Source organism: Adiantum capillus-veneris, chromosome 21, assembly GCF_014529385.1.
Source record: "Adiantum capillus-veneris isolate H3 chromosome 21, ASM1452938v2, whole genome shotgun sequence".
Classification (NCBI taxonomy): Eukaryota; Viridiplantae; Streptophyta; class Polypodiopsida; order Polypodiales; family Pteridaceae; genus Adiantum; species Adiantum capillus-veneris.
The window spans coordinates 85,510,651-85,654,829 of NC_140951.1; the positions used below are offsets into that span (position 1 = coordinate 85,510,651).

Here is a 144,179-nt window from a genome sequence, read left to right on the forward strand (position 1 = left end):
TTAGAGGATTACGACATGAGGATATCTACAATGGCCTAGTCATTAGAGGTATCACCACTTGGGAAGCAGTCACCACCAATGCGATCCAATTGGAGGATAATTTAATGATTCAAGGAGAAAGAGTGTCTGTTGAGCCTAAATCTATTAGCTCGCAAGCATCAGGGCATCAGCCAATGACCCTAAAGCCTATTGCTAAGGAGCCAAAGATATCTGAGATGACTTTAGCAAATCTCACCAAGGCTATTCAAGAGAGTCTTAGAGACAATCGTGCTCCGCAAAACAATCATATGTATCCAAGAAGGGAGCAACAATGGTGCTCAGTATGCTATGGACCACATAGTATCAGTGAATGCCCTACTTTTAGAGTAAAATTCAATGGGAATTGCAATGCCTGTGGGAGGTATGGTCATCAATCTAAGGATTGCATAGTATTTAAGCGCGCGATGGCCAATAGACTAACCTTAGCATGGACAGACACACCACAAGTGCCTGCATTGATGCCGGCCCCACCTCTTGAACAAACAGCACAACACATGGTCCCTAGGGCCCAAAATGTTGTTCAAACAACACCCTTACCACCTCCAGTGCTAGGACCGCAACCACCACATCCAAGAATCACTTATGTGAATCAAGTGGGTTGTGAGTCATCTATTGCTTGTTTGGAAGGCTGTGAGGAAGATATAGATCCTAATATTGCCTATGAGATGGATGTGCTTGAAGAAAGTCCACAATACTACATGGAGGACTATTGGGGACAAGTCAAACATGTCTATCAAGTAGCTGCTCTTGCGGCAAGAGGCCAAAATATCAATTACATTGCTAAGAGACCACCTCTTCAATGCTATGAGTGTGGAGGTCCACATCGTGTAGCCGAGTGTTCTATTAGTCTACAAAAGAACGCCACACTAATGCAAACCAATCAAGTGAGCACCTCTACAATGCCGATACTCATGTGTAATCGATGTGGCATAGATCATTTGATTGCCCAATGCCCAAATAATCCAAATGCACCGAAGATCACGCCATTAAACTTGATTGAGGTTACCGAGGAGCCATTACAAAGTACACATGTGGTACCAGTAAACGTACTCACACGATCGATGCTCCAAAAACAAAATTATATTCTTGAGGAAAGAGACACAGAATCAATTGCCCAATCTCAAAAAAAGAAGAAAACACGAAGGAAGAGATCGCAAAAAGCAGCGAAGTCAGACCCCAGTTCAAAGACCAACATAGGGACTGGTGACGACCCCGTATATATGAACGACACTGAAGAGGATTCTGATTCAGGTGAAACCATGGAAACCAAAACGACCACTAAGATAGAAACCAACAAGGAAGATCTTCATGAGCCACAATGGCAAGGATCCAAGAAGAAGATAGGAACTTATCCAAACCCTACAGAGGAGATTGAGCGAGTCAAGCAATTAAGGAGTTTGGTAGAAGATACCCAAAGGGACCTAGAACCAGCACCTAGGTAGATCCAGATTACAAACACCGTGTTCCCTACCCAACAACAACCTCACCAAGTCCATAGACCCTTAGCCATACCTAGTGTCATCCAAGAAGAAAGTGACTTAAAGTCATGGGAAAGTGGGAGTACTCACTTCTTGTTGGAAAGAATGTTTACAGAGGGACTACCTAATGCTATCAAAGAAATGGAGATCCCATCTTACCCACGTTAAGGGACTGAAGTCCAAAAGGTTCCGTTAAACATTGCCAAATTGATGGATTTCATGTATTCAGAAGTTAGAACCACCATCATGTCCAAACTATATGAAGATCCTGAGCTAGTCTCAGCTCTTCGCGCCTTTTTCAATGGAGAACTAAAGTTTGGGCTACCACAATTTGCACAGATGAATGGAGCTGGAGAGATGCCAATAGAGGAGGAACACTTAGATCCACAACCCAACCTAGATGAGAACCTTGTTATAGAAATACATGTTAACAAGTTGGGACAATACTTTGAGGGTGATGAATCCAATGCGACCATACCAATCACTACTAAGGGATTAACTGTGAAGGGAATCCTTGATGGTGGCACTGGGGTTAGCATTGTGACTAAAAATTTATGGGAAACTATGGGAAGACCTCACCTTGCAAGCACAACCATAGTAGTGAAGATGGCCAATGGGTCTATTGTTAAACCTATTGGGATGCTAGAAGATCTCAAGATCAAGGTCTTTGGACATAAAATAAGGATTACCTTCATTGTTATGGATTTCTCCAAACACACTTTGGCATCGGAGATGATCTTAGGACGTCCTTTCATGAGGGAAGCAAAAATGGTGCATGACTGGTCTTTCCAAGATTCTATCATTCGAGTGGATCTTGTAATTGGTCAAGCACATCCTCTAGGAAATAGGTTTATAATTGATCATAGATCTGACACCACAGCTCACTCGGCCCCATTGCAGTATTGTTACACGTGTAAAGCGGATACTGATGTTGGGGAAGATTCTCCTTATATGGATGTACTACCTGGGATGACTGAGTCGGATATTTTGGATTGGGTCCACCTAGCACCAACCATAGACACTTGGGGAAATAGGGGGACAACCTGGGTAACACCTGAGGGGGATGAAATGCTTGTACCCTTAAATATGCTACAAGCAATGCATATAGCTTCTGACAAGACTCATTCTAATATAATGAAGAAAACATACAAGTGGGTCCCTAAAGCTTCTTTAGCGACTATAGCCAGTGCTAAAAGACAGGAGCCTCGTAAGAGACGTCCTATCGCCCCAAGAAATATAAAGAAACGTTGCATTAGATTCCTGAAAAACTATTGGAAGCCCAAGGCTACTATAAAGGAAATGATCAAATCTGGGTGCCAAAACGTAGAGTGTGTTCTTACTTGTCACCTGACCCATGTGAGCTCAATCCTGTGGCTCCAAAACGAATTGACGATCGTGGAAAGAAAAAAATCATAGAATGCTACACACTCGCTCCAGAGCTAGTTTGGGTATCGAAGAAATAACGATTTGTTCCACCTAGCTCAGGAAGGGGGGAGTCCCATGAGGGAGTCTAGCTCCTCATGTAATGCATCCATAGAGGTAAAAGCTTCTCCACATCCCCACCTACAATAGTGGACCTCCATGAAGCTACAAAGGAATCCACACCTCCCAGTGTTCACGAATCACCCGATGAACCACTTCAAGTTCGATCCTAGGAGAGTACCTTACCACCCTTGCAACTCGACAAGGCACCTAAGGTAATAGAAAACTACTGCCAAAAATCCTCACCTATTACCAACTGGAACAATTGGTTTCAAAGGGTGACGAGCACATTTTAAACGGTATGATCTACCCAAGGAAGGGGGGAGTGTTTGCTGACATTCATCATTCACTTGGTTCCCTCTCAACCTTCCTCCCTGACCTCTCAATCTCCCAATCTTAGGGAATGTATATATAAAGCCTTATATTCACAAGAAACAAAAATAATAAAGAGCAAGAGCAATTAGCAAACGAGTACGCAAAGTAAAAGTCAAGACAACGACCCAGACCTACACATTCACATCCGTTACACTGAAACAGAAACCTGTGTCATCAAACACCTTTGATCCTCATCACTCGAGTGATGGAGGGTAGGTAAGATTAGTACGATAGGAGTGTTTCTATTTTAGAGTTTAGTGATTAACAAAGTTCTTTCTTCCCAGAGGTATTCTTTGTGTTTCCTCGTGTGTACAGGAACATGTTGTTGGGTTAGGATTTGGACCTTCATGGAATCTTTCTCTCATCCACTTTTCAAATCAAGCGCGGTCATCAACACAAACAGGTGTTTCTTGTCCATTAGCATTGTCCCTTATCTTTTTTTCATCTATGTTTGTCTGCTTTAATTGTGATTGGTAGCATAATATTCAACGCATTTGCTTAGTACCAAACATTCAATTCAATGTAATTTTTTGTCATAATCACTTGTCTAGGTTGAAAAATCAAGCAGTCTGACTAAGCCAGTTTGACCAAGCTAGGTGTTAGAGATCTTCTCTTAATACCATGGGGAATGCCTTCCTAATTATCAATGGTTACTTAGGTTCTTGATCCGATTTAGGCAGCATCGTGTGAAATGTACTAGGGCTTTCTAGTGGGCTTAGTCCCTATTGACCTTTAGCTTAAGTATTATAAAGGGAGTTTACTAGTGTGATGAGCCTGGGAAGGTGTAACATTGTTATATGACTCCCCAAAGTTACAAAATTAAAATGCTGAAAACGAATTAAAAAAAAAATCAAAGTACCACAATGTAAAATCTTAAGCTGGAAGAGAAATCTCAGCTTTATTGGTACTCCACTCACATGCATCGCCTATGGTACTAGAGCCCTAGAGGTTCCCAGTGTGGGCGCTTTTCCTTGAAAAGCAAAAAAGGGCCAAGGCATACAAAATAAGCACACACATCAAAATTGAAACAATGTGAAAAGACTTTGGGGGGTCAAAGAAAAGGAAATAAGTGAGGCGATGATTTCATGAGAAATTCCTTTTATCGTAACTTAACTACAAGGTCTTCTATGTATGCCTCTAGTCAGCCCTCGGACATGAAATACTTGGCTCTCGTGATTAAACAACTTAATTGACCAGAGAAAATTGAGAAGCTTGTCCATGGTAATAATAGTCGATCTTTAGTGCCTTCCGATCGTTAAATTAGCGACCCCAGACTTGTTTAATTTTTTACCTTTACAATTGTTTATGCGTTTGATTATATTGCAATTTAATGTTTATTGCTAACAAATGGTTTAGAATTCTGCTACCAATCAACTTGTCTGCCTAAAATTGCATATGCTTTTTAATTGTATATGAGAATGCAATTACTGTGCCAATTTTGTTTGATTTTGCAGTATGACTGACGAAGGCTAAGGACACTCATTTCAAAGGCTCTTCCACCTCGACGAACGAGCTTCAACTCAATAGCTTCCGAGGACGGAATCTACATCAGGAAGGGGGGCATGTTACCCCTCACGGCTCACGGACACCCTATCACCTACGACAGACGTTGTATTATTTACTTGGTAGAGTCAGGTACCGGGCTTGTCGGTCCAATAGGAAAAGGGTAAGAGTGATCGCCGATGAGAGACGCACTCTAACTGGAACATTCAAGGGATTAGTTGGCTAAGCATGGGCACCCAAGTGTGAATGGGGCGAGCTCATATAAAAGTCAACTTGTCAGGACAAGGGTCCTACGAGGCAAGGCCCAACCTAGGGGGTCAGGGACCTAGGCCAAGGGCCTGGACTGGACCAGCGTGGACTGGGGATCCGCTTAGGGCAAGAGCTAGGAGCTAGGCCTATATAAGGGGCGATAGGGAGGAGGATCCTATGTTCAGTTCCCTAGGTCTTACATTGGTATCAGAGCTCAGGGGGAGGGAGGAGCTATGGAGGAGGAGGAAGCCTTGCACGGATGATTGCATGATCTCTCTCTCTCTCTCTCTCTCTCTCTCTCTCTCTCTCTCTCTCTCTCTCTCTCTCTCTCTCTCTCTCTCTCTCTCTCTCTCTCTCTCTCTCTCTCCCTCTCTCCCTCTCCCGAAGTTCCATAAAGACGGGCATGGGCAACAGCCCTTGACAAGAGCAGTAGCCAAGGTCGAAGTCGACCGTGTGCAGGGCCGCTAAGCCGGGAGGGAGCAAAGGCTCAACCTCCACCAAATCGGGCAACAAGGAGCTCTTCGGCAGTGCCCTCACCAGCACAGCAAGTTTTGTCACCTGGCCGACGCCTGGAAGGCAACTTGGAAGACGTTAGGTCTCCAGCTCTCGTCGGCGCTGCAGACGGTTTCCGCCATCGTTGAGGTAAGGTTTTTTTCCTCTTTAAAAAAAAAAAAACATCTGGCCAAGGCCGCTTGGGCGCCCATGAGGTACCCTAGGGGGCCGTCCCACGGCTGCCCCTCCCATCGGAGGCTTGCATGGCCTGCATGTCGATATTCATGTACAAGCATGGGGAGCCATGGCGATTGCATGGAGGAGGGATTACAAATACATACTGCGTACATTTCAAAACGCGCAAGCATGACAAGCCCGACAATGTCAATCATCAGCATGATCCGGCATGCACGGCATGTCTTGGAAATTAGGCAGGTTGTGTTTGGTTGATGAGGGTTTGCACTACTTTTTTCTGCAACGGCAAAGAATTTCAGTCATGTTGGAGACTCGCATGATCACACAAGTTTGAATATCTCCGACATGCGATCGCCAAGGCAAGTTGCATTCGGGCATTTTTAAGGTAAGCAATAAATTTCAATTTTCTTTGTTATTTTCCTCAAGCACATGTTGCATCCTGTCCGACGTACGGCTTGTGCCAATCGTGTGGTTCTCATACTGGCGTGCACGTATGGGTTGTCCAAGGCGTCTACACCCAGCAAGGTATGGGTTTAGCAAACTTTGATTGCCTAGAGACCAGTGATTGTGTTGACGACCAGCATGAAGCATGGCTTTAAATACACCATATTCAAATACAAGAACGGAAACAAGGTAACAACTTTCAATTTTGTTTTTATCAAGTTAACCCTCATGGTTTATGCAGGGTGGCAACGTTGCCTAGCAGTAATGGTCAATAAGGCTATGACTGGTATTCACATGAGCAAGACTCCGTGCAAGGGTGCTAATGAGCACGGCCGGTGTAGTCCAATGTTGGGTTACTACTTTCGTACTATTTGCAGTTTTCCCTCGGCAACACGTTCGTCTTTAGGGTCGACAAGATTGGTCGGCACAAGTCAGTAATGAGGTATGCATTTGTTTTTGAAATTGTTTGGCGAATTGTTCGAACATGATAAATGATTCTTGTTCCAGCAAGGCTGTTGTACAAGATATCAATATCCATTCATTTTCATGATTTTGCTAGCATGCATGATCATCATTTGCACATGCAACTAAATTAGGTGTAGGCTGCATTGTTGCTTTGCAATTTACATAACACTTCGGGTATGCAAGGCTTGCATTGCCTTCTCACAAGGCTCGCATGCAATCTAAGGGAGTACACTTAAAGCACTCCGAGCACACGCACGTCTTGTGACAGTTATTTTACACATTACAATTTTATTGTATACCAAGAACCACTGGTTCAATTATTCATTCGATTCAAGCATGGCTTGAGTACCTACCGCCTTGATCTGAAGCAGGTCTCCTCAGCGGTTCAATTTGATGGTAAAGCATAGTAAATTTACAAAAAAAAATTAGTATCTCAAGGAGACAGGCATGGCCTATTTTTGGACTTGTTCAGGGCAGCAAGTTGCTCGCCATGTTTACACATTTCAGTTGGAAAATATTGTCGGTTGTGTAAAGCAAAGTGCTTTGACAATTTTACATAAAGCAAGGATTCTCCCTTGTGCCAAGGTACTGCCCAATGACTCGGAATCATGAGCAGTGGCACACAATATTGATAAACTGGCAAAATAGGGAATACCACCTCACAAAATCCCTACCAGTTTAAATTGTGCAAGGCACTAATGGTTTTGGCTCTCACGTTTGAGGCCATCACTCTCGCCAAGGGCTTAACAATCTGTATGCAAGGCATACTAACCAGGTGGCATGCATTCCACCGCTTCAGGGAATATGCTTCCGCTATCACACCAGGCACTCTATCTCACAGACATACTAAGTTCTGGATAGTTTAAATTTATGGTTGCTGTCAACACAAACTACCAGTAAAAGGAACCTAAATCTACGACATATTTCACAGGCAAAGTGCCATTTTAAGTCATTTTTCTAAAGTCACGACCCCATACATGGTAAGAGGGTTGTGTTTTCTGTCCCCTCTCTCGATGAGAGCATTATAGAGGCTGATTATTGCATGCTTATAGGATAAGCTGCCAATCCGGCTTAAGATGTCTAAGAGCACACATTCTGGGCACACACACACACTAGAAATTTACGAAAAGTTCCTCAGCCCAGCATAAGCTTTTGATACATATTCTGCTCGTGAGTCAGCTTGAGCCAAGGTGCTCTAACTCACAGCTAACACGTGGCTAAGATGCTACTCAAATTAGTCTTCATCGGTTCATCGATTGAACACTATTTTGCATAAGGGCTATGAGACAAACAGGTTAAGAGCCGTTGTCAGGCTAGGGGCAAGGCCCAACTATTGGCATTCTTTGGGTGATTGTTTTCAAGATATACTCATAGCAGCTGATCTCTACAAGAAAGTATAGATGCAGCAATCAGTTGCGACAGCATGGCTGTCCATAAGCGCTTGGCCGTTCAATTGTGTGGGTCTCTTGCTCTCTCTATAGCACTACGGAGTGTCTACGGACATACTGTTTTGGGGTAAGATCCGACGGGTGATTGCTACATCACCCCATAGGCATTAAGGATCACAGTTTGATCTGCATTGAGGATCACCGTTGATCTCTCCCAATTATACTTTCAAGGAAAGAATTCCACAATCTACCAAACGCAGTAGCGGACGGACACACTTTTCAAGTTGATTCCAATCATTCTGTACACGATTGACTATGTTGGTTACCGTTATCTGCTAGTTGAGTAGTTTCTACAAAGAGTCTTACCAAGGGGTTTGACTATGTAGATTCTAATCCAAGGGCTTGGATTGCAAAGGCAACACCCAAGGTTCCCGGTGCAATGTTGTTTGTTTCTTCAGGTAAGGGGACATGCTCCTCTCCATTTGAATACAGGTAAGTGTACATTACGTTCAAATCTCCAAGTACGCATCTATTGATTTGGTGTTATTCCATTTTTAGTATGCTTTGCTTGGTTTTTCAAGACATCTAAGTACGCTTCAATGTTACAAATCCATGCCAAGGGCATGTCGGCACACAGTATTTTGGGCCAAGTGTCCAATCTATCTTTTTGTCTTATGCTGTTACGAACCTACTTTTAGGGTTCAATTTGGCACATGTTGTCACATGGAATACAACATGGTCTAGGAACTCAAGGAGTTTGGTTTAGCCAGTGTGGAGCAAGATAATGAGGGTCCCTCTCACTCTTGTCGCGAAGTGTTTTGCAGTTCCTCCACACACAAGTACATCTTGTACTTGATGGATGTCGCTTTTTCGGCCATCCTTCTTTGAGACATATTCCACATGAGTCTCTGAGACTGATACTGGTGCCTAATTCTTAATGATGTGTCACGACGAAGTCCCTACGTGTTGGTCGCATCCATTTATTAGACCATTTGGAGCAGGAACAATTTCAGTGGCCAGAAATTGTTGGGTACTCAGTACAGATTTGTTGCGATGACAAGTGCTGTGAAACCACCTTAATGGAGGGTCATTTCTACATATAGCCAAGTATGCTAAGTTACTGAGAATGTCTCATGGTTGGTACCTAGGTGTGACTGATCTTTCACATTTTGTTATGGTCCAACTCTTGTTGAAAGGCTTTCACTTACGTACCGTGGAAAGTCTCGTCATGGAATTGCGGTTTGGATCAATTTGTGTTAAATGCATGCACACTAGGTGTTATGGGCCCTAGTGTTCAACACTAATTTATTTGGAGCGGCATGCCCATTCATGGACTTTTATTCTCTCTGCACCTTTTTGCACTACATGTGCAATCTCTCCTGTAGATTTATTATGAGTTTACACCTTGCCATACAAGGCACTAGCTCGGGATGGGTGTCTATGGTTGGATGGTCTAAACTCTAGGAGCTTACTCCAGTCCACCCGCTTTCAACCTAGTTGGTTCTCTTCACTCCATATAAAATATATGGATGTAGGTTGGGGAACAACACCTCACTCTTACTGCTGCTATTCATCTTGTGTTGGGGATGGGCAACTTACACATATTTCTTTTGCTAAAGGATCTACTAAGAGCATACGTTAGCACAACGCATTTCTAAATAGATGATTTTCTCCCTATTCTAGAATTTGCTTAAGTACGGTTTTCAACTTTGAACACCTGTTGTGGTGGGGTTGGAGATTGTTTCCATAGTTTCATACGTCAAGGACTTACCAGGTGTGCTGACAAAGTATGTTGGCAAGTCACCTTCATTAGGGATGAACATGTAGTTGTTTGTGTCCCAAACTATTCAGAATTCTAACAAGAGGACACTCCCTATCTATGAACTTTTCAAGATACTCACGCGAGTAGGAAATTTGGCTCACAACTGCATAGAAAGTTACGCCAAGGTTTCCTTGCATTATTCCAGTACCTTCAGAAGATCTGAAAACTGGTTATGCCTTTGGACAACTCTTAGTTGTGGTTACTCCTTTACAGTACTTAAGTGAGTTATAAATGGAGTTACCATTTAGACCCAAGTGTCTCTTAGTTGTGGTTACCCTTTACAGTACTTAAGTGAGTTATAAATGGAGTTACCATTTAGACCCAAGTGGTTGCAAAAGGACAACAATGTTGAAAATCAAGATGTTGCTCTTGGTTTCATTGAACATCCTCATTGCACCAATTATCGATCACACAGACAACTGGCTCATGTATGCGACGTCAATAAAGAAAAAATCAGTATTCTTAAGAAGATATTACTACTTGTGTTTTCGAGGACGAAAACTCTTCCTTAAGGGGGGAGTAATGTTGAGACAAGGGTCCTACGGGGCAAGGCCCAACCTAGGGGGTCAGGGACCTAGGCCAAGGGCCTGGACTGGACCAGTGCGGAACGGGAATCCGCTTAGGGCAAGAGCTAGGAGCTAGGCCTATATAAGGGACGGTAGGGAGGAGGATCCTATGTTCAGTTCCCTAGGTCTTACACAACTAAACCTAAAATTCACTTATTCTCTCATTTGTGCAATTGAAGAGTGCTCTTGCTCCATCTCCATCTTCTTCTTCTTCACCTCTTTGTGTGTGTGTGTGTGTGTATGTGTGTGTGTGTGTGTGTGTGTGTGTGTGTGTGTGTGTGTGTGTGTGTGTGTGTGTGTGTGTGAGAGAGAGAGAGAGAGAGAGAGAGAGAGAGAGAGAGAGAGAGCGATCGAGCATTGCGATGGCGGTGGCGAAGCGGTTGAGCGCGGTGCGGAGGCGACTCTTTCTTCTTCGTGGCGAGGAATCCACGACAGCAAGCGTAGAGCGGTGAGTGACACACCATCGCCATCTTTGAGATTACTAGTTTAGGCTTGTTGTGTGCTTGGAGCCATTTGTGGCTCGCACATAGTGTATCGGCAAGTTCCTTGCATTAGACGCGCACAATGATGTATGCTCTTGTGGAAGCTCCGAAAGGAGTGTGGAAGATTGTGTGTTAGTGAAGGTGTTGTCCTAAAAACTGTGTGTGCAACAGTACTATTTTCATATTTATTTTTCTCCTTATAGAATGCAGATCTGGGAATTCTATTCACGTAGCCCATCCGTATTGACATGGTCTACAACTTTGCAGAAGAAACATTTTTCAAATTCCTCATTTTGCTGATATTCAACTCAGACTGACTGTATACAAAAATTGTAGGTTTTCTGTTTTCGTATAGTGTGTGAGTTTGATGCACTTTTGGAAGCACGGCGGGTGCTCGAAGTTAGGTGCATAAATTCTGAGATGAAGATGCAATTTTAGCTTGTGCAGGGCTTGTGGTTTGAGGGTTTTTCGTAGATTTGGGCAAAGTGTCACTGAGGCGTTTACACACCATCGAAGCGGTCTCTTGAGAGACACGGTTTTTGGAGCACATAGGTGGAGCTTCTTTCACAGGTTTTCACAGGATACTTTGGCAGCAATTTTGTGCTTGGATTCATGGTCTTTGCGGATGGTTTGCATATGGTGATGGCACATGGTTGATGCCCATTGCACATGCATTTTGGCGAGCACTTTCAAGTGCCAGTGAGCTCTCTTGAGAGCATTATTTTTGCATTGCGACTCTTTTGACGCTTGCTTATGTGTGGTCACTCCGTTGATGAACGTTGAGTGCGGATTGTCATTGCATGTGACAATGTGTAGCCATTTTGGCATCTCTACTCATTGACATTGAGTAGTGTTATGGTTTATGGTAGAGATTGTACTTGAGCTTTTGCTCAGTTTTCAGGGGAAACTCTGTTGGATTTTTCCCAAATTCTCGCCATGGTTTATGCGTATTCGCAGTTTACTCTTTGATGGTTTTGTGATTGAGCTTAGCTCTCACATTGACACTTTAGATGCAGGTTTGAGGGTCATTTGTGAGCTGAATTTTTTATCCATCGTTCCCTCTTTGTAGGTGCCTATGTATGGCTCAATTGTAAGCTAATTTGCGGCACAATTGTGACCTATTTTGTTAGCTATTTGAGATCTGAATTTGGGAATGTTTTGGGGCTAATTTACAGTCATATTTTTCAGCCATACATGAGTTTGTGTTACTCTACAAGTACAGTTCTTTTTACTCTTAATAGTGGTTGAGTTTTGACTCCCACTTTTACACAGGTTGTGTATGCTACGGTTCTCTGGCACATTGTTCATTAATTGACACATTTTGGCATCAATTTTTCACTCCCACATGTATGTCATTTGTGGTGTCGTTGAGTGATACTCTGGCTAGAGCGGTTTGGCTCTGTGTATGACTTTGTGAGGTGATTCCAGACGAGTACATTCCCGAATTGGCCATTTGGACATTTGTTGTTGTCTCCATTGCGATTTACGGTTGAGTTTTTTGCTCCAGTTTACAGAGGAGACTCTGTCAAAATTTTGCCAGATATGTACGCCTATTGCAGAGGCTAGTGAGCTTGACCATTTGCTCACCTTCTTTGCTTTGAGACAATGGTTTGCTCTTGGGTGGGAGAGTCTTGTGATCTCAAGAATTGTTTTCCATAGTTTTGGCATGGATATGGAGACGCTTCAGGTTAGAGATGGTTCTCGCTTACGATCGCAACTGACAGCTTGGCACTCTGGCCACGATGGGCATATTAGGCATTGTTGGTTCAGGCGTATGAGGCAGATGCATGGTACTACTATGAGGACAGATACTAGAGAGTATGCATGTGATGGGCATGTCACTTTTGAGTCTAGCTTGCCTTCATACTACTTTGTGTCTTGGGATAGCACATTGTCTACGCGTTTTCTATTAGATGAGCATGTAGTTTTTCACGTTATGTCACGTCGTGATTTGTTTTGCTCTTTCTCTAGTGGGAGAATTGGTTGTGTGCAGTTTGCTGATGGTTCAACATATGACATAGAGAGTGTTGGAGATGTATGCATGTCTTTACCTAGAAGTGCATTGCTTACGCTACGAGATGTACGTTGTGTACCAGGATTCAGCCAGAGTCTCATTTCAGTGCATCAGTTTTGCAGAGTAGTGGACATTGTGTACTGCTTGGAGAGCGGCCATTTTAGATGCATAAGGGATCACTGGTGATAGCCAGAGGTTCTAGGAGTGTTCTGGTATACCCTTTACATATTTTTGACACACGAGGCGGTGTAGTCTTTGTGTATTTGCAGCCATGTTTGGAGCGAGAGACGAGGTGTGTCTCTCTTGCGGATGTGCTACATGGAGAGCAAGTTGTGCATTTATCTTGTGGTGACATTCACGCAGATACTGGTATCTCTGGTGATGCACAACTTGGTCAGTCATCAGATGATGTGATATCAATTAAGCCAGAGATCGATGCATTGTCCTATGATGCGTTTGATACGTTTGAGGAAGACAATGTTCTTCTGACAGCCATGTGTGATTGCACTGGTGCTGATCTTTTAGTTTTACAGTCATTTCAACAGATATGCCTTTGTCAGACGATGCTGACATGGTGATGCATAGTCAGGTGGTTCCTTATGAGGATGCATATGGCACTGAGGTTGCAGGCAGGGATAGTTGGCACACATAGTGCATTGGCTTTCGGGTCTCCCATGTCTGACCTTTTGGTCGACCTAATCTTGCTTATGCAGTTGGTGCATTTGCAGTGGGAGTTGTCAGTTGTGCGATGACTGACACTGGCATTGTGCATTGTAATGGAATTGTCCTATTAACTTGAGAGTAGCAAAAACTAGAGAGAGTACTTTTGTGAAATTACTTTGTGAGCATAGCGGGTGAACATAATTGATGGTAGCAATATAAACATAGCATTTAGTTAACTTGGCATGAACAATACTTTTGTAAGAGAGAGAGTTTAGAGAATATGACAACAATTGAGGATCGGATTTATGTGGAGTCGGTGCCCCCCTCCAATAGGAATTTGTACTATAGTTTCTCCCATCAAGAGAGACTTGTTACAATACAATCTTTGTGCTCCTTGTGACCTAGGTGATGCAATGAAGATGGAAAGCTTCATGCATCACAAGCATAACATACACTTTGTGGAAAGCATTAACTATCCCAAGCCTTAGTTCCAAGACCTCAAACACCTTTGAAGGTGGAGAGAGCTAGCAGGGAATGAGAGTAGGGAAGAGAAAGAAGAAACATTTCATAGAAGAAGAATTAGTTCCTCACTTACCATCACTCTTCTTGCTAGCATACATAATAGCATAGTAATGAATATCGAGAAGATGGAAACATTAAGCATTGAAGCATGGCTCTTGGTTGGATTTGCATTCCATAGCCAAGAGTGTTGGTGTAGGCTCTCAACCTCTCTACTTGCTTGGAGAAGGAGAGGGAGCTCTTGCACTTTGCACTTCACACAACGAGTGTGTGTGTGTGTGTGTGTGTGTGTGTGTGTGTGGGAGAGTATACCCCCCAAGCATGCCCCTAGCTTCCTTGGTGGACCCCCCCTTGTAGCTCATGCTTAAAGCTCATTGGAACCCTCCATGCCTAGCCAATCACAAGCAAGTGGCATTACAAGCAACAAGGGTAGTCTTGGGACAAGTGTCCCCATTTCCCCTTTGAGAGAGAGGACTTGATAAATGCAAAAACAATTAATTAAATCTTCTAAATGATCATAGGACCCCTTGGGTGGCTAACCAATAGGCTTTAGGCACACTATGAGGGTAACATGAGGAGGAACTTGACAAGTGTCCCTTTTGCTTTCTTTATACCAAGATTGCCTTGTGTGAGTGTGAGTGTGTTCTCTCTCATCCCCCCTCTTGTAGGGCTTGCCCCCTCCTTGTAGGTATTGATGATTGACTTTTTGACACCTCAAGCCTCTCAATCTTAGGCCTGGCTCCCACCACAAGCTTGGCCCTTAAGCCCCTTAAGCTTGGGCCGGGTTCCCACCTCAATACAACCCTAGCATCTCAAGCATCACAAGCACCTCAAGCATCTCAGTCATCAAGCACCTCAAGCACCTCAAGCATCTCAGCCATCAAGCACGACAAGCATCTCAAGCACCTTAAGCTTGGGCCGGGTTCCCACCTGAAGCACAACCCTAGCTTAACTAAGGTCAAAGGACTTTTAACACTAACTATTGGAGGTCTTCAATGAAACTAACCCTAAGGTCTTTATGCTCCATTCGTTAGCCTTGATCTTTGATAGACCATCTCTCATTTGGGCCCCTTTACCATTGGCCCCATGTTGAGATAGATCTATAAGCACATGTCTATATTCTAACCCTTGTTTTCGTTTTCTCCCACATTAAATAATCAACTTAATATGAGAAAATCATTTGGGTTGGTAGATATTAGTTTTTATGAAATTAACTCTTGAAATCATAGGCATCCTCGACTATGGGATAGAAGAGATAAAGCCTTAGTCATTAGTCAATTGTTCTTAGCGGGTAGAGGATCCCTTTTTACCCTACGACATCATTCCAAGATGGATGACTAATCCATTTGGTGCTTGGGAGACATAGCTGCCGCAAGCATGTATGCTCTTTAGTCCATTTAATTCTCCCAAACTAGACAAATTCTACTTGGTGTTTGAGAGACGTCGTCATTTTTCGGAGCTCTCATTTGTTAAAAGAATATTATTTTGATGAATTGGAAAATTGTAACTCCTATTTTCTGGATAAACTTTGTAATTGATGAGCCGGAGCTACAAGCTTCCAAATTGTATCAACCTGTCTTTACTTAGAGCTCCAAGATTATTAGTTTTGACCACCAAAAACCTTGGCTAAGGTATAAAAGACAATTTTTATGAGTTATTATTAAGTTTTGAATAATAGAAACGTAGTGTGAGCTAACGGCACTCACTTCTCTCCTTCTCGTGATTCCTACTCCCTCTCCGATTGTCACATTGCAGTCGCGTCTGTTGCGTTGCAACCGCATGTAAGAGCCTTACGCATTGACGTAAGCATTTCACGATATTTTGTAGCTTTTGGCATCAAAATCAAAAACTAAGTATAGGCGGGGTATTGGGACATCATTGCTAAGCATTTAGATGCATTCGAGGTCGAAAACAACTCAAAAATCCACTGCTGTTAATAATCGTAATTTTTGCACTTGACCTAAAGTGAGATTTGAAACCATAAGCATGTGTGCTTAGGTTTTATATACATGTCCTAGAAGTTTCGTTACGTTTGGATGTTATTTGATGCTATAGCGGATGTGATTTGTTTGTCGATGAGCGATTGGCTTTTGGTGATTTTGATCATTTGAGTATAGCCTCAGTTAAATGCGAGTTGTTTGTTGTTTTCCAAGAGATTGACAATCTCTTGTAGCCTCTATGCACTAGTTGAGCCAGCTTCGTCCCATGGATTGACAATTTATTCGTGGTTCTCGCTACGTGTACAATAAGATAGGAGTGAGGTTAGACACCCGTCCTACATTTGGCGCTGTTGCCGGGGATCGAAGAGACCTAAACTAGGGAAAACACGAGCGTCTTGTGAAGTTATCTTTTAACTTTCTCTATGTTCACCTAGAGTCAAAACTTTCTTTTAAAACCACATAGCTTAAGATTGTCGTCTTTTGCTGTGTAGAGGTAGCTTGGAGGTAATCGTACTTGCTAAGTGCCTTTAGGATTGTAGCTGGATTGTAAAACTAGATTAGGATTTTCAGAATGATTGATGGACAAGACAAGTCTTAAGATCAATGCTCAAGAAACCATAAAAAACAAGAAAACAAGTGTTTGTGGACACTTTCCACAACCCCATTGCAATAAAACTTAGGAGTAGGGTAAGTAGAATCCGAGGTGGATTTCAAAACATTGCTCTCTCCAAAAGAATCACTTGTGAGTTGTTATGTGAAGTTGCAGAATTTCAAGTCTACGGCTAGAAACAACACCAAAAGACTGTCAACCACTCAATCCGACTGGAGAGTATGCTTTGAAAGTTGTATGAACCAGTGGTGGGTAAGCTCAAGGACACTTTGAGGTAAAAATTTCAAGAGTTTGCAAAAACTCAGATTATTTAATTTTTCTTGACATTTTAGGCCAATTTAAGTTTTGACTTGACTCAAAGGCTTAAAACAGCTCATGAAAAGACTGTTTAGTGAAAAAGTTCAAAAAAGTGTTCATTTTGGGCCTAAAGTAAATAATCGCGATTATTTACTTTCAGCTCAAAACTGACCAAGGTTGATACCATAGACTCTATGCATGTGTACAAACCACTTTTGTAAAGGACCATAGAATTTGGATCACCAGCTGACCAAAAACTGGGTAAAAACTAAATTCTGTACTGACTTTTGGGAACTTGAGTTCAAACTCGATGAAACTTAATTCATAGGCTTATATTGATGTGATAGACATGTGTACATGCTCAGTTGATAAAAAAGATGCAAAAATTCGCCAGAAGTAAATAATCACGATTGTTTACATCTGTCCTATTTTTCAACTTTTTTGATCAAATTAGCATACCACTAGCTTTACCATGTTGTATTAAGCCTAGAAAACAAATATGGTAAGCTTTGGATCATTGGATTGAAAATTATGGCCAAATTTGCAAAGTCGGTCTGCAGATACAAAACTGATGACCATTTGAACAAAAAAATTGTGACAACAAGTCAATCCGATGGTAAGTACTCTATCCAGGGCTTCACAAGTCTATATGAGCCTTAGATCTGGCCGTATACTAGCAAATCAAGGCATATTTGGAGAGATCGCTAGTAGAGTATCCACCGAAGAAAGTGTGAATCAAGGCAATCTCTTGCACACTATCCTTGAAGAAGTCTCAGATACTTTTTTAGATTCAACATCTCAAATGTCTTCCTATTCCACTCATTTAGAAACCAGAACGACAGTGCGCTATACGCATATACTCTCTTTTTATAAAACTAATTGCCATAGAGCTCAGGTTTTCCTAGATCCTAATGAAGAGTATGCTATTCGTATTGATGACCATGGTATTGAGTTCAAAGAGGAAATCAGGACAAACAAACAAGAAAAAATGTATATGGATAGAAACTGAACTTAGTATTTACAAGTTGAAAACCCTGACGTGATAGACAAATGGGGTTAGAGGTAAATATCATAATTCTAGATATGGTAGCAAAAGAAGGACCACCAACTTTAGAATTTGAGAGATACTATCAAGTTGACTTGAAGCCTTTGAAACATAAAAGATCTTCTATGGACTTCTCATGCCAAATCAGGATAACTAACACCCATGAAGATCATTTATATCTTCAAAATCAAAGATAAGGGTTCACCAAATCTACCAGCCTACCTGTTTAGGGATTGTAACAATAACTTTGTTATGATGACTCCTGATGAGGAGGTGGAACAAACCAAATACCAAGGGTACTCCATAAGGGATTGGATATTGGGCCAAGGACCAGAAACTATTCCAAGAGATGAACACCTCAAGAGATCTTTTGAAAGTAATGTTAAGAAACCAGAAACCACCTCATCACAAAGAAAACCGGGTGACACTAAGGTCAGTCCAGGGCTACATGAGTCACTATTTCCAACAGATTGGTTTGAAGGACTCTGAACAGTACCAACTGCTAGGAGACCAGGAGTTGAACCAAATAGACATGTCAGACCAGCTAATTAATGAAGTGGATCAGAAAATACAGTGGATCTGGAGATCCATATGACCACTTAGCAAGATTTAAACAAGTGCTAAGAGAATGCATATTTGATTTCCATAATTTGAGGGGTTTGGAATGACATTAGAAGAAAAAGCATTGACATGGTTCCAAAACATTCCACCAAGGTCAATCATGGACTTGAATACATTAGCTCAAGGATTTGTAGCTGCTTGTTCCAAAACGGGGATCAAACCCAATATGGTAGCTCAAATCTATAGCTTTAAATAGAAACAAGGTGAGTCTATTAGGGACTGTGCAACTCGAATGAAGCAATACATTGCAAGATGCCCAGAGCTAGAGATACCTGCAGAAGAACAACTAGTATCATTGTTTTTAGAGGGACTGCTAAACAAAGAACTTCATGCTATACTGTATAGCAAGAAGCATACAATCCTAGAAGAGTGTGTGTTAGATGCTACTGACTTAGTAGACAATTGTGATATTTTCAACGAAGAAGATGTCCCTAAGGATAACCAAAGCGAGAAAACAACATCCACCAAACCAGCACAAGTGGGAACGGCTGCTGCAACACCACTTTCAGCCATAGAAGACATGCTCAAAAGGATGAATGACATGATGAATAACATGCAAAAAGCACCTATGAGGGGACTAGGGCAAGGGATTCCTCCACAAAGACAACCAATTAGGCCGTAGAAATGGTGTGTAGTCATGGGTAAATGGACCAACCATGAGACCCATGAGTGCTATTACCAACCTAAGTATGATGGGAATGCTCAATACGTGCCTATGAGGCCACAAGGACAACCCATGTACAGATATCAGCCTAATATGGCCCCAGCTCAAAGACCACCGATGGGTATGGAAAGACCTCAGCCTGTGTTGGGTCAACAACCTCCATATCCTGGACATAATGCAGTGCCTATAAAGTACATGCATTCAAATGGAGTCGTAGATGAACAAACACTAGTGCATGTTACACCCTATGCTGAGGCTAGTCCACATCTACAGTAATGGTAGAAGGAGATTGGTATAATTCACATACACCACCAATAGAAGAACCTATGACTTATGCTACTTCAGAGCTTGCACCAATGTACTATGTAGCTAATCAAGGTGTTAGACCTCCTATGGTAAGACCCATGATTAAGCCAAGAACTCGGAACTGTCATAACTGTCATAACTTAAGCCATTTGAAGCTTATTGCGTACAATGTTGCAAAAAGGGAAGACACTTCCCTGAAGATTGTCCGAAAAATCCTTTAAACAAGGGTAAAATAGTAGTGAAGGTAGTCCAAGTGATACCTAGTAGCACATCTGAGAGTGAACTGATTGTTTCAATCAAGGTAATCACCAGAGCCCAGGCTAAGAAAAAGAAACATAACTCCTCTAATGATTCAGAAAATACAAAAATTTCTTCTCAAAAGACCAAAAGAAGCAGAAACAAAGGGTATGAGATGAGAAAATAGAAACAAAGAGTTGAAATAAAAAAAAAGCAAAGAAACTATTCTAGGAAAAGGTGAAAGAAATTGGAAGCAAAATCAAGGAAACCACAATGAAATATGGAGGATCAATTTTGGTAGACAAAAATTTTGAGCCAATTAATGCAGCCTTGGAAGCTTACCAGGCAAGACTTAAAGCAGGCCAAAACATGGAAAACAAATGGAAAAACTATCCTTCTCTAGACATGGAAGCAGCTAAGCTTGAAGCTTATCAAAATTTGGTAAGAATTACTCAAGAGATGCTGGAAAAACAAAAACCAAAGCTCGAGAGTATGTTAAAACCTGAGGAGCTTGTGGTGGGAACCAATAAAGAAATATATGAAGTGGTGGTAGAACCCCACCATAAAACAAAAGAGCAAGAACTTATAGTGCCGGACAACGAAGATGCCTTAGATGGAATTCCATTCGTAGAAGAAGGCTAGCCATGACAGTTATGGGAAAAAGTTAGAGAGATTAATGATGGGAGACTAACCTTGAAGTCAGTTCCTATAGAGAAAGTTTGATTAGACAACCTACCTCCTAATATGGACATGTATGTACAATCCTTGTATGGGGATTGCGGATCTAAAGCTTCAGGAATGTCTAAACCATTAACTTTCAAAACACTACCCTCTTACTTGGGAGATAACGAAGATGAATCCATAGTGTGTAAAACCACTTAGATAAAAAGAGCATAACAGACCCTAGAAGTAGACAACATCCATTCAATCATGTCTACATCCATCCAATGCACTCTTACTTTAGGAGAACTATTAAAAATCAGACCATATTTATGGAATGATCTACAGAAAACTTTGGAGAAGGTGGGGATAACAGGGCTAATCGCAAAAAATTTGGGAAAATTGAAACACGAATTGGATAACAAAGAGATTTGATCTGTTCCAATGAAAAAAGTCAGAGAATACTACGAGGGTGAAGAAGGAAACACAACCCTTTCAGTGAGATATAATGATATAGAAACCATGACAATACTGGATAGTGGGGCAGGCATAGCCATAGCCACAAAAGTAGTATGAATCCTGGGGACAACTAACCATTAGACAAACTCGAATGAAATTGCAATTGTCTAATGGACACATCGAAAGACCCTTAGGACTGCCTGACAAAGTGATAGTTAATTCTTGTGGGATTGAATATCAACATACATTTGCCATAGTGGACTTTGGAAAGAAACTCAATTACAAAATCATCTTGGGAAGACCTTTCATGCGACAAGTACAACTCATCTAAGATTGGGGAAACAATTTTGTGTACTTGAAGCAAGTGGGATCAATAACAAGGGTTAATCTAAAGGATCATACTTATAGAGATGTCATGAAAACTCCCATACAGGAATTCGAATCAGTTTCTTCAGCTGAAACTAAGCTTCCATCTTGGTTGAACAAAGACACTCCTATTTGGATGTGCGGAGCCTCAGAAAAATGGGAGCTTAAAACGAGAATAAGATTGCACAAATAAAACCTATGTACCTAAACCCTTTCCAGAGCATTTGTTTGAACCATTTGAGTGGACGCACATTTTAGCAACAATGGATGTATGTGTAAATACGTCCATGTCTACTCAATTTTGCAATGAAGACGGCTATGACATAATTCCTATACAAATGATCTCAACCCTTCACATTGAAGACAAAATTCATGAATCCAAGGACTTGATGAAAGCTCAACAAGTCTTTTCAGACCTCTACTATGATGCAATAGATGAGTTGGAAGAACACTCAGCTACCACAAATGATTCGGGGTCCAAAAAAGAACATGTGAGAGCTAAGCTACTCGTGAAAGGAGGGGAGGAAAAGTTTTTTTAATTTCCTAATAAAAAACCGAGATGACAGAAATGGTATAGAAGAAAAAGAGACACCAAAAACTTGAAAGCAAGACCTATGCCATCAGTTTCCAGTAGAACACAGTTTCCGTTACAGATAGATGCACATGATTGTGTCAAGAACAAAATCACTGGTAGATATCCTTCAAACAAAAAACATGAAATATAAAAAACATTGAGAAAAACGAGAAATTAAACTCAAGAAAAACCTAAAAAGCGGGACAAGGGTTCAACCATGACACGAGCTGAGCAAAAAAAGAAATATCAAGAGTTGAAAAAAGCTCTAAAGGAGATATATACAATTGAAATGGAAACCACTGAAGAGGAAGGTAAAGATGTAATGAGTGTTCCATCCCATTACAAGAAATATACTCTCCAAAACCAAAAAAGCATAGTCAAACAACCTGTCAGGGAACTACGAAAACAGGGCGAATCCTACGAAGGACCTGAAAACGCAAAAAAGATCTGGCCAAACCAGGGGAAGAGCCTAGATCTGCTTACATTGCAAATGACCTTACAAAAAAAGAAGAAGAGCTTTTGTTAAGCTTATTGAAAGAATACATAGATATTTTTGCTTGGTCTTATAAGGATCTCAAGGGTGTTGATCCAGAAATCTGTCAACATACCATACCCATGAGAGATGATGCGAAACCAAGTAGACAAAGGCCATACACATATAATGAAACATTTTCCAGAAAGATCAAAGAAGAAATAGAGAAGTTAAAGGAAGCCGAATTCATTTATGAAATTGAACACACAGATTGGGTTTCTCCAATAGTGGTAGTACCCAAGAAAAATGAAAAATCAAGAGTGTGTGTCAATCTCAAGAAAGCGAATGCAGCTACCATTAGAGACAACTTTCCTCTTCCAATCATTGAGCATGTTTTAGAATGAGTTGCAAGAAAAAAAGCTTACAACTTTTTAGAAGGCTTTTTGAGATACAATCAACTTTTGGTTGATCCCAAGGATGATCAGCATAAAACTGCCTTTGCAACTGAATGGGGTATTTTTGCCTATTGGGTTATGCCTTTTGGGTTAACGAATGCTCCTGCCACCTTTCAAAGGCTGACGAGCCATGATTTTAAAGAATATCTTCGGAATTTCTTGGAAGTATATATGGATTATCTATGTGTACATTCATCAATTAGGGCTGGTCATTTTGAATACCTCAAAATGGTATTCGAAAAATGTAGACTTTATAGGATTTGCTTAAATCGTGAAAAGTGCACATTCATGGGTAGACAAGGAAAATTTCTTGGACATATAGTGTCTAAAGATGGCATAGCTACTGATATGGACAAAATTCATGTTATTGTTGATTTGCCTAGACCAACAACAGTCAAGGGGGTTCAAGCCTTCATGGGACATTGTGGCTATTACAGACAACTCATTTACATGTATGCTATAATTGCAAAACTCATGTACAATTTGATCACACACTTTGAATGGACTGATGAGTGTGAAGAATCCTTCATGAAGCTTAAGCAAGCTCTCACCTCAGCTCCAATATTGAAAGCACCAGATTGGAATACGATATTCCACATACATGTAGATGCTTCCAATTTTGCCATTGGATGTATACTAGCTCAACCAGGAGATGGGAAAATTGATTTTCCTATCTCTTATGCTAGCCAACAGTTGAATATTGCAGAGAAAAACTATACCACCACCAAAAGGGAAGGATTAGGAATGATGTATGCCGTCAAAAAGTATAGACATTAGCTATTAGCTGACAAATTTGTCTTCTTTGTGGACCACCAAGCCTTATTGTACTTGGTCAAAAAGCCATGCAACACATGAAGAATAGTGAGATGGTTCATTATTCTTTTGGAATTTTATTTCACTGTAGTTGTGAAAAAGGACACCACTCACCAAAGAGCAAATCATTTGTCAAGGATTGTTTTAGGAGAACCACCTAAAGGAGTAGATGATGATCTACCAATGCATGTATGTTTTTTGTAAAAATGATACCTCGATGGTCGGAAAACATAGTATCCTTGATGACCATAGCTCAAGTGGATTCACAAATACCACTTCCTATTACAATCAAATTAATTGAGCAATTGGCTATATATCAATTACTAGCTCGAAGGTTGTACAAAAGAAGTTGAGATGGAATATTGCTGTTGTGCATTAATCCTGAGGAGAAAACCCAATACCTAAGTCAAGCACATATTACCATAGTAGTACTTCACATTGTAGAAGACCAAATTATGTGACGGATCTTGAGACGTGGAGTGTTTTGGCCAACTATGAGGAGTGATGTTCATTCTTTTGCAAAAAAATTTCCTCAGTGTCAAAAACAAAAATCCATACCTCATGTGACATTGTTCCAAATGTCGCATGTTCCTAAGTAAAGTAACTATCTAGTTACTTACTTATCAAGAAAAACATTTCCTGAGAGTAAAGGCCGTCAAAGAGAAATTGAAACCGAAGCAAGAGAATATGCTCTTATTGGAAAGCAATTTTATAGGAGAGGTAAAGATCAACATCTACGTCTTTGTGCAAATGAAGACGAATACATTCCTATTATAGAACAAGCACATGCTGGATTAGCTGGAGGTCACTTTTCTAGTGAGACCACCACAAGAGCAATCTTAATGGCAGGCATATGGTGGCTAACACTTTTTGCAGATGCCAAAGAATATGTTCAAAGGTGTGATGCATATCAACGTGCAAAAATGCCAACCCGTGTAGATAGCATGCCCTTAAGACCAATGATGGGGGCAAGAGCTTTTGCAAAATGGGGTATAGACTTTGTTGGGCCAATACAACCACCTGCTTATGGAACCCAAGCTCAATATATCATTGTAGCTACGAACTATTTGACCAAGTGGGCCGAGGCTAAATCAACTCAAAAGAATGATGCCAGAACCACAGCCGCATTCTTGTATGAGTATGTGTTCACAAGATATGGACTGCCAATAAAAATCGTCAGTGATAGGGAAACTCATTTCCTCAATGAGTTAATTGAGTATCTGCTTAATGAATTTATGGTCATCCATAATTTATGGTCAAGAAAATGGACAAGCTGAGCATACTAATAAAATTCTTAGCTCGGTATTGACTAAAGTGGTTAGTTCAAGAAGGACTGATTGGAAAATGAATCTCCATGCTACTCTATGGGCTTATCGAGTTTCATTCAAAATAACTTTAAATGCTACACCCTTTAACCTTGTTTATGGTCTTGACGCCATACTGCCAATAGAATTTATATTGCCGACACTAAGGGTAGCTAAGGATCTTGAGTGGATTGGACATGAATTGTCAGAGAGACTTGAAGATTTAGAAAAGCTAGATGAGCAAATGCTAACTGATGTAGCTCACATCTAGCACAAAAGCAAAAACAAAAACATTTTTTTGATTCCCATCTAATTACAAAAATCTTCAATAAAGGGGACTTAGTTTTAATCTATTCCCTTAAGCAACACATTTCCAAGTTTAAGAAAAAGGGAAACGGACCGTTCGTCATTGAAGATGTATCTCCAAGTGGAGCAGTTAAGTTGTCCACCTTAGATGGTGAACCAATGGCTAATTTGATTAGTGGATGTTGTTTAAAGAAGTACAATTTGCCACTAACCAATGAATTGCTAGAAAAGATGCATGCAACTAAGCAAAGAAAGATAAAATGACAGCAGGTTATTGATGAAGCCCAAGAGGAAGCTCGGCTTTGGGTACTTAGAAGGAAAGCTTCTCTTGAGAATTAGCAAATACCTATTCCCATCAACACTCTGAAACCATATGACCGACAATGGGAATTATAGAAAGATGCAGTGTCAATACATGATGAATGGTTAGATGGAATGGACCTTTGCATCAAAGTACAGTTGAACATCCATAGCACGAATGCATTGGTTGACACAAGAGCTCGAGTAAATGCAGTTAGTTATTCCATGTACAAGTAAGCAACAAGTCAGTCTTTGACAGTAGGAATATCGACTATTAAAGGATGCAACAAGAACCCAACACCAACATTGGGAGTAGTCAACTTAAATGTGATAATACATGGATGTTCATGATCTCATCAATTTGTATGCTTAACAGATGAACACATGAATGAAACAATGATTCTTGGAATCCCATGGATGCAGACTTACAAGGCAGTACCAAATTGGGATACCAATCAGTTCAAGCTATCACCTAAAGGCGGACAACTCATTGTTCCAATTGCACCAAGTAAGGAGGAATGGAAAGTAGGTTACCAACAGAGCAAACCACGAAGCAATCAATCTTCTCCATCCTATCGGTAGGCAAATGCTACAAGTAGCATGCAAGGAGTCAGGAAAGTTTGGGTACCAAAAGCATAGCTTAAGGACAAGCCGATTCAAATCCGGTGCCCAAAACACCATCTACAATATTGAAGACAATTCCAAGGTTCAAAACAAAAAGAAGAACATCTTTGAACAGGGAATCTAAAGCAAAATGGATTTGGGAGAAAAAGGAGCACTTATCTTCTCCGGAATTTGTAAAAACAATCAAGAAATGGAGAGTTAAGACTCAAAAGACTCAACCACAATATTCTGACCAAGGCATACCAAGAAACCAATGGCGGATAAAAGCTCGACAACAGTCACTATTGATACCAACAGCTCAGGAAATCAGTATGCCAAAGCATTCTGATGGTACAATCAAGCAAAGAGCACACAAGCTACAAGATTTTCTCTTTGGAAGACAGCCAAAGAAAACCTCGACATCAGAAACCCTTGAGTTAATTACTCAAGACCTAACTCTTGCACAACATAATGGTTTGAACTGCATTGATCTTCAAAGCATGGTAGAGCTAATTGAGGATATGCATAGACACGATTGTTCAACCCATGCACACAGTCGTCCCAGAGTACGCCATCTAGGAGGGGTGGAAGGGAACTAAGTAATTAAGGGCAATGTTTGAAGAAGGAGGAAAAAGTTTCATGTTAACGTGTGATTTTTTACAAATTTACCTAATAATGCCCTTATAAGTCATCAACAGGGGAAATTTAACTGATAACATCTCCCCGATGAGTATAATAGTGTATATAGTATCAAAAAATAATATTTTTTGGTTATTTTGCATCATTTTTCTTGATTTGGGACCTAAAAATAGAGAAATCTAACAGAAAACAATAAAGCTGTGTTTTGCAATAGATTTTCTTAATTATTAGATTTTTACTTTGCTTTTTTAGCGTATTTTGTTATTTCCTTTGATTTTTTTAATAAACAAGTCAAAAATTAATAATAAATAGCAAATGAGCTCAGATGGAAAAATTGAAGATACGCTGATGATCAGAAGGACAAGGCGGACATGCACAAAAAATTTCAATCAAATCACAGATGGAAGCGGGAAGCCTAAATTGGGCAGCCAAGCCCACTTTTGAAAAATTCTTGCAGAATGAGCTACAGGAATTCGATTGAGGAAATTTTTGAGTCTAACATAGATTTCACGGCCTAGTAGGATTAACAGGGGAATTTGGGTAAAACAAGTTTGGGAAGTCCAAGTATCGATATCCAGGGTAGTCTAAAACCACCTCATTTCCACTTGTCGCCTTTGGAGAGAGAGCTTTCGACCTTCTTCGCACGCATTTTTCGGAGCCCACAGTCGCCTGTTTACAGCGCCGTCTCACACAAGACATGAAGGGTAAGTTCTATACTTATCAATGATCCATTTTGTGCGGCCGGTAGCTAATCTAAACCTAGGAAAAAAACCCTAGAATCCGAGCAGTGCACGAGGTCCTACGACCAAAAATCGACCATAGCGGCACGTCAGCTTAACCAAATCATACGAGATTTGAACTGTAGCATGCCCCTACATAATAGAACACGTCTATATCACCAGTTGACCATTTGATAGGGGTCGAGGGGGCCCAAGCTAGGTTTTTGCCAAATACCAGAATTGGATTCTGAGTCCACAAACAACTTATAGACTGGGTCTATACACAATATGTATGGTTGGTTTCGTAAAATCAATCAAGGCAAGCTCTCAAAAAGCAAAAAACAGCTCGAAGGCTACAAAGCGTCAAATTTGACATACGAAGTCAAAATGACTCCAAATGGGCCAAAAGTGGATGAGTTGCTTCAAGACTATGTAGCGGACAAGTTCATAGCCTCAAAAGTGACTAACCAACTCCACACGCCATGTAGTCACAAAAATCGGTGATTTCAAAGTCGACCAAGCAAGAAGTGATGCCGACAAGACAAAACTTTACCAAATTCAATTTAGGACTTGTTTTAGGTGTATTGAATATGTTTAGATCAAAATTTATCAAGTTTTGCAAAAAAAAAAAGACTGTTGTAAATAATCACGATTATTTACTTTTGCAATTTTTTGGCTTGAAAATGGTACCTTCACATCACCCATCACTTGTGCACACCTATTACATGCCACATTTCAAGTATGAGCCAAAATGATCAATGATAACTTGGAAAATTGTCAAAAAACGCAAATAAGCCCTTCAAATACAAATTTTGGGTTATTAGTCACATTTTTTGATCCAAATCACCTCATATCTCATACACAAGGGTCTACATCATGCCTAGAACCAATTTGCACCAAAAAATGTTCATTTTGATGAAAAAGTTAATAATTGCGATTATTTACTTTTTTGCCAAGATAAGGGGCGATTGCAACTTTGCCTTCATGGGACCAAAGCACATGATGTCCTAAGCCCACTAACTAAGATTGAACAAATTTGGAGCTCAAAATCTCTTTATATCTACTGTTTCAGAGGATGAAAGCCTAAATCTGACACCATTCTCACCTTGTGCACTCAAATGAGCCCACACTTCACTCAGAGTATCTAATTGATATATATTTCAAGCCTATGATGCCAAAATTACAAAAAGTTGAAAAAATTCATCAACTGTAAATAATCGCAATTATTTGCTTTTGTTGCAAATTTTTGCTTGGACTTCATGACTTTGACCTTTACATGTTTTTATGCATCTATGCATGTTCAAAAATTGATTTGAAGAAAATTGGACTCAATTTGTAAGCAATTCAGACTGAAGGACATTTCAGAGCGGAATCTACCAAATTTTCTAACTTTGGCAGTCCATTCATTTAACAGGAGCAATGCAAGCTACGGAGAAGGCCAAGAAGAGGGTATCCCAAAAAGAGAAGCTACAAGAGCTGCCACCATACCAACTGGACCCCAGTTCAGTAAAGACAGTGAAGGCAACATATCTGTCCAAAGAACAACTTGAAGAGAACAATTTTCACAGGTAGGTTTAAAAGTGAAGAAGGACACTAGGTTGACTTGTAGCTATTGCCAAAAGAAATCTATGATGTCTCGACAAAGACCGATACAAAAGAAGCTAATAGAAGGCTTGGACTCAGAGAATTCTCTGACCAAGAACCATGTGGTGTAGACTTCCAGAAAGCCTATGAGCTCTTGTCTACAATCAAGGAAGATGGATCAACCCAAATAACTGACCAACAAGGGCAAAAGGTAGAAGTGATAATAACGAAAGAAATTGTGGCTGAGGCTCTCAAGTTGCTATGAGAGGGGATGACAATGAGGGCTAAAGATAGGAAGATAGCAAGTACCTTCACCAAGGAGACTGCTGCGGAAACATTTGCTGATCTCATCCAGAAACAAGTGGAAGAACTAGCACGGTTGTATCGCCAACACTTCCACTTTCTAGCAAAGAGACCGCTAAGGTACACAACACCCAATCATGTAGTTGCGACTATCTTTACACAAGTGGTGAAGTCGACAACCAGGAAACCCATTTATCATGCGTAGTATGTGCTATCCACGCTAAAGGGTACCAAGAAGGAGGGTAAGATAACTTATCTGGGTGCACCTGAGGTACTCACAAGAATAGCATACCGTGCTATCAGCATGGCAAACGATTTGCCGTTTGTCCCAGACAACGATGGATTGGAAGTTGGGAGTTCTCCATTTAGTCAATGTTACTCAACCAACCAAATCAATGCACAATAGCATCAACAATCATTGCCGTATCCCTTGATCAAGGTAGAGCTGCTACAAGTTAAGGAAAGATTATACAAAGACATGTAGGCCGAAGGCACAGAGGAAGTCCACCCAAAGTGGAGAAAGAGCTTGCTGAACAAGAATCCCACATACTTGATTCTGTTCACAAGAGCACCTACAACACTTCAGAAAGACCCGACCTTTTGTCCAGTACCAAGAGTAAGGATGTGGTAAGCACACGAAGCAATGACAAAGAAGTGGCCTACATGGTTGAATTATCCAAGATTTCCAGCTCCAGAAAAGGGAACATCAACAGAGGAATACATGGTGAAAACCCTAACGAGCGCCATGGCATTCTTCAAAAGTCTCCCTGATCTCTCATGTGCTATGCTCTACAAAATTTACCGAATGTTGCTCACATGCATTGAACCTTTTCACGAGCCAGAGCAAGCAGGAGCACTGTGGATATCATTCCTTGAGGGCAATAATGGTCTTTGCTACGATCTAAGCGGTCAACCTTTCGAAGAAGTCCTTTATGCCTTCTACACCGGTGCATGTTCTTACCATCTCACAATATGTTGACGTTTGAGGAAGCGTTCTATACAGGGTTTTTCACTTGGCAATGAAGATTTTTGGGTCAGTGATCAGCAACCTAACTTCCAGATTCATAGGCTACTCAGCCCCATTGAACTCAAGAACAGAGTCACCATGCAATTTTTGCAGGTTCCAGAAAAGAAAGAAAGATCAAATATGAGAAAGCTTTACATGCACTTAAAGACTGCCTCACTAGCCGTCAATCCGAAGATTATTTCAGCCCATAAAGCTGTGTCAACAGACGACACAGGCGAGGAGGGGCGAAATGTTAGCACCAAGCTAACTCGGATACCATTATTTGGAGCTCTCATTGTAAAAGCATTTATTATTTTGATGAATCGAGAATATTGTAACTCCTATTTTTTGGATAAACTTTGTAATTGATGAGCCGGAGCTACAAGCTTCCAGATTGTATCAACCTGTCTCTAATTAGAGCTCCCAAATTATTAGTTTTGACCACCAAAAACCTTGGCTAAGGTTTAAAAGCCGATTTTTGTAAGTTATTATTAAGTTTGGATAATAGAAACGCAGTGTGAGCTAACGACGCTCACTTGTGTCCTTTTTGCACTTCCTACTCCCTCCCCAGTTGTCACATTGCAGTTGTGTCTATTGCGTTGCAACCGCAAATAAGAGCTCTATGCATTGACATAAGCATTTCACGGTATTTCGTAGCTTTTGATGTCGCCGACCCGTGGCCTACTTTCATATAAGTATGAATTTTCACTCAAAATCAAAAACTAAGTATAGGCGGGGTATTGGGACATCATTGATAAGCATTTAGATGCATTTTGGGTCGAAAACGACCAGGTCAAAAATCAAATGCTCTTAATAATCGCGATTTTTGCACTTGACCTAAAGTGAGATTTGAGACCATAAGCATGTGTGCTTAGGTATTATGTACATGTCCTAGAAGTTTCATTACGTTTGGATGTCATTTGATGCTATAACGGATGTGATTTGTTTGCCGATGAGCGATTGGCTTTTAATGATTTTGGTCATTTGAGTGTAGCCTGAGTTAGATGCGAGTTGTTTGTTGTTTTCCAAGAGATTGACAACCTCTTGTAGCCTCTATGCACTTGTCGAGTCAGTTTCGTCCCATGGATTGACAATTTATTCGTGGTTCTCGCTATGTCTACAATAACATGGGAGTAAGGTTAGACACCCGTCCCACACCAATTAAATTTTTGCATAATGAAAAGAAAAACTAGTCTTATAAGACAAAACATTGGTCATTTAAAAGGAAGTTTTTACATTTGCTTACACTAATGTAGCATTGTAAGCATTGACAAGGTTCATACTATCCTTAAGCTGTATTCCTTGCATCTATCTAGCATCTTCAAAAGGACAATTTTCGAACTTAATAAGATACCGTCGGATAATCTTACCATGTCATAGTACCTTGTCTTCATGCCAAATAATAGCTTTGGGTTTTAGCACCTCTTCTTGGTCTTCAACTTCGGGAGGGTCTTCAATAATTGGTTCACTTGGTGGCTCTCCTTTGTAGGGCTTGAGTAGGCTCACATGAAAAGCATTGTGTATGAGCCAATGGTTGGGCAACTTGAGTTGCTAAGTCGTCTCATTGATAAGCTTCAATATTTGCAAAGGACCATAGTATCTTTTTGCTAGCTTAACATAATACTTTTGATGGCCCGTAGGATTTTTGCCCGTCGTTTACCTTAATTGAGTCTTAGGAAACTTAAGTAAGACCCAATCATTTTCTTTGAACGTTAAGGCCCTTTTGTGCTTGTCAGCAGCAGCATCCTTTTGCCTTTGTTGAGAGATGGATATAGACTCCTTAATCTTTTGAAAAGATTCTTGTAGATCATAGCTATACTCATTGGTAGTGAAGATCTTCCCATGTACTTTAAGTAGCAAGGGACTTTTAGGTCTTCCCTCTCTGATGTCAAAATGTGCCTTTCCTGTAGAAGTATGTACAGTAATATTGTAGACATACTCTACAAGAGGTAAGTACTTTTCCCATTGTGAGCGTTGATCTACTTCTGTAACATAAGTCTTTAATAGATTGAGTATTATAAGATTGGCTATCTCACTTTGGCCATCCGTTTGTGGGTGATAGGCCGAAGAGAAATTCAATCTTGTTTCTAGATTTTCAAAGAGATCTTTCCAAAAATTACTAGTCATTCTAGGATCTTTATCTGACACAATGGATGTTGGTAATCCATGGTGTTCAAAAATCTGTGATATGAAGAGAGTTGCCATTTGGTGTGCCTTAATAGTCTTTTTGGCATGAATAAATTGTGATTGCTTGCTAAACCTGTCGACTATTGTCCATATTCCCGTAATCCCATGGATAGACTTGGGTAATCCAAAGATGAAATCCATGGATATACTCTTCCACGGTGAATTTGGGATAGGCAATGGCTAAAGTAATCCAGGTTGCTTCCATCTATCATACTTGGTCTTTTGGCATACTACACATTTTGAAACATACTCTTGTATGTCCACTTTCATGGTAGGCCAATAGAAATAAGTCTCTACTCCTCAAAGAGTAGGCTAAATGCCTCTATGCGGAGGAGCATGGGATTCATACATAACTTTTTCATGAAGGGAATGGGTAACACATAGCCTATTGCCGTGGAGAAGATAACCATCCTGCAAGGTGAATGGTTTCTTTTTTTTTCCCCCAAAGCAAGGGCTGACATTATGTCTCTAAAGTCAGGGTCAGTAGCATACTCATCTATCATAGAAGGCTGATCATTGTGAGTAGCTATAGACACCACATTAACTTTTGGTCGTCGTGTGCATCGGCCACTTGATTGTGCTTACCAACAATGTGAGCAATGTGGAAATTAAATTGCGAAAAGAAAAATTGCCCACCTCATTTGTTTGTCAAAAAGCTTGGTTTTTGTCATGAAATACTTGAGACTTTGGTGGTCGGTTCGTAGAATAAATGGAGTCCCCAATAAGTAGTGCTTTCATGTGTCTAGGGAATGTAGAAAAACTAAAATCTCTTTCTCGTAAATGCCCAAGATTCATTCATCTGTATTGAGCCTTCAGCTTTCATATGCTATGGCATGCCCTTCTTGAAGCAAAACTACTCCAAGGCAATCACCACAAGCATCACATTGGACCTCAAATGGCTTTGAGAGATCTGGAATCATGAGGACTAGTTTGGAGGTAAGGTTTTCTTTGAGCTTATCAAAAGAATTTTGCTCCTTAGCAGTCTCATACATACTTAACGTTCTTCTTTGTCAAGTCATGTAATGGTTCCGCTATTTGAGAGAATTTTTCTATGAAGCATCTATAGTATGTGCACATACCAATAAAGCTTCTTGCGGCTCATGTAGATTCCTTGGATTAGGCCATGATTTTATTACGTCTAACTTTGATGGATCCATACGGATACCATCTTGAGACATAACATGACCCAGGTATTGAATCTCTTGGAGGAAAAATTTGCTTTTCTTTTGGTTGAGAAAAAGCTTGTTCTCTCTCAATGCTTGAAAAATCACTTGAAGATGTTGCTTATGTTCCTCCAAAACCTTAGAGTAGATGATGATATCATCAAAAAGAGAGAGAGAGAGAGAGAGAGAGAGAGAGAGCACACGATATACGTGGCTCACCCAATGCGGGCTACATCCACAAGAAAGCAGCCACTTGACGGCGTTATGACTTCAAACAAGAAGTAAGTTACAAAGGGATTATACCCTTAATAGAGTTTCCACCTTGCTTCACTCTCACCGTTTCACACCCACCTTGTTGCATCAACTTCACACTATGAAACGTGTGTAGAAATGGCCTCCTTTTATAGGCCAAAAGGATTGCCCTCTCTCATGAGAGGTAGTAATGTGTAGCTGCCCTTGTGTAGACAAGTCCAAATCGGACCCTCCAATCCGCCCATGTGTGGCCGCCCTTGAGAAGGCAAGTCGGCCTTTGAAATTTTCCACCGGCCATTGATTTCGGCCAGTGGCCACTGGCCATTACTTCCGACCACTGGACACTGGCCACCTGCCATTGACTACCGGCCACCGGCCGACCGGCCAAACGACCGATCGTTTTTAGATCACTTTCCGACCGCCGTCCGACCATAATATTTGGGCAAAGCTAGTCTCGAGCTTTGCTCGAGACTGACCGTGAAAATTTTGGTTTTCGACGAGTGATTTTTCTTCACACACGATGGCTTCTCCTCATAAGGGGGCCTTACAAATGTGCATTTTAAATACAGAAAATTACAAGGGGTAAATGAGCTCCATACTGAGAGAGAGAGAGAGAGAGAGAGAGAGAGAGAGAGAGAGAGAGAGAGAGAGAGAGAGAGAGAGAGAGAGAGAGATTCAAAATGTACTATATCTTCCTACTATATATATCTATCCATGTCTCACTTACTAAGTATAAGGGACACACACACACACACACACACACACACACACACACACACACACACACACACACACACACACACACACACACACACACACACAGAGCAGAGAGAGAGAGAGAGAGAGAGAGAGAGAGAGAGAGAGAGAGAGAGAGAGGGGGGAGAGAGACTCAAAATGTTCTATATCTTTCTACTACATATATCTATCCATATCTCACTTACTAAGTATAATGGGAAGAGAGAGAGAGAGAGAGAGAGAGAGAGAGAGAGAGAGAGAGAGAGAGAGAGAGAGAGAGAGAGAGAGAGAGAGGATCCAATAGAGAGAGAGGGATCACCCCCTCGAACACATGGCGGCAGAAGCTCTTGCATCGGCAAGTACACTCTCACAACCCCAATGACACAGGTGACTGTGTGTGTGTGTGTGTGTGTGTGTGTGTGTGTGTGTGGGTATGCGAGTGAGACATAGATAGATAGGTAGATATATTTTATTATCATCCTTGAAGGTCAAATATGACCTATGGGACCAAAGTTAGATGTGATGTGGTATGTTTATGGATGATGAGTGACTCTTAATGCTCCAAAATTGTGGTTATGAGAGTCGCAATGGAGATCCCACATTGTGGTTGGGAGAGAAAAGTGTGTAGGTCTAAGTCATGGCTAAAAATGTGATGGAAGCAAGTTCAAATGTGACCAAAACCTGAGCACTCTAGTAGTGTGTGATACTCAGACTCTCGAACTTGCAGTGAGCATAATGTGCATAGTTGGTTTGACTCTTATCCATTTCCCCAACACCTTGTCTCACATCGAAGGGAGTGGGAGCTAAGCCAAATGGCTGCGAAAGTGTGCGTCACTGACAAGGGAATAGGCTCAAGCATGCAAGTGTGAGTACGGTTTCCTCTTTCAGCAAAGAACATGGTTTTGTAGTTGGGGATGATATGGGTGGTGTAGTGTATGAAGTGTGACCCACTGGATTCCTCCCAAGCCATAATACATTGGTGTTGTAGAAAGTCTTCATTCACTTGCGAGTCAATTGAGGCATCATGTAGCAAGTGTAATGCATCCCATCTCCCAAACCACTTTTTTATGTCTTGCATCCATCCTGCTCTCAAGATCTTGCTTTTATGCATCTTTTGAAATTTTTTTCTTGCTTCCCATGCAATTGTAGAAAGATAATGTGAGGGAGTTTGACGCATCTTTATCATGTACTCCACAATCCTTTCCATGCCCATAATCTCAATTAGAAGAGATCTTGACTCAAGAAGTAGGAGCATATATGGTGTTTGTGTTTTAACTTGGAGAAAGTTTGTGAGAATACACTTTTGGACATTCTAAAACTCTTTCCAAGTAGACTTTGAGATGCTCCCACCCCACACTTCAACTCCATAATGAAGAACCAGTGTCACCGATGTGTCAAAAAGGTACTTGTTGAGAACCCAACACTTGATGTTTCCTGCATTACACATATTCTCAAATGCATAGTATGCTCTCTTTCTCGCTTCCAAATGGTGCATAGAACATTCACGCCACTTGTGATTGGCCGGAATCTCAAGGCCAAGGTACCTAAGCTCTCAACAACTTCAAGTGTCTCATTTTCTTACACAATGCATGGATTCTCCTTATGGTTGGTTTTCACAAGCATAACCTTTTTTTTGGATTCATTCACAATCAATCCACTATGCAAGCAAAAGTTCTCAAGGACAACCATAAGATTTTGTGCATCTTCTAAGGTGTGTGCTACAAGCACTACATCATCCGCATACAACAAAAGCATGATTACCGCATTGCAAATAGTGAACTCTATAATGCCTTCTTCTTGCATAAATTCAAATACCAGTTGCTCCAATTGATCGATGCATAGACCAAAGAGAGTTGGTGACAACAAACATCCTTGTTTAACCCCCAATAGTGCTTGCAAAAAAAAATAAAATAAAAAGCTTTTCCCATGCGCAATTAACACATCACCTTCTCATTGATTCGAGAAACTACAAGCATAAACTCACTTGGCACTTGAAGTTCTTCCATCCTTCTCCACAAATTGTTATGTGGAATCATATCAAAGGATTTCTTAAAGTCCACAAAGCAACAATACAATTTCTTGCCTTTCAACCAACTTTCTTTCTTGAGAACATGAGGAATAACAAGATGATCAATGGTGCTATAGCATCGACAAAAACCCGCTTGTCCTCTCGCACACTTTTCATTCTCTGCAACCCAATCACTCAATTCTATCTCCGTTATGCACCCAAATAACTTTTCCATAAGAGAGGCAATATTAATAATCTGATAGTTGTTTACATTCTTCACATCCCCTCCTTTATGCAAGGGATTGACCCAATATAAGTACTCCAATCATAAGGCATACCATGTTGAAGTGAAAGGTTGACCATATTATACATCCACTCATATTTACAATCTCATGTCCATCTAATCATCTCCACCTTGAAACTTTGAAGATCTCCCGCTTTGCAAGTGGTCAACTTTTCAAGCCCACCGCATATATCCTCAATAGTAAAAAAAGAGGGCATACATGGGAGAGAACCATAAAATGGCATTTTTTAAACATTTGTTTGCTCATATAGTAGCCTACAATGTGTGTACATATCCACAAGACTCAAGTTATCAAAATTCTCAATCCGCTTGCCTCTGAAGTTTTTCCACCAAAATCTTCAACATGAAAAAATAACATTCTTGAAAGCTTCCCATTTAGTTTCCAATGGTGCATCATATTGAAGCTTTGTCATCCATAACTTTTACTCAACCATGTCAATGTACATTGGTGCTCGTTTGAAATCCATACATAGTGATAACTTCTCTTCCCTTTGACTGAGATTATCATGCTTAGTTGCTTTTCCACATGCAAGATCAATACATAAGGTCCGATGGTCTGATTCCGGGGTCCATTTGCCAAACATAAAATTCTTTATGTGATACATGATGGCTTCGATGAGTATCATATAGTCAATCACACTATCCCCATTATGTTTTCTACATGTAAATCCATTGGTTCTGCTCCACAAAAGATACACCATTGGCAATGAGCATACCCATACTATTACACATGTGCAAAAGTAACTTTTTGGAGTGATCCACCTCTTTCGCATCCATTGAAGTACGATCATATAAGTGAACTGCCTCCAAGTCCCTTGAAATATATGGCATATCAAATTGATGAGTAGCATGTTCCTATGTTTTTGTGCGAGCATTCATATCCTTAAATAAAATAACATCACCTTCACCTTTGAATAAGAAATGTCCTCTTCTAAATAAAAAAATGGATGATCTATATTAATGCAAGCATAAAATAGGGAATTATGATACAAAATGTAGCAACCGGCTACAAAAATGGGTGCCTGTTTTGGTGTCATAATTTTCAGCCATACATAACATTTGTACTTGTCATCTTTCACAATCGATCCAAAATCTTCCAATCCTTTATTAACCATACATGCTACCCCTCCTTGCCCTCTTCGTTGCTTGAGATTCTTTGACCACATCAATGAATGTACATTGTAATCTTGCAATCCATGAATCCTCATGATCCCAAGTCTAAACAAGAAGTACAACATTGGCTTTGCTTGTTAGCTCATCAATGCCAACCCCCGCATTCCATGGGTATCCATTACAATTTCAAAAGTATATTGTCAATTGTAACTTGACCTCATAGGTCGCACATTCCTATTTACTCGAGGGCTGGCTTCCTCCTTGGGCACATTGTCTTCATGAGAGATCTCCTTGTTTTTCTTATTCCTCTCCTCATATGCCTTGCAACACATATTTTGTTGCTTAATAGTGAGATCTTTATATACAAAAAAAATTTGTATCCCTCAAATAGGTCCAACTATTATCAACGATATCCTTTCGTTTGGTCTCATCCGGCATCGTGCATACAATGGGCCGTTCTTCCAAGCAAGGAGCTCCTTGCTTACCCACTGTATGTGCTCCATGGACCATATCTCCGAACGTGCCAAAATGGGTTTTGAAGTAATATTCAATAACAATGGCAAGAGAAGAAGGCATCTCCAACTTCGCTTTGGGAATTCCACGAATAACAATGTTCTTGGAACGTCGCTCCCGTTCCTTCAACTCCTCCACATCCACATTCTCAACATTTGTTGTTTGAACCATACCTTGCACGAGGGAGGATTTAGGAGCCACATTGCTACCACATACATTAGCCCAAGACTTGTTTGTGCTTAGAGTTTTCATGCGCATGGGGCTCATGGTGTCAAATTTTTCCTCTGTCAGGTGATGCTCTACTTTTCTCATGCGCTCCTTCAAAGCATTCAAGTCCACAAGAGAGTGTCTATATTCCTTGAATTCCTCTTCAAGTTGCATCAAACGTGTTCTCTGCATCTCAAGCATCCTCTTGTGATTCTCATTCTGTACCACAAGAATCCTTAGTGTGCCATTCCCTATTGCAAGTGCGTGCAAGTATCTAAAATAAGAGATGAGAGACTTTCATGTGCATGTTCACTTACAAAATGCTACTACAAAAATTCCTTCCATAAATTTGAATATTTTTGTCTCTACATGAATAGGTAGAGGGCGTTGTGCTCTTCGATTGAGGCTATATGCCACCCAAATCGGAGTTTGGATGAAGAAAATATGATCAAAAGAGTGGATTGTTGTCTATTAGGTCAAAAACAGCTGCACGAGAGAGAGAGAGAGAGAGAGAGAGAGAGAGAGAGAGAGAGAGAGAGAGAGAGAGAGAGAGAGAGAGAGAGAGAGAGAGAGAGAGATTTTATTATTGTCCTCGGAGGTCAAATATGACCTATGGCAGCAAAGCTACATGTGATGTAGTATGTGTGTGGCTGATGAGTGACTCTCGATGCTCCAAAATTATGGTGATGAGAGTCGCACTAGAGAGCCCACATTGTGGTTAGGAGAGAAAAGTGTGTAGGTATAAGTCATGCTAAAAATGTGAGGGAAGAAAGTTTGGATGTGACCAAAATCTGAGCACTCTAGTAGTGTCTGGTACTCAAACTCTCAAAATTGCAGTGAGCAGAATGTGCATCGTCATTTTGACTCTTCTCCACTATCCCAACACCCTGTCTCACATCGAAGGGAGTGGGAGCTAAGACAAATGGCTGCGATAGTGCGTATCACAGACAAGGGAATAGGCTCAAGCATGTAAGTGTGAGTACAATTTCCCCTTTCAGCGAACATGGTTTTGTAGGTGAGGGAAATATGGGTGGTGTAATGTATGAAGTGTGACCCATAGGATTCCTCCCTGTTAACTGAGTCAATGTCAGTTAACAGAAGATGCTAAAGACCGAAGACGTACGAATGCACATCGAGGATGAACACAAAGAAGCAGTAAAGATTGAAGTTACACATTTTCCACGTTTTTCCAAAATGGTCACGTATTGTAAATTCTTGATTTATTTCAAGCCATTGTAATATTTTAATGTGTTACAGGCTCAATGGGAGTTCCAAGTTGTAAAGAATAGGTCAGTTACTGTGCCTAGGTTTCAGATACAGTAAGTGGTGGAGCCCTAAAGACCATGGGCGCCTGGACATTGTATATTTTTACCCTAAGTACATAAGGCAGTGTGTAAAAGAAATTAGGGTTCTCAAGCTCATTTGTTGAGAGCACTCTTTGGTGAGAGCTCTTGAGGTGTGTTGCTATGGAGTCCTTGAGCTTCTCCTTGCTCATGAGACTTGATTAACACTAATCAATGATCCATTCTCTTTCACTATGCCTCTCTCTTACTTCTTATGATTGCCTATGATTCTTAGATTAACTAGACCTTAACTAGTTAGTGGTTAATCCCTCTCTAACCTTGTGTGATTGACCTCTTTTTCTTGTGTGAGCATGTAGGTTTGATTGGAGTTCGGTGCTCGATAGATCTATGTGTGTGTGTGTGCTTGCGATTAGTGTGTTGCATGATAGCATTAGTGTTGTGTGCGTCTTGCAATCATAGTGTGTGTGATTGGGTTGATTGGAGGTGAAGAGAAGTGGATGTGGAGATTGCCCTTTATTGCGGCTTAGCTCCTCCATAGGCTGAGAAGTTCACCTCATAGAGTTAACCATTTGTGTTGCCACGATTAGCTCACTAACCGTGTGAGTGTTTCCATGCCCTAGCCGGGTAGCTCATCCCTCCGGATTGATAATTTTGTTGGTCATTTGAGCTATTGCAACAATGGGAAACCCAACATTTGGCGCTGTTTCCGGGGACGATGGCCTACACTAGTGTAATTGTGGCATACTCTAATGCGTTCCCTCACTAATTTCACTTGTGTGTTTATGTTTTTGTGGATTTTGGATGTGTGTGCATGAAGCAATGTGTTCATAATTCCTTAATGTGTCACCATATCTTGCCAATTGTGTGTTTAATTACACACTCTAATTTCTCACTAACCCCTTGCTAATTTGATTAATTTTTGCTAACTTACTAATTTTCTATGAAAGATTGGAGCATTCGACCATTCAATTGATCTTCAATGGAAAGGTAATTAAGGTGGTATTCTCAACCTCCCTAGAATCTAAGGATCTGTAGAATTGTGTAGAGATCCCACCATGATGCAATGTAATGGTTATGCAAAGTAATGCTATGCTATGTTGATGCAATGCAATGTTGATGTTATGGATTGAAAATTTGGCAATTATTCATTTTCACGCCGTCGTAATGCTGAAATGCTGATGTTGATGTAGAATGGGCTTTTAGCGCAGAGTGCACTTACAATCTTGCTGTCCATGATGCATGCTTGTTAGTTGTTGCTGCAGATTCACAAGTGTGGTATTTCGACAGTGGTGCTACAAAGGACATTACCTCACATCATGAATTGTTTACCTCTCTCAAGTCTGTCCCTCATGGGAATTCAGTCACTTGTGCCAACAACGCCTCTTATTTAGTTCAGGGAGTTGGAAAGATTGTGCTCACTGCTGCTAATGGCAGCTCCTTCACACTTTTTGATGCACTTTATGTACCTGGCATCAAGAAGAATCTCTTGTCTGTATCCGCACTTACTAGACTTGGACTTGTAGTCAAATTTGTGGATGACAGATGTACAGTTCATGATCTCAGTTTTGGTGATGAAATTGTTGCATCTGGGCTTTTGTGCCATGGGTTGTATAAGCTCACTTTGTATGACAAGTGTGGACAAAATTTTGCAAATGCTGTTGCAGATTCAAGGGCTATTTTAGATGAAAAAATTTGGCATGCACGTTTTGGTCATCTGGATTTTGCCAGTTTGCTGCGTTTGCAAAACTCTGATATGGTTGCTTCTTTGCCGCCTCTTGAAGCACCAGTCAAACATGTTTGTGAAGGCTGTATTCTGGATAAAATGTAGCATTCTAAGTTTCCAAAGGATGGTTCAGTTAGGGCCACATGCAGGTTGCAACTTGTGCATAGTGATGTTTGTGGGCCCATGCAAACTCCGTCCTTGGGCAATTACCTGTACTTCGTGACTTTCATTGATGATTACTCCAGGCATGCATGGGTATTTCCGCTTAAAGCGAAGTCCGAAGTTTTTATGTGCTTCAAAAAATTTCTGGCTGTGGCTGAAAATGTCTCGAAATGTACTATGGGCACCCTCCGTTCCGATCGAGGGGGGGAGTATATGTCTCATGAATTTAATGAATTTCTGGCTAGTCGTGGGATAAAACAACAATGTACAATGCCTTATACACCTTAGCAAAATGGTGTTGCTGAGAGGAAAAACAGGTCACTGAAGGAAATGGCACGATGTATGGCCAAAAGTCAAGCTTTGCCGCATTCTTTTTGGCTTGAGGCCATCATGTGTGCCACTTATGTACTAAACAGGTGTCCTACGAAGCTTTGCAGTCTATTACTCCATATGAAGCATGGCATGATAGAAAGCCTTCTATTGAGCACATGCGTGTTTTTGGCTGTTTGGCATATGCTTTGGTGCCAGAAGTGCAGCGCAGAAAATTGTATGATAAGGCTGTCAAATGTATTTTTGTTGGTTATAGTGCTGAAAGCAAAGGTTACAGGTTGTATCATCCGCAAACAAAACGTATTCTGGTTTCACGGGATGTAGTGTTTGTGGAAGATTCTGTTCAGCCCTTGCTGTCATGTACTAGAGACAATAATGTAAGCTCCTAGGACATTTATGACACGTTGTTGCCTCTTTTTAGTGGTGGAAATACGAATGTAAGTTCCAATGAGGCAAATGTACAGCCTATGGGGATTTTTGAAAATGTTTTAGATCAGCCTATTACTGATGCAGATGTACATGATGTACTTGATGAGGAAAGGGCTGAAAATGAGCAGGCTAGAGGTATGCCAAAATGGCTGATGCACACTTTGCGTGACAGTAAATTGGATGCACCTTTGTCTACTCGTACTTGTTCAGGCTCTCGCAATGCATCTTATGCATCAGATTGTTATGCTTTGGTTGTGTCTAGCTTACATGATGTTGAGGAGCCTCTGTCTTTTGATGAAGCGCAGAATTCAAAAAATTGGATGGCTGCCATGCAGTCAGAATATGATGCATAGAAAATGACACATGGACTTTATGTGATTTGCCTCCTGGCAAAAAGGCCATTGGTACGAAGTGGGTTTACAAGTTGAAACGCAAGCCGGATGGTGAGATTGATCGCCATAAGGCTCGACTTGTTGCAAAGGGTTATGCACAGCAAAAAGGCATAGATTATGAAGAGACTTTTGCTCCCACTTGTCGTATGACTACTGTGCATTTTCTATGTGCATTGGCAGCTCATTTTGGTTGGGATGTAAATCAATTAGGCATTGTTACTGCCTTCTTGAATGGTGACATATTTGAGGAAGTTTATGTAACGCAGCCTCACGGTTTTGTCATAAAAGGACAAGAGGACAAAGTGTGCAAATGTAACAAGGCTTTGTATGCGTTGAAGCAATCTCCTCGTTCTTGTTATGAGAAAGCTGACACTCATTTGGTCAAACAAGGCTTTCGTAACAGTCCAACAAAAAGCACATTGTATGTAAAGCGTGAGGGTGATGTACTTCTCATTGTGGTTCTTTATGTTGATGATTTGTTGATCACTGGACCAAATGAGAGACATATTGCTGAATTTAAGGCTGATTTGAATGCTACTTTCAAGATGAAAGATTTGGGACTGTTGCATCATTACTTGGGTATACAGTTTAAGCACTGTGATGGTGGTATTGCCTTGTGTCAAAAAAGTTACATAGAGACATTGCTATGTAAGTATGGACTTGAGAATCGCAAACCTATTGCCACTCCCATGGAAACAGGCTTGAAGTTGAGTCTACATGATGCTGGCGATCCTGCTGATGTCACTCTTTATCAAACTGCTGTTGGCTGCCTCATTTATGTATGCAACACGAGGACGAATATTCAGTTTGCAGTCTCAGAGGTCAGCAGATTTATGCATAGTCTAGGGTCTAAGCATTGGCATGTTGTCAAGAGGATTTTCCTCTACCTTAGTGGCACTTTACATCTTGGCTTGTTTTATCCCAAGGGGGGATCATTGCCGCCAGACTTACATGCTTTTTCGGACTCAGATTGGGCTGGTTGTTTTGACACGAGAGTGTCCACAAGTGGTTTTTGTTTCATGCTTGGCAGTTCATGTATATCATGGTTGAGCAAGAAGCAACCTACTGTGGCCACTTCGACTTGTGAGGCTGAGTACAGGGCAGTCTTCACAGCTACGGTTGAGTGTGTATGGCTCAGATGCCTTATGGGCTGATTTGGGTGTTGTGGATAGGACACTGCCAACACTATCTACACTGACAGTCAGAGCTCATTGGCAGTTGCGAGGAACCCAAGTTTTCATGCTCGCACAAAGCACATTGAGGTGCATTACCACTATGTCAGGGAGAGGCTCTCAGCAGGAGAGATCAGCTTGGCTTATGTGCCAACACAGGACAACCTTGCAGATCTTTTCACAAAGGCATTGTCTCGTGAGAAGCTTGAAGCTTTCCGCAAAGCTTTGGGCTTACTCCCCTTTGTGGACTGATCATGTCCTTAGGGCATGGCACTTCCCTTTACTTGTGTGCCAGCTCTCGTTCACCGCATCACTCCAGGGGGGATTTGTTACCATATACATGTGGTAGTGATGTGTGTGAACACACTAGGATCGTTGGGGCATTTTTTCCCTCTTTAGGAGTTTTTTTCCCCCGTGCATCGCATATACGCCCATCACTCTAGGGCTATCTATCTTTTCCATTGCACACTAAGTAACATACTCTCTATTGTGTGCCTTGAGCTTCCTTCGTCTTCTCCAAGCTGTGTGCGTTTCTCTGCAACCCTAATTCCAACATTGCCCACGTTTGTGCACCTAGAAATCAATGTGTGCGCAATGATTTTTCAAATGTGATGATGTTTGTGTTGTGGTCATGCCCAACTAATGATTTGTGAAGTCACATTGCAAATTCGACAAGTTTAACCCTTTTGTGTGGGTACCTAAAGATTGGTAAAAACTGTCAATTTTTTAGTGTGTGTGTGCCTAAAAAGTGTTAAATTTGCATGATTGATTCATATTTTGATTTCATAATTGATGTGTGTAATGATTAATTTCTGCGTTTTTGTGCTCAAAACAGTGATTTACACACTCCAATTGCGTCAATTTTTGACCTAATTTTGTCGATAATTTTGCCTGTTTAATTGCGTAGTCTTGATTTTATTGATAAAATTGTTTGGCAATTGAATTGATGTGATTTGTGTAATTTTAATTGGCTGCACTATTCCCCAATGTGTGGAGATTTTGTAGAAAAGTTTTGGGTATTTTTCGGATAATTTGTGTAGATTTTGGTAAAATTTTGCATTAATTTTTGGTTAATTCCATAAAAAATTGATATTTTGAGATCTTTACAAGCTATTTTGTGTGTGTATATTTACGGCATCATTTTGTTCGCACTTGTGCCCTTTGTGATCGAGCTTTGACCGTTTTACTATTTCCGGGGGTCAGGTTGACGATTGTGTCGTAAGTTACATTTGCGGTAAAATCTGCTATTTTTGGTGTGCTTTTGCGTGTCGAAAATGCTTGGTTGTGAATGACGATGATTTTCTAAAGTTTCTAGAAATTTCCTGGATTTTTTGGGATTTTTTTGGTGATTTTTTCGATTTTTGGGTGAATTTAAGCGTTTTCGGCTCATTTCGACCTATTTTTGGCATTTGTGGACGTTTGAAAATAATTTTTTTATAGTAAAAAGCCGGTTCGAGCTTTGATACCGTGCCTTGTGGCGCATGAAATTCTCCGTTGGGTAGATCTTTACGATCTCTTGGGATAGTTTCCGTCACCATAAGAGAAAAAATACTTTTCTTTTTCTTTTTCTTTTTCCGCTCCGGGTGAATCCACCTCACACTCACTCTCTCTCTCTCTCTCTCTCTCACACACACACACACACACACACACACACACACACACACACACACACACTCATTTTCTCTCACCCACTCTCTCTCTCTCTCTCTCTCTCTCTCTCTCTCTCTCTCTCTCTCTCTCCACCTCTAACTTTCTCTCCCTCTTAACTTTTTATCTCACCCACTCTCTCTCTTAACTTTTTCTCTCACCCACTCTCTCTCTCTCTCTCTCTCTCTCTCTCTCTCTCTCTCTCTCTCTCTCTCTCTCTCTCTCTCTCTCTCTCTCTCTCTCTCTCTCTCTCTCTCTCTCTCTCTCCCACGCGCGCGTGCACCGTTTGTTGGCCCACCTCTTTCCGCTGTCCTCCCTCGCCTCCTACTGCGCGCCATCAGCGCTGTCAGACCTGCGGCCTCCTGCGCCCCATCAACGCTTGCGACCTCTGGCGATCCTGCTGCTGCCGCATCACTCAAGATAAGCCAAGTAAGTGTTTATTTACCTTATTTTAGTTACATTATTTGACTTAATTAAACAGTTTTTAAAAAAACAAAAAAAATCACAAAAATTCAAAAAAATCCGAAAAAATGCATTAAAAAACTCCAATTAAAAAATCAAACATAAAAAAAATTCATAAAAGCATTAAAAAATAATAAAAAGAATAAAAATTCAAAAAATCCAATTAAAAAATAAAAAAGGGCTTTTAAAAGATCATTAAAAAATTAGCAAAAAAAGATAAAATGGAAAAAACATAAAAAAATCCACAAAAAAAATAAAAAACTCATAGAAAATTAAAAACTTTTTAGAAAAATCTAGAAAAATAAAAGAATTGACTGAAAAAATCACAAAATCAATAAAAAAATAAAAAATAAAAATAAGAAAAAGATTAAAAAAATCCCAAAAATTCAAGAAAATCTTAAAAAAATCAAAACTCCACGGATAATTCAAAAACTAACTGAGAAAATCCCAATAAACCATAAAAAATTCATAAAATCACAAAAAATAGAAAATATTAGATAAATTATAAAATCTCAAAACTTTCTCAAAAAAATCACAAAAATACTTAAAAAAAAGAAAATTCAAAATTTTACAAAAAATTAGAAATATAAAAAGAAAGTCATTGGAAGTGCCAGAAAAAGACAAAAAAAGCCAGAAAAAGACAGAACCAGTCCGAAAAAAGACGCAAAAAAGTAAAAAGCAAAGCCAAAAAGTGTACCATGCACACCGCAAAAAGAGTAGCAAACTGTGCGAAAGCGAACCAAATGAGCAGAAGAAAAGCGAGAAATGGACCAACTCACAGACGATTGAGCGACAGTCAAATTTCCAATATTCTGCATGCGAGAAATTGGCTAGTGCGAGTAATTGCGATGTAAATTAGCTTCCAATTGGACGAACATGCACAAATCACGGTGGGTTGCAAATTAAGTTGTTCAAGGTCCAGATTTTCATCATTTCAAAGGCCCAAATCAATTCTGACACTGTCGAGCTAGAGTTAATCAACTCTTGTGAATCTGAAGAGCAGTGAACTGCAAAAGTGCTTTGCCACAAACAGTTTTATCAAAACTGATTAGGAGAAATTCTGCTAATCAACACCAAAATCTGCTAGGAGACAGTTTTTACAGAACAAGTCAATAGGGACTCAAGTCGAGCCGAGAGTTCAACAGCAACAGAGCAAATGTTGCAGCTATATGGCTACAATGGAGATAACGTCTTATATGCAGATTCAGAAGGCCATAGATACTTGATGACTAGTAAAAGAAACACAGGAGCCAAGATCCTATTGATAAGAGTGAAGCCAGATTCAGAGAGCTCCCAGATGTTCACAGACTTCATTGAAGCCAGGTATTGCAAGCTCAAAGATGAAGTGCAGATAGAAGTGCAAAAGATCAACCCAAGTGTTTATCTAGAAATCTGCAGTAGCTAGCAAAGCATCCAATTTGTGCATATCAATCAGGGTCATTGTACATGGATTACAGTGGTCAGATCTATAGTCAAGAACCGGAATTGCAGATCCAATAGATCAACCAATAGAAGCAAGTCTAAGTGGTGAACAAAGCCAAAGACGGTACAAAGGTCAAGATGGAGAAATCTACAGCTTGATGCTGAGTGTTTTGAAAGAAGATCAACTTGACAAGCACATAAACAAAAGCTTCTCACCTAGAGCTTGACTTGACAGAACCAAATGAAATATCACCAGTCATGGCGTATTGCTCAGATTGTGGAAGAAAAGGTGGAAATCTTGCTGAAGATTGTCCAAGAATTCTAGACAACATGGACACATCAACTGCCAAGCAAGGCACAAAGCAAATTGGAAATGCAAATCTCGATGTAAGTGCATTTAACTCGTCACTTTTAATGCAATCAGATGATTCTGCATTACCACTAGAAGCACCAGTAAAAGCATTGCAAGTTCAAAATCAGCATAAAGATGCACAGATACTTGAAAAGCTTAAAATTGATTCTTTGAACAACAAATTCTTGCATGAATTTAGTAAAGGTGTCGAGATATTACCAAAGGTTGAAAAGACGGTTAGGTTTGTAAATGATTTTACATCCACGGCCACAAGTGTGCAATCATTCACGAGTCTAAGGGACACATCAAATAGAATGCTATTAGCTTTGTATGGCACCCATAATTCATATACGCACTATGTGGACCAAAAAGGGAAACTGTACAAAAAGGATCAACCAGTGTTTGAACGGCCCACATACCAGCTCATAGAAGTACGTCCGATGATAGATAAAAAAGGATGGTTCATTTAGAGAAAAGAATCTATTATAGCCCATCCTCTCTAGAGCTGAAGGATATTACTCGAGTAAACCCAGAAATCTGTTCAGAGCCAAACTCTCCTCCATCGAAAATCAAGCTTCGATGTTGTGACCAAATGAGCATATACTTTGACTAAAACAACCGTAGATATAGACGAGAGTCTAACATCTATGGTGCATTGGGTCCTGAAACCACAGAAGCTCATATCATAGGAGATCCATGAAATAGACAATATCAGGGCAAAGATAATGCTGCTACAGCTTGACTTGGGGAATAATTTGTCATGTTTCACGAAAATACATAGGAAACTATGAAGAAGGCTTACATATGCTATACATCAACAGTGCTATCCAAAGTATACCTTCACAGTCCCAAAAGGTGAGACTAAATCAGAGCCAAACAATTTTGAACCCTTACAATGAAGCAGGCTATAGTGATCACCCTAGGGAAGGGGGGAGCTGTAAAAATATCAAGCTCAGCTTATGTACACCAGTTAGAAGCCCTAGGGATTCTAGCCAACAGACCTCTTCAAAGCATAAACCATTGAAAGATCATATGGTCGTTGGAAGTTTCCAATTGACCCAAATTCCATCAGAATCTGTAGACAAATTCCTATATGAAAATCATCAGGGACAAAAGTTTCAACTAATCTCCACAAGTCCAAGTCAAAAGCCAACAAAACCATAGTGTTTAAACAGTTACATGTGATCAAGCTCACATATGCATATCAAGATGCACATGGTAATGAATATCAACAAGATCATGATGTTGTACGAACCCCTATGGATGGCCCGATTGAAATCAAAGACTATCTGAAGATGATGCAAAGCCTCAAGCTGCCAGAACAGGTGACAAAAAAAGTCAAAGTCAGTGGGAGCTAAAGTCTAGAAAGCTACACAAAGGTCACCACTGAAATCTCCTCCAAAGAGACAGATTCTGCCAGAAAGTACAATGGATCTTCTAAGATTAAGGGTTACTCAGATGCAGGTAGATAATGCTCAACAATTACAAACAAAAGGTGCATTATCATAGCCAATGGAGCCAACATCGATTGAAGCAGGTGGTCAATACAAAGAAGATACAGATAAAGCTCAACCAAAGGACACTGCCACAACAAAAGCAGTCAATTCAGACACGAATCTTGAAACGATCAAGTGCAACAGTGTTGATGAAAATGAAGAAAAACTGTCAAGAGGAGTAAAGGTAGATTTTTAGTTAGACATGAATCTCATGTCTTTTTGCACTTGGAAAAGATGTGGCCAACCACAACTGGAAGATGCTCCTGTATTTGTGAGAATATCAGGAAACAAACGAGCAGAATGCTGGGGAATCATTTCCACCACCTTTGAAGTAAGTTCACAGATCATTATAGCTCAATTCTCTGTGATCACGGCAAAGGATATGCCAGATGACCTCATAATGGGAATTCCAATGGCTTAGAAGATGTCAAAGATACATAATGTAAACATGACGGATTCTTCACAGACAACAAAGAATGAAGACCAAAACTAGTCACCCACGGACGAAAGCACAAAGTTCTCAAACATAGTTAAAATGGAGACTATCAAAGCAGACCTTATTGAAGATGATTCATCTCCATCAAACAGAACTTCAGAAGAGCTTAAAGCAAATAAGGCAATAACAACTGCAGATCAAACAGAGCCAGCTATTGAGCAGAGAATGCCACCAAAGCAAGAAGTTAAGAAGAATGAAGTTGCACACAACCAAGAAGCAGTAGGAAGTCCAAAGATCAACTACTCATTGCCATCTGAGTCAGCTGATGAAAGACATATTGGAAAATAGGGTCTCAAGCCACCTTCCATAGAAACACATTTAGATCAAGATGAGACCATGGCAAAATCAGGACAAAGATCTTCAGTAGAACCAACAATGAGAATAGCTATAGTCCTCAACAATACAAAAGGAGCAAGTGTCAGATGTAATGCTCTACTAGATAAAGAAGCAAAGTGTAAGATGGTTGCAGAAAACATTCAGAGCATTCTCGAGATTACTCAGGACAAGCAAGGTAATAGAGAAATCATGTGTAAGGCTACAAGTCAAGAAGAAATGGTTGCTACCCTTAGCATCCAAAATCATGAAGAGCAGGTAAAGTTTCAGGTCAAGACTTCAAAGGAAATGCTTGTAGATGTCAACCTTGGACATCAGTGGTTAGATCAACACAAGGCCTACAAAGAAGATAAAATGATAATACTCTCTTTTCCAAGAGGTAGCCAACAACAATTACAGGTACCGTTAATGCTAGATTCAGAATTGCAAAAGTCACAGGAATCAAAGACAAATCTTGTAGACAAAGGTAAACCTAAAGTGGACCCTCCACCGATTAGTAAAGAAGATGAGATAGCATATTCCTCTACATCAAAGAACCCTCATGAGTCAGATACTTCTAGCAAGTCAAGCTTTCAAAACTTCAAGTCAATTGCCGACCCAACTCAAACCTCAAAGGGGACACCCAAAAAAGCAAAGATATATCAGCCAAAGGACTCAAGAAAGCAAACGAAAGTCAAGCAAGTATTTGTTCCGAGCAGTTTAGTCAAAGTCAATGATCTGGTTTGGGTTAAAGACAAGAAATCAACATAGAAAGACAAACACATGGGATGGATAGCATCACAATGGAGCTTAAAAGAAGAAGAGTACTATGGAGGTAGCATACATATATGGGTACCAAAACCATAGGTCAAAGCATATGAAGTAATGTCAAGTCCCTCCCAAGAAAGAAGACCCACAAGGTATTAACCTCGACAATATCCTAGGATGCCTAAGAAGCAGGTATACAACAGAACAACATTGAAAGATGCTAAAGTCTACCACAACTCACAAGAGGATACAGAACAAAGATGGATCTCAAAGAATGTTGCTCTTGGACAAGGAATCTACACAGGGTATACAAAGATTTGGCTACCAGTCAACCACAAGCCAACTGCAACTACACCAAATCTGCATGAAGATCTAAAGAAATCAACAAGACCTAGAGCAAAGCAAAGTCAACAATGGAGATACAAAGGTCATCAAGAGATTTGGATTCCTAAGTCTTCCAATGCTCCTAGTCAAAAGCCAAATGCCGATAGTTAGCAGAGGCCTACAACAACATCAAAGACTCCTATCAACATGCCTTGTCATAATAATCAATATCTAATTCTCCTAAACAATTTTCTCATGTTAAACTAATCATTTAATATGGGGAAGTGCCAGGGGAGAAAAAGTTAGAATATTGGTTAAGCTAGCAGACCAACCATACTAGGGATCCAAAGGAGAGAAAATAAGGATCCAAGAGGGGGGACATCTGCAAAAGAGAAATGTGCACCAATGGGCTTAAAAGACCCTTAGGTTCAGCCCATTAAGACTTCCAAAATGCTAAGGTTCCAAAATGTTAGTAGCAAGCTAACGCGGACACCATTTTTCGCAGTTCTCCTTGTAAAAACAATTATTATTTTGATAAATTGAGAATATTATAACTCTTGTTTTCTTGATAAACCTTGTAATTAATGAGCTGGGGCTACAAGCTTCCAGATTGTATCAGCCATTCAATTTTCAGCTTTGGTAGAATTCCAGATTATTACTTTTGACCACCTAAAAACCTTGGCTAAGGTATAAAAGCCAATTTTTGTAAGTTTTTTACAAGTTTTTGGATAAGAAATACACAGCGTGAACTAACGGCGCTCACTTCTCTCCTTCTCGTGCTTCCTACTCCCTCTCCGGTTGTCACATTGCGAATGTGTTTGTTGCATTGCAACCGTAGGTAAGAGCTGTACGCATTGACGTAAGCCATTCACAGTATTTTGTAGCTTTTGGCATCGCCGACCCGCGGTGTAATTTCATCATAATTAGGAATTTATACTTTTAAATCAAAAACTAATCATAGGCCGGGTATTGGGGCATCACTACTAAGCGTTTAGATGCATTCTGGGTCGAAAACGACTAGGTCAAAAATCCACTGCTGTTAATAATCACGATTTTGAACCTTGACCTAAAGTGGGATTTGAGACCATAGGCATGTGTGCTTATGATAATAGCACGAAAAGACTCGAATTCACTCAATCCAATTGGGGAGTAAGCCTAAGAGTTGTCCGAACCAGTGGTGGGTAAGCTCAAGGACACTTCGAGGTAAAAATTTCAAGAAGTTGACCAAAACTCAGATTATTTACTTTTTCTTGACTTTTTAGGCCAAAATAAGTTTTGACTTGATTCATAGGCTTAAAACACATCATAAAAGGACTGTCCTTGAGAAAATTTCAAAAAAGTGCTCATCTCAAGCCTCAAGTTAATAATCGTGATTATTAACTTTTTGCTCTAAATCAGCCAAGACTTATATCATTGATTCATTGTATGTGTACAAATAACTTTTGTCCCAAAAGATTTGGATCACTAAATTGACAAAAAGCTGGGTGAAAACTAAAGTTTGTACTGACTTTTTGAATCTTGAGTGTGAATTGAGAAAAAAATTATCCAAACTTATTGAAAATTGATTCATAGGCTTATATTGATGTTATAAACATGTGTATATGCTCAATTGACCAAAACCTTGCAAAAATTTGACAAAAGTAAATAATCGCGATTATTTACTTCTGCCCTATTTTTGAACTTTTTTGACCAAGTTGGCATACCACTAGCTTTACCATGTTGTAATAAGCCCACAAACCAAATTTGATAAGATTTGGATCACTGGAGTGAAAACTGTGATAAAAATTGAAAATTAGTCTGCGGCGGATAGATAATTGATGACCATTTGACCAAATTTTATCCAAACTTGATGAAAATTGGCTAGTGACCTTAACATAAGGTGCTTAATAGATCTATGTCAAAGTTGGGACAAAAATTTGCAAAAAATTATCAAGAGTAAATTGAAGGAGTACGAGCGGAAGTGCGACGCGAGAGAGAGTGCGAGAAGAAGAGCACGACGATATGGTGAACTCGCTCTACTGTAATGTGTAGAGCATAGTGAGTTCTTATTAGGTTTTAACAAAAGAATATGTGTACATACCTGGCGGCCCGCCCACTTACCTGGGCGACCACATTGGGCTTTATACCCCAACAACCTCCCACTTAAAGTCCAATGTGGTACTTTAAGTGTGAGAGAAGCTACTATACAAGCTAATATACAAGAGATGTAGAGAAGTGATGTACTACCCTACACCTAACTGCTTGCAAAAATGCACAAAGCTCTCTGAGGGAAGTCCTTTTGTAAGTAGATCAGTAGGATTTTCTGTGGTGTGAACTTTGACAAGTTGAAGTTGCATATCCTCGAGCATTTCCCTGATGAAATGATACTTCACATCCACATGCTTTGTCTTTGAGTGATAAACTGGATTGCGAGCCAATTGTATAGCACTTTGACTATCACAATATAACACAGGCATCTCTTCTTTGATTCCCAAATCTGTTACTAGTCGATTAAGCCAAATTGATTCTTTGCATGCCTCTGATGCTGCAACATATTCAGCCTCTGTAGTAGACCGAGTAACACAATCTTGTAATCTAGAACGCCATGATACTGCTCCACCAGCCAATGTAAAGACATACCCTGACGTAGACCTTCGGTTGCCTAAGTCACCTGCATAATCTGAGTCTGTAAAACCCTTTACACTTAGCTCTTGACTCCCATAGCATATACGCATACTCTTTGTAGCTTTCAGGTATCTCAATATTCCTTTCACTGCCTCCCAATGTTTCTTGCCTGGGTTTGACATGTATCGACTTACTACTCCCACTGCAAATGCAATGTCTGAGCGAGTAGCAATCATTGCATACATCAAACTACCCACTGCAGACGCATATGGAATCTTATCCATTTCAGCCTGTTCTTCCTCAGACACAGGACAATCTTGTTTGCTAAGTTTCACATATGGTGGCAATGGAACACTAAATGCCTTTCCCTTCTCCATATTGAAACGTTGCAAAACCTTGTCAATATACTCTGTTGGAGATAACCAAATCAACTTCTTTGATCTGTCTCTCTCAATGCGCATACCAAGTATATGACTTGCCTCACCAATGTCTTTCATGTCAAACGATTTTTCCATCTTTGACTTCAAAGCTGAAATTTCTTCCAAGTGATTTCCAGCAATCAACATGTCATCCACATACAAAATAAGGATCAGCCAACTGCCATCCTTAGCCTTCTTTGTATATAGACAGTGATCGAACTCACTACGTTTGTAGCCTTGAGAAAGCATAAACTTGTGGAACTTATGGTACCATGCCCTCGGTGATTGTTTTAAGCCATAAAGACTCTTTAACATGGCATACCAAATCTTCCTTGCCTTTCTCAACAAACCCTTCTGCCTGCTGCATGTAAATTTCCACATCTAAATCACCATGCAAGAACGCTGTCTTGACATCCATTTGGTGCAACACCAAATCTAATATGGCAACCAATGCAAGAAAGCATCTCAATGTAGTCATCTTGACCTTGTTCATCAAAGTCAATGCCTTGTTCTTGCTTAAAGCCCTTGGCAACAAGCCTTGCTTTGTACTTTGGCTGACTATCATGAGCGGTGATCTTATACCTGTAAACCCAATTACAAGGTAGAGCCTTTTTGCCCTGTGGTAATTTAACTAGCTTCCATATCTGGTTTTTATGCAGAGCTGTCATCTCTGACTGCATGGCCAATCACCAATTCCCGGAGTCCTTCATTTGCACTGCTTCCTTGTAACATGAAGGCTCATTGCAATCAGTCAACATGACATAGTTCATAGATGGAACAAACCTATCAGGAGGTCGCGTGATACGTCCAGATCTATGCAAAATAGGTGGCTGAGGCTCAGCCACAACATGTGGTTCCACTCTATCCTGTCCTTGCTCCTCTTGACCCCTGACATTTTGTCTTGCACGTGAAGGTCCATCTTCTTGGAAGACAACTCTTCTAATCTCCTCAACCCTCTCTGGTTTAGAATGATATTTGGCTTCATTAAAGTGAACATCATTGCTGCGGATAATCTTTCTGGATTCGGGATCCCAAAATCTATACCCCATCTCACCAGAATTACCATAGCCTAGAAAGATGCACTTTCTACTCTTTGGCTCAAGTTTGTTCCTAAATTCCTTTGGAACATGAGTATATGCCTCACAACCAAAGACTCTGAGACGCTTGTATGAGGGCATTTTGCCTGACCATAGCATCTTTGCCACTGAATCCTTCTGCAAAACCTTGCCAAGAGATCTATTTATAAGATGAACAACTGTTGATACAGCTTCAGTCCAAAACCCATTTGTCAGTTGTGCATTAGACAACATACTTCTGACCTTCTCTTGTATGGTCCTATTCATCCTCTCAGCAACACCATTTTGACGAGGATTGTAAGGAGCAGTAAGTTCACGTTTTATACCTTTTGACTCACAAAAGTCCTGAAAGGCCTTTGAAACACATACTCTCCACCATTGTCAGTGCGTAAGCATTTAAGCTTCTTGCCACTCTGATTCTCCACAAGTGTCACAAACGTTTTGAAAACATCCTTGTGCTTGAGAAATTAAACCCATACTTTCCTCGAGTAATCATCTATAAATGTCATAAAGTAAGAAGCTCCCCCTAGAGATAGGTTAGGCATAGGTCCACACAAATCACTATGAACAAGTGCCAACTGTGTATCTCTTCTACTGCTTCTATGCTTATGTGGCTGTTGTGTTTGCTTACCATACAGACAATGTTCACAGAATTCAAAATCATTAAATGACAAGCCAGGAAAATAACCAGAACGAGACAAGATTTTCATTCCCTTCTTGGACATATGTCCTAACCGGCTATGCCACAAAGAAACGTTCGGCTGCTCGGTTACATTGATTACATTTTTAGAGACATTTGATACATAAATCATGTAAAGTCCTCCAAACTTTACTCCATGTGCTACTGTCATAGAACCCTTGGATATCTTCCACATGTTCTGTCCAAAAGTGGTGATGTAGCCAACATCATCAAGTAAACCTGTGCTGATCAAGCTCTTTGTAATTGCGGGAACAGGTCTCACATTCTTTAGCGTGAAAGAAGAGCCATTCTGAAACTTCAATTGAACATCTCCAACACCTAAGATCTCACATGTCTGCCCATTGCCTAGCCGAACATGATCTTTAGTGGTCACATAAGAGGTAAACCACTCCTTGTTTGGAGACACATGAAGTGATGCCCCTGAGTCTATAATCCAGTCACTCAGTGCATTTCTAGTCACATAAGAGGTAAACCACTCCTTGTTTGGAGACACATGAAGTGATGCCCTTGAGTCTATAATCCAGTCACTCAGTGCATTTCCATCAGATGCTGTAAGAAGAGCTGAGTCTATTGTATTCTTCAAGAAGTAGATGTCTCTTGACACTAGACTGTCATCCTCTGCAACAGTGTTTGTCACATTTATTTCTTGAATCTTCACTGAGGACTTGTTCTTCTCACCATGGTCTTCAGCTTTCTCTTTGACTTTTTCTGTTTTCCATTCTCTGCAGTCTCTTTTCATGTGACCCTTCTTGCCACAATGGTAGCATTCTATGTCACTCTTGCCTTTAGCACTGCGGGACTTGCTACGAGACTGATCCCTCTTTCCACCTTTGTACTTTTCTTTGGTCCTTCCCCTGAAAACTAAGGCTGTTCCTTTGCCTTTGTCCATTTTCTTTCTATTGGTTTCTTCAGTAAGCAGACTGCCTTCTACACCTGCTATGGTCAAACCATCTGGAGGTGCAGAATTACTCAAAGCTGTGCGAAAAGTGTCCCAACTTTTCGACAATGTGATTAACAAGAACATAGCTCTAACAGGTTCATCAAACTTGACACCTTGAGCTAACAACTGACTGTACATGGTGTTGAATTCATTCAGATGATTGGACATAGGTGTCCCTTCTTTCATCTTCAAGTCAACAAGCTTCTTAAGCCAGTATACCTGTGAAGCTGCACTTTGCTTCTCATAAAGATCACTCAGCTTTGTCCATGCTTCATAAGCCGACATCTCGTCTACTACGTTGAAGTAAACGCTTTCTGCCAAAGTCAGCATAATGGTAGAAAGTGCCAATTCATTCATTTCGCTCCATTCATCTTCGTCCATATCTTGTGGTTTTATCCCCTTGATCTTTATAGGTTTTATCTGCTTCTTTTGTATCAACACGTGCCAAATCTGCTTCTTCCACAATGGGAAATTGGTTCCATCCAGCTTCTTGATATTGTAAAGAGCAGTGTCCTGTGATCTAGCCATAGCTACGCTTCACAGTAGTTTACTTTCCCGGGAAAAATTCGGCAGAGTCTCCCCTGTAAGCTGACCTCTGAACCAATATCAACCTGTCAAATGAACCAAGAAAGCTTCAGATTCTGCAGGAATTTCGGCAGAGTCTCCTTTGTAAAATGGCTTTGGTGTACTTAAAAACAGACCAAAAAACAGCTCAAAAAACCACTGTCTCTCTAACACTGTAAGCTGTGGGTAAACCTGTCCTGCACCTGTATTGTCTCTCACTGTCCTGTCACTGTCATGTTATCATAGACCGCGACAATGCCTCAACGGCAGTAAAGCAAAGATGCAATCCCAACTGTCTAACTCACAATCAATACATCCTGCCTATCTAAGGGTGCTCGAGGGATCGCTCCGAGACCTGTATCACCGAAAGGATCTCAACATTCCAGAATCCCTCAGCTCAATAAAACCTCACTCGACCCTCAACAAAGGCTGCAGTAAATCTGATAGTACATAGACTTCCCACAAAGTCATACATCCACAAATTTCTCACTGTATGCTGTAACCGTTGCGGCGGTTGTTTGCTGCGTGACTCACAGCCAGCAACCCCTCAACAGACATACATCGTCTCTGACAATACATCCAATGTGGAAGTACCTGCAATGTCAGGATGAAATCTGGAATATCAAGCAGCAAACATAAGCTACCTGATGAACTATTGGATGTCGCCTACAGTTTGTGTGTAGGTGCGCCCGTGTCGTATGTGACACGCCTCCAAGAACCGTGAGCCGTCCTTCGTTGTGTAGACAACCACAAATCAGCACTCTGGAAGTGTAGATATTCTCAGCACTTGCAGTCGTAGGCCAAAATCGCAAACTTGCAGAGTCGGATCTTCATTCGTCGAGACCACGTAGTCAAAAATGGCCTGCGTAGAACTTTGTCGAAGCCGAACGGTGGCCGAGATGACCTCATAATGAAATTTTGAGAACACCATACTCTTCGGACTCACCCACAGGATTTGGGGCCGTGTGTTCGCCTGTCAAATCTCACTCCAATCTGAGCAGGTGACTCTAGCTTCCTACAATGCTGCCCCGAGCCTCGATCTGAGCTCTGATACCAGTTGAAGGAGTACGAGCGGAAGTGTGACGCGAGAGAGAGTGCGAGAAGAAGAGCATGACGATATGGTGAACTCGCTCCACTGTAATGTGTAGAGCATAGTGAGTTCTTATTAGGTTTTAACAAAAGAATATGTGTACATACCTGGCGGCCCACCCACTTACCTGGGCGACCACATTGGGCTTTATACCCCAACATAAATAATCGTGATTATTTACTTTTTCTTCAAAATTTGGCGATTTTGCAAAATTGAGTATACCACAAGGTCAAGCACATCAATTAGACCCCACAAATCAATTTTGGTGAAATTTGGACCACAAAAGTGATACTTAAGCCAGATTCTTGAAATCAGAGTAACAATGGGTAACCTTGATCAAATTTTGTCCAAACTTGTTGAAACTTGCCCAAGGGCTTTAACAAGTTGTATACTTGCCAAACCAATCCAAAAAGTGGAAAAAAGTGACAAAAGTAAATAATCGTGATTATTTACTTCTGCTATCCAGAGACTTCAAATTTGACTTTTGGGCTTATGCAGTGTTAGACCAGCATAATATAAGGCCACTTGGAAATTTTGGGTTTAATCGGATCAAAATTGGTAAAGATACACTTAGTTTACAGATTGCAGATTAGACCTTTGAATTTGCTAAGCTGAATCTGAAAGTCAAAATTTTGACTTCCATAGCACAAATTGAAGTGAAATACAGAGACCAATCATTGGAGTTCTCAAGAGCTCTACTGTCCTTATAAAAAAATAGCTAATTTGACAAATTTTGTACAGGAATCAAGTTGCAAACAAGAAATCAGTGGCTTGATAGAAAGTTGCAATTGAATCAAGTGGACATTGACTAAAAGTCAATCTAAGGTGAGTACTCTATCCAGGGCTTCATAAGTCTATATGAACCTTAGATCCGGTCGTGTAATAGGAAATCAAGGCGTATTTGAAGAAAACACCAATAGAGTATCCACTGAAGAAACCATAAATCAAGGCAATTCCTTTGCACACAAGTCCTGAAGGAGTCTCGGACACTTTTTTAGATTCAACATCGGAAATGTCTTTTTACTCAACTCACTCTGAAACCGGAAGGACAATGCGCTATAAGCATATACTCTCTTTTTACAAGACTAATCGTCATGGAGCCCAGGTTTACTTGGATCCTAACGAAGAGTATGCTGCTTGCATTGATGATCATGGTATTGAGTTCGAAGAAGAAGTTAGGGCCAACAAACAAAGAAAAATGTACATGGATCGAAACGGAACTCAATATGTACAAGTCGAAAACCCGGATTTGATAGACGAATGGGGATTAGAAGTAAACACTATAATTCTAGATATGTCAGCAAAAGAAGGAGCCACCAACCTTGGAATTCGAGGGATACGATCAAGTAGACTTGAAGCCTTTGAAACGGCTTAGTATGGATAATCCTAGGATCGGAGTCTATTGTTGGGAAGATAGAAACATAAAAGATTTTTTGTGGACTTCTCATGCTAGACCAAGGCAATTAATGGCCATGAAGATCATCTATATCTTCAAAATCAAAGATAAGGGATCTACGGATCTACCAACTTACTTGTTTAGGGATTGTTATAACAACAAACCAAATACCAGGGGTATTCCATACGGGATTGGATATTGGGTCAAGGACCAGAAACCACTCCAAGAGACGAACATCGTGAGAGATCATCTGAGAGTAATGTGAAGAAACCAGAAACCACCTCATCACGTAGAAAAACGGGTGACACTAAGGCCAGCCCAGGGCTACATGAGTCATTATTTTCGACAGACTGGTTTGAAGGACTCGGAACAGGACCAACTCCCAGAAGACCTGGAGTTGAACCAAATAGATGTGTCAGACCAACTGATTTCCAAAAATGGGTCAAAAAATACAGTGGATCAGGAGATCCATATGACCACTTAGCAAGCTTCAAGTAAGTGCTAAGAGCATAGTGTATATTCGACTTCCATACTCAATTCGAGGGGTTTGGAATGACATTATAAGGAAAAGCTTTGACATGGTTCCAAAACATTCCACCAAGGTCAATCATGGATTTGAATATATTGGCTCAAGGATTTGTAGCTGCTTGTTCTAAAACAGGGATTAAACATAATACGGTAGCTCAAATCTACAGCTTTAAACAGAAACATGGTGAGTCTGTTAGGGATTCTGCAACTCAAATGAAACAATACATTGCCAGATGCCCAGAGATGGAGATACCTGTAGAGGAGCGACTTGTCTCATTGTTTCTGGAGGGACTTCTAAACAAAGAACTTCATGCTATACTCTATAGTGAAAAGCATACAACCCTAGAGGCGTGTGTGTCTGATGCTATCGACTTAGGAGACAATTGTGAGATCTTTAATGAAGAGGATGTCCCTAAGGATAACCCAAGCGAGAAGACTTCATCTACAAAACCAACACAAGTGGGAACAGTTGCTACGACACCACTCTCAGTCATAGAAGGTATGCTAAAAAGGATGAATGACATGATGAACAATATGAAAAAAGCACCTATGAGAGGACCAGGACAGGGGATATCCCCACAAGGACAACCAATTAAGCCACAAAAATGGTGTGCAATCAAGGGTAAATGGACCAACCACGAGACCCACGAGTGCTACTTCAGACCAAAGTATGATGGGAATATTCAGTACGTGCCCATGAGGCCACAAGGACAACCCATGTACAGATATCAGTCTACTATGTCTCAAGTTCAAAGACCACCAATGGGTATGGAGAGACCTCAACCTTTGTTGGGACAACAACCTTTATCCAGGACATAATGCGGTGCCTATAAAGTACATGCACTCAGAAGTAGTCATAGATGAACAAGCATTAGTACCTATTACACCCTATGCAGAGCCTAGTCCATCTACAGTAATGGTAGAGGGAGATTGGTATAGTCCACACCCACCACCAATGGAAGAAACCATGACTTTTGCTCCACCAGAGCTCGCACCAATGTATTATGTAGCTAATCAAGGTGTCAGACCTCCCATGGGAAGACCCATGATGAAGCCCAGAATATGAAACTGTCATAACTGTGGTGCTGATGACCATTGAAAGAACGAATGTCCAGAGCCTGACAAAAACCTCAAACCGATTAAAGCCAATTGCATACAATGTTGCAAAAAGGGAGGACACTTTTCGGAAGATTGTCCTAAGAATCCTTTTAACAAGGGAAAAACTGTAGTCAACGTAGTCCAAGTGATGCCTAGTAGATCACCAGAGAGCGAACTGATTGTTCCAATCAAGGTAATCACTAGACCCCAGGCAAAGAAAAAGAGACACAATTTCTCTGATGATTCGGAGAACACAAAATTTTCTTCTCAAAGAATCAAAAGGAGCAGAAGCAAAACATATGAGATGAGAAAACAAAAACAACGGGTTGAAAACGAAATTCTAGCAAATTCTAGCCCAGGACAAGTTGAAAGAAACTGGCAGTGAATTCAAGGAAACAACCGTGAAATCTGGAGGATCCATTCTGGTCGATAAATTTTTTGAGCGTATCAATGCTGCCTTGGAAGCCTACCAAGCAGGACTTAAAGCAGGCCAAAACATGGAAAACAAATGGAAAAACTATCCATCTCCAGACATGGAAGCAGCTAAGCTGGAAGCTTATCAAAATTTGGTAAGAATCACGTAGGAAATGCTGGATAAACATAAACCCAAGCTTGGAAGTATTGCAAAACAGGAAGAGCTTGTGATAGAAGAAACAAAAGCAAAATCCGATGTGGTGGCAGAACCCCACCTTGAAACAAATGAACCAGAGCTCATAGTGCCGGACAGTGAAGATGCCTTAGACGGAATTCCATTCGTGGAGGAAGACTGGCGAGGACACTTATGGAAAAGGTAAGGGAGATCAATGATGGGAGCCTAAATTTAAAGTCACCTCCTATAGAGGAAGTCTGGTTAGATAACCTACCATCTGATATGAACATGGATTTACAGTCCTTGTATGGGGATTGCGGATCAGAGGCTTCAGGAATATCTAAACCTTTGACATTAAAAACATTACCTTCTTACTTGGGAGATAACGAAGATGAATCCATCATTTGCAAGACCACTCAAGTAAAAAGAGCCAAACAGACCCTAGAAGTGGACAACATTCACTCAATCATGTCTACACCTATCCAATGCACTCTTACTTTGGGGAAACTATTGAAACTCAGGCCATACTTATGGAATGATTTACAGAAAACCCTAGAAAAGGTGGGGATAATGGGGTTAACCTCTAAGAATCTGGGAAACTCGAAAAATGAAACGGAATACAAAGAGATATGATCAGTTCCTATGAACAAGGTCGGAGAATATTATGAAGGGGAAGAAGGAAACACTACCCTCCCAGTGAAATATAATGACATTGAAACCATGGCAATACTGGATAGTGGAGCTGGCATAGCCATAGCCACTAAAGCGGTATGGGAATCCTGGGGACAGCCAGCCATTAGACAAACACGAATGAAATTGCAGTTGGCTGATGAACACATTGAAAGACCGCTAGGGCTACTAGAAAAAGTGATAGTCAACTCCTATGGAATTGAATATCAACACAATTTTGCCATAGTAGACTTTGGGAAAAAACTCAACTATGAAATCATATTGGGAAGACCTTTTCATGCGACAAGTACAACTTATCCAAGATTGGGGAAATGACTATCTGTACTTGAAGTAGGTGGGATCTATAACAAGGGTCAATCTAAAGGACCACGCCTATAGAGACGTCTTGAAAACACCCATCCAAAGGTTTGATTCAGTCTCTTCAGCTGAAACTAAACTTCCATCTTGGCTAAACATAGACAATCCTATTTGGATGTGCAGAGGTTCAGAAAATGGAAGCTTAAGACGAGAGGAATGTATCCTAGAAAGGGACTGTACAGACGAAGCCTACATACCTGAACCCTTTCTAGAGCATTTATTCAAACCATTCGAGTGGACTCAAAGTTTAGCGACAATGGATGTATGCATGAACATGTCTATGCCTACTCAATTTTGCAATGAGGATGACTGCGACATAATTCCCATCCAAATGATGTCACTTCTTAACATTGAAAACAAGGATGAGGAAACAAGGACTTGATGAAAGCTCAACAAGTCTTTTCTGACCTCTATTACAATGCAACTGATGAGTTGGATGAACACTCAGCTACCTCCGAAGATTCGGGATCCGAAAAAGAACATACGAGAGCTCAACTACTCTTAAGGGGAAGGGAGGAAAAGTTTTTTGACTTTCCAAACTAGAAATCAAGAAGACAAAAATGGTATAGAAGAAAGAGGGACACTAAAATTGTGAAAGCACGACCTATGCCATCAGTCTCCAGTAAAACACAATTCCTGATGCAGATAGATGCTAAAGATTGTGTCAAGGACAAAATAACTGGCAGATATCCTTCGAACGAAAACTCAAAAATGTCTCAGACATCGAGAAAAACAAGGAAGGGTACTCAAGAAGAACATCTGGATTAAAAACCACTCATGACCACAGTCGAGCGGAAAAAGAAATATCAAGAGTTGAAAAAGCTCTAAAGGAGATATACACCACGGAAGAGGATGGGAAGGATGTTATGCATGTTCCATCCCATTACAAAAAGTATACTCTCCAAGATCGGAAAATCATAATCGAACAACCTGTTAGGGAACTACGGAAACAAGGCGAGTCTTACGAAGGACCTGAAAACGCTAAAAGAGACTTGGCTGAACCAGGAGAAGAGCCTAGACCGGCTTACATTGAAAATGACCTAAAGGAAGAAGAAGAAAAGATTTTGCTAAGCTTGTTAAAGGAATACCGGGATATCTTTGCTTGGTCTTACAAGGATATCAAGGGTGTTGATCCAGAAATCTGCCAACATACCATACCCATGAGAGATGATGCGAAACCAAGTAGATAGAGACCATACACTTATAACGAAACATTTGCCAGGAAGATCAAAGAAGAGATTGAAAAACTAAAGGAAGCTGAATTCATTTACGAAATTGAACACACTGATTGGGTGTCCCCAATTGTGGTAGTACCTAAGAAGAATGGAAAATTACGAGTGTGTGTTAATCTCAAAAAAGTGAATGCAGCGACCATTAGAGACAACTTTCCTCTTACGAGAACTGCGCACGTTTTAGAATGAGTGGCAGGAAAAGAAGCTTACAGCTTCCTAGATGGTTTTTCGGGATACAATCAACTTTTGGTTGACCCAAAAGATCAGCACAAAACTGCTTTTGCAATAGAATGGAGTATATTTGCCAATCTGGTTATGCCGTTTGGGTTAACTAATGCTTCAGCCACATTTCAGAGATTGATGAGCCATGCTTTCAAAGAGTATCTTAGGAAATTCTTGGAAGTATACATGGATGATTTATGCGTACATTCGTCAATCCAAGCTGATCATTTTGAACACCTCAAGAAGGTATTCGAAAAATGTAGACTTTACAGGATTTGCTTAAATCCTGAAAAGTGCACATTCATGGGAAGACAAGGGAAAATTCTTGGACATATAGTGTCAAAAAATGGCATAGCTACCAATATTGAAAAGATTCATGTCATTGTTGATTTGCCTAAACCAACAAAAGTCAAGGGGGTACAAGCCTTCATGGGACATTGTGGATATTACCGACGGTTCATCTACATGTATGCTATAATTGCAAAACCCATGTATAGATTGCTTACACACTTTGAATGGACCGAGGCATGTGAAGAATCCTTGATGAAGCTTAAGCAAGCTCTCACCTCAGCTCCAATATTGAAAGCACCCGATTGAGATAAGGTATTCCACGTACACGTAGATGCTTCAAATTTTGCTATTGGTTGTATACTAGCCCAACCAGGAGATGGGAAAATTGACTTTCCTATTTCTTATGCTAGCCGACAATTGAATATGGCAGAAAAGAATTACACCACCACTGAAAGAGAAGGACTAGGAATGATCTATGCCGTTAAAAATTATAGACATTACCTATTGTCCAACAAGTTTGTGTTCTTTGTGGACCACCAAGCTTTGTTATATTTGGTCAACAAACCATGCAACACAGGAAGAATAGTGAGATGATTCATCATTCTCCTCGAATTTGATTTCACCGTGGTTGTAAAAAAAGGCACTACACATCAAAGAGAAGATCATTTTTCCAGGATTGTTTCAGGGGAATCACCTAAAGGGGTAGATGATGATCTACCAGATGCCTATTTGTTCTCCGTGGAAATGATACCTAGATGGTCTGAAAAAATTGTGTCATTGATGACAATAGCTCAAGTGGATTCACCACTTCCAATCACAATTGATTTAATCGAGCAATCGGCTATGTATCAATTACTAGTAGCTGGGAGGCTATATAAAAGAAATCAAGACGGGATATTGCTTTTATGCATTAACCCTGAAGAAAAAGATCAATACCTAAGTCAAGCACACGTTACCATAGTGGGACTTCACTTTGCAGAAGACCAAACTATGCAACGAATCTTAAGACTTGGAGTATTCTGGATGACTATGAGAAGAGATGTTCGATCTTTTGTAAAAGATTGCCCTCAATGTCAGAAACAACCACCCATTCCTCATGTGACATTGTTTCAAATGTCACATGTTGCTACGTGGAGTAACTATTTGGTCACTTACTTATCAAACCGAACATTTCCTGAGGATATGAGTAAACGCCATCAAAGAGCAATTGAAACGGAAGCAAGAGACTATGCTCTGATTGGAAACCGATTGTATCGGAGAGGTAAAGATCAACATTTGCATCTTTGTGCAAATGAAAACGAATATATTCCGATTATAGAACAAGCACATGCTGGATTAGCTGGAGGTCACTTTTCTAGTGAGACCATCGCAAGAGAAATATTGATGGCAGGCATATGGTGGCCAACACTTTTTGTAGATGCCAAAGAGTATGTTCGCAGGTGTGATGCTTGTCAATGAGCAAAAATGCCAACATGGGTAGACAGCATGCCCTTAAGACCAATGATGGGGTCTAGAGCCTTCACAAAATGGGGTATAGATTTTGTTGGACCGATACATCCACCTACTTATAGAACCCAAGCTCAATATATCATAGTAGCTACGGACTATTTAACCAAATGGGCCGAGGCTAAAGCGATTCAAAAGAATGATTCCAGAACCACTGCTGCATTCTTATATGAGTATGTATTCGTAAGTATGGACTGCCAATTTAGAGATTGTCAGTGATCGGGGAACTCATTTCCTCAACAAGGTAATAGAGTATTTGCTTAATGAGTTTATGGTTATCCATAACAAACAGTGCCCTATCACCCACAAGCAAACGGACAAGCTGAGCATACGAATAAAATTCTTAGCTCCGTATTGACCAAAGTGGTTAGTTCAGGAAGGATAGACTGGGAAATGAATCTCCATGCTGCTCTATGGGCTTATCGAGTTTCATTCAAAACGGCTTTAAATGCTACACCCTTTAACCTTGTTTATGGTCTTGATGCCATACTGCCAACATAATTTCTATTGCCGACCGTAAGGGTAGCACAGACTCTTGAGTGGACTGGACATGAATTGTCAGAAAGACTTGAAGATTTGGAAAAGCTAGATGAGCAAAGGCTAACTGCTGTAGCTCATATCTATGCACAAAAGAGGAAACAAAAACAATTTTTTGATTCCCACTTAATCACCAAAATTTTCAAGAAAGGGTACTTAGTTCTAGTCTATTCCCTTAAGCAACACATTCCCAAGTTTAAGAAAAGGGAAATGGACCATTGATCATTGAAGATGTATCTCCAAGTGGTGCAGTAAAATTGTCAACCATAGATGGTGAACCAATGACTAATTGGATTAGTGGATGTCATTTAAAGAAATACAATTTGCCACTAACCAATGAATTGCTAGAGAGAATGCATGCAGCCAAACAAAGGAAGATAAAGCGACAGCAGGTTATTGATGAAGCCCAAGAGGAAGCTAGACTTTGGGTGCTCAACCATAAAGCTGCTCTCAAGAATCAATAGATACGGATTCCCATCAACACTTTGGAACTAGATGATCGACAATGGGAATTACCTAAAGATGCAGTTTCAACAGATGACGACTGGTTAGATGGAATGGATCTCTGCATCAGAGTACAACTCAACAATCATAGCACCAATGCTTTGGTAGACATAGGAGCTAGAGTGAATGTAGCCAGTTATTCAACATACAAGAAGGCAACAAGTCAAGCATTGACCGCAGGAATAATGACAATCAAAGGATGCAACAAGAATCCAACTCCAACATTGGGAGTAGTCAACTTGAACGTGGTAGTACATGGATGCTCATGTCCGCATCAGTTTGTATGCTTGCCAGATGAACACATGAATGAGACGATGATTCTTGGCATTCCTTGGATGCGTACATACAAAGCAGTACCAGATTGGGATACAAATCAGCTAAAGCTATCACTTAAGGGAGGGCAACTCATTGTTCCTATTGCATCTAGCGAAGAGGAATGGAAAAGATGCAATCAGAGTACCAATCCACGAAGTAAATCTTCTCCATCCCCTGGACAAACAAATGTTACAAGTAGCATGCAAGGAGTCAGGCAAATTTGGGTACCAAAGGCACAGCTTGTGGATAAACCAAATCAGATCTGGGTGCCTAAAATTTCACCAGAGAAACAGAAGATGGCTCCAAGGATTCAAGCACACAATCGAGCATCTATGAACAAGGAACCTAACATGAAAAAAGTTTGGAAGAAAAAGGAGCACTTATCTTCTCCACACAACGTGAAACCAATCAAACAATGGCGAGTTAAGTCTCAACAGACTCTCAAGAACCATGCACCAAGTAGACCGATCTACCAATGGCGAGAAAAAGCTCGACAACCATCTAAAGTGCCCCCCACATCTCAAGCAATCAGCGTGCTTAAACACCCTGATGGTACTATCAAACAGAGAGCACAAAGGCTACAAGATTTGCTCTTTGGAAGACATCAACATCAAACCTCGACATCGAAAACCTTTGAGTTTATTACTCAAGACCCAGCTCTTGCACAACATATTGAGTTGAATTGCATTGATCTTCATATCCTGGTAGAGCCAATCACGACTATGCATAGACACAATTGTTCGACCCATGCACGCAGTCGTCCCGGAGAACGCCATCTAGGAGGGGTGGAAGGGTACTACTAAATACTCAGTAATTAAGGGCAATGTTTGAAGAGGGAGGAAAAAGTTTCATGTTAACGTGTGATTTTTGTAAAACTACCTAAGAATAATGCCCTTATAATTCATCAACAAGGGAAAATTCACTGATTATATCTTCCCAATGAGTGTAAATAGTGTATATACTATCAGAAAATCATCACAAATAGTCCTTTTTTGTGTATTTTTCATCATTTTTGTTGGAAAGGAGGCTTAAAAATGGAGAAATCCAACAAAAAACAATAAAGCTTTGTTTTTCAAGGGATTTTCTTAATTACTGGATTTTCACTTTGATTTTTTAGAGCATTTTTCTATTTTCTTTGATTTTTTCAAATAAAAAGGTCAAAATTTAATAATAGCAGGGAAGCTAAGATGGAAAAATGGAAGACACGATGGTGATCAGAAAGACAACGCGGACATACACAAAAATTTTCAACGAAATCAGAAGATAGAAGCGGGAAGGCCAAATTAGGCGGCCAAGCCTACTTTTGCAAAATTCTTGCAGAATGGGCAACAGGAATCCGATTTTGGAAATTTTTGAGCCTAACATAGATTTCACGGCCTAAAAGGACTAACGGGGGAATCTGGAGAATATTGGTTCGGGAAGTCCAGATATAGATATCCAGCCTAGGCTAAAACCACCTCATTTCCACTTGGAGCTTTGCAGAGAGAGCATTTCGGCTTCTTTCGCGCGTCATTTCCGGAGCCCACAGTTGACCTTTTTCAACGCCGTCTCACACGAGACATGAGGGGTAAGTTCCTTACTAATCTAGGATCCATTTTGTACGGCCGGTGGCTACTCGAAAGCCCTAGAAAAAACCCTAGAAGCCCAGCAGTACACGAAGACCTACGACCTAAAAGTGACCATAGCGGACTGCCACATTGACCAAATCGGATGGGATTTGAACCATAGCATGCCCTAACATAATAGAACTATTCCATACCATCAGATGATCATTCGACTGGGGTCAAGGGGGTCCTCAGTAGAGAATTAGGGTTTTTCGGGAACGACCAGAATTTCGACCTGACTCCACAGATGGCTTGCTAATGAGGTTCATATACAATGTATAAGATTGGTTTCGAGAAACCCATCAAGTAAAGCCCTCGAAAAGCGGAAAATAGCTCGAAGGTTACAAAGCGTCAAATTCGACATACGAGGCCAAATTGACTCCAAATGAGCCAGAATTGGACAGGTAGCTTCACGATGATGTTACGGACAAGTTCAAAACCTCAAAGTTGACCGACCAACTTAACAAACAAAGTAGTCACAAAAAACGGTGATTTTAGAGTGAACAGAGCACAAAGTGATGCCGGCATGACCAAACTTGACCAAATTCAATTTAGGACTTGTATTAGGTGTATCAAACATGTTTATAGGTCAAAATTTATGTGAAATGCTTACTGTTATAAATAATCGTGATTATTTACTTTTATAACATTTTTGCATGGAAATTGTCAATTCACCTCACCTATCATGTGTACATACCTAATACATGCCAAAAATCAACTATGAGCTAAAATGACCACCCTTTACTTGCAAAATTGCCAAAAAACGCAAAGAAGTCTATAAAAGACAAAATTTGGGTTATGAATAACTTTTCTTGATCCAAATCACCTCATAATTCATATCCAAGGTCTATACCATGCCTAGAACCAGTCTATGCCAAAAAATGTCATTTTGGGAAGAAAAGTTAATAATCGCGATTATTTACTTTTTGGCCAAAATGGGGCAGCTTTGAAAATTTGTCATCATACATCCAAAGTACATGATGTGATAAGCCCAGTAGCCAATTTTGAGTCAATTTAGATTTCAAATCTCAAATTTTCTTTATATCTACTGTTTCAGAGACCTAAAGCCAAAATCTAGTACCATTTTCACCATGTACATCCAAATGAGCCCAAATTTCCCTCAGATTATGTAATTGGCACATACTTCAAGCCTATAAAGCCAAAATTGCAAAAAAGTTGAATTTTTTTCCAGCTGTAAATAATCGCGATTATTTACTTTGGTTGTAAATTTTTGTTTTGAACTTACAGTTTTGTTCCTTGCATGATTTTATACATCTTTGCTTGTTCAAAAATTGATTTGAAGCAATTTGGACTAGATTATCAGCATTTCAGTCTAAAAGGACATTCTGGAGAAAAATCTGACAGCTCCGCTAACTTAGCACTCTATTCACTGAAGAGGAACAATGCAAGCCGCGGAGAAGGCCAAGAAGAAGTTAAACCAAAAGGAGAAACAACAAGAACTGCCCCATATCAACTGGACCCTGTCAGTAAAGGCAACAAAGGCATGTTATCTTTCTAAAGAGCAATTAGAAGAACACGACACCACGGTCTTCATGGGGAGATTTAAGAGTGAAGAAGGGCATCCAGTGGAGTTGCAGCTCTTGCCCAAAGAGGTTTATGATGTCGCAGCAAAGCCAGAAACCAAAGAGGCTAACCGCAGGTTGGGACTCCGACACTTCTATGAACAAGAGCCCTGCGGAGTAGACTTTCAGAAAGCTTACGAGCTTCTATCCACCATCAAGGAAGACGGAACTGCCCAACTCTCAGACAACCAAGGAAATAGTGGCAGAGGCACTCAGATCGCCCACTGAAGGGATGACCATGCGGGCAAGAGATAGGAACGCAGCCACGTTTACAAAGGAAACAACTGCGGCTACATTTGCCGATCTCATCCACAAGCAGGTGAAAGAGCCAGCCCATCTGTACCACCAACATTTCCATTTCTTGACAAAAAGGCCACCAAGGTACACGACACCAAATCACGCCATGGCCACCACTTTTACACAAGTTCTGAAGTCAACCACCAGACAACCTGTGGACCACGTGCAGTATGTGTTGACGACATTGAAGGCCACCAAGAAGGAGGGAAAGATAACATACTTGGGCGCACCTGAAGTATTGACCAGAATAGCCTATCATGCAATCGGCATGGCTGACAACCTACCGCCTGCCCTGGATCAGAACACATGGATCTTGGTAGCTCAACCCTCTCCGAGATCTACAAGATCTGGTAAGTGATCATTTAAATCAGGTGATGAATCCGATGACGGTTCATCAGAGCAGCATAGCAGTGAAAGATCTGACAAAACAAAGAAAAAAGAGCTAGGAGGGAAGAGATGAAGAGGAAAGGAGTGGTTGCCCACCAAGAGGAGCCAGCTCAAAAGCAAGCGAGATTTGAAAGAGAAAAACATGTGTATCAGCGCACTAGGCAAGCGCAGGGAAAAGATCCAGAAAAGTGGGTACTTACAGACTTGAAAGGACTTCAAACAAAACATCATTCACGAAAAGAGGCCGAGAATCCTAAGGATCACTTAGAAAGAATGTACCAAGAGGCAGAGGCCTTGAAGCTGAAAGAGGTTGAAGAAGCGGCTAAGAAATCTGAAGAAGTGGAAACTCAAGAGCAAGTCCAGGCATCTCCTTGACCCACCTCACCACTGTCGGAATAGTAGGACCAGCCCATGCCCACTCCACCATCATCACCGCCAGGCCAAGAGACCACTAAAGAGACCGAGACTGACAAGGAAAAAGAGTCCGAGTTCACCCACCAAAAGGAAGCTGAACCAGCACCAGAACAGACAGCTGAGGACACTCACAAGGAGGTGGAGGAAACTAATAAAGACCAAGATACAAAAAAAGAGCAAACCGCTACACATGGGAAAGAAACCGAGACTGAGAAGGCAAAAAGGCCTACAAAAGAAGAAATTGTAAGGGTTGAGACCACACATCTTGTCTTCACTCAGCCAAAAACTGCTGAGGTTTCAAAACCTCAGGATGGCAAGGAAGCAACCATCTCTATAGAAACACCAGCAATAACAACACAACAAGAAGCAACACAAGAGGCTTCCGGCCCATCTCAACTTGCAAGACAAGAAGAATGGAAATCCAATGATGAGGTCATTCTACAAGTGAACGAGTGTGCAAGGCAAATGCAGATCATGACCGAGAAACTCCTCTCAACAGCCTTTAACCGCAGTACTAAAGCCAAAGAATTAGAAATGGTCATTGATGCTATTCAAAGAGAGCTCAAAGACAGAATGGCTACGATTACTGATCTCCAAAATCAGATACAAGAGCTAAACATTGAAGCAGAACGACATCAGATAGCCAGGGACAGCCAACAGAAGGAAATGGAGGAGTTGGGTGACCTCCTGACTAAGCTATCTGATGCCTGCAAAGTGAAAGATGAGCAGTTGACAGAAGTGACAAATGAACTTCTTACCACCTCTCTGTGAGCTCAAAAGATTCAAGTACAATTAGATGTAGCAAACACATCTCTACAGTATTCTAAACAAAGAATTAATGATTAGGCCACTTTCTTGCGGCAATTAAGAGAAAATCCAGCCGTGGCCTCGATCAAGGGAACATATGAGGTGTATAAAGCACTTGAAAAGAAAAAAAGAGATTTAGAGCTGGAGTTGAAGCTAGAGCAGTCACAACGCAGAGACCTGGCGCTCATGTGGGTCCAAAGAGAGGAGGAGATCATTAAAGAGATTGCAGAATTGAAAAGAGTAAACCAACTCCTCAGAGCTGGAAAGCAAGACATACAGGAAGAGGCAGGCACTTCAGAGCCGCCCCAAGTGGAAATCCCCTTGGTCTCATTTGCTGACATTGAGACGCAGTCTACAGCAGAGCCGAGTGGGGGAGAAGATTTTCAAGTCCAAATCACAGAGGAAGACACAGTGCTGATGGTCCAGCTTTCAAAGGCTGAAGAAGATGCTCTAAAGGAGAAGATCGCCTTGGAGGTAGATGAGCAGTGGAAGGCAGCTATGGATTGGGAGTTGATAGTTTTACACTCTGTCAACGTCACACAGCTCACTCCCAATCAAATCAATGCTCAAAACCAACAATCCCTGCCATACCCTCTCATCAAGGTTGAACTCTTACAGGTAAAGAAAATATTATACAGAGATATGCAAGAAGATGGCGCAAATCAAGACCACCCGAAGTGGAGGCTAAGCTGGTTAAATAAGAATCCAAGATACTTGATTCTGTTCACGAGAGCACCTGCGGCCATACAGAAAGATCCAACATTTTTCCCTGTACCTCGAGTAAGGACATGGCAAGCACCTCGAGTAAGGACATGGCAAGCACACGAAGCACTGCAGAAGAAGAGGCCAACATGGCTAAACTTTCTCAGGATACCAGCTCCAGAGAGAGGCCAAGCAACAAAAGAATACATGGTGAAAACCCTAACGGGCGCCATGACATTCTTCAAAAGTTTGCCAGATCTCTCCTATGCCATGCTATATAAAATCTTCCGGATGCTACTCACATGCATACAGGTCTTCAATGATCCGGAGCAGACAGGAGCCCCATGGCTCTCATTTTTAGAAGGAAACAAAGGCCTCTGCTATGATCTAAGTGGGCAGCCCTCAGAGGAAGTTCTTTATGGATTTTATGCCCAATGCATGTTTCTGCCCTCGCACAATATGCTAGCTTTTGAGGAGGCATTTTACACTGGCTTCTTCACGTGGCTAACGAAGCCTCACCGCAAGATTTATTGGATACTCCGCAGTGGAAATGAAAAACAAAGTCACCATACAGTTTTTGCAAGTGCCAGACAAAGAATGCAATCAGATACGAAAAGACACTTGAAGTACTAAAAGACCGCCTCGCCTGCCGTCAACCCGAAGATTACTTCAACCCATAAAGCTGTGTCAAGGGACGACACAGGCGAGGAGGGGGAGAATGTTAGCAGCAAGCTAACACGGACACCATTTTTCGGACTTCTCCTTGTAAAAACAATTATTATTTTGATAAATCGAGAATATTGTAACTCCTGTTTTCTTGATAAACCTTGTAATTAATGAGCCGGGGCTACAAGCTTCCAGATTGTATCAGCCATTCAATTTCCAGTTTTGGTAGAACTCCAGATTATTACTTTTGACCACCCAAATGTTAAGTATGGAGCCTGATTTACCCTTGTAATTTTCTGTGGTAAAAGCGCACATTTGTAAGGCCCCCATTATGAGGAGAAGCCATCGTGCGTGAAGGAAAATCACTCACGGGAAACCAAAAATTTCACGGACAAGAATCAAGGGCAACCTCCGCCCCCGAGACTTTTTTTTCCCTCGCCGGAATATTCCTTTTCGCCGGAATATTATGGCCGGACGGCGACCGGAAAGTGGTCGAAAAACAACAGTCGATTGGCCGGTGGCCGGTGGCCGAATTCAAAAGCGGACTTGTCTTCTCAAGGGCGGCCACACATGGGCGGATTGGAGGGTCCAATTTGGACTTATCTACACAAGGGCGGCTACACATGGCTGCCTCTCATGAGAGAGGGCAGCCCTTTTGGCCTATAAAAGGAGGCCATTTCTACACACATTTCATAGTGTGAAGTTGATGCAACAAGGTGAGTGTGAAGTGGTGAGAGTGAAGCAAGGCGGGAGCTCTATTAAGGGTTTAATCCCTTTGTAAACTACTTCTTCTTTTGAAGTGCTAAAGCCATTGAGTGGCTGCTTTCTCGTGGACGTAGCCCACATTGGGTGAACCACATATATCGTGTGTACTCTCTCTCTCTCTCTCTACTCTATAATCTCTTGTGTGTGAAATCTATCTCTCTCCATTAAGTAATCTACTCAAAAATCTATTTACCTACGTCTTATTTCCTAACAACTGGTATCAGAGCAACGTTTGCTCGTAGCTAAATTATCTCAAGGAAAGGATTCCTTGAATTGAGTGGGAGTTATGGCGGAGGAAGGGAAGCTCAAGATTGAGAAGTTCAACGGCAAAAACTACCAACATTGGAAGATGCAGATTGAAGACTATCTCTACCAGAAGGACCTCTATTTACCACTAGGCGGTCTTGCGAAGAAGCCCGAAATAATGGTAGATGAAGCATGGATTGTCCTTGATCGAAAGGCACTGGGAACAATCCGATTAAGCTTGGCGTCAACGGTGGCCTTCAATGTTTCGGAGATGAAGACCATGGAGGACTTGATGAAGTCACTTGACGACTTCTATGAGAAACCATCAACATCCAATAAGGTATTTCTTATGAAGCGCTTGTTCGATCTAAAGATGGCAGAGAATGGTTCATCTGCAGAACACCTAAATGACTTTAACACAAACATAAGTCAACTTCGATCGATGAAAATCAATTTCGATGACGAAGTGCGAGCTCTCCTTATACTATCATCTCTACTGGATAGTTGGGACAGCCTTGTGATGGCTGTAAGTAATTCTATCTCTGGTACAAATACTCTTAAGTTTGATGATGTTGTGGGTGTTCTCCTAAGCGAGGAAATACGAAGGAGAAGCACAGGAGAATCATCAAGTGTTGCATTGTCAGTGGAAACAAGAGGAAGGCCTAAGGAGAGGTTCAAAAGCCAAAAGGGTCGTGATCGCTCAAGACGGAGCAAGTCACGCACAAAGTCACTTCTTGAATGTTGGAACTGCGGCAAGAAGGGCCACGTCAAGAAGGATTGCTGGTCCAAGAAGAAGAAGGAGACTGAGTCTCAAGACAACAAGCCAACATCGGAGGCCAATGTGGCAGGTAAAGTAGAGCAAGATGCTCTAATTCTCTCATTAGACAATGTGTCTAATTTCTGGATAGTAGATTCCGGGGCTTCATTCCATGCAACAATACACAAGCAACATTTCCAAGATTACACCAAAGGTAATTTTGGGTATGTATACTTGGGAGATGATGAAGCTTGTGAGATTGTCGGCAAAGGTACAATTTCTGTCAAAACTGCTAACGGAAATGAATGGAAGCTTAAAGATGTTAGGCATGTTCCTTCTCTTCGCAAAAATTTGATCTCTACAGGACAATTGGATGATGAAGGTCACAATATTGCATTCGGAAAAAAACGGTGGAATATCTCAAAGGGATCTTTGGTGGTTGCCAAGGGAGAAAAGGTCGGTACACTTTACTTGTGTACTGTTAGCACGCAACCTTCAGCTTGTGCAACAACTATAAAAGTTGACAGTGCGGTGTGGCACTACCGACTTGGGCATATGAGTGCCAAAGGAATGCAAATCCTTCAAACAAAGAAGCTTCTACTAGGTTTGAAAGAAGTGGACTTAGAGTTCTATGAAGATTGTGTTTATGGTAAACAAAAGAGGGTAAAATTTCAAAAATCAGGAAATGAAAGAAAAAATAAAAAACTTGAGTTGGTTCATTCTGATGTTTGGGGTCCTGCTAGTACACCATCACTTGGTGGTTCATTGTACTATGTAACATTCATAGACGATGCGACTAGAAAAACATGGGTTTATGTCATGAAGAATAAATCCGATGTATTTTCCATATTTCAAAGGTGGAAAGCCTTTGTGGAGAATGAAACAGGTACCAAGGTTAAATGCCTCAGATCCGACAATGGAGGTGAATATTGCAGCCAAGCTTTTGTGCTAGCAATGGAATTCGGAGGCAAAGGACAACCCCAAGGACACCTCAGCAAAATGGTATTTCGGAAAGGATGAACAGGACAATCATGGAGCGAGCACGAAGCATGCGGCTACATGCAGGCCTACCGATTGAGCTTTGGGCGGAATCTGTAAGTACGTCTGTGTACTTAATCAATCGGTCACCCTCAACGGCATTGGATGGGGGAGTTCTAGAAGAGGCATGGACAGGTAAACCGGTGAATTATGCATTTCTCAAAGTGTTTGGGTGTGAGGCTTTCATGCACATAGATAGAAGCCTAAGATCAAAGCTAGATGCAAAGTCCAAAAAGTGTTTCTTCATTGGCTATGGAGAAGGTGACTTTGGGTATCGCCTATGGAATCCTGAAGATGGTAAAATCTTAAGGAGTAGAGATGTAATTTTTAACGAACAAAATATGTACAAAGATTACTTGGAAAGAAAACAAACAAAAGAAACAGGTGATGAGTACATGGAGCTTGAGGACGGTGAAGACTCAAGGACTGCAAACGGTGATAATGTGCAACAACGTCAACCAAATGAGGAGCCTCAACCTATTCCTCAAAGATCTACAAGAGCAAGTAGACCTCCAGAAAGGTTTGTTCCTTACTTCAACCATCTCTTGATCTCAGATTCTGGAGAGCCAGAATCATACGAAGAAGCTATGCAACATTAATCCAAAGAAGAATGGACGAAGAGCATGCAAGTGGAGATGGACTCACTACATTGCAAACAAACATGGGAGTTGGTTGAGTTGCCTAAAGGTAAGCGGGCACTTCAAAACAAATGGGTGTACAAGCTGAAGGAAGAAGAAGGTGGGAAGAAAAGGTACAAGTCTAGGCTTGTGGTAAAAGGGTTTTCTCAAAAGAAAGGTATTGACTTCAATGAAATATTTTTTCCTGTTGTAAAAATGAACTCAATTAGGCTTGTCTTAAGCCTTGTGGCTGCTCATGATTTAAATCTCAAGCAAATGGATGTAAATACGGCATTCCCTCACGGTGACTTAGAGGAGGAAATCTACATGCTTCAACCAAAGGGGTATGAAGTAAAAGGTAAGGAGAAAATGGTTTGTAGATTAAAGAAGAGCTTGTATGGTTTAAAGCAAGCATCAAGACAATGGTACTTGAAGCTTGATCGATGGATGTTGGATCATGGATTCACAAGATGCAACTCGGATCACTGTGTCTACACGAAGAATTTGGGAGATGGGAAATTCATCATCCTAATGTTGTATGTTGATGACATGTTGATTGCAAGTGCTAACATGCAGGACATCAAAGACCTAAAAGAGGAGTTGTCTAAATATTTTTCAATGAAAGATTTAGGTGCTGCAAAGAGGATACTTGGTATGAAAATATCAAGGGACAAGACGAAGAAGACAATAAAGCTATCTCAAGCAGATTACATCAAGAAGGTACTAGAAAGGTTTACAATGCAAAATGCAAAACCAGTTTCTACACCTTTGGACAAAGCACATTGAGCTGAGATATCACTTCATACGCACTCTTTTGGAAGAGGGATAGCTAAAGCTAGGAAAGGTGCATACAAGTGAAAATCCTGCAGACATGTTTACAAAGGTGGTCAACAAGGAGAAGTTGAGATTTTGCTCATCTTCAATCAGCATTCAAGGATAAGAAGCCAGGATGCAAAGCAGTCATAGGTTTGGTTTGGAGATCAGTCTCCAAGTGGGAGATTGTTAAGTATGGAGCCTGATTTACCCTTGTAATTTTCTGTGGTAAAAGCGCACATTTGTAAGGCCCCCATTATGAGGAGAAGCCATCGTGCGTGAAGGAAAATCACTCACTGGAAACCAAAAATTTCACGAACAAGAATCAGGGGCAACTTTAGGGGCCTCGGGGGCGGAGGCCCCCGATACTTTTTTTTTCCCTCGCCGGAATATTCCTTTTCGCCAGAATATTATGGCTGGACGGCGGCCGGAAAGTGGTTGGAAAACAACCGTCGGTTGGCCAGTGGCCGGTGGTCGGAAGTCAATGGCCGGTGGCCGGTGGCCGAATTCAAAAGCGGACTTGTCTTCTCAAGGGCGGCCACACATGGGCGGATTGGAGGGTCCGATTTGGACTTATCTACACAAGGGCGGCTACACATGGCTACCTCTCATGAGAGAGGGCAACCCTTTTGGCCTATAAAAGGAGGCCATTTCTACACACATTTCATAGTGTGAAGTTGATGCAACAAGGTGAGTGTGAGGTGGTGAGAGTGAAGCAAGGCGGGAGCTCTATTAAGGGTTTAATCCCTTTGTAAACTACTTTTTCTTTTGAAGTGCTAAAGCCATTGAGTGGCTGCTTTCTCGTGGACGTAGCCCACATTGGGTGAACCACGTATATCGTGTGTACTCTCTCTCTCTCTCTCTCTCTACTCTATAATCTCTTGTGTGTGAAGTCTATCTCTCTCCATTAAGTAATCTACTCAAAAATCTATTTAGCTACGTATTATTTCCTAACACCAAAGACGTTGGCTAAGGTATAAAAACCAATTTTTGTAAGTTTTCTACAAGATTTTGGATAAGAAATACACAGCGTGAGCTAATGGCTCTCACTTCTGTCCTTCTCGCGCTTCCTACTCCCTCTTTACTATCACATTGAGAATGTGTTTCTTGCATTGCAATTGCAGGTAAGAGCTCTACACATTGACGTAATCCATTCACAGTATTTCGTAGCTTTTTTGCGTCGCCGACCCACGGCCTAATTTCATCATAATTAGAAATTTACACTTTTAAATCTAAAACTAAGCATAGGCGGGGTATTGGGGCATCATTGCTAAGCATTTAGATGCATTCTGGGTCGAAAAAGACTAGGTCAAAAATCCACTGCTGTTAATAATCACGACTTTGGAACTTGACCTAAAGTGGGATTTGAGACCATAGGCATGTGTGCTTATGTCGTGTAAACTTGTCCTAGAAGTTTCATTATGTTTGGATGTCATTTGATGCTATAACGGATGTGATTTGCTTGCCAATGAGCGATTGGCTTTTCGTGATTTCAGTCACTTGAGTATAGCTTGATTTAGATGCGAGTTGTTAGTTGTTTTCCAAGAGATTGACCACCTCTTGTAGCCTCTATGCACTAGTCAAGTCAGCTTCGTCCCGTGGTTTGACAAATTAATAGTGGTTCTCGCTAATACTGCAATAAGATAGGATGGTGAGGTTAGACATGCGTCCCACACAAAATTCAAAGGTTCTGTCCAAAGCTCAAAAGCCTAGGGAAATTGGATGCTTTGTGTGTGTCCCAAAAGTCTTCAACCATCCCTGCATAGGAGGGGGCGAGCCGTAGAAGTAGGAGATGAGAGAGAAACTCACACACACACACAACACACACACACACACACACACACACACACACACACACACACACACACACACACACACACACACAAGCTCCCTTTACACAAAGGAAATGAGGGACACATGTCAGCTCCCTAGCCAAAATGCCGATAAGGTGTTTCAATTTCTATTGGATGGCCTTGGAGGTGGACCAATGAGAATTAAGGAAGAGTAAATCTAGTTTAATTCATTTAGAAAACATTGTTGGAGCCCCACTTGTCCAACTGTTGTAATGAGCCCATCTTGTAAAGCCTATCAAATTCCCATTTTTATGTCAAAGACGTCTTACCATTTTGATCCACTTGTCTGGGTTATGTAAAGATTAATCAGTCAGTCAGGACCCATATTTGTTCCCACTTTGTAATTATGAGGAAGAGAACCCCATGTACATTTTTGAGCTAAGGTGACTCAAGTATAAAAGTCACCTTAGAACCATTTTTTGAACAACATTTTTAATCATTAATCCTGTGTCGTACGAGTCTGAGAGAGAGAGAGAGAGAGAGAGAGAGAGAGAGAGAGAGAGAGAGAGAGAGAGAGAGAGAGAGAGAGAGAGAGAGAGAGAGAGAGAGAGAGAGTCTTATCCTCTTCGCTACGCGCTTCTCCCTCACCGGATTCATGACGTGACCACATCATCGCGGTAGTCTCTCCGAGAGCTACGCGCCCACGCCACGCATTCATATTTTTCGAGCTGTTCTCGCGATTGATCCTTCATCGAGCTTGTTTTGCTTGTAAGTAACACAAACAGTGTCTGTTTTCAACAATCAAGTGCTCTATGGAATGAGAAAGAGATTAGCTACACATAGATATTCATAGACTTAGGTTTTGCCCATTTTTGGATTATGACGTGTGAGTCTATCGCGACTGTGATCGAGATAATTAGGGTTCAAATCTGGTGAGATTAGACTTATAGGTAAGTATATCCTATCGAGAGGATGGTGCCTAGTAAGTTTGATGAGATTCCAAGTTCATTGGAGGTGTAAACAGTGTTGTGAGCGTTTAGGGATAGAGTGGGTTGCATTCTACCAGGGTTAGTGATTGATGCATCATGAAAGTGCGTATGTGTAGATTGGTCTCAGCCTGACAAGCTAACGAGATTTCCGACGTGCACCTACGGGTTAGTCGTGTCATCGGATGATAAGTATGTTGTCTATGTCGTGCTTGCGAGCATGAACAGGGGAGTAGTTTTTCCCTAAAACATTGGCGCCGCTGCCGGGGACACAAGACCTTAAGTAGGGAGATCTACGTCACTCGTGTGATGGTTAGCTTACTTTAGTTTCGACTAGAGAGAGCTTAAACTTTTAGAACAAGATCCAGGATAGAGTATCCTGAGGTCTAGTGGATAGCCATGAAGCCTGTGTCTTGCCGAGGGTCTATGACTAGTTAGATTTAGTTAAGTAGGATAATGTGGAGTTATGGTTTTTGGTTTTGAGTGCTTGTTATACTTATGTAGAAATAGAGTAGAAAAATGCTGTAAAAACGCAAAAACAAACAAAAAGAAGAAACAATAAGGCTGTTTGCTTGCATTGAAAGCAAAACCCACACCATATACCCTTGAAGGGGGTGAAAAGAGTAGACATTGAAATTTATGATCCAACACTTGAGAAAACATAAAAATTGCTACCAAAACCAAAAAAAAAAAAAAGGTGATTGTCATAAGAAAACACTAGTGACCCTAACAAGGCCAAGAAGAGATATAACCATTAGCCTAGGGTAAACTGACTGTGTCATGAGGTACGACTAATGTTCACAAGTTTAAGATGAAGTGTCATCAAATTTGCATCACTTCAAGTGCAATTGAGTGGTGAATTGCCAGAGAAAAGTGAAATTTGTGAAGTGCTTGAGTCGAAGGTCAAAATAAGTCCAAACTTCATAAAACTTGGGGGATAGACTTATATGGGCACAGAGAACACAACTGTCCAAAAACAGACAAAAATGAAATCCCCATTGCTCTCTGCCTAGTCTATCGCAATAGACTGATGAAGTTGGTGATTGACTAACAACAGGGAAAAAACCTTTATACCACAGGTTTAACACATCAATACAAGGGTACTCACAAAAATTGAGTGAAACTGAACACCATCTTGACCACAAAACTTCAAAACTGGTGTTTTAGAGTTTGAATTTAGAGAGAGTGGCAAGAAGGCTTTGACCAAATGTCCAAACAATGCCAAAATTTGTCAATGCACTACACAAGGAGAGGCTGAACCAGCTGTAGAGAAAACTTGAGAAAAATGCCAACAATGGAGAACATGCCAAGTCTATCGCGATAGACTAGGGAAACTACTGTTGGGGACCTTTTCTTTCAAATTTCCCAGAGGGAGAGCTTTATCAGAGCCTATACAGCATACACACCAAATTTCAAGGCATTTAGATCATTGAAAGTCAATCTAAGGCCCAGATAGAGAATCAGGTTTTGACCAAAATACTAAAATGGGACCAAAACCCAACCCAAGTGTCCAAACTTCATAAAACTTGAGGGATAGGCTTTAGAGGGTAACTGGAACTCAAGGGTGAAGTCACAATTTTGAATTGACTTGTGCTGAGCAAATTGTCAGTCTATCGCGATAGACTAAGAAAGTAGTGATTCAGACATATTTTGCAATTTGTGACTATACTGCTAGGAAATACTCTCCATATAGATCCCAAACATCATCTCATATTTTAAATTGGACCACCAGAAGACTGACTAAGGGGTTGCTGTACATACTTGAAAGATTTTTGTGATTCAAGGAAAACCCTTGTGAATAGACTAACCATACTTGTGTAGATCCCAGAAGGAGATCATCACAAAGCCGCACAAGAAGGAGTCCAGGTAAGATTTAATTTTGCAACCCAGCTTTCATTCTTATGTATTTAAGGTCGGGAGCCTTTGTTAAGTTAGGAGCTAAAAGTGTCAAAAGTCAAGTAAGCACCACGTCCACCGAAGAGAGTGTAACTCAGATGAGACTAGACCCATTAGCACCGATCATTGAAGAGGGTAGTGATACTGACATTTCGTCGAAAAAGTCCTTCTTCATGATGGGGAGTCAACAACTAGGAGGGTTTAACGGTGAAGGACCAATGCCAAGGGGGAGCACCTCCCTACATCCTTTAAACGAAACCAAGTTCACTATAATCTTCTTGGAAGGAACAAACTCGAGGGGAGCCTTAGTTTATTCTGACTATTGAGGACGCAAGTGTATATGTATTGAAGAAAGACCGGCTCAGACACTAGAGATAATTCGAGTCTATGATGATGGAGACAGATTCCGAGACGAAAAGGGGAACCACTATCTGATAGTTAGTAACCCTGAGGATTACAACAGATATGGAGATAACGTGGCAAAAGGAAAAATGGTTTCAGAAACTCAAGAACCGCCCCCTAACATTGATCGACCTAGAGCGCTCTTTATGTATGATAATAAAAAAACCAGGGTCCCAACCTATAATGAGAATGAGGGGATTTACAAGCATGAAAGCGAGGGAATAGTCTCATACTTTCGATGCAAGGAATCCTACCCAAACGAATTAAGCAAAGACAAGGTTCTTTACTTATTCTCTTATGAAACTGCTATGGGGAAGGATATTGTTTTTGTTGACAGGTACGGGCGAGAATACAAACGTATTCTCCCAAAAGAGGTTGAAAAGGCAACAGTTCCGAGAGCATCAACCTATGGCCCTGATGAAGTACCAAGAGCCAACTACACCCCTAGCAAGTCGACAAATCCCTTTTCAGAAGAGTATGATGCTACCTCACATTCTACCCGACAACCGACGTTCAACTCCCATGACCAACCAGCTACTCAGCCACCATTACAGGCATGGCTTCGACAAAGTGCTACATTAGAACAAGACCAAACCCGAGAGGGTTATCAAACCGCACAAGGGCTAAGGGATTTACAAGAACCACCACTCTATGCACAGTATCAAGGAGAGAGTAAGCCAAAGACTCAGGGGTCAACTAATCCTGGAAGACCACCCCTAGAACGAGTTCGAAGAGATGAACCATCTCTTGCGAGAACTGTTAGAAATTATGGCTTAGGAGCACCATTGGGAGAGGAACCTGGCCACTACAGAAGACCAGAGGAGGTATATCGACTAGGATGGGGAGATCCCATGATGAGATTTGTAGACCATCGTAGAATTAGACCTTCTCAAGTGCAAAAATGGGTAAACAAGAAATATACGGGAAGCAGGGATCCCCCATGCCCTAAAAATCCGAGCAAAGGAGCAAAAACTACCTTGAATATGCTGGGAGCACTGCCTTCCAGTGGAGGGTCAGAAAACGAAACTCTGATTCCTGTTAAGGTCTTGACGAGAGCCCAAGAAAGGAAAAATGACAATCAGCCCAAGAGTAACGATGAAAATCAAGAAGAAATCAAGACTGACAAGTCTAGCGTCAGTCGTGATAATCCTTGGAACGAACGAAGAGTGAAAATGAAATCTAGACGTGAGCGAAAACAGAAAGATGTAGAAGCTGAGCTAACAATAGCTCGAGAGCAACTTAAGCAGGAAAGAGAGTCCGAATCTCTAAAATCAACGGAGGGACCAAGAAGTGCAAGCTCAGGAGGGTCGGTATTGGTAGATAAGATCAATGAACCCTTAGATGCAATCTTGCAAGCATATGAAGCAAGATTGAAGAACAGACAGACTCTGGAGCAAAGGTGGATGACATATCTATATCGAGAGATAGAAAAATAGAGACTAGAGATGTGCAAACAGATGATTGAAACTGCACAAGCTTTACTGGAGCCTCCACCTATGGAAGTGGGGATAGAGTAATCAAACCACCAAAAAATGAAACACCTCACAAAACCGAACAAAGGGTACCTGACAAGATAGAAAACGTTAAATCCTTGCCGGATGTAGAGGATGCAAGAATCGTGCCTAATAGCACTGATGAATCACTGAAAGATTTTCTACCATATACCCCTATGGTGGAAGAAAATTGGCCTGAAGAGCTATGGGAAACGGTGAGAAGAGCTCAATAAAAATATGAGACAAAAACAGTCGAGTTAGCGCCTTTCTCGGAGTTGAACTTGAATAAGCCTCCATGGGATTTAGACGTTAAATCATTTCAAGGGGATAATGGTTCAGTTGCATCCGAAGATAGCAGACCAGCATCACTCAGAACTTTGCCACCATACATGGGGGACTATGAGGCAAGGTCAGAAATTCGAAGAGTACCTTCTCAAAGAATAGGCAGGTCAAATCAATTGGACACTAAAATCTTGACAGACTTGTTGACCACTCCGGTCAAGTGTACAATCACATTGGCAGAATTGTTAAAAATTAGGCCAAGCATGTGGACGGAAGTGGGTAAACGTCTTGAAAAATTTGGTATAAGGATGCCTCTTAAGTTCTTCGAAACCGAGCTTAATGACACAGAACCAAAGAAAGTCAACACTAGACTAGTGCCACTCAACAAGGCCAAAGAGTATTGTGAGGGAGAAGACGGCAACACAACCCTACCAGTTGAGTATAATGGCATAGAGACTAAGGCCATACTTGATAGCGGAGCTGGAATTGCCATTGCGACCAAAATGCTATGGGAAAAATGGGGAAAACCACCAATACGAACAACTAGAATGAAATTGCAACTGGCGGATGGGCACATAGAAAGGCCTATAGGATTGCTTGAGGCAATTGTGGTATCTCCTGTGGCATAGAGTACGAACATACTTTTGCCATAGTAGATTTTGGCAAGAAGAACAACTATGAAATTATCCTTGGTAGGCCATTCATGAGGCAACTCAAGATGGTGCAGGACTGGGGGTATGATTATTTGTATCTAAGACATGCTGAAACTACTACATGAGTAAACATGAAAAATCATAGCTACCATGATGTCACGAGAACACCTGTGGAAGAATTTGACTCAGCCACCATTAGTGGATCAGAAGTCCCAGCGTGGCTTTGTAAGAAAAAGGAGATATGGATGTGTGGAGCATCTCAATGTAGTGAATTTGACCACAATGAAAGGACACTAGAGAGGGTCTTGGAAGATGATGCCTATATACGAGAACCCTTTCCTGAAGAGAAACTCGAACCCCTAGAATGGTCTCAAATTTTGGCTACATTGGATGTATGCGTCAATGAAGTCACTCCCACCAAATTTTGTGACGAGAATGGCTACGATATCATACCATACTACATGTTGAGCAAAATTGTTGAGGAAGACGCGATGGAGATACTGAGAATATGAAGATCAATAAAATAGAAACGAAACTTGAGATTAAGATAGTGGGCTATGTGGACATCCCCACTAAAGAAATCAAGCAGGAGGGAGAAGAATTTTATGATTCTTCTGATCAAAGTGAAAACAAGGATAATGCGGATGACGATAAGTCGGAAAATACGGAGGGAGACGACCATCAAGATCAAGACAATGACGTCTTCTACAATTTCCCAAACCAAAGTGAGAGATGCCAAAAAAGATACAAGAGTAAACGACACCATAACAGTCTACCAACTAGGCTGAGACCTATGCCGGAGTTCAGGGGTAAGACACATTTCCTTATGAACATTCATGTTGTTGATTGTGCTAAGGATAAAGTGTCAGGAAGATTTCTTAAGGTTGCTGAAGACTCAGGATTTAAGTCCAGACTGTTGAAACCTAAGAAAACTAGCAAAGCAAAAAAAAGAGTTGCAACAGAAAAACTGGATGTCTCTGGTGGTCCAATTATGACGAAAATTAAACGGAAAACGAGATACAATGAATTGAAACAAAAAATTAAAAATGTATGGACAACTGAAATGGAAAGTAGCGATGGAACGAACGCTAGTGATGAGAGTAAAAAGATAGATGTACCTCCTCACTATTGTAAGTACACCATTCAAGAAAGAAGATTGGTGGTTCAACAACCAATGAGAGAGCCTAAATCAAATGAGTCCTACGATGGGCCAGAGAACGCCAAGAAAATAGACTTAGCAGAGCTAGGAGAAAGTCCTTGACCTGCTTATATTGCCACAGATCTAAGCCGGGAAGAAGAGGACTTACTGATCAAAACACTTAAGGAATTTCGTGATGTATTTTCATGGTCGTACAAAGATTTGAAGGGGGTGGATCCTATCATTTGTGAACATTCAATCCCTCTGAAGTCTGATGCAAAGCCAAGCAAACAACGTCCATACACGTATAATGAGACATTCACCAAAAAGATAAAGGAAGAGATAGACAACTTATGGAGGCTGAATTTATTTATGAGATAGAGCACATGGACTGGGTGTCCCCGATAGTGGTGGTACCCAAGAAAAATGGGAAATTACGAGTGTGTGTGAATCTCAAGAAGGTAAATGCAGCAACAATAAGGGACAATTACCCTCTTCCTATCACTGAACACGTCCTGGAACGAGTAGCAGGCAAACAAGCCTATAGCTTTATGGACGGATTCTCTGGTTATAACCAATTGGGGGTCAAACTAGAAGATCAATACAAAACGGCGTTTGCAATAGAATGGGGCATATATGCGTTTAGGGTAATGCCATTTGGCTTGACCAATGCTCCAGCCACATTTCAGAGATTAATGACACATGCTTTTAAAGAATAATTGCGAATATTTTTGGATATTTACATGGATGACTTGTGTGTCTATTCTCTATTGAGAGAAGACCATATAGATCATCTTAGAAAGGTATTCAAAAAATGCAGAACGTATAGGATTTGCCTCAACCCGAAAAAATGTGTATTCATGGTCCGACAAGGTAAAATCTTAGGCCACATAGTATCAGCTAATGGAATTACAACTGATGAAGACAAGGTAAAGGTGATCATAGAATTGCCAAGACCAAACACTGTACGAGAGGTACAATCATTTATGGGACATTGTGGATACTACCGACGTTTTATCTACATGTACGCTGTAATTGCAAAACCCTTGTATAGTCTAATCACACTCTTCATTTGGACCAATGAATGTGAAGAGTCATTCCAGAAACTAAAAGATGCACTGGTATCTGCACCAATTCTAAAAGCACCAGATTGGTCAAAGATCTTCCATGTACATGTAGATGCTTCGGCATTTGCAATAGGTTGTATATTAGCACAACCAGGGGAGGGTAATACAGATTTTCCGATCAGTTATGCTAGTAGACAACTCAACAGTGCAGAAAAGAATTATACCACCACTGAAAGAGAAGGATTGGGTATGGTATATGCGGTAAAGAAATTTCGGCATTACTTACTTGCGAACAAATTCACATTTTTTGTGGATCACCAGGCGCTCTTGTACTTAGTAAACAAACCTTGTAACACGGGACGAATTGTAAGATGGTTCATTGTGTTGTTGGAGTTTGATTTTACGGTAGTAGTTAAGAAAGGAAAAAATCATCAAAGAGCAGACCACCTTTCTCGATTACTACATGGCGAAAAAGCTACTAGGGTAGATGATGATCTTCCAGACGCATACTTGTTTAATATAGAGATGGTACCGAAATGGTCAGAGCAAATTATTCCGTTGCTGACATATGGAATGAATCTTGACGACGAGCACACAGTGGAAGACGTTAGACAAGCACGAAATTACACAATGCTTGCAAGAAGAATGTACCATCATGGACACGATGGGATTCTGAGGTTGTGTATAGGCCCAGAGGAGTACGAAAGGTATCTAGAGGAAGCCCATACACAAACAGGGGGATTCCATTGAGGAAATAAAATGACCTATGAACAACTAAGAAGACTTGGAGTGTATTGGCCAGGAATGGCAAGCGATGTAGCTAATTACATCAAGAAATGCAACTTTTGCACATCCAATACCATTGTGGATTATGCCACATTATACCAAGTGACAGTAGCACCCGCATGGAGTCATGCTATTGTGGAATATTTGACTAATAAGGAGTTACCAGGAGATTGGTCTAAAGCCAGACAAAAGGCTTTACAAATCGAAGTGAATAGGTATACCCTCATTAGAGACCAATTGTAGAAAAGAGGAACTGATGACCAGTTGAGGTTAGTTCCTCATGAAAATGACTACTTTCCATTATTGGAACAAGCTCATGCAGGCATAGCAGGAGGTCATTTTTCAGCAGAGAGAATCGTAAAAATCATTATGGTTGCAGGTATATGGTGGCCGACCATGATTCAAGATGCAGCAGAATTCGTGAAAAGATGTGATGAATGTCAACGCACTAAGGTACCAGTTAAAAGAGACGAAATGCCTTTAAGACCAATGATGAGTGCTCGAGCATTCACTAAATGGGGATTGGACTTTGTTGGGCCTATTACTCCACCAGCGTATCGTTCACAAGCACAATATATCATAGTGGCCACGGATTACATGACCAAATGGGTGGAAGAAAAAGCCATAACGAAAGAAGACGCTAGAACCACGGCACAATTCTTATATGAATATGTGTTTACACGTTATGGCCTTCCCATTGAGCTGGTGAGTGATAGAGGGACACACTTTGTAAATGAAGTTATCCAACATCTCTTAAATGAGTTTATGGTAATTCATCGCAAATCTGTGTTGGGTTAAAGGCCCGTGTGCCCGGCTGCCTGTTGTTCAGCCGCCCATGTACAGCCATTCATTTACTCATTCATAATAACTATACTCATAACTACACATTGTAGTGTGAGTACTGCCCTGCCACACACTGCGTCTATCTCCTTCTTCGTGCTGGCTCTCTGTGTGTGTGCTCTCCGATCCCAACAAGTGGTATCAGAGCTTGGTAGTGAGAGCATTGAGAGCTTCATCATCATTGTTGAGTGTGTTGAAACTTGCTGCTGTTTCATTTCCGTTTTTCGGTTTCGCGCACGCGCGCATTTCCAAAGAGCAGAAGGTTTTTCTGAGCTTGGCATTGGAAGGTTCAGCACTCTGCGAGTATTTTCACCAGGCGTCCTACAGTTTAACCCCCCTTTCGGAGCCATTCGTGCCATTAGAAATCCCATCCGAGCTACAGACTAGGAGCTACGTTTTTCATCTCTCTTTGGTAGTTTTCTGCTGCCAGAGCTTCCATAGCCATTACAGGTGCCATTGTTGTAGTGTCTTCCACTTACGTGAGCCCACAGCTCATTTGAGAGTGTGTAGCCTCTTCTTGGAGTGGCCTCATACACACAGATAGAGTGGGAGTTTGGCGACATTGTCTTCTTCGACTACAGGTACAAGTACAGGTGCAGGTACAGGTACAGGTACGGGTACAGGTTACAGGTTACAGGGAGCTTTGGATACAGGTTTCTTCTGTGGTTACAAAACATGTATTTTGACTGTGGGACAGCCATGCATATGGTTGTGGTTTGAGTGGGAGCTTCTACTCTTCTGGGCAGTCTGTTTATGCGTGTTCTTGAGCTACAGGTTTACATCATCTATGTATGTTGATGGATGTGGATATGGCAGTTTGACAGACACTCTTTATGCATGATATTGTGGAGATTTGGTTCACTTATACATAGAGCGGGTTTGCTCTTGCTTGCAGTGTTGCGGTTTGAGTACGGACAGGTACTTGGTTGACAGTAGAGATTGGACTTCGCTGAGCTTGTGCATTGGTTATATGCTCACTTGGATCCATTTATGCTCACGGATTTGTGTAAGCTTGGTCAGCTTATGTCTCTATTGTGGTTATTCAGACATGGAGTATGTTTATGCCTCTATGACAGCTCATTGTTGATGCATTTTGTGGCACAGTTTGCCTAGGCCGGTTGAGTTACAGGTGTCACGGGTTTATGCATTTGTTTGTGGATTTCTACGTACGTTTTTTGACCATATTATGGGCTGATTTATACTCTATGCGTTTGCTCTTTGATTGAGCATCAGGTGTTGTCAGATTTGCAACACTACTTTGTTGTGGCAGTTTGTTGGTTGGTTACAGGTTTCTCATTGTTGCATTCTTGTTGTAATGGGCACTAAAGAGGACACAGTTTTCAATATTGAGAAGTTGGATGGTGCTAACTTCTCATATTGGAAAGATCAGATTTGGGATGTCTTGGTGCAAAAGAAACAGATTCGACCTCTAAAGTTGCAGGGAGTTAAGCCAGAGAACATGGAGAGGGATGATTGGGAGGAGTTGGATGAGATGTGCAGGTCTACCATTAGGCTTTCCCTTTCAAAGTCTGCTTATTACAATGTGAAAGATGCACAGGGTGGAGCTTATGAGCTATGGCAGCGGATTTACGATATGTATGATAAGCATTCGGCTGCTTCTATGGTGTATTGGATTAAAAAGCTTATTGATTTGCGAATGGAGGAAGGTGCTTCCATGAATGCGCATTTGAATGAGTTCAATACAATTTTCAGCCAACTTGCTACGCAGGAAATTACGTTTGAGGAAAATGTAAAAGCTATGTTTTTACTTGTCACGTTGCCTGAGTCATGGGACACATTTAGGACAGCCATAAGTAACTCGGTTCCTGCGAATGAGTTGACAAGTACTAATGTGGAGTCTAGTCTTCTCATGGAAGAGATTAATCGAAAGAATAATGCAGGTAATAAGTCTTCTAGTGCAATGGTTGTCAGAGGCAGGACTATGGACAAGTATAAGTCCAACAGGGGTAAATCTAGAAGCAGGTCCCGTGCAGGCACAAGTAAAAAGGATGTGGAATGTTTCCATTGTGGTAGAAAAGGCCATTTCAAAAAGGATTGCTACAAGTGGAAAAGGGAAAATGGAGATGGTAAGAAGAAAGACCATGATGCTAAGGACAAGCCTAAATCCAATGTCAAGATTGAGGAGTTAAATGCAACACAGGGAGAGTGTAGCTCTCAAGATGACCATGTATGTGCTCCGACTAGTGCTACTAATGAAGAGCTTGGTGATGTGTTGCTTGCATCCTATTTTGATGACGCTTTTCTTCTCACTCATGAGCATAGTATGCCTATGGATTGGGTCATTGACAGTGGTGCTTCTTTTCACGTTACGCCTCATAGGTCATGGTTTCATGACTATGATGCTTCGAGCACAGGTACTATCAGGATTGCCGATGGGCGTTCTATGCAGATTCATGGCATTGGGGATATTCATTTGGCTATGCCAAACTCTACTACATTTGTCTTGCAGCATGTGCGTCATGTGCTGGCTCTTGCAAAAAGCTTGATTAGTGTGGGTCAGTTGGATTCACTTGGTTTCAATGTATCTTTTGGTGATGGAGGTTGGAAGATCACTAAGGGCAGCCTTGTTTTGGTTAAAGGTGCTAAGAGGAATACGTTGTATTCCCTTTGTGTAGCTAGTGTGGCTGATCACATTGTGGGGATCACTGAGCAACCTCCTGCTTCTTTATGGCATCAGCGTTTGGGGCATATGTCACTAAAAGGTATGAAGTTGTTGGCACGTGCGGATTACATTCCCGTTTCAGATTTTGGTTGTTTCGAGTTTTGTGAGCATTGCCTTTATGGTCGACATGCTCGGTCTTCTCATAAGAAAAGTGTTCCACACAGATCTTTGGAAAAGCTAGCTTTGGTGCATAGTGATGTATGTGGGCCGATGCCCAATGCTTCTCTTGGAGGTGCTATGTACTTTGTTACGTTCATTGATGATGCTAGCAGGAAGGTATGGGCATACCCCATTCGTAAGAAGGATATGGTGTTTGATATATTTAAGCAATGGTTGGCTCTTGTTGAGAACCAATCAGGTTGTAAGTTGAAGTGCTTACGTACGGACAATGGGGGTGAATTTATGTCTCATGCTTTCACAAAATTATGTGTTGAGAAGGGTATACGGCGCGAGCTTAGTGCTCCCTATACACCTCCTCAAAATGGTGTGGCAGAGCGCATGAACAGGACTATACAGGAAAAAGTCCGTAGTATGCTTTCTATGGCTGGTTTGTCAAATGGATTTTGGGCTGAAGCTGTTGCCACTTCTGTGCATTTGATAAATCGTTCACCTAGTGTTCCTTTGGGCTTCAAAGTGCCTGAAGAGGTATGGACATGTTTGACACCTTCGTATGGTCACCTTCGTGTTTTTGGCTGTGAAGCTTATGTACATGTACCTAAGGCAAAACGCAGCAAATTGGATCCAAAGAGCAAGAGATGTATCTTCTTGGGTTATGGTAGCTCTGGTGAGATGGGTTATTGATTGTGGGATCCTATTGACAGGAAGATTGTGCGCAGCCATGATGTTGTTTTTCATGAGGACTCTATGTATAGAGCATCACCGCGAACGGTTGAGGTTCGGCGTGTGATATTTGAGGAGGATGGACATCGGTATGATGGTCCCATGGCTGCTCGTGGGCAGCCCATTGACCCTCAAGTGGGAGATCAGCCCTTGTTGGGAGATCATGTAGATGTGGGACAGCCAGATCAGCCCTTGTTGGAAGATCATGTAGATGTGGGACAGCCAGATGCACCTCCTGCACAGTCTTTGAGGCGTTCAGAGCGGCGTGCAAGACAGCCTCAGCATTTTGTGCCTTCTATGGATTATGCATTGTTGACTGATTGCGGGGAGCCATCATGTTATGATGAGGCCATGTCTAGTGTTGACAAGCTCAAGTGGGAGCAGGCTATGCAGTCAGAGATGGATTCGTTGATCCAAAATGAAACGTGGGAGCTTACTCCTTTGCCAAAGGGTAAGAAGGCACTACCATGCAAGTGGGTTTACAAGATAAAACTGTGTTCAATGGATGCAAAGCCTAGGTACAAAGCAAGGCTTGTGGCTAAAGGATTCAAGCAACAGAAGGGCATTGATTTTGACGAGATCTTCTCCCCAGTGGTGAAGATGTCTACTTTGCGTATGTTGTTTGCTTTGGTAGCTACAGAAGACATGGAGTTGAAGCAAATGGATGTAAAAACAGCTTTCTTACATCCGGACTTGCACGAGGATTTGTACATGGAGCAACCAAGTGGGTTTGTTATTCATGGTTCAAAGAAGATGGTATGCCGGCTTCTTAAGACCTTGTATGGGCTGAAGCAATCATCTCGTGAATGGTATCGTAAGTTTGATGCATTCATGAGTTCATTGGGCTATGTACGCAGTTATGAGGACCCATGCCTCTATACTAGCAAGGCTGCAGATGGTAGTCTTATTGTTTTGGTTTTGTATGTGGATGACATGCTGATCGCAGGGAAGTGTATTTCTGATGTGGATGCCTTGAAACATAGGCTACATGAGACCTTTTCCATGAAGGATCTTGGGGATGCCAGTCATATTTTGGGTATGCGGATCACTCGTGATCGTTCTCGCAAGATGCTCTTTCTTAGTCAGAAAGAGTACATTGACAGGGTGCTTGAGCGTTTTCATATGGAAGGGGGGAAGGCCATTAGTACCCCGTTGCCTCCATATGTAAAACTCAGCCATGATGACTGCCCTCAGACAGATTTGGAGACTACAGAGATGTCTCAGATTCCCTATGCGTCAGCTGTTGGTTCCTTGATGTATGCCATGGTGGCTACGCGTCCAGATCTTGCTCATGCAGTTGGTGTGGTTAGCAGGTACATGTCTAACCCGGGCAAGCGTCATTGGGATGCAGTGAGAGGTATTCTCAGATACTTGAGAGGGACTTCAGAGTTGTCCCTATGTTATGGTGAGAAGGATATGTCTGTTTGCGGATATACAGATTCAGACTATGCAGGGTCAGTGGACTCGAGGAAGTCTACTAGCGGCTATGTGTTCACAGTTGCAGGTGGACCGGTTTCGTGGGCATCACGTTTACAGCCATGCGTTGCTTTGAGCACTACAGAGGCTGAATATATGGCTGCCACTGAGGCTGCCAAGGAGGCCGTATGGCTCTCACGACTAGTGGGAGATCTTGGTATGGTTTGTGATGCTCCGATTCTACATTGTGATAGCCAGAGTGCCATAGCGTTGGCACGGAATCCTGTCTTCCATGCGAAGCCAAAGCACATTGAGGTGAGGTATCACTTCATACGAGAGGTGCTAGAGGACAAGCGCATAGAGCTTGTCAAGGTACACACTGACGATAACCCTGCTGATCTACTCACGAAGTCGTTAGCCTCACAGCGGTTTGCACACTGTAGATCGCTGATGGGTATGGATTGACTTCTTTTGCTGTACTTTGGCCACTTTAAAGGCACACTGCCTTTAAGTGGGAGATTTTTGGGTTAAAGGCCCGTGTGCCCGACTGCCCGTTGTTCAGCCGCCCATGTACAGCCATTCATTTACTCATTCATAATAACTATACTCATAACTACACATTGTAGTGTGAGTACCGCCCCGCCACACACTGCGTCTATCTCCTTCTTCGTGCTGGCTCTCTGTGTGTGTGCTCTCCGATCCCAAAAATCTGCACCCTACCATCCACAAGCAAATGGTCAAGCAGAAGCGACAAACAAAATATTGTGCACAGTTCTTACAAAACTGGTTAGTGAAACAAGAACGGACTGGGATCAAATGCTATATTCGGCATTGTGGGCATATCGAGTTGCATATAAAACAACACTCAATGCTACGCCATTTAATATGGTATATGGGTTAAATGCAATATTGCCTATTAAATTTTTGATTCCCACACTAAGGGTAGCCACACAATTGGACTGGACGGGGCATGAGCTTTCAGAACGGTTAGAGGACCTTGAAAAATTAGATGAGTTACGGCTCAATGCTGTAGCATCCATATATGCAAAAAAAAGACAACAGAAAGAGTTTTTTGACAAACATGTCAAGAACAAGGACTTTAAAATGGGCGACTATGTCTTAGTATACACCCTTAAACAACATGCCAAAAAGCCAAAGAAAAGGGGAAAAGAAATGGAAAAGAAATGCCGAACTGGATTAGTGGATGTCGTTTAAAAAAATATCATCTACCTTTAACACCGGAAATGTTGTTTCAATTGCATTATGGAAAAGCCTATAGACAGGAACAACAAAGAATTCAAGACCAGGCACAACAAGAAGCCAAGGAACGCATTGCTAAATGAAAGCAGTTTCTGAGGACAATAAACATGGTCACCCGAATGATGATTGACGAATATCCTCTTTTGACATTCCGAACAATCGAAGCGGATATACAAAACGAAGAAGTAGAAAAGACCATAACAGACTTTAGGGCTCAGGACGATAGCACCATTGACAACTTGGAAGATACGTGGTGTAGTCCTTACATAAAAGCTTATGCAGGCACATAACAAGTTGAAATCTATGCATTGCTTGACACTGGAGCAAAAATGAGTGTCATCAGCTTTGAGCTCTTTCAGAAACTTGGACCAATGAAGACGATCCTAGAGACACACCGGTTGAAAGTAGCATCGGGTGATGAGGTGACCACGTTGTGGTCTATTATATTACCAATCACAGTGCAGGCACACCTGTACACTACAAAGTTCCATGTACTGCCACCAAGTAGATCAGCAACGCCGTGTATCTTAGCAGTGTCATGGATGAAAGCTAATAGGGTATTCATTGATTTGGATACTAATGAATCACTCTTCTGAAATGAAAACTTTTCAGAACCCTTCTTATCATATGACCAATACATGTCAAGGAGGAGACATGAGTCAATACAACCGCAAGGCATTGACCAACAACAAACAGAGTTTACATGTCCAGAAACGTATTATCAAAAATCAACAACCATGCAGGGAACCAGGCAAGTTTGGGTACGGCGTACAGATCTAGCCGAGGCACAATTCCATCAAAAGAGGAAATATAAAGTTTGGATAAAGCAAGACAACCTAATTCCTATAAAAAAGGGGACAGAAGAACAGACAAAACACCAAAAGCCAGCAAAGCTTCAAAGAACCATAGTCAATCGGTCGAATACGCAATGGACTATAGTGGTATGGCGGCCAAAATAACCCATTCAAAACGTGCCAACAACACAAGTATGGAGGCCAAAGATGACCACCGACCAGTTATCTACAACTGTCAATGCCAAGCCACATCATGCAATCAACACGAGGAAACAAGCAGAATCCACAACAATAACTACAAGGATCTATAAGACCCAAGTCATCAAATGGAAAAGAAAGAATGTTCCACCCAAAAATGCAACAAAATATACGACAATATCGACTTCAAAGAATCCACATACGCCAATTCAAAAACAGTGGAAAACAATCAAACAAAGAGCGGCAGATTTACAACTTCTCCTTGCAACTCCATGTCACCTCTCACTTTTTTTCATCAACCCATCTCTCTCTCTTAGTCTCTCTCTCATGAGACTGCTGTTCTAGCACATATACACACAGCCAGACAAGCTACCAGCCAACTCAGGCTACCACAGGAAACCTCAACGACAAATGCCAATAAGCGAATCGCTTATACCTTCCTCTTACACCGCATAAATTCTTTCTACATGCATTGACTGTACATGCATATAGGGCTACATTACAAGGCCTGCATTAGCACGAGTTCACACCCATGCACAACACATACCCTTGACGATACCCTGTCGTCCGGGAGGACTCCAACTAGAAGGGGGGGAGACATTCCAAATGTAGACTCACGTCATATATTAGAGGGCAATGTTTGTGATCAATTTTTCAACCATTTTTGCATTTTATTGTGTGATTTTGGAAAAAGAATATTCCCTCATAATTAATCATAATTGGGGACCAAATGATCATACATGAGCCCCTAGGGATGTGTATATACTATAAAGAGAGTCAAATCTGGCAAAAAAATGTCAAAAAACAACAAAAAATAGGCCAAGGTTGACGATTATGAGTGAGAATGTACATAGACGAGAGAACAGTGAGCTACAGAGTGTTTTGCTTTTCATTGGTATTTTTATAGGTTAGAATTACTATTTTCGGGTTATTTTGGGATTTATTTGCTTTATTTTAGCCATTTTCTAGCAAAAATTATAGAAAAAAATCCGTATTCCAGATGGAAACACAACAGAAGAGACGCGTGATCAGAGCAAGGTAAAGAAGACACAAAAAAAATAGGGACTGCAAAGGTGACAGGGCAAAAATGACCACCGTCATGACGGGACCTCCAACAGGAGAAATCTACAAAAATTGTAGAACTGGAGCAACCGAGGTCCAAATCAGGAAATTTGCGAGCCTAAACCGCATCTCGCAAAAAGTTATGGCCACAGGTAAAAGATGGGAAAATTTTGTGTCGGAGTCTTGATTACATATAGAGAGGCTAGGCTAGAAATCTCTCATTTAAGTCATTTTCCATTGTGAGAGACAGAGAGCTCCCTACAGCATTTGAGACTTCCAGGAGCTCATCCATCATGCACGGTCACTAGATTGACATCAGATATGAGAGGTATGCTCGTCAACACTGACTCTAAGTGTTGTTTACTTCAGTTAGTCGCAAAACCTCGCCAGCATCACAATCACAACCTGTGCACACATACGGTAGACCGGTTGTTAGGGAGACCTAGAGGCCACCAAATGGAACCAAAATTGAAAGGCACAATGCCTGTAGCTTAGGGATCAAGCCTATGACCTCGAAAAGCGTGAAGGAAGCTGCCCAGAAAACCCCTAATTTCACAGAACCTGCAAAAGGGCACCTGAACCAAAGTGATCGGAAATGAGCCAAAACTCATAGACAGCAAGCCAATAACCTCGACAAACCGACTGAATGGTTAGACCATGAAAAAGTTCGTCAAAACGGAGCCTAAAGTCCCTATCTGACGAAAATTGCGCAAAGCGTCACGATACTCTAACGGGCCGACCAAGTGACAAAATGACACCAAATTTAACAAGGTACATCCAAAAGAGGTCAACTACGAGTTGGAATGTGTCCACTCAAGAAAAAGCTCTTCCACTAGGGCAAATGCCAGCAACAGGCCAGAAAGATGTCCAAATGGTCGTTCTTGGTGATGTAAACACCAAAACAACAGCTGACTGCTTTGACGGAAGGTCAAAAGGAAATAAAAGACAGCCGAAGTCATACAATGACCAAAAGGAACGACGACCATCACCTAAGTGGTCTACTTCGACTCCAGAACCAGCTAAGTGCTGCAAACAGGGAGTACACTCTTCTAAATTGATTAAAACTTGATGTGTGTGTCTAGGAGAGCCTTCTAACACCATTGTGGTCAACTAACATCAAAAAACTTGTAAGAATGACTAGGTACTCAGTCTATCGCGATAGACTTGCTATTACAATTAGACAAGTAAAAGTTTGATTTTGACTTCATGAGGGGTGCTAACAAGGAATAATGACCACCGTTATCAAATCAAAGTGCAAAATGGATCTCTTTTAGCCAAGTAACCTAGTCTATCGCGATAGACTTGCTATTACAATCTTTGGGGGACAGGCTTTTCAAAAATTTCACAAGATAGACTTGGGGAAGCATATGGAGACAGTACACCAAATTTGGTGACAGGATGGACTCATATGGCAAGCCGAGATAGACATGAAAGCAACTCAGAGTCAGAACAGGACATCTCAAGGGCAGACAATTAAAATTCACATGTGAGAGGTCAGGCAACCTTACAACAACTAGGAGAAGGCAGATAGAGGATCACAGAGCCAAAAGATGACAAAATGACACTAAGTTCCAGTCTATCGCGATAGACTAACCAGAGTGATACTAGGCCATCTTATCAAAAATTTGAATTAACAGTTGGCTTCAGCATGATGCAAGAAGACTACCCACTAAGTTTGAGCCCAAAACAACACAAAATGAAGGAGATAGACCAACATCTCTTGGAAGGAATCTGGAAAAATGGGAGTTGATCCAAAAAGGGGTCACTTGACATTCATTTGAGGTGGAATTGGGATCAGATCATGTGCAAGGTATGAGAAATCAATTGGTGGAGTCACAATTGCAAAATAGGATCCTTCTCAAAAGATGGCTAGTCTATCGCGATAGACTGGGCAGAAGTTGCAAATGAACTGATTTTCAGTTTGGGACTATAGGATGACCTTACATGCCCTGTGAACATACACCACACAAAATTTCAAGGCATTTGGACTTGTTCTCCTTCACCAACAACATTAATTTGAAGCCGTCAGAGTCACACAATGGAAGAGCTTGTCTATCTGCTACCATTTTACCTTAACTCATCTTGAGATTAAAAAGGCTCATCTAGATGCATGATTAAGTGGTAATCAATTTAGAAGAGAAGTACTATGTTTGTACATTAACTGTTATTTGTGAATATAGGATCCATGGATGCTTCGCCGGGAAAAAGAAAAGGCAAGAACCTGGCAACGGAAGGTGCAATTCCCTATGCACTTCTACCCAATTCACTAAAGCCAGCGGCCACGTGGATACCTGCAGACGTGAAACAGGCAGCAGCCTTTCAAATCTATCAAGGTTCATTTGTGGATGACAAAAGAAATTTAGTGGATACAGTGATGATCCCCAAGGAGGCAGAAAATTACCTGAAAAGATCACCGCAAAGGTCATGGCTCAAAAAAGTTGGCTTGTGGAACTATGTCTCACTACCACCAGTGGGGATAGATTTCAAGAGGGTACAACACCTAATTGAGACTATCCAAGAAGATGGAACTTGTAGAGTGGCAGGCATGGATAACGAAGTGATGGAGATCCAGATCACCAAGGAGATCATCAAGGAGGCATTGAAATTGTCTGATAAAGGAGCCAACATGAGAGAAAGAAGGAAAAACCTCACAGCCTACTTGCAAAAGTCCAAACTGACTTCTTTCGAACTCATAGCAGACCCGGAAGTAAGAGAACTGACACAAATATACAGTCAGTGTTTGTTGATCTACAGCAAAAGACCGCCAAGATACACTACACCACACAGGAGCATCTCAATAACAATGACATGGGCTATGGGAATGACACATGAGTTCTATATAGATCACACCTCATATCTGTTTGAAGAAGTGACAAAGCTACGGCAGGACATACCAAATTACATTGCAGGAGGAGAAGTCCTCACCAGAGTAATATACCAGGCCATAGGTGCGATAGATCAATTGCCACCTGCTCCTCATCAGAACGACTGGCTGGTATTAAGAGAGAATATCGAAGACAGATCACAAAGGAAAGTACCGGCCTCTATTAACACCCTTGGAGGACGCAGGCTGGAAAGAGTAACCAGAAGCACACAAGAAAAGATGGAAAAAGAAAGAAGAATTAAAGAGGAAGATGTCCGACTAAAGAAGCGAAAACCGAAAATGGAAAACAACACCAGGTTGCAGAAGGTAGCAAAAATGGAAAGAATGCTAGAAGGGTTTGTTCTCGAGAGATCTCTACGAGGCGATGTAGGCGCCACTTGGAAACCTTCTAGTAGCACTTACACATTGAGAACGAAGAATAAAAACAACCCAGCTTTTGAGTTGGACTGGTTCGAGAGGTACATCCAAGAAAGAAATGCTAGGGACGATTGCTACTAGAAGAGGAGGATCTCCAAACTTTGAGAGATCAGTTGAGGCCAACTTCACGAGATCAGGAAACACCACCTCCATCTACAAGTCCAGAGACAAGTGAGAGGCAATCAACCCCACCTGCTGACTCTCCTTCGCATTCAGAGATCTCACATCGTGATGAGAGAGTTCATACACCACCCAGTGGAGAAGAAGAAGAAGAAGTAGAAGAAGAAAGAACAGATGGTCACCCAAACACTGGAACCATATCACAAATTGATAAAGTCAAGCAAAAAGAGGTGGATCAGACAAAAGAAAAAGCTTCCTCCTCTCAAGAAATTGAGCTAGAAGCTACTATAGATAAAGATTTACAGTCAATGGAGACCCTACTAAACCGAACAAGACTACACAGTCAATGGTTAGCTGATCAGAACAGGTCCAAAAAAAAGAAGTTAGAAAACACCCATCAAGAAGTTCTGAGACTGCAGAAGCAAAGAGATGACACTCTAAAACTAATCAGCATCAGAGAGGCAGAGATCGTGGGGCTCAAAAGCACAGTAAATCTCCTCAAAAAAATTTACAGGAGTCTGAAGATTTCAATGCCATTTGTGAAGATACAATCAATGTATTCCTTAAAGATGTCAGTGATAGAGATGAACACATCCAAAGGTTGGAAAAAGAAAAGCAAGATGCGTTGGAGACAGTCAAAAGTTTGCAAGTCGTCATCGATGACTTACAAATTGAAGTCAAAGATTTGAGAGCAGTAACCGATATACAAGCAAAGGAAATAGAACGAGCTAAGAAACAAAAAACGTCGCTACCAGCAACACCGGTAGTCCACCCGCAAGAAGAAATGGTTGCACTGAAGAGAGAGCTGGAGTTGGAAAGAAAACAACGCTTAATGATAGCCGAAAGTGCGCTTAGAGCAGAGGATCAATTACAAAGGCAAATTTTGGACTTACAAAGTGAACAACAACAAGGACCAGCTCATGACAGTGAAATAGAAAGTATTGTTTCCAAATCCCTCAGGGAGGAAAATGAAAATTTGCACATCAGGGTAAAAGAGTTAGAGGAGTCTGCAGCTCAAAAAGAGATGGAATTTCAAGCTCTCCAAATCAATAGTAGAACAATGGCTGCGCAAGTCGCAAGTCTACAAACTGCAAGGCAAAACCAAGGACATGTATGAGTGCACCTGGAGCAAGCAGCCACGGATTTGGCTGGACTTGCCGAAGTATATGGGGGTGAAGATGACTACGAGGAAGAATCAAATGATAAGGAGGCCCCAAATACACACACTGATCAACCTGGCTCCGAAGACCAAGAAATAGACGAAGATTCAGTCACGAGATTGGAAGAGCAGAAGCTGGCCGAGCAAATGGAAAAGTAATCAGAGATGATATGGTACAAGGCCATGCAACTAGAAAAGGAGATGCTACAAGGGCTCTCCAGATCAGGCAAGACAGCAGCAGAGCTACGGGAGGAATGGAATGCCCCTATGTTACCCTATGCTCTGATGAAATACAAAACACTGACACATCAACGGTAGCGCGCAAAGAAGAACAAGTGCAGGTGTTTGAAGGAGACTTACAGGATCGGGAACAGCAAAACAGGATAGTAGACAGCCAGCCAAAGTGGAGGCGTCAATGGCTTTTGGATCACCCTAATAACCTGATCCACTTAGTCAACGCACCGCCTGAGATAAGGAATGATAGAACTTTTTGCCCAACGCCCCGAACATACACTTACAGCCAACATAAAGCACTACAAAGCAGAAATCCTACATGGCTGAATTATCCAGTATTGCCAGGGCCTGTAGAGGGAGAGAGAATATCCGGTTCTTACATGGTGAAAACCCTTCAGGGCGCCATCGCAGAATTCGGAGGCTCTCCCGACCTATCCTGCAAGATGCTATGTAAAATAGCTCGAACATTTTTGGCCTGTCTCATAGTGTTCTCAGAAAGCTGGACTTCAGAGTATATGAATACAGAAAGAAGCATCTCAGAACTATCATATGATCTAAGTGGGCCGCCTACAGAGCCAGTGTTGTATGCCTACTTCAGACGGCTATGTTTCTGCCAAGCTACCATCTCCAAACCTTCGAAGAGGCATTTTACACAGGCTTCTTTATGTACAAATCAAAAAATTTTGGCCCATTAATGGCAAGCGATTCTATGCGATATGATGCGTTTCTATATCAAATCAACCAAGAAGGACGACAACGACACTGAAGACAAAGACGATCATGTCGTGGTAGACATGAATTAGGATGGGGGGAGTGTTGGAGCCCCACTTGTCCAACTGTTGTAATGAGCCCATCTTGTAAAGCCTATCAAATTCCCATTTTTATGTCAAAGACGTCTTACCATTTTGATCCACTTGTCTGGGTTATGTAAAGATTAATTAGTCAGTCAGGACCCATATTTGTTCCCACTTTGTAATTATGAGGAAGAGAACCCCATGTACATTTTTGAGCTAAGGTGACTCAAGTATAAAAGTCACCTTAGAACCATTTTTTGAACAACATTTTTAATCATTAATCCTGTGTCGTACGAGTCTGAGAGAGAGAGAGAGAGAGAGAGAGAGAGAGAGAGAGAGAGAGAGAGAGAGAGAGAGAGAGAGAGAGAGAGAGAGAGAGAGAGAGAGAGTCTTATCCTCTTCCCTACACGCTTCTCCCTCACCGGATTCACAACGTGACCACATCATCGCGGTAGTCTCTCCGAGAGCTACGCGCCCACGCCACACATTCATATTTTTGAGCTGTTCACGATCGATCCTTCATCGAGCTTGTTTTGCTTGTAAGTAACACAAACAATGTCTGTTTTCAACAATCAAGTGCTCTATGGAATGAGAAAGAGATTAGCTACACATAGATATTCATAGACTTAGCTTTCACCCATTTTTGGATTATGACATGTGAGTCTATCGCGACTGTGATCGAGATAATTAGGGTTCAAATCTAGTGAGATTAGACTTATAGGTAAGTATATCCTATTGAGAGGATGGTGCCCAGTAAGTTTGATGCGATTGTGAGTTCATTGGAGGTGTAAACGGTGTTGTGAGCGTTTAGGGATAGAGTGGGTTGCATTCTACCAGGGTTAGTGATTGATGCATCACGAAAGTGCGTATGTGTAGATTGGTCTCAGCCTGACAAGCTAACGAGATTGCCTACGTGCACCTACGGGTTAGTCGTGTCATCGGATGATAAGTATGTTGTTTGTGTCGTGCTTGCGAGCATAAACAGGGGAGTAGTTTTTCCCTAAAACAAACACTTAATAAAAGAACCAATAAGAATTAAGCTCTCTAGAAGACGATTGGACAGTCTCCCAAGGGGTCCAATGAGCATTCAGCAGCCCTACGGCTTGCGTGATTCCTATTGGCCAGGAGGCAAAGGGGTCCAATGAGATTGTAATTGAATGAACTAATTACCTAAAGCTCTCACAAAAGGGGAAAGGGGGACACATGTCAGAAGACTATCACTTATGCTGCTTAATTTCCATTGGCTAGGCCTGGGCAGGTCCAATGAGGTGTGAGGATGAGCAAATAGCAAGAGGGGTCGACCAAGAGAGAGAGAGGGGGCTGATTTTTGCCAGGGATTATCACACACACACTCACAAAATCTCATGTGTGAAGCAAAGAAGACTCTCTCTCCTTCTCAAGCTTTAATGGAAAGCTTACCACCTACTCCAAGCGTGTGAGAAGGGAGGCCTACACCAACAACTCTTGGCTTTTTGATGCAAATCCAACCAAGAGCCAAGCTTCAATGCATGCTCATCTCCTCTACCATGCTAATTACTAAGCTAAGCTATGCTAATATGAGTGATTATGTGAGAAGATGTACATCTTTCTCGTAAGAATACTCCTACTTCCTCTCAATCTACTCTCAACAAGGTGGACCAATCAGATACCTCACTTCGACCAAACTGGTTGAGGGAGTATGATGATGTATTCCCAATAGACCTTACAAATCTTCCACCACATAGAGAGGTAGATCATGAGATTGAAACTATCCCTGGATGTGAACCTATCTCAAAAAGACCTTATAAAATGTCACTTCCAGAGGCCATCGAACTCAAGGAACAACTTAGGCAACTCGTTGAGAAAGGATTCATTCGACCCAGTACTTCTCCTTGGGGTGCACCAGTTCTTTTTCAGAAGAAGAAGGATGGAATCTTAAGGTTATGCATAGATTACCGTGGACTAAACCAGGTAACTGTCAAGAACAAGTATCCAATTCCAAGGATTGACGAACTCTTGGACGGGCTCCACGGTGCCAAAATGTTTACAAAGATTGATCTAAGGTCATCTAAGGTCAGGATATTACCAAATCAGGATCAAGGAATCAGATATTCCAAAGACAGCTTTCAATAGTAGATATGGGCACTACGAATTCACAGTAATGTATTTTGGTCTAACAAATGCTCCTGCAAGCTTCAATCGACTTATGCAGGATATTTTCAGACCTTACCTGGATAATTTTGTCTTGGTTTTCTTTGATGATATTCTGATCTATTCTAAGAACGAGGTAGACCACGAAGAACATGTTCGCAAAGTACTTGATCTTCTTCGGGAACACCAACTTTACGTTAAAGAGAGCAAGTGTAAGGTCTCTAACCCCTACCAAAAAGAGCACCATTGTACCATGGAATAAACATAATGGAAAAAGTTACTATTTTTAGCAGTTTTCCAAATTTTGTCAGTACCATGATGTTTAGAATGTTATAAAGCTTCAAAATGTGAATTAAAATATTTTTTGTGAAAAATTTCCAAAAATAGTAAGTTTTTGGTCACCCGACCCGTCTAGTTTTGACCGTCTCGAAAAACTGCACTCGTACCCCAAATTTTAAAAAATGCATTTTCGGACCCTGGGGGCTGCTAAATATAGCAGGTACTCGGACCAGTACGCCTTAGTTAGAGCTTAGTATAGCAATTTACGGCATTAAAATCCGACTCGTATGGGCCATTTTAGCCTAAAACCAATTTTCCCTAAAGTTGTGCGGGGAGGCACCGGGGCTCGAGGCTGTGTGGGAATAGGTTCTAGGCCACTCAGAGCTTGCTTTAGCAGCTAGGGGGCGCCCTCTTGTCTTGTGGGAGTTGTGGACGAGTTTCCAAGCATGAGAGTGAGTGTGAGAGCCAGTTAGACTAGCTAGTTGGACACTTGGTAGGCAGGAAACTAGACTTGCCAATGCATGAAGTGAGTGCTCACTCAGATGCTTATAGTAGCTAAGTCCATTTTCAGCTTGAAGGAGCCTATTTAAGAGTGTGCTCTCTCACACACACACACACACACACATGCTCACACACACCTAGTACACACACACACACACACCTTGGGGAGGTGCTGCCGGCACACAGTTTTTGAAGGAGAAGCAAGGAGGGAGGTGTTGCCAAAATTCTCATCTTGAGAACTCATTTGGATTAAAAAATCAAGAGGATTCTCAGGCCCTAATCACGGTAATCATGGTTTAATTCCTGCTTTTCTTAATTCTCTTCATTATTCTCCAAATTCCTCGTCTACTATGCTTAATCCTAGCTATAATTCCCAATAGCTGCTCTCTAAGTTTACATAGCTATACTCCATTACATAATCATCATTCAATTAGCTAATTTATGCAGCCATTCATCACTCTTAATCAATGATTAATACATGATTAGGAGAGATTTCTCTCTCTAGGCAGCATAGTAATTAATTGTCAACTGGTAATAATGTAGATTTGATGAAATTCATTCTTTTACCACTCAATAGTGTTGTAAGTAAGTTAGATTCAATTTTTTTCTCACTCAGTAAGATGTGATTAAGGTAAAATTAGTCCATCATTAGGCTAATAAGAAGAGAATTTTCTATCACCTATGCATGCGGTAGCTCTGCATCTTTGTAATTGCACTAGGAAAGTGATTGATCTTGCTTAATTCATCTCTCTTGTAATTTAATTAGAAAAATTCTGAAATTCTTAATCATCTAAGCCAAGTAATTAACTTTAGAGCCGGTTCCCATAGGACAAGTAAAGTATTACCCATAAAATTACTAGATCTCGAAGGAAAAATCTAACCCTCTTGCATAAGGAGGATTGTTCAATGATTCTAATCTATCATTTGGATTGTTATGATGCTCTCAGACTTTAGCTATTTTCTTCAAGTTTATCATTTAAAGTAGTGAGTATAAAATGACCCCGGTTAAGAGAACTCGCTTCGGTGGTGCCCACGATCGCGAGGGGGGAACGAGCAATGTGAACAGGAAAGGAAAAGCTTCCATGGACGAACAAGCACCGGCCATCTCACGGGCCATTGACGAAGAAATGGAAGAGGTAGGTCGCAATTTTATTCAAGTTGTTCAATTTAACATTGCATACGATTAGCTAGGAAAGAACATATCCCTAAACATGTTGGAGAAATCCGATGGAAACCTCGGCATTTGAATTCAATTGTATACTAAATTCTAAGTAGGAAAGAATGGTTGATGGATATACTGTTTAAAATAGGAAAGAATGTCTGCTAGGGAAAATTTAGCTCGGCATGTTCATTTCTATTTCCAATGTTGATACTAGTCCGAACCCCCTCCTGATCACAGGGGGCAGAGTTCCTGATTAAGGGCTCTTGAATCCACGTCTGCTGGTTAAGCGGTGGATACCCACGTCTGCTGGTTACGCGGTGGAAACCCACGTCTTGCTTTCTATGCGGTGGGAATGTCCATGTCGTGCTTTCTATGCGGTGGACATACCTAGTTGTATGGGTAGCTAGGCGACAACGGGAGGAGTAAACTCTCGCTGGAGGGGGGATGTTGTACCTCCAGAACATTGGATTTTGAATGAACAAGTTTGAGTAGAATTTCTACTAGAGTTACTGTCTTGGTGCGGCTTTGCAATACTGATTGAAGGGCTTTCTTAACGAACATTGTGAATTGGAATCTAATCAAGGAACTTTTATGTTGAACAACTTTTGTGGTTGTAATTGGGACACACAAGGAAGTGTGAGTGTGGGGGTGGAAAGTGGTCGGGAACTCTCTGTCCCCATAGTGTTTAAATAGATACTAGTAATACTCATTGCCCCTAGAGCGGCGAAGTCTCAAGTGTACGTGCCTCTAAAACATCAGGAAAAAGGCACTCGGGATTTCTCCCCTCTTGGAAGGTGGGCCTTAGGATCGCTAGATAGTTTAAGTACGCTTCCCCTGCGAGGTGGAGCTAGATCTCACTGCTAGTAGGCTCGAAATCAACTCACTTTGTGTTGAGAGATCGTCCGCTAGCTGACCTCTGAACCACTTTGTTTGCTTCCGCTATTGATCTAGTGGCCACCCACCAGGTTCACCATCAGATCCGCCGTTTGATACGCCGGGGTGGGGACCTCACAGCAAGTACACTTTTTTCTCACCACAGGTCAACTATCTTGGATTTGTCATATCGGCTGAAGGGATCTCAGTAGACCCAGACAAAGTCGAGGATATCGTGACTGGCCTCAACCATCCACCGTCAGCGAAGTAAGAGGATTTCTTGGAATAACGGGTTGGTACAGGATTTTTGTCAAGGACTATGCACGTATTGCTGCACCTTTGACGGAACTCCTGAAGAAAGGAATGAGGATCGAATGGAAGACCAAGCACAAGTCTAGCTTTGCTAAACTAAAAGAGTTCTTGGTCTCAGCTCCTATTTTAAAGCTTCCAGATTTCAGTAAGGAATGTGAAGTAGTGACCGATGCTAGCAAATTTGCTCTAGGCGGAGTTCTTACTCAAGAAGGAAGGCTAGTGGCGTATACTTCGTGAAAGCTGAGGGATCACGAGAAGAATTACCCTACTCATGATATGGAACTTTTAGCAGTTATACATGCGCTGAAGTTATGGAGACATTATCTTCTCGGACGCAAGTTTCAGCTGGTTACAAACCACAAGAGCTTAAAGTGGATTTTTACTCAACCTATTCTCAACATGCGACAACGGCAATGGATAGAGCTATTACAGGAATATGACCTTGACATAAAGTATAGACTGGGAAAGGAAAATGCAGTTGCAGATGGTCTTAGCCAAAAATCTTTTCTCGGTGCTATCTCTACTCCAAATAACCCTATCTGGGATAGAATCAAGGAAGCATCCTTGGTGGATCCAGAGTACCAACGTATAGTATCATTAGTCCAACAGAATAAGATGCCTGAAGCTAAAGATTACTCTCTTATGGGAGGATGTCTTTACTACAGACATAGACCCTGTGTACCCAGAGACCCAACTCTAAAGAAGGCTATTCTGTATGAAGCACACGATAGCCCTACATCTGGACATCCAGGCTATGCTAAGACTCTTCATGCTGTCAGGAGGAGTTACTTTTGGTATGGAATGAAAGGAGACATACTTTGCTATGTGAGGCAATGTCTTTCTTGTCAGCGGATAAAAGCTGAAAGGGTCAAATTACCAGGACAACTTCAACCTCTTGACATACCCCATATGAAATGGGAATGCATCAGTATGGATTTTGTTAGAGGATTACCTTCTACATGAGGTTATGATTCTGTTTTTGTGGTTGTTGATATGCTGACAAAAGTGGCTAATCTAATACCCATAAAGACAACCTTTACTGCTTCAGATGTTAGCCGGGTATTCATCAAGGAGATTTTTAGGCTACATGGTCTACCCAAGCGTATCGTCAGTGATAGAGATGCCAAGTTTACATCAAAATTTTGGACTTCTCTTTTCCAATCTATTGAATCACAATTAGCTTTCAGTACAGCGTATCATCCACCACAGACAGATGGGAAAACTGAAAGAGTTAATCAAGTCATCGAGGACATTCTCAGAGCCTATTGTTCGCAAGAGCCAAAGAAGTGGTTATAATATCTACCTTTGGTGTAGTATGCTTACAACTCTTCCGAACACAGAAGCATTGGAATGTCACCTTTCAAAGCTCTTTATGGACAGGACTGTTTAGCACCGCTGAACTTCTCAAATCCAACCATCAGGGTAGAAGCATCTAGGAAGATGTTAGAAGATATGGAAGCACAGACTAGAGCTATTCGCCAGGACATTCAGGCCGCTCAGGATAGACACAAGCACTATGCAGATAAGAACCGTTCAGAAAGAAATTTCAAAGAAGGGGATAAGGTTTTTCTGCGAGTCTGACCAAAGAAAAGCAACTTATCTCTAGGCAAATATAAGAAGCTAAGCCCAAGGTATTGTGGACCATTCGAGATCCTTAAGGTTGTGAGTGACCAAGCTTAAAGCTAAAGTTACCTGCAAACTTGAAGGTTCATGATGTGTTCCACGTCAGCTTACTCAAACCCAATATTCCTAACCCTGATGAATTCTTGGACTCAGATCATATAGTCATGCCAGCACAAGAAGTTCTCGAGCTCCAACTTGACTATGTACTTGAAACAAGGAAAAGGAAGTTACGCAACAGAACTATCACGGAAGCATCTGGTAAAGTGGAAGGATTATCCTGAAGAAGATGCAACTTGGGAGGACGAACCAACACTCATAAAAGATTACCCAAGCACATACTTGAGATGAAGACATCTCAAATTTTTCACGTTGGGGAGGTTGTAAGGTCGATCAAAAGAGCACCATTGTACCTTGAAATGAATATAATGGAAAAAGTTACTATTTTTAGCAGTTTTCCGAATTATGTCAGTGTCATGATGTTTAGTATGTTTAAAAGCTTCAAAATGTGAATTAAAATAATTTTTGTAAAAAATTTCCAAAAATAGTAAGTTTTTGGTCACCCGACCCGTCCAGTTTTGACCATTTCGAAAAACTGCACCCGTACCTCGAATTTGAAAAAAATGCATTTTCGGACCCCGGGGGCTGCTAAATATGGCAGGTACTCGGACCAGTACGCCTTAGTTAGGGCTTGGTATAGCAATTTTCGGCATGAAATTCCGACTCGTATGACCTGTTTTAGCCAAAAATCGATTTTTCCAAAAATTGAGCGGGGAGGCACTGGAGCCCGAGGCTATGTGGGAGCAGGCTCCAGGCCAGTCCGAGTCAGCTTTAGCAGCTCTGGGATGCCTTTTGTCCTTGTGGGAGTTTTGGGAGAGTTTCAGCTTGCAACTAAGTGTGAGAGCCAGTTAACCAAGCCAACTTGACACTTGGTGGGTAGGCAACTGGACTTGCCATGCTTAACTAGAGAGGCTCCCAGATGCAAATAGCAACCTAGATCGATTTTCAGCTTGAGGAGGCCTATTTAAAGGTGTGCTCACACACACACACACACATGCTCACACACACACACCCAGTATACACCCACACAGCTTGGGGAGGTGCTACCGGTACGCACACAGTTTTTGAAGGAGGAGCAAGGAGGGAGGTGCTGCCGAAATTCTCATCTTGAGGATTCATTGGATCAGAAAAATCAGAGGATTCTCAGCCCCTAATCATGGTAATTATGGTTAAATTATGGTTCTTCTTAATTCTCATCATTACTCTCTCATAATTCTCGTCTACTATGCCTACTTTTAGCTATAATTCCCAATAGCTGCTCTTCAATTAGCTAAATTATGCAGCCATTCATCATCCTTAATCAAGGATTAATACATGATTAGGAAAGATTCTCTCTCTAGGCAGCATAGTTAATAAATTGTCTGCCGGTAATAAAGTAGATTTGATGGAATTCATTCTTTTATCATTCAATAGTATTGCAATTAAATTAGACTCAATCTTCTCACACATTAAAATGTGATTAAGACTGAAAATTTAACCGTCATTAGGCAATTAAGAAGAGAATTTTCTATCACACATGCCTGCGGTAATTCTGCATCTTCAAATTGGTATAGGAAAGTGATTGAACTCGCTTATTTCATCTCTCTTGTAAATCAAGTAGTAAAATTCTGAATTTCTTAATCATCTAAGCCAAGTGATTAACTTAGAGCTAGTTCCCATAAGGGCAAGTAAAGAACTACCCATAAAATTGCTAGGTCTCGAAGGAAAAATCAAATCTCTTGCATAAAGTGGATTCATTAATGATTCTAATATGCAAATTGGTTTGTTATAATGCTCTCGGACTTTAGCTCTTTTTCAAGTTTATCATTTAAAGTAGTGAGTAAAATGGCCCCGGTTAAGAGAACTCGCTTCAGTGGTGCCCAGGACCGCGACGCGGGAACAAGCAATGTCAATGGAAAGGGAAAAGCTCCCATGGACGAACAAATACTGGCCATCTCACGGGCCATTGACAAAGAAATGGAAGAGGTAGGTCATAATTTTATTCAAGTCGTTTGAATTAACATTGCAGACGTTTAGTTAGGAATGAACATATCCCCAAAACATGTTGGAGAAATCCAACGGAAACCTCGGCACTGAACTCATTTGTACATTAAAGTCTAAAGTAGGAAAGAAATGATTGATGGGTATGCTGTTTGCAATAGGAAAGAATGTCTGCTAGGGAAAATTTAGCTCAACATGTTCATTTTATTTCCAATGTTGAATCAGTCCTGACCCCCCTACTGATCACAGGGGGCAGAGTTCCTCGTTAAGGGCTCTTGAATCCACGGCTAGCTTTTTATGTGGTGGATACCCACGACTTGCTTTCTATGCGGTGGAAACCCACGACTTGCTTTCTATGCGATGGGAGTGTCCATGTCATGCTTTCTATGCGGTGGACATACCTAGTTGTATGGGTAGCTAGGCGACAACGGGAGGAGTAAACTCTCGCTGGAGGGGGATGTTGTACCTTCAGAACATTGGAATTTTAATGAATAAGTTTGAGTAGAATTTTTACTAGAATACTGTCTTAGTGTTGTTTGCAATACTGATTGAAGGGCTGTCTTAATGAACATTGTGACCTGGAATTTAATCAAGGAATATTTATGTTGAACAATCATTGTGGTAGTAATTAGGACACACAAGGAAGTGTGAGTGTGGGGGTGGAAAGTTGGGGCTTGGCTCAAGTTGCCAATGCCTATGAGATGGGTGGTCCCGATTGGTCGGGAACTCTCTATCCCCATAGTGTTCAATTCGATATTAGTAATACTCATTGCCCCTAGTGCGGTGAGATCTCGAGAGTACGTGCCTCTGAAACATGGGGAAAAAGGCACTCGGGTTTTCTCTCCTCTTGGAAGGTGGGTCTTAGGATCGCTAGATAGTTTCAGTACGCTTCCCCTACGAGGTGGAGCTAGATCTCATTGCTAGTAGGCTCGAGCTCGACTCACTTTGTGATGAGAGATCGTCCGCTAGCTGAACCCTGAACCACTTTGTTTGCTTTTGCTATAGATCTAGTGGCCACCAGGTTCACCATCAGATCCGCTGTTTGATATGGCGGGGTGGGGACCTCACATAATTACTAAGCTAAGCTATGCTAATATGAGTGATTATGTGAGGAGATGTACATCTTTCTCGTAAGAATATTCCTTCTTCCTCTCAATCTACTCTCATACCCCGCTAGCTCTCACCATCTTCAAAGGTATGTGAGGTCTTGGGTCTGAGACCGTGAGGGAATGAATGTTGTGTTTGATAAGTGTTTTGATTAATGCATGAACTTTCCATCTTCATTGCACTAGCTAGTATTGAAGGAACACAAAGAATTGTATTGTAAAATGTCTCTCTTGATGGGAGAAACCATAATACAAAGCCTCTTGGAGGGGGGACCTTTTCCATGCAAATCCGGTCCTCAACTGTTGTCAATTGCTTAATTTCTCTCTCTTTTGAAGTATTGTTCATGCCATCTAGCTAGGTGTTATACTTTTTGTTGCTCTCTCCACCCAAGCACTCTTGTTATTCTCACCAGGTTCACCATCAGATCAGCTGTTTGATATGGTGGGGTGGGGACCTCACACCTGGTATCAGAGCCTAGGTTAGGCTGGGAAATAAAGTCGTACTGTTTGAATATTTAAAAAGGAACTGAAAGTATATAGGTAGCTGATCCGAATTCCTTGCATTGGTGTTGCAGGAAGACCCCGTGCTAGAATATCGGAAGCTCCAAGTGTTTGAGCTTATTTATGAGCAAGCTCGAAGATCCCCACTTTACCAGTTCAGGCGATATGTCATGGAGATACTGATGAAGGCTCATACGCCACACTCCACTCGCATTGATAGAGGATGGGAACTTGATTGGACACTTGTAGGTGGGGTTTACTACATCAACGCTCGGAAGCTAGGATGCCTGGCTACCGATTTGAAGAAGATACATTGGGGAGAAGAGTTGAGGGTAGTGGAGTTATTCTACTTGATGCCTACTCGATTAGACCTGACTGTTTCACGCAACTCCAATCAAACCATCAACGATTGGCTCTTGGAAAAGGTCACTGAGGTGATCCTAGCAAACAGAGTCAAAACTTTTGGAGTACCAAAAGAGGAATTCCCGCTTGATATCTTAGTTTATTATCCACTCAAGGATGAGTACAGGAACTATTTCACGAACAAAGTAGTGCATCATGTGAATACCATCTCCTAGGCGTATTTTATACGCAATCCAAAAAGCCATGTAATAAGTTGATCATCAATTATCCTAAACCTTGAGGGGTTTCAATTGTAATAAATCTTCATCAATAAAGTGCTTTTTGTAACATTTAATGACCTAAAAACTTATGTGTAGCGGAAATTAGCATGAACATAGTGGGCATTTCATTAGAATAGATTCCTAATGAGAATTACAAGAGTGCTTGGGTGGAGAGAGCAACAAAAAGCATAACACCTAGTTAGATAGCATCAACAATACTTTCAAAAGAGAGAGAAATTAAGCTATTGACAACAGTTGAGGACTGGATTTGCATGGAGCCGGTCCCCCCTCCAAAAGGCTTTGTATTATGGTTTCTCCCATCAAGAGAGACATTGTACAATACAATTATTTGTGTTCCTTCAAGACTAGCTAGTGCAATGAAGATGAAAGCTTCATGCACTAAGCAAAACACTTAACAAACACAACTTTAATTATCCTCGTTCTCAGACCCAAGACCTCACACACCTTCGAAGATGGTGAGAGCTAGCAGGGTATGAGAGTAGATTGAGAGGAAGAAGGAGTATCTTACGAGAAAGATGTACATCTCCTCACATAATCACTCATATTAGCATAGCTTAGCTTAGTAATTAGCTTGGTAGAGGAGATGAGCATGCATTGAAGCTTGGATCTTGGTTGGATTTGCATCCACATGCCAAGAGTGTGTTGATGTAGGCTTCTATCTCACAAGCTTGGAGTAGCCTTGGACATGAAGCCTCAATTTCCCGATTAAGGGAGTGACTGAAGCCTCTTGCCCCTTGAAGGCACTGTCTGCGGGTAGGACATCTCCCATCTCGTAGGATTGTATGCCTAGCTTGGTGGCCAACTCTATAGATATAAAATTGTGAGTAGAACCAGGGTCAAAGAGAATAAAAGCATCATGTTCTCTTACCTTTCCCCAAGCATGGCATAGAGGAGATCCTTTGTGATGATTTTCGTGAGTCTCCTCCTCTTGGATTTCAACCAAGGAAGCTCTAGGAGGATCTTGGCGGTTGTTCTTTTGGGGACAAGCGCGGTATGCATGCCCTTGTTCACCGCACTTGAAACACCGGTTATCCTTGCGATAACGCTCAAGCTCTTCAGGAGAGAGTTTGTTCTTACCTTTGTTAACTCCTTTCTCTTTAGCTTTGTTGGAGTTGCCCTTAGGGGACTTTTGGACATTGTCCTTCCCCTTAGGCTCATTGGAACCCTTGTTTTCCGGGGGCTTATTATTTCTTTTAGCCCCTATTTGGAAATTGATTTGAGAGGCCACCATAGTATGGTGTATTACCGCCGATATGGTACGTGGCCTTTGGGAATTGACATACTCCGCCATTTCTTCGGTTAAGCCCGCAAAAAATTGTTGCTTTTGCTCTCCAAAATCCAACTTTTTGAAGACAGTGGCTTTGAGTTGTAGGTCCCAAAACTTGTCTACATATTTGTGGATGGATTCATTGGGAGAGAGCTTTAAGCTTCGCCATTCGGTGAGTACCTTGTCTTTGGCATCGGTGGCCAAAAACTGCTTCATAATGGAAGCTCTTAAAGCTTTCCATGTTCGTGGAGCTTCACCGTTGGCTCGTAGGCTAGACCACCATTGTCTGACGGACTTTTGAAAGTGCATAGCTACATGGCGTAGCTTAGAGGACTCTGTGAAGCCCTCATCTCCAAACGCCGCATCGAATTGCTGGATAAAGGCCAAGACTTTGTCCGTAGCACCAAAGGTACCATCATAGGTAAGGAAAGAGATGCTCTTCCCTCCCTCTTTGAATTTCTTCAGTTTGGATGAACTCTTCCATGTAGCATAGGATTTCCTAAGGCCTCTTCTTTTTGATGGTTCAAAGGTTGCACCATCACTTTCTTCAGAAGGTGAAGAATTTGAAGAAGGTGGAGAAGAGGGTGACCTCTTTCTCGCCTTTTTCTTGTCTTGATCTTCGTCATTTTTACCATCACTTTCATGAGAGGAAGAGGATGAAGAAGATGGAGAAGAGGGTGTCCTCTTTCTCGCCTTTTTCTTCTCTTGCTTTTTATCATCCCTCTTTGCATTATGGCGTGGAGAAGAGTGTGATGGTCTTCTCTGCTTTGGTGGTGATGGAGAGCGTTTAGCCCGCCGTCTTCGTGGAGCCATCTCCGCCGAGGTGGTGGGAGACTCGTTTCTTTCTCGTTCCTTCGGTGGGGGCTCTTGAGTTCTCCTTTGGGAAGGAGATGCATCATCAAGAAGTAAATTCTTGAGCCCTTCATATGGATTCTCTTCTTCTTCCCGAATCGGAGAGAGACCTCTTTTGGGAGTCTCACAAGGAGGCTTCCTAGGTATTCTCTTGTCATGGTGATGAGCTTGGAGAATCCCGTGAGCACGGAGCTACCGTTGCACTTCACTTTGGAGAGACGGATTGCCCATGGCTTGTTGAAGCCTAGAAACAAGATAGTTAACAAGCATTGAAGCATCATTAGTAGCTTGCTCATGAGCAAAATCAAAGTTATCAACATTAATTTCACTCTCTTTACTATTGTCAGCCATTCTAACAACTTTTAGGTGTAAACTATTTAGGTGTACTTTGGCACTTCAAGCCCTAGTTGCTACTCCTCTTTATCCCTTTAGAAAAAGCACTCAAGCTACTGTACCCACGGCTCGAATACCATTAATTGCAAGGAATAGAAGAGAGGGTCTTTCGACACCAAAACAACACCTGCTCCTGTCAAGCTTCTAATAGCTCAATAGTGGTTAAGCCGTAGGCAAGCCCCATAGGACTCCACAATTAAGACCATAGCTCTCGACGGTGATGCCCCGTTAACTGCACGAAGGCAGGCGCACTGCAAGGCTAAAAAATCCCTATTCTACCTACTCACAGGCAATTAATAATACCAACCATTTATAGCTAGCTTGAGGACCTCCCTTCTTGAGCAAGAAAAGAGAAACCTTGTGCTCTGATACCAATGTAACATTTAATGACCTAAAAACTTATGTGTAGCGGAAATTAGCATGAACATAGTGGGCATTTCATTAGAATAGATTCCTAATGAGAATTAAAAGAGTGCTTGGGTGGAGAGAGCAACAAAAAGCATAACACCTAGTTAGATAGCATCAACAATACTTTCAAAAGAGAGAGAAATTAAGCTATTGACAACAGTTGAGGACCGGATTTTCATGGAGCCGGTCCCCCCTCCAAAAGGCTTTGTATTATGGTTTCTCCCATCAAGAGAGACATTGTACAATACAATTCTTTGTGTTCCTTCAAGACTACCTAGTGCAATGAAGATGAAAGCTTCATGCACTAAGCAAAACACTTAACAAGCACAACTTTAATTATCCCCGTTCTCAGAACCAAGACCTCACACACCTTCGAAGATGGTGAGAGCTAGCAGGGTATGAGAGTAGATTTAGAGGAAGAAGGAGTATCTTACGAGAAAGATGTACATCTCCTCACATAATCACTCATATTAGCATAGCTTAGCTTAGTAATTATCTTGGTAGAGGAGATGAGCATGCATTGAAGCTTTGCTCTTGGTTGGATTTGCATCCACATGCCAAGAGTGTGTTGATGTAGGCTTCTATCTCACAAGCTTGGAGTAGGTGATGAGCTCTCCATTAAAGCTTGGGAAGTGATAGTCTTATCTTTCTTCACACATGAGATTGTGTGAGTGTGTGTGTGTGATAATGCCTTGCAAAAATCAGCCCCATCTCTCTCTTGGGCGAGCCCTCTTGCTATTTGCTCTTGCTGAGCCCTCATTGGCTCTCACCAAGTCAAGCCAATGACTATTAAGCAGCATAAGTGATAGCCTTCTGACATGTGTACCCATTTCCCCTTTTGTGAGAGCTTTAGGTAACTAAATAATTAAACTAAACTCTCATTGGACCCCTTTGCTTCTTGGCCAATAGGAATCAGGCAAGCCATTTGGCTCCTGAATGCTCATTGGACCCCTTGTGAGACTGCCCAATAGTCTTCTAGGAGACTTAATTCTCATTGGTTTCTTTTATTAAATGTTTTTAAGTTAATTAAACTAGATTTACTCTAGCTTAATTCTCATTGGTCCACTTCAAGGGTCATCCAATAGAAACTGGGCACACCTTGTGGGCATCTGGCCGAGGGAGCTGACATGTGTCCCTCATTCCCTTTGTGTAAAGGGAGCCTGTGTGTGTGTGTGTGTGACTTTCTCTCTCATCCCCTACTCTCAAGGCTCACCCCCTCCCATGTAGGGATATGCAAAGACTTTTTAGTCACACACAAAGCATCCAATTTCCCCTAGGTTTGACCTTTGGACACAACCTTTGAATTTTGGAACCTTAGCATTTTGGAAGTCTTAATGGGCTGAACCTTAGGGTCTTTTTAGCCCATTGTTGCACATGGCTCTTTTGCAGATGCCCCCCCCCCCCCCCTTTGGATCCCTATTTTCCCTCCTTTGGATCCCTACTGTGGCCGGTCTGCTAGCTTAACCAATATTCTAGCTTTTTCTCCCCTGGCACTTCCCCACATTAAATGATCAGTTTAATATGAGAAAATCATTTAGGAGAATTAGATATTGATTATTATGACACTTTTTGTCTCTGAATCTCTGTCTCTTGATAAAGTGGTATCTTGAATTTTATTTAAAGTCTCGTGTCTATTTTGAAATCCAAGTAATGGTATCAAGAATCTCGTATAACCCATGTAGGAACTGCCTGTTGCTCTGCACTCGGCAGCGCAAGAGAAGAAGCTCCTCCTTAAGCAAGCCCAACCTCCGATCTTTAAGGGCGAGGGGGCAAATGTGGAGAGAGATGTGGAAGTGTGGATGGAAGCCATGGACGACTACTTTGAAGCTGCGGGGACCCAACCCGTAAATCAAAACATGCTTGCAATGTTCCGCTTGACTGGCGATGCCAAGATATGGTGGAAGTAACATTGCAGGGACTTGGATATTAAGGGATCTTCCCAATACTGGGAAGACATCAAAGCTACGATAATGGGGCATTATTTACCACCTGCCTATAGGACCTTGAAGATGAATGAATTCTTTTCACTTCGGCAGCAGCAGCTGACTTCATCTATCGAAGAATATTATGCAAAGTTTGTCACTCTTCGGAGATACGCTCCTAAGATGACCTTGGAACAACAGGTGGCGAGGTTCTGCCACGGGCTAATCGACCCTTTGAATACTCCATTGGAAGCTCTCAGGCCAACGACACTACAGGATGCCTTGTTGAGGGCCAAACCTCTAGCTCTTGAAGTACAAAAGGTTAATCAAAATAGGAGGAATCATTGGGCAAAGAGGGCAAGGACAACTGCTTGGAATAACAGACCAGCCAACCAAGCATATGACCAGCGTCCTATTGTGGCTACCACCACAACCATGGAGTTCCCAGATGTTCGATGCTATGGTTGCGGCGAGTATGGACATTATAGATCCAAGTGCCCCAGGAACATTCAGGCAACCAACGCCAATGCCATACCCTTGAATACCCATGGGCGTGGCCAAGCTAATGGAAGAGGAGGACATGGAAGGATGAACAGAGGGCGAGGGAGTGGAGCTACCGCTAGAGTGAATGCCGCAGTGGTACAACCAACTGTGGGTGACGAAGCAGTGGAGAGAGCAACCTTGCATGCTGCAATTGACAACCCCAATGGCTGCGAGAAATACGCAGTAATTCATACACCTTGAAGGGTGGAAAGTAGGGGCTTGGCTCAGGTTGCCAATGCCTATGAGATGGGTGGTCCCGATTGGTCGGGAACTCTCTATCCCCATAGTGTTCAATTCGATATTAGTAATACTCATTGCCCCTAGAGTGGTGAGATCTCGAGAGTATGTGCCTCTAAAACATGGGGAAAAAGGCACTCGGGGTTTCTCTCCTCTTGGAAGGTGGGTCTTAGGATCGCTAGATAGTTTCAGTACGCTTCCCCTGCGAGGTGGAGCTAGATCTCATTGCTAGTAGGCTCGAGCTCGACTCACTTTGTGATGAGAGATCGTCTGCTAGCTGAACCCTGAACCACTTTGTTTACTTCTGCTATAGATCTAGTGGCCACCAGGTTCATCATCAGATCCGCTGTTTGATATGGCGAGGTGGGGACCTCACATAATTACTAAGCTAAGCTATGCTAATATGAGTGATTATGTGAGGAGATGTACATCTTTCTCGTAAGAATATTCCTTCTTCCTCTCAATCTACTCTCATACCCCGCTAGCTCTCACCATCTTCGAAGGTATGTGAGGTCTTGGGTATGAGACCGTGAGGGAATGAATGTTGTGTTTGATAAGTGTTTTGATTAATGCATGAAGTTTCCATCTTCATTGCACTAGCTAGTATTGAAGGAACACACAGAATTGTATTGTAAAATGTCTCTCTTGATGGGAGAAACCATAATACAAAGCCTCTTGGAGGGGGGACCTTTTCCATGCAAATCCCGTCCTCAACTGTTGTCAATTGCTTAATTTCTCTCTCTTTTGAAGTATTGTTCATGCCATCTAGCTAGGTGTTATACTTTTTGTTGCTCTCTCCACCCAAGCACTCTTGTTATTTTCATTAGGAAGCTATTCTAATGAAATGCTCACTATGTTCATTCTATTTTCCGCTTCATACAAGTTTCTAGACCATTAAATGTTACATTGGTATCAGAACACAAGGTTTCTCTTTTCTTGCTCAAGAAGGGCGGTCCTCAAGCTAGCTATATATGGTTGGTACTATTAATTGCATGTGAGTAAGTAGAATAGGGATTTTTCAGCCTTGTAGTGCACCTGCCTTTGTGCAGTTAACAGGGCATCACCATCGAGAGCTATGGTCTTAATAATGGAGTCCTACGTGGCTTGCCTACGGCTTAACTATTATTGACCTATTAGAAGCTTGACAGGAGTCCGTGCTGTTTTGGTGTTGAACGACCCTCTCTTATATTCCTTGCGATTTATGGTATTCGAGCCACATGTATAGTAGCTTGAGTGCTTTTTCTAAAGGGATAAAGAGGAGTAGCAACTAGGGCTTGAAGTGCCAAAGTACATCTAAAAAGTTTACACCTAAAAGTTGTTAGAATGGTTGACAGTAGTGAAGAGAGTGAAATTAATGTTGATAACTTTGATTATGCTAATGAGCAGGATACTACTGATGCCCCGATGCTTGTTAACTATCTTGTTTCTAGGCTTCAACAAGCCATGGGTAATCCATCCCTCCAAAGTGAAGTGCAATGGCAACTTTGTGCTCATGGGATTCTCCAAGCTCCCCACCACGACGAGAGAGCACCTAGGAAGCCTCCTTGCGAGACTTCCAAAAGAGGCCTCTTTCCGATTCGGGAAGAAGAAGAGGATCCATACGAAGGGCTCAAAAATTTACTCCTTGATGACGCATCTCCTTTTCAAAGGAGAAATCAAGAGCCTCCACTAAAAGAACGAGAAATAAGTGAGTCTCCCGTCACCTCGGCGGAGATGGCTCCACGAAGACGGCGGGCTAAACGCTCTCCATCACCTCCAAAATGGAGAAGACCATCGCATACTTCTCCACACCATACTTCAAAGAGGGATGAAAAAAAGCAAGAGAAGAAAAAGGCAAGAAAGAGGACACCCTCTTCTGCATCTTCTTCATCCTCTTCCTCTTATGAAAGTGATGGTGAAGACAATGAAGATCAAGGCAAGAAAAAGGCAAGAAATAGGTCACCCTCTTCTCCATCTTCCTCAAATTCTTTATCTTCTGAAGAAAGTGATGGTGAAACCTTTGAACCATCAAAAAGAAGAGGCCATAGGAAATCCTATGCCACTTAGAAGAGGTTGTCCAAGCTCAAGAAGTTCAAAGAGGGAGGAAAGATCATCTCTTTCCTTACCTACGATGGCACCTTTGGTGCTACGGACAAAGTCTTGGCCTTTATCCAACAATTCGTTGTGGCATTTGGAGATGAGGGCTTCACAGAGTCCTCTAAGCTACACCATGTAGCTATGCCCTTTCAAAAGTGCATAGCTACACCATGTAGCTATGCACTTTCAAAAGTCCTCCAAGAAATGGCGGTCTAGCCTACGGGCCAACGGGGTGAAGCTCCACAAGCATGGAAAGCTTTAAGAGCTTCCATTATGAAGTGGTTTTTTGCCACTGATGCCAAAGAAAAAGTACTCACCAAATGGAGAATCTTGAAGCTCTCTCCCTACGAATCCATTCACACATATGTAGACAAGTTTTGGGATTTACAACTTAAAGCCACTGTCTTCAAGAAGTTGGATTTTGGAGAGCAAAAGAAACAATTTTGTGCGGGCTTTTTAACTGAAGAAATGGCGAAGTATGTCAAAGAGGAATTATTTATCCCTCCTCTCAAGCATGATGATGTAATCCTAGGGGCACCATGGTTTGATTGCATGGCTGCCAATGTTAAATTCCCTTAAAGGAGAATCTCCTTTAAGTTTTTGGAAAAAGATATGTATATAGATGCTAAGGAAATGGGTAACACCATAGCCATTGTACATACACAAGCGTTTAACAAGTCAATAAAGAGCTCTATTTTCGTGTAAATGATTTTTGTTAAAGATTCTCAAAATGAACCTAATGTTTTAGCAAAATAAAATATACACAATCAAAAAGAATTAGAGTTATCCAATTTTCTCAAGGGGTTTCAAGATGTCTTTATTGACAACATCCCTTGTGAGCTACCTCCTAAACGAGGTAATGATGACCATGCAATTGAACTTCTTCTAGGAAGTTCACCGCCTAACAAACCTCCTTATAGAGTTTCTCAAGCTCAACAAGAGGAGATTATGCGGCAAGTGCAAGAGTTAGTTGACAAGGGCATGGTTAGGCCTAGCCCATCTCCATTTTGCTCTCCTGTGCTACTAGTGCAAAAGAAAGACGACACATATCGTGTGTGTGTCGACTATAGAGCACTAAATAGGATCACTATCAAAAATAGGTTTCCCGTTCCACCGGTAGAATACCTATTTGATAAGCTACAAGGATCCACCTACTTCAATAGGATTGCCGTAAAAAGTGGCTATCATCAAATAAGGATAGTTGATCAAGACATTGTAAAGACCGTATTTTGCACTACGTTTGGTCTTTACGAATACATTGTCATGCCTTTTGGCTTAACCAATGCACCAGCCACATTCAACCGCTTGATGGAGAAGCTATCCAGGCCTCATCGAACCTTTATTGGAGTGTTCTTTGATGATATCATCATCTACTTTAATTCATTAGATGAACACAAGCAACACCTCCAGGTAATATTTCAAGTTTTAAGAGAGAATAAACTTTATGTTAATCGAAAGAAAAGTGAATTTTTCTTACAAGAGATTCACTATTTAGGTCACATTATCTCTCAAGATGGCATCCAAATGGATCCATCAAACTTAGAGGTAATAAAAGGATGGCCTAAACCAAGGAATCTTCATGAGTTAAGAAGCTTTATAGGAATGTGTGCATACTATAGACACTTCATAGAAAAGTTCTCACTAATAGCAGGACCATTACATGACCTAACAAAGAAAAACGTTAGGTACACATGGTCTACCAAGGAGAACAATGCTTTCAAAAAGCTTAAAGGAAAGCTTATCTCTCAAGCTGTGCTTACACTACCGGATCTCTCAAAGCCATTTGAGGTCCAATGTGATGCTTGTGATGATTTCCTTGGAGCTGTTTTTCTCCAAGAAGGGCACGCCATAGGCTATGAAAGTCGAAGGCTCAACCCTGTTGAGCAAGCCCTAGGCATATAAGAAAAGGAACTCCTCCCAGTTCTACATGCCTTAGACTCATGGAAGCACTATTTCTTGGGGACTCCTTTCATTCTGTGAACGGATCACCAAAGTCTTAAGTAATTCATGACGTAGACCAAGCTCTCCGACAAACAAATGAGGTGGGAAATTTCCTTTTGCAATTTCATTTTCATATTCCTCACATTGTTGGCAAGCATAATCAAGTAGCCAATGCACTCTCAAGACGGCCAAGAGTGAATGTGCTTTCCACAACAACTCACAATGATCTATCTTCTATGATAGATGAGTATGCTATTAATCCCGATTTTAGAGATGTGATTTCAGCCCTTGCATTAGGAAAGAAAGAGGAACCATTTACCTTACAAAATGATTATCTTCTCTATGGCAATAGACTATGCGTTACTAGCTCACTACGTGAGAAAGTAATGTATGAATCTCATGCTCCTCCTTATGCGGGGCATAGAGGGATTCAGTCTACCTTAAAGGGGATTGAAACATATTTCTATTGGACTACCATGAAAGAAAACATACAAGAGTATGTTTCTAAATGTGTGGTATGCCAAAAGACAAAGTTTGATAGAGGGAAGCAACCTGGATTTCGTCAACCTTTGCCAATCCCAAATTCACCATGGGAGAGCATATTGATGGATTTTATCTTTGGATTGCCTAAGTCTATCCATGGGAATACAAGAATATGGACGATAGTAGACAGGTTCAGTAAACAAGCTCATTTTATACCTGTCAAAAAGGCTATCAAAGCCCATCAAATGGCAACCCTCTTCATTTCACAAATCTTCAAGTACCATGGCTTGCCGATCCCAAGGCTTGATTAAGGCACACGACCAACAAGAATCCTACGGGGCACCAAAAGTACTATGCTAAGTTAGCAAAAAGGTACTATGGTCCCTTCTAGATTCTTAGGCCAATCAATGATATGGCCTATCAACTCAAGTTGCCCAGCCATTGGCTCATACACAATGCTTTTCATGTGAGCCTATTAAAGCCTTACAAAGGAGAGCCACCTGAAGAACCTACTATTGAAGACCCACCGGAGATCGAGGACAAAGAAGAGGTGCTGCAACCCGAGTCCATTCTCCGACATGAAGACAAGGTACTAAGAGGTGGTAAGACTATCCAATGATATCTTATTAAGTTTAAGAATTATCCTTTTGAAGATGCTAGATGGATGCAAGGCGTACAACTAAAGGATAACCTAAACCTTGTCAATGCTTACAATGCTTCCCTAGAGTAAGCAAATGTACAAATGTTAAAAATGAACAAAGTTTTTGTCTTATAAGACTCTCTTTTTCTTTATTGTGCACAAAAATGAAGTAGTATGCGTGCTTAGATCAAGTTTGCGGAGAGGACATCTCCCAAACACCAAGTAGAGCTTGTCACTCTACTATGAAAGATTGATAGGACTAATGTGGAGACATGCTTGCAGCGGCAGCTTAGGCTCTCAAGCACCAAATGGACTAGTCATCCATTCTGAAACATTGTCGTAGGGTAACATAGGGATCCTCTACCCGCTAGGAAAAAGGACTAATGAATATGCTTTATCTTCTCTACCCCATAGTCGAGGACGACTATGATTTCAACAAAGAGGTAATGTCATAATAATCAATATCTAATTCTCCTAATGATTTTTTCATGTTAAACTGATCATTTACTATGGGGAAGTGCAAGGGGAGAAAAAGCTAGAATATTGGTTAAACTAGCAGACCGGCCATAGTAGGGATCCAAAGGAGGAAAAATAGGGATCCAAAAGGGGGGCCATTTGCAAAAGAGCAACGTGCACAAATGGGCTTAAAAGACCCTAAGGTTCAATCCATTAAGACTTCCAAAATGGTAAGGTTCCAAAATTCAAAGGTTTTGTCCAAAGGTCAAAAGCCTAGGGAAATTGGATGCTTTGTGTGTGTCCCAAAATTCTTCAACCATCCCTACATAGGAGGGGGCAAGCCCTAGAAGTAGGAGATGAGAGGAAACTCACAAACACACACAAGCTCCCTTTACACAAAGGGAATGAGGGACAGGTGTCAGCTCCCTAGCCCAGATTCCCATAAGGTGTACTCAATTCCTATTGGATGGCCTTGGAGGTGTGTGATATCCTCATGACGTAATCCCCTAATGAATCTATCACGCAATTGATAATTATTAAAGCGCTCTTTTGGATTACAACGAGAATTCAAATGATTCAAGATAGAGTAAATCTAGTTTAATTAATTTAAAGAACACTTTATAAAAGAACCAATAAGAATTAAGCTCTCTAGAAGACTATTGGACAGTCTCCCAAGGGGTCCAATGAGCATTCAGCAGCCCAATGTCTTTCCTGATTCCTATTGGCGAGGAGGCAAAGGGTCCCAATGAGAGTTTAGTTTAATTAACTAATTACCTAAATCTCTCACGAAAGGGGAAAGGGGGACAAATGTCAGAAGACTATCACTTATGCTGCTTAATTTCCATTGGCTAGGCCTGGGGAGGTCCAATGAGGTGTGAGGATGAGCAAATAGCAAGAGGGGTTGACCAAGAAAGAGAGGGGGCTGATTTTTGCAAGGGATTATCACACAATCTCATGCATGAAGCAAAGAAGACTCTCTCTCCTTCTCAAGCTTTAACGGAAAGCTTACCACCTACTCCGAGCTTGTGAGAAGGGAGGCCTACACCAACAACTCTTGGCTTTGTGATGCAAATCCAACCAAGAGCCAAGCTTCAATGCATTCTTATCTCCTCTACCATGCTAATTACTAAGCTAAGCTATGCTAATATGAGTGATTATGTGAGGAGATGTACATCTTTCTCGTAAGAATACTCCTTCCTCTCAATCTACTCTCATACCCCGCTAGCTCTCACCATCTTCAAAGGTGTGTGAGGTCTTGGGTCTGAGACCATGAGGGAGTTGATGTTGTGTTTGATAAGTGTTTTGCTTAGTGCATGAAGTTTCCATCTTCATTGCACTAGCTAGTATTGAAGGAACACAAATAATTGTATTGTAAAATGTCTCTCTTGATGGGAGAAACCATAATACAAAGCCTTTTGGAGGGGGGGACCGGTCCTCAACTGTTGTCAATTGCTTAATTCCTCTCCCTTTTGAAGTATTTTTCATGCTATCTAACTAGGTGTTATACTTTTTGTTGCTCTCTCCACCCAAGCACTCTTGTTATTCTCATTAGGAAGCTATTCTAATGAAATGCTCACTATGTTCATGCTATTTTCTGCTACACAAAAGTTTCTAGACCATTAAATGTTACAGGCCTAATTGGAGAATCAAACAGATACTGGAGGCTTTTACAGTCAAAGAAGGACAACCCAACCAACACGAATGCAGATTCAAAGATGATAAAACAGGTATGGCAGAAGAAACCTTCAATGCCAACTTGGTCCTTCACTAATCCTCTTTTTGAGGATTCAAGCTTACTTTTAACAGATGAAATGTTTGTAGTAAGCACAAGACTGAAAATGTGAGAGAAGCAAGTTCGGATGTGACCAAAAGCTGAGCACTCTAGTAGGTGTGGTACTCAGACTCTCGAACTTGTAGTGAGCATAATGTGCAAAGTTGATTTGACTTTTCTCCATTGCCCCAACTCCCTATCTTGCATCGAAGGAGATAGGAGCTAAGCCAAATGGATGTGGTAGTGCGTATTGCCGACAAGGGGATAGGCTCAATCATGTAAGTGTGAGTACGGTTTCCTCTTGCAGCGAAGAACAGGATTTTGTAGTTGGGGGCAATATGGGTGGTGTAATGTATGAAGCGTGATCCACCGGATTTTACCCAAGCCGTAAGACATTGGCGTTGTAGAAAAGCTTCATTCTCTTGGGAGTCAATTGAAGCATCATGTAGCAAGTGTAATGCATCCCATCTCCCAAACCACTTCTTTATGTGTTGATGTTCTCGCATTACACATGTTCTCAAATGCATAACATGCTCTCTTTCCCACTTCCAAACGACGCATAGCACATTTATGCCACTTGTGATTGGACGGGACCTCAAGGCCAAGGTACTTAAAGCTCTCAAAACTTCAAACGTCTCATTGTTGTACACAATTTTTCACAAGCATGACCTTTGTTTTGGATTCATTCACAATCAGCTCACTATGCAAGCAAATGTTCTCAAGGACAACCATAAGCTTTTCAACATCTTCTAAAGTGTGTGCTAGAAGCCCTACATCATCCGCATACAACAAAAGCATGGTTACAGCATTGCATGTCATTAAAACTAATATCTAATTCTCCTAAATGATTTTCTCATGCTAAACTGATCATTTAATATGGGGAAGTGCCAGGGGAGAAAAAGCTAGAAATATTGGTTAAGCTGGTAGACCGGCCACGATAAGGATCCAAAGGAGGGAAAATAGGGATCCAAAGTGGGGGCCATCTGCAAAAGAGCAATGTGCAACAATGGGATTTAAAAGACCCTAAGGTTCAACCCATTAAGACTTCCAAAATGCTACGGTTCCAAAATTCAAAGGTTATGTCCAAAGGTCAAACACTAGGAAAATTGGATGCTTTGTGTGTGCTCAGAAAGTCTTCAAAGAATCCTACATAGGAGGGGGCGAGCCTTGGAAGTAGGGGATGAGAGAGAAACACACACACACACACACTCACAAGCTGTTGTAGACAAAGGGAATGAGGGACACATGTCAGCTCCCTAGCCCAGATGCCCACAAGGTGTACTCAAATCCTATTGGATGGCCATGGAGGTGGACCAATGAGAATTAGGCTAGAGTAAATCTATTTTAATTAATTTAAAAACACTTAATAAAAGAACCAATAGGAATTAAGCTCTCTAGAAGACTATTGGATAGTCTCCCAAGGGGTCCAATGAGCATTCATCAGCCTAATGGCTTGCCTAATTCCTATTGTCCAAGAGAGAAAGGGGTCCAATGAGAGTTTAGTTGCTACCTAAAGCTCTCACAAAAGGGAAAAGGGGAACACATGTCAGAAGGCTATCACTTATGCTCTTGAAATTCCATTGGCTAAGCCTGGAGAGGTCCAATAGGGTGTGAGCATAAGAAAATAGCAAGAGGGGTCGACCAAGAGAGAGAGGGGGCTGATTTTCTCAAGGCATTATTGCATACACACTCACACTAACTCATGTTTGGAGTAAGAATACTCTCTCTCTTCTTCTCAAGATTTAATGGAAAGCTTATCACCTACTCCAAGCTTGTGAGAAGGGAGGCCTACACCAACAACTCTTGGCTTTGTGATGCAAATCCAAGCAAAAGCCAAGCTTCAATGCATGTTCATCTCCTCTACCATGCTAATTAATAAGCTAAGCTATGCTAATATGAGTGATCAGGTGAGGAGATGTACATCTTTCTACTCCTTCTTCCTCTCAATCTACTCTCATACCCCACTAGCTCTCACCATCTTCGAAGGTGTGTGAGGTCTTGGATCTAAGACCGTGAGGGAATTGCTGTTGTGTTTTATAAGTGTTTTTCTTAGTGCTTGAAGTTTCCATCTTCATTGCACTAGCTAGTATTGAAGGAACACAAAGAATTGATGTTCCTCTCAATCTACTCTCATACCCCGCTAGTTCTCACCATCTTGAAAGGTGTGTGAGGTCTTGGGTCTAAGTCGGTGAGGGAATTGATGTTGTGTTTTATAAGTGTTTTTCTTAGTGCTTGAACTTTTCATCTTCATTGCACTAGCTAGTATTGAAGGAGCACAAAGAATTGCATTGTAAAATGTCTCTCTTGATGGGAGAAGCCCTTATACAAAGCCTTTTGGAGGGGGGACTAGCTCCATGTAAATATGGTCCTTAACTGTTGCCAATAGCTTAATTTCTCTCTCTTTTGAAGTATTGTTCATGCTATCTAACTAGGTGTTATACTTTTTGTTGGTCTTTCTCCATCCAATCACTCTTGTTATTCTAATTAGGAATCTATTCTAATGAAATGCTCACTATATTCATGCTATTTTCCGCTACACACAAGATACTAGGTCATTTAATGTTACATTGTATCAGAGCACAAGGTTTCTCTTTTCTTGCTGAAGAAGGGAGGTCCTCAAGCTAGCTATAAATAATTGGTATTATTAATTGCATTTGAGTACGTATAATAGGGATTTTTCAGCCTTACAGTGCGCCTGCCTTCATGCAGATAATGGGGTATCACTGTCGAGAGCTATGGTCTTAATAGTGGATTCCTACGGGGCTTACCTATGGAAGCTTGACAGGAGCCGGTGTTGTTTTGGTGTTGAACGACTCTCTCTTCTATTCCTTGCAATTAATGGCATTTGAGCCATGGGTACAGTAGCTTGAGTGCTTTTTCTAAAGGGGTAAAGAGGAGTAGCAACTAGTCCTTGAAGTGCCAAAGTACACCTAAAAGTTGTTAGAATGGCTGACAATAGCAAAGAGAGTGAAATTAATGTTGATAACTTTGATTTTGCTAATGTGAGCAGGCTACTAATGATGCCCCTATGCTTGTTAACTATCTTGTTTCTAGGCTTCAACAAGCCATGGGCAATCCATCCCTCCAAAGTGAAGGTGCAACGGTAGCTTCATGCTCATGGGATTCTCCAAGCTCCCCACTATGACGAGAGAGTACCTAGGAAGCCCCCTTGCAAGACTTACAAAAGAGGCCTCTCTCCGATTTGGGAAGAAGAAGAGGATCCATACGAAGGGCTCAAAAATTTGCTTCTTGATGACGCATCTCCTTCTCAAAGGAGAAGTCAAGAGCCCACCGAAGGAACAAGAAAGAAGTGAGTCTCCTGCCACCTCGACGGAGATGGCTCCACAAAGACGGCGGGCTAAACGCTCTCCATCACCTCCAAAACGGAGAAGACCATCGCACACTTCTCCAAACCATAATTCAAAGAGGGATGACAAAAGGGCCAAGAGAAGAAAAAGGCGAGAAAGAGGACACACTCTTCTCCATCTTCTTCATTCTCTTCCTCTTATGAAAGTGATGGTGAAGACAAAGAAGATCAAGGCAAGAAAAAGGCCAAAAAGAGGTCACCCTCTTCTCCATCTTCCCCAAATTCCTCATCTTCTGAAGAAAGTGATGGTGCAACTTTTGAACCATCAAAAAGAAGAGGCCATAGGAAATCCTATGCCATATGGAAGAGGTCGTCCAAGCTCAAGAAGTTCAAAGAGGGAGGAAAGAGCATCTCTTACCTACAATGGCACCTTTGGTGTTACGGACAAAGTCTTGGCCTTTATCCAACACTTCAATGCAACGTTTGGAGAGATGAGGCCTTTACGGATTCCTCGAAGCTCTCTCCCTACGTATCCATTCACAAATATGTAGACAAGTTTTGGGACTTACATCTCAAAGCCACTATCTTCAAAAGGATGGATTTTGGAGAGCAAAAGCAACAATTTTGTGCGGGCTTAACTGAAGAAATGGCGGAGTATGTCAACTCCCAAAGGCCTCGCACCATATCGGCGGTTATACACCATACTATGGTGGCTTCTCGCATCAATTTCCAAAGAGGGGCTAAAAAAATTCTAAGCGCACGGAAAACAAGGGTTCCAATGAGCCTAAGGGGAAGGACAATGTCCAAAAGTCTCCTCAGGGAAATTCCAACAAAGCTAAGGAGAAGGGAGTTTATAAAGGCAAAAACAAACTCTCTTTTTAAGAGCTTGAGCATTATCGCAAGGATAACCATTGTTTCAAGTGCGGCGAGCAAGGACATGTGTATCGCACTTGTCCCCAAAAGAACAACCACCATGAGCCTCCTAGAGCTACCTTGGTCTAAATCCAAGAGAAGGAAACTGACCACAAAGGATCTCCTCTATGCCATGCTTGGGGAAAGATAAGAGCACATGGTGCTTTTATTCTCTTTGACCTTGGCTCTACTCACAATTTCATATCCACAGAGTTGGCCACCACGCTAGGCATACAAGCTGACGAGATGGGAGATGTCCTACCTGCAGATGGTTCTTTCAAGGGGCAAGAAGATTCAATCACTCCATTAATCGGGAAATTGAGGCTCCATGTCCAAAACTATGTGGACAAAGAGGACTTCTTTATCACTCCTCTCAAGCATGAGGATGTAATCCTAGGGGAACCATGGTTTGATCGCATGGATGCCAATGTTAAATTCCCTGAAAGGAAAATCTACTTTAGGTTTGGGGAAAAAGATATGTACATAGATGCTAAGCAAACGGGTAACACCATACCCATTGTACATACACAAAGCTCTATTTTAGTGGCTGCCAGTGTTAAATTCCTTGAAAGGCAATTCTACTTTAGGTTCAGGGAAAAAGATATGTACATAGATGTTAAGCAAACGGGTAACACCATACCCATTGTACATACACAAGCTCTATTTCAGTGTACATGATTTTTGTTAAAGATTCTCAAAATGAACCTAATTCTTTAGGAAAAAAAAAAAAAGATCACAAAGAATTAGAGTTATTCAATTTTCTCAAGGGGTTTCAAGATGTCTTTATTGATGACATCCCTTGTGAGCTACCTGCTAAACGAGGCAATGATGCCCATGCAATTGAACTTCTTCCAAGAAGTTCACCACCTAATAAACCTCCTTATAGAGTTTCTCAAGCTCAACAAGAGGAGATTATGCGGCAAGTGCATGAGTTAGTTGAGATGGGCATGGTTAGGCTTAGCTCATCTCCATTTTGCTCACCTGTTTTGTTAGTGCAAAAGAAAGATGGCACATATCGTATGTGTGTCGACTATAGAGCACTAAATAGGATCACTATCAAAAATAGGTTTCTCATTCCATAGGTAGAAGACCTATTTAATAAGCTACAAGAGTCCACCTACTTCAGTAGGATTGATCTACAAAGTGGCCATCATCAAATAAGGATAAATGATCAAGACATTGTAAAGACCGCATTTTGCACTACGTTTGGTCTTTACGAATTTATTGTCATGCCTTTTGGCTTGACCAATGCACCAGCCACATTCAACCGCTTGATGGAGAAGCTATTCACTTTTCACCAAACCTTTACTGGAGTGTTCTTTGATGATATCATCATCTACTCTAATTCATTAGACGAACACAAGCAACATCTCCATGTAATATTTCAAGCTCTAAGAGAGGATAAAATTTATGTTAACCGAAGGAAAAGTGAATTTCTCTTGCAAGAGATTCAGTATTTAGGTCACATTATCTTTCAAGATGGCATGCAAATGGATCCATCAAAGTTAGAGGTAATAAAAGGATGGCCTAAACAAAGGAATCTTCATGAACTAAGAAGCTTTATAGGTGTGTGTGCATACTATAGATGCTTCATAGAAAAGTTCTCACTAATAGCAGGACCATTACATGACCTAACAAAGAAAAACATTAGGTATACATGGTCTGCCAACAATGCTTTCAAAAAGATTAAAGAAAAGATTCTCTCAACCAATGCTTACACTACCAGATCTCTCAAAGCCATTTTAGGTCCAATGTGACGCTTGTGGTGATTTCCTTGGAGCTGTTTTGCTCCAAGAATGGCATGCCATAGCCCATGAAAGTCGAAGGCTTGACCCTGTTGAGCAAGCTCTAGGCATATATAAAAAGGAACTCCCCGCAGTTCTACATGCCTTAGACTCATGGAAGCACTATTTATTGGGGATTCTTTTCATTCTGCAACAGATCACCAAGGTCTTAAGTAGTTCATGATGCATACCAAGCTCTCCAACAAACAAATGAGGTGGGAAAATTTACTTTCGCAATTTCATTTTCATATTGCTCACATTGCTGGCAAGCATAATCAAGTAGCCGATGCACTCTCAAGACGGCCGAGAGTGAATGCGGTTTCCATAGCAACTCGCAATGATCTATCTTCTATGATAGATGAGTATGCTATTGATCCCAATTTTAAAGATGTGATTTCAGTCCTTGCACTAGGGAAGAAAGAGGAACCATTTACTTTACAAGATGGTTATCTTTTCTATGGCAATAGACTATGTGTTACTAACTCACTACGTGAGAAAGTAATGTATGAATCTCATGCTCCTACTTATGTGGGGCATAGAGGGATTCAATATACCCTAAAGGGGATTGAAACATATTTCTATTGGCCTACCATGAAAGCAAACATACAAGAGTATGTTTCTAAATGTGTGGTATGCCAAAAGATGAAGTTTGATAGAGGGAGGCAACCTGGAGTGCTTCAACCTTTGCCAATCCCTAATTCACCATGGGAGAGAATATCCATGGATTTTATCTTTGGATTGCCTAAGTCTATCCATCAGTGTGGGATAGTAGTCTAACCTCACTGTCCTATCTTATTGCAGATTTAGCGAGAACACGATTAAATTGTCAATCCATGGGACAAAGCTGACTCGACTAGTGCATAGAGGCTACAAGAGGTTGTCAATCTCTCATAAAACAACAAACAACTCGAATCTAACTCAAGCTACACTCAAGGGACTGAAATCACCAAAAGCCAATCGCTCATTGGCAAACAAATCACATCGGTTACAGGATCAAATGACATCCAAACATAATGAAACTTCTAGGACAAGTTTATAAGACCTAGGCACACATGTTTATGGTCTCAAACCCCACTTTAGGTCAGGTTCCAAAATCACGATTATTAACAGCAATGGATTTTTGACCTGGTCGTTTTCAATCCAGAAATGCACCTAAATGCTTAGCAATGATGCCCCAATACCGCGCCTATGCTTAGTTTTTGATTTTGAAGTGTAAATTCCTACTTACGATGAAATTAGGCCGCGGGTCGGCGATGCCAAAATCTACGAAATACTGTGATGTATTTACGTCAATGCGTAGAGCTCTTCGCTGCGGTTGCAATGCAATAAACACGATTGCAATGTGACAATCGGGGAGGGAGTAGGAAGCGTGAGAAGGAGAGAAGTGAGCGCCATTAGCTCACGTTGTGTATTTCATTATCCAAAACGTACAAATAACTTACAAAAATTGGCTTTTATACCTTAGCCAAGGTTTTTTGTGGTCAAAACTAATAATTTGGGAGCTCTAACTAAAATAGGTAATGACACGTTGATACAATCTGGAAGCTTGTAGCCCCGGCTCATCAATTACAAGGTTTATCCAAAAAATAGGAGTTACAATATTTCCAACTTATAAAAAATAACAAGTGTTTTTACAATAAGAGCTCCAAAAAATGGTATCCGTGTTAGCTTGCTACTAACATTCCCCCCCTCCTCGCCTGTGTCGTCCCTTGAAACAACTTTATGGGCTAAAGTAGTATTCGGGTTGACGGAGGCTGGCGAGACGGTCTTTAAGCGCATTTAGTGCCTTTTGTATCTGATCTTCCTCTCATTATCTGGCACTTGCAAGAACTGCATAGTGACTCTGTTTTTCAGCTCCATTGCTAAGTAGCCTACAAATCGTGATATCAAGTTGGTGATCACTAGCCCAAATATTTTTGTTCTCCAAGTGAAGAACCCTGTGTAGAATGCTTCCTCAAACGCCATCATATTGTGAGAAGGTAAAAACATACATCTGGCGTAGAATCATTGGCCACTGAGACCATAGCACAAACCTTTGTTACCCTCAAGGAATGACATCCACAGGGTGCCTGCTTGCTCCGGCTCATGGAATACTTTGATGCAGGTGAGCAGCATTCGGTAGATTTTATATAGCATAGCACATGATAGATACGGTAGACTTCTGAAGAAGGACATGGTGCCCGTTAGGGTTTTCACGATGTACTCTTCTGTCGACAGTCCCTTTTCTGGAGCAAGTAATCTGGGGTAGTTCAACCAAGTTGGCCGCTTCTTTGTTAGTGCATGTGCTTGCCAAGTCCTTACTCTTGGTACAGGATAGAAAGTAGGATCCTTTTCTAGGGCCACAGGTGCTCTTGTGAATAGAACTAAATACCTTGGATTCTTGTTCAACCAGCTCAGCTTCCACTTTGGGTGGTCTTGATCTTCCCTCGACTTGCATGTCTGTGTAAAGCCTTTCTTTAACTTGTAGCAACTCCACCTTAATCAGAGGATAGGGCAGGGATTGTTGGTGCCATTGCGCATTGATTTGATTGGGAGTGAGTTGTGTAACATTGACGGAGTGAAGAACTCTCAGCTCCCAATCCATTGCTGCCTTCTACTGCTCATCTACCTCTTCTGTAATCTTCTCCTTTTGTGCATCTTCCTCATCCTTTGAGAGCTAGACCATTGACACTATATCCGTTTTTGTTATGTGTTGGAATTCCTCCTCACCACTTAGCTCTTCTGCTGGTTGTGTCTCCATCTCAGCGAATGAAACTGAGGGGATCTCTATCTATGGTGGCTGCTTTGAAGTGCCTACCTCTTCTTGTGTTTCTGGCCGTCCCTCTCTCAACAACTGGTTGACCCTTTTAAGTTCAGCTATTTCTTTCCGAAACTCATCTTCTCTTTGCACCCACATTAAAGCCAAGTCTCTGCGCTAAGACTACTCCATTTTAAGCTCCAACTCGAGGTCTTTATTCTTTTTCTCTAATGCTTTGTAGACCTTGTATGTTCCTTTGATCGAAGACACTATAGGATTTTCTCTGATTTGCCACAGGAAAATTACATGATCATTTATTCTCTACTCTAAGTATTGTAGGGAAGCATTTGCTACATCTAACTATACCTGAATCTTTTGTACTGACAGGGTTGTAGTTAGCTGTTTGTTAGTAAAGTTTGAAATAAAGTTTGCATGCATCTGACAGTTTCACAAGCAAATCATCGAGCTCCTCCATCTCTTTCTGTTGTTTATCCCTTGCGAGCTGATGTTGTTCAGCTTCCGCTTTCAACTCCTACACTTACCTTTGTAGATCGATGATGACGTTTAATCGATAGTCTAATTCCCCTTGGAGTGCGTCAATCACCATCTCTAATTCTTTGGCCCTTGTGCTACGGCTAAGTGCTGCTGAACGAAGTTGTTCAATCATGTCCTGCAATTGCTTGGCATACTCATTGAATTGCAAGATGACCTCGTCATTTGATTGCTAATCTTCATTTTGTGCTAGTTGCCTTGATGTTTTTGCAGTCTCTTGTGTATTCTTTGGCTGCATCATGGTGGCTGGTTGCTGTTGCCCTTGTGGCTGTGGTTGATCTTCTTTCGCTTTGTCATCTTGAGGCTCCGTGGATGCCTCGGCCATTTTTGTTGTGTTGAGGTGGAAGGTGTTTCCTCAGTCTCCTGTTCTCTTGGTTGCTCAAAATTTGTGTTGTCCTCTGTTGGTGCAGGACTTGTTGCCCTTTCTGGCTCTTTGTCTTGCTCTTTTTGTTGCTCTTGTGTAGATTCAGCTGCTTCTCTTTGTTCAGACTCTATCTCCTTGGTGGGCTCAGGCTCTTTGGCTTTATCCGTTGGTGAAGGTGGTGGGCTCGGCATGGGGTGATCATGCTGTTATGAAACATGTGAAGAAGGGCAAGGAGACACATCACCTTGATCATGTTGTGCTGCTCCTTGTGCAGTTTCTTCCTCTACTTGCTTTTGTTGTTCCGCCACCTCTTTATCTTTTCGTTCCGCTTCTTGGGCTTCTCTCAGCTTCAAAGCTTTTGCCTTTTCATGTTGTGCTGCTCCTTGTGCAGTTGCTTCCTCTACTTGATTTTGTTGTTCCGCACCTCTTTAGCTTTCCGTTTCGCTTCTTGGGCTTCTCTCAGCTTCAAAGCTTCTGCCTTTTCATACATCTTTTCCAGTAATTCCGTGGGGTCTTCTGTCTGTTTCTTGGTATGATGCTTAGTTCTTGGTCCTTTAAGCTCAATGGGTACCCACTTTGTTGGTGGGTCCTTGCCTTGTGCTTGGCGGCTGCATTCATAAGAGTGATTTTCTCTTTCAAATTGGGCCTATTTTTGTACAAGTTCCTCCTGGTGCGTTGCCACGGATTTTTGCTTCATTTCTTTGATTCGTGCTCTTCTTTCCTCATGATCAAAGCTTTCACTACTGTGCCATGTATGATCTCTTGTATGATCTCTTGGCAGATCTTGTAGCTCGAGGGGAAGATAGTGCTGACACTATCCAAGTGTTCTGACCTAGGACAAGCGGCAAGTTGCCGGCCATGCCTATAGCATGGTAGGCAATCTTGGTCAGAACCTCTGGTGCACCCAGATATGTGATTTTTCCTTCTTTCTTTGTCCCTTTCAATGTGGAAAAAACATATTGTGCATGGTCAATGGGTTGCCTGGTTGTTGATTTTAGGACTTGCGTAAAGGTTGTGGAAACTGGATGATTGGGTGTCGTGTACCTTGGTGTTCTTTTGGCAAGGAAGTGGAAGTGCTGGTAGTACAACCTTGCGGGCTCTTCCACCTATTTGTGGATGAGGTCGGCAAATGTCACAGCGACTGTTTCGTTGGTGAAAGTTCCTGCCATCTTTCTATCTCTTGCCCTCATTGTCATTCCCTCTGTTGGCAATTTGAGTGCATCTACCACTATCTCTTTGGTAATCACCACTTCAACTTTGTTTCCTTGCTGGTCAGAGATTTGAGCGGTTCCATCTTCTTTGATTGTGGACAACAACTCATAAGCTTTTTGGAAGTCCACTCCACACGGCTCTTGTTCATAAAATTCTCTGAGACCAAGCCTTCTGTCAGCTTCTTTGGTCAGGGGCCTTGCGGCGACATCGTAAACTTCTTTTGGTAGTAGTTGCAGTTCTACCTGATGTCCCTCTTGGCTCTTGAATCTTTCCGTGAACATTGTGGTGTTATGCTCTTCAAGCTGTTCTCTTGACAAATAGGTTGCTTTGGCGGTTTTGACTGAATCAGGGTCCAGTTGGTATGGTGGTAGCTCTTGCAACTTTTCTTTTTGATTGAGCTTCTTCTTGGCCTTCTCTGCTGCTTGCATGGCTCCTGTTGAGTGAATAGAGTGTCAAAGTTAGCAGATTTGACAAATTTTTCTCTAAAATGTCCTTTAGTCGGAAATGCTGACAATTTTAGTCCAATTTGCTTCAAATCAATCTTTGAATATACATAGAGGCATAAAAACATGTAAAGATCAAAATTATGAAGTCCAAATGAAAAATTGCAACAAAAGTAAATAATCGCGATTATTTATAGCTATGTAATCTTTTCAACTTTTTGCAAATTTGGCATTACAAGCCTGAAGTATATACCAAACGGATACTCTGAATGAAATATGGGCTCATTTGGATGCATAGGATGAAAATGGTGCCAGATTTAAGCTTTAGGTCTCTGAAACAATGGATGTAAAGAGATTTTGAGATTTTGAGCTCCAAATTTGTTCAAACTTGGCTAGTGGGCTTAGGAAATCATGTACTTTGGATGTATGATGGTAAAATAGCAAATTTCTCCCATTTTGACCAAAAAGTAAATAATCGCAATTATTAACTTTTCTACCAAAATGAACATTTTTTGGTACAACTTGGTTCTAGGCATTGTATAGACTTTGTGTAGGTGATATGAGGTGATTTGGATCAAAAAATGCGGCTCATAACTCAGAATTTGGCTTACAAGGACTTCTTTGCGTTTTTTTTGGCAATTTTTCAAGTTATATGTGATCATTTTGGTTCATACTTGAATTTTGGCATGTAATAGGTGTGTACAAGTGATAGGTGAGGTGATGATGCAATTTTCAAGCCAGAATAGTGCAAAAGTAAATAATCACGATTATTTACATCAGTCACATTTGTCTTGCAAAACTTGAAAACTTTGACTTAAACGCATTCTATACACCTAAAACAAGTCCTAAATTGAATTTGGTAAAGTTTTGGTCTTGCTGGCATCACTTTGTGCTTTGTTGACTCTGAAATCACTGATTTTGTGACTACACTGCCTATAAAGTTGGTTAGTGACTTTTGAAACTATAGACTTGTCTGCAACATAGTCGTGAAGCAACTCATCCAATTTTGGCCCATTTGGAGTCAGTTTGACCTCGTATGTTGAATTTGACGCTTTGTAGTCTTCGAGCCGTTTTTTGCTTTTCGAGGGCTTAGCTTGATTGATTTCACGAAACCAATCATATACATTGTGTATAGACCTCATAGGTAAGCTGTCCGTGGAGTCAGAACCCACTTCTGGCATCTGCCAAAAACCTAGCTTTTCTACTTGGGACCCCCTCCACCTTTGCCAAATGGTCAACTATTGATATAGAAGTGTTCTAATATGTTGGGGCATGCTACAGTTCAAATCTCATCTGATTTGGTTGAGTTGACAAGCCGCTATGGTCAACTTTTGGTCGTAGGTCTTCGTGCACTGCTCGGATTCTATAGTTTTTTCTAGGGGTTTAGACTACCTACCGGACGTACAAAATGGATCATTGATGAGTAAGGAACTTACCCCTCATGTCTCATGTGAGACGGCGCTGAAAACGGACAATTGTAGACTCTGGAAAGTACGCGCAAAGAAGTCGAAAAGTTCTCTCTCCAAAGGCAACAAGTGGAAATGAGATGATTTTAGCCTACCTTGGGTATCTATACTTGGACTTCCTGAACCAATTTTTTCCAGATGCCCTTGTTAGTCCTACTAGGCCGTAAAATTTATGTTAGACTCAAAAATTTCCCCAATCGAATTCCTGTAGCTCATTCTGCAAGAATTCTGCAAAAGTAGGTCTGGCTGCCTAATTTACGCTTCCCGCTTCCATCTGCCGATTTGATTGGAATTTTTTGTGCTTGTCCACCTTGTCTTTCTGATCATCACTGTGTCTTTAATTTTTCCATTTGAGCTTTGTTGCTATTTATTATTAAACCTGATGTCGATTTATCTTCCTCTGCTTGGCTGCATGCATTCTTTCTAGCAAATTCAGTGGTTAGCGGCAAATTGTACTTCTTTAAACGACAACCACTAATCCAATTAGCCATTGGTTCACCATCTAGGGTGGACAACTTAACTGCTCCACTTGGAGATACATCTTCAATGATAAACGGTCCATTTTCTTTTTTCTTGAATCTGGGAATGTGTTGCTTAAGGGAATAGACTAAAACTAAGTCCTCTTTTTTGAAGATTTTGGTAATTAGATGGGAATCAAAAAACTGTTTTTGTTTCTGCTTTTGTGCATAGATGTAAGCTATAGCAGTTCGCCTTTGCTCATCTAGCTTCTTTAAATCTTCAAGTCTCTGACAATTCATGTCCAGTCCACTCAAGATTCTTAGCTACCCTTAGTGTCGGCAATAGAAATTCTTTTGGCATTATGGCATCAAGACCATAAACAAGGTTGAAAGGTGTAGCATTTTAAGCTGTTTGAATGAAAATCAATAAGCTCATAGAGCTGCATGGAGATTCATTTCCCGATCTGTCCTTCCTAAACTAACCACTTTAGTCAATACCGAGCTAAGAATCTTATTGTATGCTCAGCTTGTCCGTTTGCCTGTGGGTGATAGGGAGCTGATTTGTTATGGATGACCATAAATTCATTAAGCAAATACTTGATTACCTCATTGAGGAAATGAGTTCCCCTATCACTGACAATTTCTATTGGCAGTCCATATCTTGCGAGCACATACTTATATAAGAGTGCGGCAATGGTTCTGGCATCATTTTTCTAATTTGCTTTAGCCTCGGCCCACTTAGTCAAATAATCCATAGCTACAATAATATATTGAGCTTGGGTTCTATAAGCAGGTGGCTATATTGGCCCCAACAAAGTTTATACCCCATTTTGCAAAAGCTCTAGCTCCCATCATTGGACTTAAGGGCATGCTATCTACTTGTGTTGGCATTTTTGCTCGTTGTTGACAAGCATCACATCTCCGAACATATTCTTTGGCATCTGCAAAAAGTGTCGGCCACCATATGCCTGCCAACATCAAGATTGCTCTTGTGGTGGTCTCACTAGAAAAGTGACCTCCAGCTAATCCAACATGTGCTTGTTCTAAAATTGGAATATATTCGTCTTTATTTGCACTTTCAATTGCTCTTTGACGGTGTTTACTCATATCCTCAGGAAATGTTCGGCTCATAAGTAAGTAACTAGATAGTTACTCCACTTAGGAATAGGTGACATTTGAAACAATGTTACATGAGGTATGAGTGTTTGTTTCTGACATTGAGGACAATCCTTTACAAAACAACGAACATCACGCCTCATAGTTGGCCAAAATACTCCAAGTCTCAAGATCCTTTCATAGTGTGGTCTTCCGCAAAGTGAAGTCCCACTATGGTAATATGTGCTTGACTTAGGATGAATATCTTATTCATTCAGGATGAATGAATAAGAGCAATATTCCATCTCGATTTCTTTTGTATAGCCTACCAGCTAGTAAATGATACATAGCCAATTGCTCAATTAATCCGATTGTAATAAGAAGTGGTATTTGCGAATCCGCTTGAGCTATGGTCATCAATGATACCATATTTTCCGACCATTGAGGTATCATTTCTGAGGTTAATGTTTTCAAGGTTAATGGTTTAGACAATCCTGAAGCTTCAGATCCGCAATCCCTATACAAGGATTGTACATCCATGTCCATATCAAGAGGTAGGTTGTCTAACCAAACTTCCTCTATAGGAGCTGACTTTAGAGTTAGGCTCCCATCATTGATCTCTCTAACTTTTTCCAATAAGTGTCTTGGCTAGTCTTCCTCCACGAACGGAATCTGTCTAAGGCATCTTCGTTGTCCGGCACTATAAGTTCTGGCTCTTTGGTTCAAAGTGGGGTTCTACCACTTTTTATTGATTGTCTCTTACCACAAGCTCCTCAGGCTTTGCCATACTTTTGAGCTTGGGTTTCTATTTTTTCCAGCAACTCCTGCGTGATTCTTACCAAATTTTGATAAGCTTCAAGCTTAGCTGCTTCCATGTCTGGACAAGGATAGTTTTTCCATTTGTTTTCCATGTTTTGGCATGCTTTAAGTCCTGCTTGGTAGGCTTCCAAGGCTGCGTTAATAGGCTCAAAAATTCTATCAACCAAAATTGATCCTCCAGATTTCACGGTTGTTTCTTTGATTTCACTTCTAGGTTCTTTCACCTTTTCTTGAAATAGCTTTTTTGCTTTCTCCTCGATTTCAGCTCATTGTTTTTGTTTTCTCATCTCATACCTTTTGCTTGTACTTCTTTTGGTCTTTTGAGAGGCAACTTTTGTATTCTCCGAATCATCAGAGGAGTTATGTTTCTTTTTCTTAGCCTGGGCTCTAGTGATTACCTTGATTGGAACAATCGGTTCACTCTCAGATGAGCTACTAGCTATACTGTTTTTCCCTTGTTTAAAGGATTTTTTAAAAAAATCTTTTGGGAAGTGTCCTCCCTTTTTGCAACATTGTATGCAATAAGATTCAACCGACTTGAGGTTCTTGTCAGGCTCTGGGCATTCATTTTTCCAATGATCATCGGCACC

General features: G+C 41.4%; 1 pseudogene; it reads right to left on the reverse strand.

The window, feature by feature from the left end:
• Positions 1-72,195: 72,195 nt before the first annotated feature.
• LOC147431279 (uncharacterized) lies at positions 72,196-117,921 on the reverse strand (annotated as a pseudogene).
• Between the last annotated feature and the right edge of the window lie 26,258 nt (positions 117,922-144,179).